Here is a 144,179-nt window from a genome sequence, read left to right as displayed (position 1 = left end):
AATGTGCATAGGCATCCCAAAGTACACTGGGGTCTGATCTGCATTTCCTACCTGAGACATTTGTCACAGCTCCTTCTCAAGTTCGATGACATATCGTTGATAGCTCAACAATGTTTCCTCGTAAGCATCAGGAAGCTGCTGGCACATTGTTGTTCGCCGTCGCATCATAGCTCCATGTCGTGTCATAAAGCACTGAAGCCATACACTGCTTGCACGAAACTCGTGTGGAATGTTCATTTCCTGGGCCAGATTCAGGGATTCCAGTTGAGCGATCTCTGTCGAAGCAATGTGGCCAGTACTCCTCTGCTCCTCAATAAACTTAGCAAGCTGTGTTTCAAGAAGGGGCGGAAGGGGAGTTGAATCCAGTCTTCAGGCCACGAAACGCTTGTCTGTCTTGGGTAATTGTTTCAGGGTTTTTTTTTCCTACGAATGCACAACTCTTTGACTTCATTTTGTTTTGCTGCAGCTTTGTTGCAGGTTTCTTTGGCAGTGGCTATAGACTACATTTATAGCTGCTCCCGGGCGTGGGCATTTTTTGCCGATGGGCGCGCCGCCACACGGGCACTTCCTTGGGGACTGCGGGACCGCGCATGCCCGGTAGCCACGTTCACTAGCGTTCGGGAGCTAAACAATATTATCAAAAATATTTTCATGGCCCGATTGTGTTGGAGCAAGTTTCCTTGCTTTGTCTTAGAGTTAAAATCGACTAGTTATTAATGAGATTTATTTTATTCACGTTAACTGTGTTTAGTGCTCAGCATGCAACTGGGCTATAATTCTGATGTTTCGGTGCCTTACTGATGACAAAATGTCTGTGAAAAATTGCAAGCATTACTTTTGCGTACGACTCGCATATAATTCCACCTCCAATGAGCTTTTCTTCCTTGATGCCAGACATTTCGAACCTCACCAATTGGGCTATGTGGTCGTTTGCGTGGTGTGTGCCATTACACCAATAGATTATCGCGATGTGCGCATCTGAGTCGACAAGCTAACAGCAGGTAAGTTTTGTTGCGCTTTATAAATAGCGCCACATTAGGATCGCTTCATTTTCCCTGGGAAAATCTAGTGCCTAACAAACCGTAACGCCTGCATTTCAAGCATGAAACATTCTTTTTTAATCTTGCAAGTACATTGTCGTACATTGTCAAAGGAAGAAACAGCAGCAAAGAAATGCTAGCTGGAGCATGACAACCCAGTTATCAGTGGTATATGGAGTTTAGCGTCCAAAAGTGGTACCGGCTTTATGGTACGCCGCAGTGAAGTGCTCCGGAAGTTTAACACATACCATGGGTTCTTTATCGCGCGCTGACATCGCACAATACACAAGCGCCTTCTTCTTCATCAAAGAGCGGCCATAGGTTCCGTGATCGAACCCATGTCTTCTGGCTCAGAAATGAAGAGCCCTATCACAGATGCTGGAGAACACAACACCGTTTCTTTATTTCTTTTAAGTTTTGAACAAATATTAACAAAGTAGCAGTTGAATACAAGTATATTCTATTTCGATCCTCTTGGTGTATGTGAAAGAGCTGTTTAGCCAATTCGATCAGGTCACAGGATGTAATGAAATTGTGTTGTGTCTCGGGCAGATGCTAACCGCAAAAAAGCTAGTAATGAAATTGTGTTGTGTCTCGGGCAGATGCTAACCGCAAAAAGCTATTACAGTAAAACCTCGTTAAGCCGTAGTTGGCCGGAACTCGGAAAATTTACGTACTAAACGGTACTATGGCTTAAAATTACCCACTTAGCTGCCAAAAAACAAGCGGAAACGGGCAATAGGATGAAAAAAAAAATGCAGGCTTTATTTTGCACTGCAAAAGTCGGTAATCTTAGTCTGACGCCGCGGTGCTCTAGCACCGACAACAGCAGCTTCAAACTCATTCAGGCCGCGAGCCATCTTTTCGGCCAGTCCCCTTTTTTCGGCGAACAGCCGCATGACGCTCACAGCGCGCGCAGCTTATGCCGCTGTTGGGCCCGGGCCTTCCACACTTTCAGTGTTGTCGACGTCGTGTCAGTCGGAGCCACTTCCCCCGCCACTGACGCAACTATGGCTTCATCAAACATGTCTGGCGATGTTTCCACTTCGTTGTCGACGTCCCTGAATTCAAAGAAAGTAATTTCTTCTGAACAACCTTCCCTCACAAGTACTTCGGTCAGCATATACTCGCATGTTTGCTGCGGGACGCCGGTGATATAGTTTGCGTCATCTGCGTCACCCGCGCACACTTCGCGAAAACCTGCGTGCTTAGAACAGTTCTGTACAGTAGCAGACTCGACCTGTCGCCATGAGTTTTCCAGCAGGTGAATCGCACCCAGCAGGTCAATGGCGTACACCTTGCCGCATTCCAGTGCAAGCAGCATCCTGCGCAGTAGGTTCTTCCTGTAAAGCTGCTTGACAGCTGTAATGTTGCCCTGGTCCAAGGGCTGGGCATTCGTTGTGGTGTTTGGTGGAAAAAACACCAGCTTCAGCGCCTTGAGGCTATCCACCGCAATGTGTGCCGATGCGTTGTCAAGGATAATAACAGAATTTCTTTCATTCGCCTAAAAACGGCAGTTTATGAAGGGCACGTACTATTGATAAAACTTTCCAGTCATCCATGCCTTCGTGTTATTCCTATAAAGGACTCCTGATGGCAGTGGGGCGCCTTTAAATCATCTTGGCTTGGCTGACTTGCCAATGACGAGAAGTGGGAATTTCTCGCTTCCAGACATATTGCATGTGAATGCAACTGAAATGCGGTCCTTGGCAAGCTTACCGCCGGTGCACGGTTCTCCCTTGAACGCAAGCGCTCTATTTGGCAGAAGCTGGAAGAAAAGCGCGGACTCATCGAGGGTTTATATGTCTTCAGGCGCATAGTCTTCCGAAAATTTGTCCAAGCTGGCCATCCCTCCAATCTTCTGCGCCTTCAGTGTCAGCCGCGGCGCCTTCTCCAGCTACGGTCTTCGTACTTATTTCGTGTCTTGCTTTGAATCTGGCTAGCCAACCGCTGCTGCACACGAAGTTGTCATGGTTGAGCTGCGAGGCGAAAACAAGGGCTTTCTCAACGAGGAGAGTCCGCTTACTGGTAGGTTTTTCGACCGAGCTGTTTTCAACCATCGCACCAGCGCCTCCTCCACATCCGGAAATTTTGATCATTGTACTCGACATCTCTTCGCAGTCGCGGCAGCACTGCCGAGTAGCTTTTCTCTGGCATTCCAAATTCCACGCACAATAGTTAGCGACAAGTCTCTCTCACGTGCCAGCACAGATTTTTTTCCCCTCTCTCGATGGCACGGACAACCTCCACCTTGCCATTATACAAGCACCCGATGTTTCCGTCCAAGCTTCAGCATGATGCAGACGGATGAAGAACTCACGACGCACACCGCTCAAAGTCACCTCGTCACACGTGCGAACGTAAGTGAACCAAGGCCTAGGCGTGCAAGGGCTCGGAGCAAGATGGGGTGGTCGCTCGGACTGGTCCAAAATAGAGCACGCTAGCGGGAGGACGGAGTATGTGGATGACACCGTGATCGGCTCCGGCGGCACGGCGGTCGGAGGCCACAGTTAGTTTACGGCTTGGATTGGCGCGCTCGCCGCGAGATGACGCTAGTTGTATTATCTTATTATCTAAATTTATTATTATCTAAAAAAGAGCATGATAGCAACTGCTAACACCATGTTTCAAAGGGAACGCTCCTATATTCCATCTATCCATCCATCATCATCGCAGCTGCATTTGGTAATCTTGGCTCCGATTTGTCATTGGCTATGTAACTTGCTATCGCATCGGTCGCGTCATGGTCGCGTCTATGGAGGTTTGTCACAACGCTAGTCAAACAGTCTTTTTTGAGGCGGTATTACCGCCGTGAATTGTACGACGAAAAGTGAAAAGGCTACGTGCTAACCGATACGTCAGCAGTAAGCTGGTACGGTTTATGCTGATGCAAAATGCATTATATCGAAGAGGCACCGAGTCGGGGACATGAGTTTACTACTTTTAAAACGAAACTATTGCTAAAGCAGGTACGTTTTAACGATGTTTTACTGTACGCTCAACCGTTTTGCATGCTGACTTCTATCTGTAATAAGGAAATAACAATTTGTATTGCTTATAGTTGGATTGCAAACAGCACCAAAGAAAAAAAAACGGTGACTTAAGTACAAGTTTTTCTTTTTTTATTTTTGCGCTGTTCGCACTCGTGTGTTACCAACTCGCCCATGCGTCTATTATAGTCGGACTTACACTCCTGTTAAAAAACTGCAAACGAAAGCCAAAGAAGAACCTCTGGTGGCCGTAGTAGGCAAAACATGTGATTTGCCTAACCAACATTCAGCGCGAAGCTCTCCGATCCGGTTACGGATCACATCATGGAGTGCGATGCAAAACTCTACATTCTGATGCGCAAAAGCAATAAAGTAAAAAGCTAAATGTGTGCAATATGCGAAGGGCAGTCCTTGAAAAGCACGCACCAATACGCATAAACAGCAATTTACAGTTTTCAACCTGCATGGTCGACTACCTTCGTATATTGCGTCAACAAAAAAACAGTGGGCTTTAAAATGCTGTTGTAGTCACTGGAACGGGGACAGGTATGAGTAGCGAGGCGCAGCATACACCTCCATGCATATGCGGTACTGCGCGCTAACGACCATTGAAGAACGATCACTCACAAACACGTATTCAGTGCGAGGCATCAGCATGACCTACAGTCCTGCAGTTCCATGTTCACGCGCGCCTGACAGACATTGCCTGGTGTCCGAGAGCAGGAGTGCGCTAGCAGCCTGTGCGTGAGGGTAAAAAAAAAAGCTGGTCTCTAACCTTTAGCTTGTTTAAAGCTGTGAAACACTGCTGCCGAGTTGCACTCATGGCACCAAAGCAAAGGCCCTCAGTGCCAACTGGGTCGATAGGATGTTGAAACAGCACATGACAAAAGGCCTAACAACAGCAGACTGAACAAAGTGACCAATGGCGTGGAGAATAAAGACTGTGCTATGAATGTGGATTTGACTATACCTTCTGCTGGCTCCTTATCTGTTTGACAAGCGTTGATGACTATTTGAATGGCGGACTACATGGGGAGACTGCGGATTGTTGTGCAACTACCACTGCCCAAAAACTTGTTTTCCTATCAAAGAACGCGTTAGCCTTCCCAGCCATAAGTTGTAGCACCGAAAGAAACTTCTGCGCCACCGGGTTCATTATCCATGAGCGCTACAAATGCCTAAATTCAATGGGTAACTTTTTTTGTGCACTGAGGTAATTCTACGTATGTCCTACGACATATATTTTCAGCAAAATTTGTCATTTTAAATGTGACAACTGATTTAAGAGCTTGGATAAAATTATAATTGAGAACATATCTCCTTCTTTTCCGTCGCTTCAAATGCAAATATAGTATGACTGGCTGGGCCCAGGCCTTAGATCTAAGCACTGGGACGGGCCGGGCTCTGGTTTGTAGTGTCAAGCTCGGGTTTGTAGCATCGGGCCGGGCTAGGCATGACAATTTCGGCCCGTGCACACCTTTAGCAGGAACACGGCCAGCAGGAATTTGTAAACAAAACAGCACCAATAACTAGTCAATGCCAAAAATAAGTAGTTGCGAAATAATGCTTGGCCATTTTTACTGAGCTGTCATGTGTACGCATATGTGTGTCCAGCAAACATCCACTGTCTAGTCTATTCGCGTTTTTCTGTCAGCCACCTTACTGCATGCAAGGAGCTGAAATGTTGGGTTAGTTGCATTAAAGTGAACCTGGATGCGGAATGTTAATGAGTAAAATTAAGCCATTTAAAGGAGCTAACATTTAAGTCGTAACCACATGACGTGACAATCACTGGTCAGGCGTCGTGTCATGACTACGCTAACGCCTGTCGTTGCCACTGGTGGACACCGCACGAACGACGGGACTCTGCAACAGAGCGGCGCGTTTTCAGTGTTGCTCTGTTACTACTGCCTCGCCATTCGGTCTAGGGAAGTACAGTTAGGCTAATACTTCATGTCTAACACTTAACAGCATGAAGTACGATATAACACTGATGAAATGTCATTTAACACATCGGGTTTCTAATGGAAACACCCCATTGATGCGTGGTGTGCTCCTACGCATCGATGCAGACTTGCATTGCAAGCAGTGACTTCCTCCGGCTCCTTTCGAAAGTTAACAATATCTAGCCACTCTATAACCTTCGTTTTACCTTATTACCGCACCAGTCAACTTATTCGATGCCATCGTATATGCATGGACGAAATGAAGCGATCGTCTGCAGGATCTTCATTCGTCCCAACTGGATTATAAAAAAACTTCACTTGCAAAAAAAGCCAGAACGGAAGTTTAATACCCCAAAGCCTTCTGCAATTTGCTGTCTCGCAATCAGATTCCGGGCAACATGCAAAATTTACTAAACACTCAGAACCTGAGCAACAGCAATAAGCGGCATTGGATGGCGGCCCTCAGCCCAACGTGCGATGCTTTCGCACAGCGTGTCGCCGCAAATTGTACCCTCATGTGGTTACTGCGTAAAGCAAGCATTTCAGAAGAATAATGTGATCGAATGCTCAAGTAGCCCTAGTGGTTAGGGTAGACTCGGTGGTTAGGGTGCTCAACTGCTGAACCCAAGGATGCAGGATCGAATTCCGGCGGCAGTGGGCACTTTTCGCAGTTGTGCGCCACTACGCTGTACGATGCCTTGTATGTGAAAGAACCGTAGGTGGCATAAATTTCTGGAGCCTTCCACTGTGGCATATCTTATAGCCTGAGTCACGTTGTGACGTTAGACCACATAAACAACCACTGAAGTACGTTTTGAAAACATCTCAGTGTTGCAAATTTTAATTATGAATGACTGTGCCTTTTTTTCCATCTGTATATATACATACTTTATGCGTGCCAATTTTGTGTTTGCAGCTTCACTTAGGGTCGAACCTGTAAATCCAACGAGGGAAAACTTCAATTTATCACAAGAAATACAAATGAGGGAAAATTGGAACGGGAAAAGGCAATGTTATTTTTGGACACCTGCGGAGTTAAGAGATAGAAGCCTCACGGGCCAACATTGCAGAAGGACTGCAGGCAGTGTCCCAAAGAGGCCGGCAACCCCTGAGAAATGACGGTAATCATGACTAAGGTTTGTTATATGCTTATTGCTGAAATCAGTGGTGTAACAGCTGTGCCATGTGCACCATTTTGATACAGCGGCATATTTCTGCGCCATGAGCGCGCAGTTTGTTGAATTTTCGTCAAAATGCGCCGTACGGCAGCAAAAATTTGCTTCGCTCATGGACAAATTTCTGCACCGTGATAGGGCCAGTCGCGACGTTTCAGACACTCCAGCGCGTCACTGGCCTTTTATTTTTATTTTCAGATGGCTTTATGCCGTTCAAACGCCTGCTCATATTTTCCTTTCTAGCATTTACGTGCTTCCTTCACTGAGTACGCTGAACTGTCGTGGTTTGAGGATGCTTCACCGCACGAGCCAAATTTATGCGGTGAAGCATCCTTTAATTGCAAAGGGGCTGTTTGTAACGAGGCACCACTGCTACTGCGTTGTACTGCGAAAAGGGCCGTGGTAGTATTTCTGATTTTCAAGTAATACTTTCACGTCTTGTTTTAAGCACCGTATGCTTTTATTATATGTATCAAAGTTTTTGTTTTATATGGCTTCTGGAAGTTTTCTGTATTTTGTTGGGCCATTCTTATGCAGCAAGTTTGTTTTTATGCGGTCCTTTCGATAGACTCAAGGCTCACTTTCCCGTCGTCAGTGTAGGAGATGCATCAGTTCTGTTGGTGATAATGTAACTTGAGGTTGTACACGTGTTTTTTTTTTGAAGGGGGAGGGAAGCGTCGGCATGTTGGGAAACGCGCAGCTGCCAAATTTTGAATTCCATAACACCACTGTGCAGCCCAAGACAGTCAAAATTAAAATTTATGGATGCCGGAACATCTAAATACTGTAAAGTCTGATCTGTGCACAAAATATATAACCTGATATTCTAAGTCATTGCCCACCTCCCCTTAATCAAAATATCCAGTGAAAACCAGAGTCATCGCCAGCCCTTAGAAAGCATGTAATACCAACCGAGGACACATTTGCTCATCACGTTTTTTTTCTTACAACTTGCTTTCGTATCTGCTTTTGGCATTTGCCCTTTCGCCTTTTGATCGCTATTTTTTTCTTTTTTTTCTGTGTTTACTTTTGAATCAAGATTTTGTTTTTGGAACTGCGCTCGCATTTAAGCACAAGCTAATAGCGGTCATGGCTTCGAATTGGGCTCTACTGGAGCTGTCGTGGCGCAACACAGGCTGTGGATTTCGCAAAGAGTAAAATATTGTTTTAAGAATCTTGAAATCAAGAATCTGTAAGATTGACAAACCGCGCTAAATGCAAAAAAGCACATTCTCTAGCTTTTTGCATCTTTTGTTTTTTTTTTTTTGTGCGGCGAAGTTTAAAAAATTTGCCTCCTTGGTTGTATGGCTCACATTATTTTTGTATTTGGTACCACGCCTTGCGGTACAAAACGCTTATTTACAGAAAGAGGTGCCCGACGGATTCCTGAACAAAATATGCCAAGCGCCTGTGGACCCTTGCTAGATTTCCGTTGGATCACATGATGTGGTCCGATATTCACATATTTTTTTGTCCCGAAGACAAGGGTGCTTCCCTGGTTAACGGCTTCAAAATTTAAATTCATCCGGATTTTACAGCTCCAAAATTAAGATTTTGCTGCTCCGAAAATTTCTACAGATCCTATTTCTGCTTTGCGCGCCTGTGGAAATCAATGTTAAAATTAGTAGTGGCAGATCAATAGTGTAATTCTGAGCCATGTCCTTAAACACCATTTCTCTTCCATTAATTTTTTACATCGTCTCTTCTTTAGATCTAATACAAAAAGTGGTCGCAGAAAACCCAAGTGACGTGCCAACTTCCAAAAGGTATCACGGACCGAAAGGCCATTGGTGATATTTTTGCAGAACTCAGTCGCGTGGGCCATCTGAAGGGAATGCGTGAAAATAAAATTGCATAAATCCTGCGAAGCTCTATGTTGCAGTCAATGGGAACAGGGCATCACCTGCTTCTTTGTGCAGGGTGTACTCTGTCCTACATGCTACTATCTCGCGTGGTCTAGTATGCTGGCTGGCTACTGCCAGTGTGCCACTGTGCCAGCACAGTGCCACTCCGAGCGGCAGTGTCCCAGTGCCCAGTGCCAGCCAGTGTCCAGTGTTCCAGTACGCAGTGCCGGCTAGTGTGCAGTGACCAATATCCAGTGCCACACTGGTCCGATAAGCAGGTATGGCCCTGTCCCAGTGTGTCCCAATGGCACTGCCTTGTACAAGCAGCTAGTAGGCTGTTTTTTTTCTTCGTGGCCGCACTGTCCTCTTGATGTCGATTATGCGATTGATGAATGATTGAAAAGCTATTATACTTTTTCTAAAATATTTAAGGGCATATAGTCCTCCTATAAGTCCAGAGAAGTCAATGTTGCCTACAATAACTGGGCAAATTAGTCAGTACAGGCTCTAGCAAAAAATTTGTTCCTTGCAAAAGCGTTCAGCCATCCATTGGAATTAAGGAAAATATAAAGGTAGGGATGAACACAAAATGATTATATATCTTTATGCTTATGTCTATTACTTGTAAGAAATAGAACAATTTTGAAAATAGAAGTGTACCACAACGCATTCTTTCTCTTCTTTCGCATTCTTTCGCTCGAAATCATATGATTTCGAGCGTTCCCTTGAAGCACCAGGCCCTAAGCGGGAGGTTTTCTGAGTTTCTTTAGCGAAACATAGGATCTCGGCCAGGCAGAGATCTTCGCAGCTTGAGAAGGGCAGGATTGTATTGAGGAAAAAGAGCGGTGGCCTGGCATACAACAAAACGAATGGGCTGTACCCAGTCGTCTTATGCGTGGCGGTATTAAAATGTGTAATGCACCGTCGTCTGGAGTGCCAGTTCTTATGCCCTGCATCAACATACATGACTATCATGTTGGCAAGCATCCTATTAACGCACTCTGTCAAGCCGTTTGTCTGGAGATGGTATGGCGTCGAGTGTTCGAAACTTACGACGTAGAAATGCATGAGCTCTTCAACAGTATCAGCGGCGAATTGACGGCCTCGATCTGTGATGACATTTCGTAGCTGCCCTTGTCGTAAGAACACTGCGCGCAGCAAGAAAAGCGACACTTGATACGCTGCAGCAGATGGAATAGCGGCGTTTTCATAGTCACGTGTGAGCTAGTCCGCGCAGAATACAATCCAATGATTTTTTTCCGAAGGCTTCGGAGACGAACCTATGAGGTCGCTGCCGAATTGATCGAATGGAGCTGTCGGAGTTTCCACAGGTTGTAGCAAGCCAGATGGAGCTGTGGTGGGACTGTTGTGGGGTTGTCATTGCTTACGACTAGAAACGTAATGTTAAATCCACGAAAGCATTCTGGGTCTGTAAAATATGAGTTTTTCTTGAGCACAGTGGAGTGTTAGAACCAATCCCAGATGCTCAGAAGTCTGATCGTGCATGAACCGCAATCCGCCATTGCAAAGCGCTTGGGAACCACGAGTAGGTATCGCTGGTCCACAGGGGTAATTTTTTTTTATAGCAGGCCATCATGCACAGAAAAACGGCTTGTAGCTTCGCTGATTTGAGGAGCGGCAAAGAGGCGCTGCAGGTCCTTGTTCCTTTGCTGTTCCGGGTTGAAAACTTTCGAGTCGACAGCGCCGGCTCGGGGATCGATATATAACCGTTGAAATCGCCGGTTTCGATTCGGTCGTGGCCACAGGCACCTTAGAAAGACAATATGCGTCTTCCCGACGCCTCCTGCTTTTGTATACTACGGCGAAGTTATATTGTAACCCGCGCTAACCGTGTCAGTTCTGGAGAGAGAAGAAGGCGAAGTTCTGCGGAGTGCGCGTGGTTCTGGGACGCCGCTTCTTTTGCCTGGTCAAGCGCCTGCTCTCTGCCTCCTGTGCCTCAACCCCGTCCTTTAACCCTGTCCTTCTGGACTGCCGTCCGGGTAGCGATAGAACCCGCGACATTCTGGTGGAGACGCGGGGTAAATGCATCACAGCCCCTCAAGACCCGCTACTCTGAGTTCGCCCCCAAGTCTCAGCCGCCGCCCCTTCGACGAGGAGGCCGAGATACGTGCCAGCCGGCGACTTCAAGGACTTGCCCCTGAATTTGGTCTGTTGCCGACCTCAGGCTCTCCACTACTTACAATGGCCCGGAGTACCACGACCCAATGTCGACAGACGGACTCGTTTCTTGCACCGTCCGTGGTGTACCTACCGATGGCTCCTCGAGCGGCTGCCACGTTCCATGGCGATGCCTCCGAAGATGTGGAGGATTGGCTGGAGCAGTACGAACGTGTGGCCCGCCACAATGGCTGGAATGCCGAAAACTGTCTTCAGAATTTGTATTTCTGCCTGGACAGTACGGCTCGGCACTGGTTCGAAAACCACGAGGCCTCCCTTACATCCTGGGACACCTGTAAGGAAGAGCTGCGACGGACGTTCGCCAATCAGTATCGGAGACATCGAGCAGAAGACCTTCTACAAACGAGAGTACAACGACCCGACGAAACTGTAACGAGTTTTGTTCAAGACGTCATACGACTTAGCTCCCGTGCCGACCCCCGTGCCACCGAGGAAAAAAAGGTGCGTGCACTTATGCGGGGCGTCAAGAGTGACATTTTCGGCGGGCTTATTTGTGATCCGCCGACTACAGTGTCACAATTTGTAAATGAGGCGACGAACATCGAGCGAGCCTTGGTTACGCGAGCGGACCATTATCGCCGCCTTGCTGGAGGTCCCAGCGTTTCCAACCTTTCAGCTGCTCGCTTTCCTGTTGGTTCCCTCGACACCGCAAACCTACGCGAGATCATCCGCGAAGTTGTACGCGAGGAAATACGGCAGCTGCTTCCACCTGCTGATGGTACGGCATCCTGCGCCCTCACGGATGCTGTCCGCGAAGAAGTACAACGTGCCCTTTATCCACAGTGCTCCGTTGCTTCTTCACCTACTCAGCCCATTAAGACATACGCGTCCGTTGCTAGTCGCCCGCCGCCGCAGCAGCCACCCCCGCCGCCTGCTCGCCGTCAGTACTTGCCTGCACAACCCCGTCTCCCTGTGTACGATCTTCGTCCGCAGCAGCAATGGATGAACAAGGCTGACGCGTGGAGGACAACCGACCAACGCCCACTATGCTTCCACTGCGGAGAAGCAGGCCACGTCTACCGTCGCTGCCCTTACCACGAGCTTGGTCTTCGCGGTTTCCAGCGGAATGCTCCCCGCCCGGAGTTCGGCGAGCAACCCCGCGACATCGCGGATTATCTGCGCCGTTCACCACCACCCGACCGGTCTTAACATCGCGACCTTCGCTCGACACCGTCCCGCCGGTACGATTCTCCCCTTCGCAGCAATCGACGGCAAAGCCTGTCCCCTCATCGGGAAAACTAAGCCCGGCGACGTCTGGAGGTGACGTTGCCGAACCCGTTCCTTTTAAAGACCTCCACGTTTTTCGCCCCGCTCCCCCACGCGAACCGACGATCAACCCGACGACCTTCCCGACAAACTTCGCGCCGAACTTCTCGCCGTACTTCCCGCCTAGCTTTCCGACGAGCTTTCTGACGAACTCCCCGACGGAGCTTCCGACGACCGTCGCGCCACAGTGTATAATAACCTCGATGTTGTGATCGACGGATACGACGTGACGGCACGCGTTGACACCTGTGCAGACTATTCTGTTATGAGTGGGGAGCTATGCCGCCGGCTTCGCAAGGTAACGACGCAGTGGGATGGCCCCGATATCAGAACCGCTGGAGGCCACCTCGTGAGACCAATCTGCAGATGCACTGCTCGTATTGAGATTAACGGTCTCAGGTGCCCGGTTACCTTTGTTGTACTATCGAAATGTTCAAGAGACATTATTCTCGGCATGGATTTTTTGAGTGATTGCAGCGCTGTAATCGACTTTACCGACCGCCGCCTCACGCTTCGTCAACCTCGATATACCTCGGCGCAAACAAAGCTCCAAGTTTGCACGGCATGCGTCTTGGCGGAGCACGTAACCGCACCGCCCCAGTCTAGCGTATTTCTCCCTGTCACGTCCGACCACGTTGCTTCTGGCGAAGTTCTGCTGGAAGGAAGTGCTCAACTGCTTCTTGAACGGGGTCTTGGTGTTGCTCGAGGTATCGCGCAGCTGGATACTGGCTGCGTACACGTCCTAGTCACCAACTTTTGTGGCACTCCACAGCGCCTTACGAAAGGCACGGCTCTCGGTACCATGGGGAGTATTACCACCCCTATTCAAGTTGTTTCCCTGTCCGAAGGTGCTTGCTCCTCCTCTTCGCAGCAGAACGATGCACCTTTGGGTGTAAGCATTGCACCTAATCTCTCTGTGAGCGAGAGCGCCGAATTGATAGCGCTGCTTGCAGAATTCCAAGACTGCTTCTCTACGTCATCCGGTGTTCGCCAGACGACCATTGCCAAACACAGAATAATTACCGATGACGCTGCTCACCCTGTTCGTCAGTCGCCATACCGAGTTTCTTTCAAAGAACGTGAAGTTATTCAGAAGCAAGTGCAAGAAATGCTGGCCGACGATATAATCCGACCCTCGCACAGCCCATGGGCAGCTCCAGTGGTACTAGTAAAGAAAAAGGATGGCACTCTTCGATTCTGTGTTGACTATCGCCGCCTCAACAACGTCACCAAGAAGGATGTTTATCCCCTTCCTCGCATTGATGACGCACTTGATCATCTACGACATGCCCGTTACTTTTCATCCATAGATCTGAAAAGTGGTTACTGGCAAATCGAAGTTGATGAGCGCGACCGAGAGAAGACTGCTTTTATCACCCCGGATGGTCTATATGAGTTTAAAGTGATGCCGTTCGGCCTCTGTGCCGCCCCAGCAACCTTTCAGCGCGTTATGGACACCGTCTTGGCCGGACTGAAGTGGCAAACTTGTCTGGTCTACCTTGACGATGTTGTAATCTTCTCAAGCACGTTCTCCAATCATCTTCTTCGCCTGAGAGCAGCACTACAAGCTATAAGAAGCGCAGGCCTCACTCTGAAGCCAACAAAGTGCAAGTTTGCCTACGATGAATTAAAATTTCTTGGCCACGTCGTCAGCAGCGCGGGTGTTTGTCCAGATCCCGATAAAACAGCCGCCGTCACCTCCTTTCCTACACCATCGGACAAGAACGCTGTACGGAGGTTTCTGGGCCTCTGTGCTTACTATAGGCGCTTTGTTCCCAATTTTTCTCATGTCGCTGCACCACTTACTCATCTCACGAAGGAGAACGTCGCCTTCCAGTGGTCGGATGAACAGCAGCGTGCATTCGACCGCCTTAAACAAAGCTTACAGACCTCCCCTGTACTCGGGCACTTTGACCAGGACGCCGAGACTGAAGTTCATACAGACGCCAGCAACAAGGGCCTCGGAGCCGTGCTCATTCAACAACAGAACGGGACCGAGCGTGTAATCGCTTACGCAAGTCGAACATTATCGAAGGCGGAGACAAACTACTCGACCACTGAAAAGGAATGCCTCGCGGTAGCTTGGGCGATTAATAAGTTCAGACCCTACTTGTACGGACGCCCATTTCAGGTGGTTACCGACCATCACTCTCTATGTTGGCTCAGAACTCTGAGAGACCCTTCAGGGCGACTTGCACGGTGAGCCCTTCGGTTGCAAGAATTCGATGCTACAATAGTTTATAAGTCCGGTCGCAGGCACACAGATGCTGACTGCCTCTCGAGAGCCCCTATAGAATCAGCCTTTGACGGTCAAGACGACGAGTATGAATATGCTTTTATAGGTACCATAAGCACGGTCGATATGGCAGCACGGCAGCGACACGACACTGAACTCCGTGAAGTAATCGCCCATCTGGAAGGTCAAGAAGGCACCATTCCACGCGTCTTCTTGCGCGTTCTACCCGCATTACGTCTTCGCAACAATGTGCTATACAAAAAGAGCTTCGCAGCGAGTGCGAGGTCTTGGCTACTGGTTATTCCGGCTGACCTACGTAATGAAATTATGGACGCCTGTCATGGCGACCCAGCTTCCGGGCATTTGGGATACAGCCGAACACTCGCACGAATTCGTTCCAAGTATTACTGGCCTCAACTTGCTAAGACTGTTCGTCACTATACCAGGACCTGCCGCGAATGTCAAAGACGGAAGACTCCGCCCGTACAACCCGCAGGACATCTTCACCCTATTCCGCCGCCTATGACTCCGTTCCAGCAGGTAGGCATGGACCTGCTCGGACCTTTCCCTACGTCCAACTCGGGACGCCGCTGGATTGCTGTTGCTGCGGATTACCTCACACGGTATGCTGAATCGCGAGCTTTACCTTCTGCAACAGCGGCTGATGTAGCGAAGTTTTTCGTCGAGTCCATCGTCCTGCGTCACGGTGCTCCCGAAGTCTTGATCACAGATCGCGGTGCCGCGTTCGTGTCCCAGCTAATGGCGGAGATCTTGCGTTTAAGCAACACGCACCACCGCAAAACTACCGCATACCACCCCCAAACGAATGGGCTCACTGAGCGCCTTAATAAGACTATGGCCGACATGATATCGATGTATGTGGACGTCGAGCACCGTACATGGGACGACATTCTTCCCTACGTAACTTTCGCTTACAACACCGCAACTCAGGAAACAACCGGGTTTTCGCCGTTCCGCCTGGTGCATGGCCGAGAGGTGATTACCATGCTTGACTCCATGCTTCCCCATGAGCCGGAGGCCTACTCTTACGACGATGTCTAAATGGTAACCCAGCACGCAGAAGAAGCCCGACAGTTGGCACGACTACGCATCCAAGACCGCCAGCACGTCGATGCACGCAGGTACAACCTCCGGCATCGTGAAGTTCATTTTGCACCTGGTGATAAAGTGTGGGTGTGGACTCCCGTTCGCCGTCGCGGTCTCAGCGAGAAGCTGCTAAAACGTTACTTTGGCCCATACGAGGTCGTTCGCCGTATAAGCGACGTGAATTACGAGGTGATTCCGATTGTTCCAAGCACATCTTGTCGGCTCCCTCATCCTGAAGTGGTGCATGTGGTTCGCCTCAAAACTTACTGTGAACGCTAGAACCACGTATTCTGACTCTGAGCTCTACTCGATTTAACGCTTCAGTTACGCTGGAGCGCGCATCGGGACGATGCGCCTTTCAGGGGGAGGAGTAGTGTAACCCGCGCTAACCGTGTCAGTTCGGGAGAGAGAAGAAGACGAAGTTCTGCGGAGTGCGCGTGGTTCTGGGACGCCGCTGCTTTTGCCTGGTCAAGCGCCTGCTCTCTGCCTCCTGTGCCTCAACCCCGTCCTTTGACCCTGTCCTTCTGGACTGCCGTCCGGGTAGCGATAGAACCCGTGACAATATTCCTCTAACCGGAGGGCCCAGAGTGCGAGGTGACCATATGGGTCTCGAAGGTTCTGCAGCCAACAGAGTGAATGACGATGGGTTACGATAGTGAATGACCGTCCGTACAAATATGAACGGAGATGCCGCACAGCAAAGACTATATAATTGCACTCTGGCTTGCTCAGGGTACGACTTGCATACGAAATAACATGCTGTTTTTCGTCTTGGCGCTAGATAAACACAGCCCCAAGGCCGATTCTACTAGTGTCCGTGGGAATTTCTGTTGATGCAGCAGGATCGAATTGACGGAGAATGGATTCAGATATTGAAAGAAATTTTAGCTGCCGGAATGACGCATCCCACTCTTCTGTAAAGTCAAAAGCGACGTTTTGTTGAGAAGGCGCCACAGGTAGCCAACGTCAGCAAAGCGACGTATAAATCGTTTCAAATAGAAGCACAATCCTAGAAAACTGTGGAGTTCATTATATGTCAGCGGGGGCTTAAACGATTCAAAACTGCAGTTCTCTGGGCATCCGGCATAACATCATCACAATTGACAAGATGTCCTAACACCAGCGCTTGGCGCTCTCCAAACAAAGACTTTTCCGAGTTCAGGTTCATGGCAGCTTGTGCAATCAGTTCAAGACGCGTTCTCTAGATGGCCATTGTGCCCTTGGAAGAAGTTTTTAGATATGATGACGTCCTCAAGATAGCAAAGGCAAATATCCCATTTTAGGCCGCGCAGATCTGTGCCTATATATCGTTCAAATGTGACCGGGGCATTGGACAGCTCGAATGGCCTAATATAGAACTCAAAAACACCAGCGCAGATGACAAAGGCCGGCTTTTTTTTATCCGAGTGTCTACTTGAATTTTTCAGTCGCAAGTTCTGAGGTAGAGAAAAGAAAAATAAGACGGACCAGAGAGGCAGTCGAGGGCATAATCTATGCGCTGAAGACGATAGAAGTCTTTTTTGGTAAGAGAGTGAGACGTCGATGATCACACGAAATCTCCATGAACCGTCTTTCTAGTGCACGAGAATGACAGGAGCAGCCCAAGGGCGGGACAGCTGCTATATCACCTTCTTGCCTTGCATGTCCTCCACTTGCTCATGAATGACACGCTCAGATGGGGACACCCAATATGCCTTTTGACTGATGGGACAAGCCGAACCAGTGTCGATAGTATGATGGATCTGAGACACAGGGCTAGCGGATGGTCCATTTTGTTTTTCAGAAAAATCAAATATAGGCGAGAAGGGTAGAATAATATTCACAAGCGTACCTTGAGGTGAGCTCGGTCGGCGCTGATCATGGGGAAGTCATCAGCGGCCGAAGGTACGGGTGCAGTCGTAGCATCTGGGACCAAAGCAACGATGCTGGACGCATCGGGACCACACGAGGCAATCCTCAACTCAGATGGTAAAACTGCAGGCTCGGACGACGGGTTCAGCGTTCATACCGATGTACTGTACTAGTGCACGGAGATGAGAATTATTAACACTTTGCTTGAGGAAAGCTGAGTGAATTGGGTGCACCACTGCCTGAATTGTTGTCTGGTCAGTAAGGGGAGCGTACACTGGGGCGAACGTGGCAGACAAAGGTGGAACAACTCTGTCTTCGGTAATACTAAAACACTTTCTTCGTTACGGCCGCTTTCAAGTAGATGGCAGATTAGAACCGTCAAAATAAACATCTTCATTTTGGCGGTCGGCGTTTACACCACAAAACTTCAGAAACACTATTGTAAAGTCATGCATTTCATGAGGTAGCCCGAAAAAGTCAACTTGAAGGATTCCACGATGCACCATGGACACTTTTGCACATCACACACCCAGAGCCCACAATGCCTATCCACTAACACCACGAAACGTTCAAACACGATCGTACTGAGACACCACTTTGTGTCCCAAAAAAGCGTTGAAACCAATTACTCATTTCAGAGACAGTCGCACTTATATCCACCAAACCTAACGTACACACACCACAAATGAACACACGAATTTTGTTTTTGAGTATTACGGCAGAAGGGGGGAAGTATTGGCGCGCAGCTAATTTGCAGCGGCTTCACCCCCATTGCTCCCGATGGATATCTTTTCTGACGAGGTGATACGAAGCATCACCGGGGTGATTGGGAAATGTGCGCACGGAAAGCAGGTGGAGGGCAACACTTCGATCAGATGCGGGGGATGGTCGCATAGATTAATAGCGTGGCTTTTTGGGCTTGTTGGTACATATTTCCAATACACTATAGCTCAGTAAAAGACAAGGACACACGAGGCGAGAGACGAACACCACGAGCGCTAACTTCCAACAAATTATATTCTCCTAAAGCATCACATTTATACGCCAGAAAACAGGAATCACATGTGCCAACAGTATCAATTACTTAGAACAACGAGCTCTTTATCTGAGAGCAGAACGGAGGTGTGCTTACACACGCGCATCCTGACCTATTCATCTTTTCGGCTTCCATGATTTCGCACGTTACCCTTTATCTACTTTTTCCTATTCCCACACTTTCATCAAAGAAAGGCTTACATGTTTTTGACTTTCATGCGAGAATGTGATCAACCAGCGATCCGCTTTGCCCGTTTCTGACGTTGCGAGCAGGCGCTCGTTCAGACATCACCTCCTCTAGCCAATATTTTTTTTTCCGCATTACAAGGAAATTTTCTACACAACACCTTCATTGCACATTACATAGGGCTTCTGGTGCCTAATTGCACATTCACGCGCTTTGTTGGTGTTGGTTTCTCCCAGTTGGCACAACGTTTCAAGATTTTTCGATAGATACTTGTTCGGGACGTTCAGGTAATACCCACGCGTAGCAATTCATTGCCGCAAAACAGGTCAGCATTGCTGATTGTTGGGTACAATTGGAGGCGCCGGGCGGATATACCGTGGCGGCAGCCTACTGCGGCAGTACCTGTCCACACGATCAAAAACTACGCTTGGCGCAATAGAAAGATCTTCCTGATTAGTTTCGATCTTCTGTGCCTTGCTCTGTACAATTAATATGGCTCCACGCACTTGGCGAATGATTTAACAAAATAGGTGTTCACGCGGCAGCATTTTTGGAGGGCCTGTAAATTGTATGGCGTAATTTAACATGGTGTAAACACAATAACTAGCCGTTTCTTTAAAGCAGATACTCTTCTATTGTCATTTTTTTTTATCAATGAAATAATTTCAATATTGATAGTTAGTCCGACTAATTAATATCTCGGTCATATAAATAACACTGTAAATTGGCGCAGACGACTCTGAACATCTCTGAGTTTGTTTCACTGGCCTCGCGCTCACACTATATTTTAGAACCTTAGTTACAGAAGAGTCCCTCAATACTTTCTTTCTGGTCACGAAACTCCCGCCAAAGTTTATTATAGGGTCAGCGCTGGCCGCTAGAGGCGCAGTTGAGCACTGAAGGGCATGCATGAGCTGTCGGTTCTGCAGGCGACCGTCATATTTATAGTTTTTTTTGCCACTAAAAGTTCAAATTGTCTCCTCATTCTCGTATTAGTTGACGTAAGATTGTGCTCCCCGTTAGACAACTGTACGAGAAACGAGGACAATGCAAATGATATACGCGTATGCCTCACCGGAGCAGACGCCAGGCGTGAAATTAACTGCGCAGAATAGAACCTGTTATGAATGAAATTTATAATGTTGCGGCACACTTAGCCCCAATCTGGCCCCACTAAAAGAGCCGCAGCACCTTTTACTTGTTTCCTGCCTATACGCTGCTCTGTCCGATCGTAAAACTTGCAGCACGCAAGCGAAAACGCCAGCGCAGTCCGTGTTGAACATGTCGCGCGTGATCGCTACGCCAAGGCTGAGTAACAGATATTCGTCAGCCGATATCGGTAGACAGGTCGTCAGCAAATACATTTATTGAGCTTTAATTGCCCTTGTCGCTCTATGGTGATGGTCACCGGCATGCCGATGTCAGGCTACAGTGCCACCGGTGCCAGAACGTCGTCGAGATCGGAGAAGTCAAGCTCACGTCGGCCTGCACATCGTCACGGCGCTCCGCTGTCTTCACCGACCCATAGTCGCCGCCGTTTTCTCTTGAGCCCGCCGATAGCCGCGGCTCGCGTCTGCTACGGCTCCCGTGGCGTTGATTTGGATCTCTGCTGGAAGCTTTTTTCGGCCGCTTGTTATGCAATTATAGTCATGATATCAAGAAATGAATGCTTAGGGAAAATAGCAAAAGGTTCTGCACTTCGCGAGTGTGCGCGATGTTTTCCCAGGAATGCACTGATGACAAATTGTTTGACCTCGGCGCTACCCTATTGGTAAACGCAGTGCCACTGGGAGACACTGGGCCAGTGTCATACCTGATTATCGGACCAGTGTGGCACTGCATAGTGGCATACTGGCCTACTCTGGCATGCTGGCCTACACTGGCATGCTCTCTTACACTGGCGCACTGGGTGACAATGTGCTGGCACACTGGCCGTAGCTAGCCAGCATACAGACCACACGTGATACTAGCATGCAGGACCGAGTAAACCCTGCACAGAAGCGGGTGATGCCCTGTTCCCATTGACTGTAACGCTACTGCAAAAACCAGTGCCACTGGACCCCGTGTGCCAATAGTATACCTGACTATGGGCCCAGTGGCACACACTGGACACTGGCATGCTGGGACACTGACATGTTGGGACACTGGCATGCTGGGACACTGGCATACTGGGACACTGGCATGCTGGGATGAGCATCCAGGCTAGAATGCCACAATGAAGGGCATGCATATGGCAGGACTGGGTGCTCGAAAGATGGCAATTTCTGATTTTTTGCACCAGTTTATTCATTCGGCAACTTTAGTTCTTTTTCCTTGTCTGGCTGTTTTTGCGAAAAGGTCAAGGACAGCTGTCCGCACTCAGTACTTTCTTTTTGCTGGCAGCTGCTCAGTTTCTAAATCTTGTATGGCTTTGCCAACAACACCTGAAATAAAAAGCATATGCCCATTAAAACTTGTGAAGAAACAGCAAATACACCAATGCAGACAAATGCTATCATCACTGCATTTTTTGAACTGCCTGATTTAATACACAGGGTGCCCTAGCTAACTTTAGCCAAGGGTTACCAAGGGTTGAAAATAGAAGATTTGATGCAGTCCAGGAAAACGAGTCGCAGAGATGCCATTCACTTTGCATATCACAGGCAATTTGTTTATTTTGCAAGTAACTAAATGTAAATTAGTAACTATTGCATGTAGACAACAAATGTGATTTGCAAAGATGAAGAGCGCCTTCTGTAACCCGAATTTCATTTATTTTCAATAAAGAAAGTCGCATGTGTATCTTTTTTCCACGCTCTAAAGAAAGCCCACAAAATACCAAAAATATCACGTGACTAGTGCATTCGCGCCACGACTGTGCTGCTTTCAACCAGGGTGCATTGAACAATATCAGCTTTGGCTCCATGGTCCCATTGCAGCGGCAGGCCAATGTCTGCGATGGTTTCTTTGTCCGCTTCAGGCAGTTGGCACATGTAGCAGTGCAAATCGCAGTTATCTCACACCACGCTCACTGCAACCATTGCAACATATCAACCAACCGCTGGAACTGGGCTGTCGTCACGACCGCAACTGATTTCGTTTGCTCAAGCCACGATTGAGAGTAGCACAATCGTGACGCACGGATGTGTCACAAGATATTTTGTGTATTTATCGGGTTTTCTATAGCTTGAAAAATAGATACACGCTAGTCTTTATCGGAAATAAATGAAATAAGGGTTTGAGAAGGTGCTCTTCAACTTAGCAAATCATATTTATTGTCTGAAGACAATTTAGTTAGTAAATCATAAAAATTATTAATTAACAATCAGTTGATCGCAAACAAAAAATAGCCTGTGGTGCACCAGATGGCTGGAAGCTGTATACCAGTGGTTCTTCTGGCCTACCTCTAGTGCCCTACATTTTAACTTTTGGTTAGCGGAACACCCTGTACAGTTGCCAACAATTTTTCTGACTCCAATAATTTGGACTAGTGTTATATTTCGGATTTCATTCAGGAACAGTCACACGTCCCATAGGAGCGTATACATTTTCATGACCGATATTTCAGACCCTTTGTCTAATTGATAGATTTGTGGGACCAAATTTGGTGCCATGGCGCCAAATTGGATGCCAAACAATCTTCACAGTATTGCAGCAGCAATACTGTCGAGATTGTTTTTTGGCCGAAGGCCTTTTTTTTTCGGAATGATACGAGTGGACATCGTTGTCGCGAACAGCCCGGTTTTCTGCGGCCGTAAAAGCTTAGGCGAAGAGAGTCATTTCGGACGAAGTAGCTTGGCTCTGTGTGCATACTAGTTTGCATCAGAGACAGTAACAGTAAGGGAATCCTAAGCCTTATCATCGCGGTAGCCTAGAACATGCAGTCGGACGGAAAAATGGAGCGTGAGCACCATCCACCCGCCACGGGGAAGAGAGAGAGGGGGGGGGGAAGCGAGCGGCATATTTTGTAGGCTTTCGTTCCGTTTTTTTTTGTTACCTGAGTTCCACCTCACAATCTTTGCTACCGTCGTTAACCATGAAAACAGAATCTCAATGCCATCGCGATTATTGCTTTGCACGGCGCATGCACGAACATGATGAAAGTGGCATGGACATGGCAAAAGCATGACTGGCCAAGATATTATGTGGTGTACCATACTGGCATTCAACAAGTGAAGAACGAAGTGTCTGGGTGTGTGGACGAAGACGACGCTGAGTGTTGAGTTGTGCGTTTTTTTTTTCGAAGAGTTTGCCTCAAGGCATAAGTTGAGAAAGGGTTGTGCGGCTAAATGGTGCCCATCGATCTCAGAGTGGTGTTGCCCACCGGTGCGTGATTTCCACTCGTAACAATATTCTAACTGGAGAGCTACAGTGGTGACAGCTTAGCACGACCAGCTTCTGCAGGGCACCACTGCACATGCAGTGACCACTTTGGGCGAGTTAGATGCTTCCCGGTGGCGCGCACTCTTACAGTGTTGGGACTAGTTAGCGTGCCCGCAATAGCTGGGCCCACCATATCAGATCGCGCTATCGCGTGCACATGAGTGGCGCGCAGAAGCTGATCATAGTAATGAACTGTGCTATGCCATAACTCGATCCCATCATTGAAGATAATTATTAACGAAATATATAGGCAGCGGCAAAGTTCGTGATTTTTGTAAAGCTGATTTTTCGCCGAAAATATTTTTTTTAACACTTCCCCATTTCCCGGGTCCCGCAGAGTCTGAAAAAAGGGTTGGCGACTGTATTGCCGCGAAACCTTCAAAACTGTATTTGTTGTTTTTTAACAGCCGCCGGCATACAGGCTTATCACTCTGATTCTGGACCGCGTATCAGTTCCGTAATCTTCGTTAATGCTTGGTGTCGCGAGTCACACCTTTATCAGTTTCGTTGTAGCGCGAGATGCACCGAGATCTGTCTCGAAGGTTCCGGCCACTCGGGTCTCTTTCCACAATCTTCCAGCCCGTGCTGGTAGCTGTTTGCGACGTTATCTAGATTGTTCTGTGCAGCCTTTAAATTGAGCGTTGATGAGTGTGACGGGCATTCTTTGTTCGACGATCGACAAGCACGTTTGTTGCTACCGTCGCCGCCGAGTTGCTTAGTTCTTTTGCGGGCGCAAGTCAGCCCAAATAAACAGTATCTTGATTCTTTAGTGCAATCATCGACCCTTCATTTGTGTCGTCGACCTCGTCATCACTCGTGACAGTATAATGCTGAACGTGGTCTCCCCACCTTAAGTTCAAGAACAAGTCAACACTTTTTTTTTTCACATCAACTACTAAGAAAGCAGCAATACTACTTGCCCATCAAGACTTCTACTTTCTCGGGCGTTGCCTGAAGTTTTGCACCATTGTCAGGCATACGGCGGCAGGGCTGCCCAGTGAGGCATCGCTCTTTCATTTCTTTAACCGCCCACAAAGAGCTTGCCATTTCACGGGCCACGTTCACCTTGTTTCTTGTTTTCATTATGAATGCAAGCTTTTTTTCTGGAATCTTAAATCCATTTCCAAGATCCGCCTGGAAGTGAAATGCAGAACAGAAAAGGTAAGTTGCTGGTATCCAAGAGCCACGTAAATCTGATAAATTCAAGTTACAATATCCCACGTACAAAAGGTCAGACTATTTTCAAGCTGCAGTCTTTTGAGCTATGATACTTGCTTTGCATGCTGTTTGGTTTATGATGTTAACATCCCAAAAGCTCACGCTATAAGGGATGTCACACTGGAAGGTTTTGGGTAAATTCGAGCAAGAGGTTCATTATACGTGGACAAATATTTCAGTGTACAACTGCCAAATAAGTCCACTCCATCGAAACGTGGCCAGGCTCCAACCAGAGTACCAGAATCTCAGCAGCAACACAGCAGTCAAGCACCACCACCAAAATGGGGCCTTGCATGACATGATTTTGTACTAAACAGGGTAGCAAAGCGCACCCAGTCAATGATGCTATCTGAGACGCTTTATTTCTATATTTTAGCGCACTATTGCGGCATTTCTTAGAGCGTAGCTGACACACACGTTCAAAGCTTGAGCTATGTCACCAGCAGTGCAGTGTAACGAAGCAAAAGAGAGTCACTAGCCAAATAACTTATCAGCAGCATACGAAAGTTTGCCCGACACATTGTTCGCGTTGGTCACTCCGCTACCAGTACTGCATACCAAGCAGAGCAATGCAACTGATGGTGATAGATCTGTTGCTTCTGCTAAACGAGCTGCCCAAGCAGAAGCTCACTGGCACTGATGCTAGAATCCAGATGTGTGCGCCGCCAAAGCAGCAGCTAGGTAAATGCTGCTGCTGAGAGAACATTGCCGTTCCTTTCATTGAAGCACAAGCTAGTCCCCGCCTCCAAGAGAACCATCAAGGAGGGTAGCCGGGCCAGTTCGTAAATGATCACAAAAAAAGAGCGCACTTTCGACAGGACACAGGGAGTAAGACAGCGCACTGCCCTGCACTAACAACTGAAGAAAATTTATTGCATGCTTGCAATAAATAGGAAGAAGGCCCTGAAAACGAAGCCATGGAACTGTCCTCTTGTCACCCCTTACCGTCGTTGCTGGTCCAGACAGCTGATTTCCTTTTCTATTAGCATCAGTGATGGGGTGCATATTATGGGGTGATTATTATAATTATCCCCCATATAAACACCCCATCAATGACGCCAATAAAAAAGGAAATCAGCTATCTCGACCAGCAACGACGGTAAGGGGTGACAAGAGGATGGTTTCATGGCTTCGTTTTCAGGGCCTTTTTCCTATTTACTGCAAGCATGCAATAAATTTCCTTCAGTTGTTAGTAAAGCGCTGTGTGTTTCTTAGTCCCTGTGTCTTATCGAAAGTCCGCTCCTCTTTAGTGGGCGTAGTAACCATGCTTGCGCCGCCGAGACAGCCTCCTGTTTTTATTTCTTTATTTACTTTTAGCCAAACCCCGTTAACTTACACTTGATTAATTTGAAATTCCAGGTACTATGAAGAACTTGTAGTCTCATAATTTGTAATTGTATATGACCAGATAATTCAATGCGGCAGCCTGCATTGAACCAGCTAATTCAAAGATGAAAATTTTGCTGCAAAGCAATGCTAATTGTGACCACAAATAAATACCCATCTTGACATGTAGCACTTCAACCCCAGAATTCTCAGCATAGGAAAAAAACTACGGTATGGCTTGTGGACAGCTGAAGTGCGTGCCTGCAGAGATGTCCTTCACTACATACATCCATGCATACCAGTTTCAAAGTAATGTGCTCTTAGTGCTTCGTCAAAACTCGGCTGGACAAGAGGAAGGGGTGCCTGCATTTACTGCTCCTCTGGCCACGGGTTAGGCAGTAACACCAAAGCTCCTCCCACCTACAGCAGTGGCACTGTTTCACAAACCAATCGTTCTTTCTCTACACTCGCAGTAGGCTGGCAGCCACATCAACCTGTGCTCTTCGGCACTGCAGTGAAGTCAACCTTCATTCAAATAAGCTACCATCCGAAATCTGGCAAACTCGTTTGCGAGGTGTAAACTAGGTTTGGACAAGTGACAGGTAGTATGTGCCATGCGGTGATGTTCATTTTCCCACTGGACAAAAGCGTGAAAAAGTTCATTTGCATGCAAATTGGCTAGGCTATAAGAGATTTGACTTGCACGTGCTACTTGCTCATTTCATTCCCGCTAGCAGTCGCTCCTTCCGACAAATGACACATAGCGTTAAGGCAACTTGTAATAATCTCGATAGCGTGCATATGTGACCGAATCCAAAGCCACCGGCCCATGCTAACTTGCCGGCAGGCTAAGGCACCATGTCACTTCTTATAATTGCTGGCGTCTTGACGTGCTTGTACTTTATTGCTTTAAAGTTGCACACTCACTGCAATACAACCCAATAAGAAAAAACACGAAGTACAGCTGCAGACTGAGGGGGGGTACACACAGTTTCGCAATGAAATTATATGACTGAGCTCATTTTTTGCTGTGTTCAGTTAATTTGAAAATCCAGGTATTTTCAGCGTTTTCATGGTCTCAATAATATCAAATTAATGAGGTGTTACTGTACTGCTTACCACATTATACATGTTTTAGTGGTCAAGCCTCCAGAGTTGCCAAGAAAGGTTATGGCCAGGCACTGATTGGCCAACAGGTAATATAATGTCCTAAAACAAAACCATAGCACGGGTGTTTGGCAAGGACAGGCTATTGAGCAGCTCATTTGAGATGGGAGGGTCAAGGGAATTGACCCCACTTGGACCCTTGGTTCTCAAGTCAGGCATACTAACCCTATGCCACGCAGACATGTTCGTACACTTTAATTCAGCAGTGCTTTTATCCATGTCATTAGTTTGTTTAAAGCATTTAAGGTCCCAAAGAAACTAGGGCTATGGATCAACACAATATGGAGGGCTCCAGAAGTTTTCACCACTAGGGATTCTTTAACGTGCACTGACATCACTCAGTACATTGGCGCCTTGCTTTTTAAACACAAACACTGCCGCCACAGCTGGGATTTCTCCACATGTCCTTGGGTTCAGTGACAGGCACCCTAACCATACAACTACTGTGGCGGCTACCATGTAATGCGGTCCTTCACATAATGCTGTAATATACAAGTGTATGCTAAAAAGTATGCGACATAAAACCAGAAATTCAGGAGTTAGTAATTAAGCAATTTGCAAAATGCATGTATGTGGACGAGCATTAGCAATTAAAGCTGCAGACAGACACCATTGAGACGGTCACATCACACTGTTAAAAGTGGAGTTTAAAGTGTCCCTTGAGTACTCGAGTATTTCGCTTTTTCAGCTATACTTTGAATAACAACTTCAGTGATAAGCTGGTGACTGAAGCCACAAAATGATTTTTATAAAGGCAGGAAATTATCCAGAAAAGTGTTGAGCTGCACTCACATTTCAGTACAAGGCCAGTTTTAAAATTAACTTACGAGGCAGAATACGTGCCTTTTAGCCGTAAAAGGCCTATTAGTAAGCAATGCAGACTGCAGGAAAGTGACTATATTTAAAAATTCGTGCATATTCTGAATTCACATATATCATAAGGTAAGCCCTCAATTCCATATTGAAACTTACATTTCCATCCAACAGCTGAAATAGCTGCGGCGCAGGCTGCTCTTGATTCACACCTGAAGGCAGAGTGGCATTGCCTAAAGCAGCAGAAACAACTTATATTAGTAAAGCCATCAACAGCAGTAATTCAGCAAATGTAATGATTTGTTTTCTGACATGACACTAGTTGCCACTCCTGATGAAGCAGACAGGACAGTTTATACTGTATTTTGGAACTTTGTTTCGTAACAAGACAGACATACCTTATATGTGTTGAAAAGTAGGAGCTAGACGCTCAGAAAATGCAAATTACAGTGCAGTCCACTTATAACAATATTGGAAAAAAATAAAATCCAATCGTTTTAATTAATTAGTTATATGTGAACCGGTGAAAAAAAAAGAAAAAAAAAGCACACGCCCACATATTTTCCCACACATGTAAACTTGCCTACTTACCAGCCGGGTTTAATGAGCTAGTCATTATGAACAGCACTAGACACTATTAGAGGATACATTAATAGCCATAAGATAACATGGGCATACTTAAAAAAGTTGGAATTCACGTTCGCTTGAGCAGCAGCTGAAGCTTGACAATCGCTATAAGCCTCACTTTCAGTAGCGCACACGCTGGCGGCAGTACTTTTGGCGAGCGCAAAACTGATTGGCGATTTGGTGAACTGCAGGACATCCCCAGCCTTGACGATCATTAAAATTGTAGAGTGCGAATGCCTGTATTCTTTCACGAGGCTTTAAACTTTGAAAGCCTGCCATCTTCCACGGAGGCACTATCGGCGGTGGCGATACGAGCGCACCCTCTGCGCAGCAACAGGCAGCGACTGCGACGATGATAGGGCTCATTGTTCTTGTGCGATTTTTCCACAACAGTTCCAATTTCGCCCCATATGTTGAGTTTTCGAATTTTCTTCTTAGTAGTTTATACTTTAGTAAACAACCAGAAAATTTGCGTGGTAAACATTTAGTGGGCGGCGATGAAGCTATCGTTGTATCCGATGTACCATCAGTAACCTATCGTTATACAGTCGAACCCAGATATATTGAACCCAAATATTTCGAACTTTGGTTATATCGAACTGACGGAATATCCCCTTGAAAATTCCATGTAAAAGAATAGAAAAGCTGAGTCATATACAGTTGAACTCAGATATATAGTTTGAGATATCGATAATTCGATATACAGAAATCTGCTTGAGACGCCACTTGCGATCGTGAAAAATACTCTATTTGCCACCGTAAACAACGAACTCGCATAATAAACCCACTCCTCACTTTTGCCTCCGAGAATTTGAAAAAAAAAAAGCGTTCGGTGACGTGTCCCTCCGTTTCGACCGTCGCATTCACAGTTCATTTATTGGCAGCACGCCAAGATGCTGCACAGCAGTAACATCTCAGCGTGTTTATTTTTTTACTATAAGATTGTGCGGTGGCAGAGAGCGAACTTGGCAGAGTGCCTGTAATGTCTTGATTGCACGAGCCTGGTTCGATTTATCACGCCGCGCTTGGGGCGGGCGGTGTCCACTGCCACAAAATTATTGAAAAGTGGGACAGCTGCAAATACCGTTTGAAACGATCAATGCCAAAAGCCAAAAGACGGTGTAATAATTGCAGCCGACCGCGTGCTTCCGTTGATATACAGAAGAATGGACGACTCTTGCAAATCTGGGTCCCTGGTGCGACGGGTCGTCGGCTGCGCGAGCTACAAAAGATTTACAGTCGAACCCGGATATATCGAACTCGAAGGGGATCGCGAAATAGTTCCATATATCGATAATTCGATATACAGAAATCGCCTTGTGACGGCACTTACGATGCGAAAAAACGATTCCGTATTTGTCGCATAATCGACCCACTCGCATAATGAACCCACCCTTCACTTTTGCACCCGAGAATTGGGAAAACAAAAATGCATTAAGGCCAGCTCGCTCACATGCAAGCGACTGAATCTCAGCGACGAGCGGCAGCGACAGAGCGAAAAATTTCAAATTTGTTGGAACTGCGTCCCTCTCGCCGCTCGATCCACCGCGGCAGCTCAAAACAAGGTTTCTGTGTCGCCGCGGCGGCAGAAATCGCGAGTATTTTCGCTTGCATGTCGATGACGCGTGTCAGTCCGTTTCGGTCATCTCATCCACAGCTCATAGGCAGCGTGCCAAGATGCTGCGCAGCGATAACGTCAGGGCGCGTTTATCTCTTGATAGCTCCTGCGGTGGCGGGGAGCGAACTTGGCAGAGTGCCCGTGATGGCTTGATTGCACAAGCCTGGTTCGATTTATCACGCCGCGCTTGGGGCGGGCGTCATGATCGCAGCAGCTGACCGCGTGCTTTCGTTGATTCATACATGCAAGGATAAACGATAAAAAAAGACTCCCGCAAAAAACAAATGCCGCTTTTTAACGTCCGCAGCCGCCATATCTTACGCTACGCCACGCGTACAGCACAACGATAAGAAAGAATGACTCTTGCAAAAAAAAAACACAGAGAGAGCTGGCTTCTTAACATCCGCAGGCGCCATAGCCACATCAGCCGCGCGGCGCGCGCAGAGGGTTCCCAACACACGCCGTAGAAAGCTTCCGACGTCTGCCTGAAAACGGGCTGAACTGGCTTGGCGCATGCGTAGCGCGTGCTGAAGGAGCGAGATAGCTAGACAAAATAATGAGCACACCCACGCACATGGCTTGCAAACGTCATGTGTTGGCGCGGGGGAAACGATAACTGCAGATGTGCATGCCTTGGGGAAAGAGCGCGGCACTGCCCTAGAAATATTTATCGAGGGGCTTTACTCTAGACCAACCCTCGCCGAACTGTGCTGTCTCATTCCTTCTGCGCGTGGCTTGAAAACGTCACGCGGCAAACGGTCGAGGGTGATGCGATCGTCTTCGGGGAAGGCGCACCATCCAGTGGGTGGTGCGGAGTTCGATATATCGAACAACCGGTGAAATTGCGTGCAATATACGACGCAGCTTTCCTTTACTTTTAAATGGGATTTTCAAAGGGATATTCTGTCAGTTCGATATATTCAAAATTCGAATTATCCCGGTTCGACTTTATCAAACTCAAATTTCAGCGGTCGTTCGACATATCAAAATCAGCGCCACGTACTGGAAGGTGCGCCTTCTCCAAATACAATCACATCACCTTCGGCCGCTTGCTGCGTGATGTTTTCAAGCCATGTGCAGAAGGAATGAGAGAGAACAGTGTGGCGACTGTTGGTCTAGAGCAGTGTCCCGCCCTTTCCCCAGAGGCGCACGCATCTGAGGTGATCGTTTGCCGTGCGCCAGCACATGACGTTTGCAAGCCATGTGCGTGAAGGAACCAGAGGGAACAGATTTTGCAATTGCTGGTATGTAGCAGACGCAGCCAATGCAGTTGTTGTGTTTGGGGAGAGGGGAAACAACGCGACAGAGCAAAGTGCAAGGGTGCGCCCATTAAATTGCCGAGCTTTCTCTCGCCCTCTTCTCTCTTTCCCTATCTTCCTCCACAGTAGCACGCACTATGCATGCGTCGACAAGCCGGCTCAGCACGTGGCAGACAGAACGTCGGATACTTTCTCCAGTGGTGTGTGTAGTGAATCCTTTCTGCATGGTGGGTGACATGTGACGCATGGCTTGTGTCATGCTGAATGTGCGGCGTATTGTAAGCAATGGCGGCTGGGAGCATTAAGAAGCGTCAGATTTTTTTTTATTTTGCAAGTGTTATTCTTGTCATCATGCTGAACGTGGGGCGTAGCGTAAGCTATGACGGCTGTGAACGTTGAGAAGCGGAAATGTTTTTTGAGAGAGAGAGAGTTGGTCCATCCTTGGCGTCGTCCTGAACATGCGGCGTAGCGTAAGCTATGGTGGCTGTGAACATAAGCGGCAGATTTCTTTCTTTTACTTTTGCGAGAGTCGCCTATCCTTGACAATGTGCTGAACGTGAGGCGTAGCATAAGTTATGGCGGCTGCAAACTTTAGAAGAGGCACATAAGATTGTTTTTTTTTTCATTTTTTTGCGAGTCTTCTATGCTTGTCATCATGCTGAACATGTAGCGTAGCATGCGAGCGTTACGAAGTGGCAGATATTTTTTTTTTGCTAGAGTTGTTCATCCTTGCATCTATGAATCCCCTAAAGCACATGGTCAGCTGCGATCATGATACCAGCTTCAAACGGCAGATTCCTGTATATCGAATTATCGCCACATCGAACTAGTATTTCGCGATCCCCGCTGAGTTTGATATGTCTGGGTTCGACTGTATCTGATTTATTTTTACATTGGGCCAATTGAAAAAATGATAGATCCCAAGAATTTGTTTGTTATAGTGATATGTCATTATATCTGTTATCGCTATGTGGACTGCACTATGCATTAAAGAAATGTTCTTGTAAACATTCATTACTTTCAACTAATAAAAATGAAAGTAGTGTTGACATGCAAATTTTAGCTACCTGGGAATTCTAAACTACAACTATTAAAGAAAATGAAATAGCAACTGCTTATTTTTAAAACAGCCAGTGCAACAGGGAAACAGCTGCACTTCCACCTTAATCACTGCTGAGTCACATTGAGTGTAGTGTCGCAAACACACTGCAGTGGTGGCATCATGAAACCGGCCAGTGCGGTTTTTCTATTGCAGAATCTATAGCCAAATCAATTTATCGTAATGTAAAGTAACACAAGTAGTCTTTTTTCATGGCCATTACATAATTCCAAATTCAGATGATTAAAACTTCCTTTCCGGTTTCATAAAGTTCAAATTATTAAGCTTACTCCATTTGTGTAGATGCTGGACTTGACTCTTTATAAATTGTGTCTTGCATGCTTGTGTGCTATAAGGCATTCCATATAGCTCCTAAATTTTAGCCAACATGAGGCACAAGAGGATAAAAAGGCTATTTTAAGGGATTAATATTTATCTACACACTGTTGCAAAAATAAAAGCCCGTCAAAACAGCCATATACAGACAGATGCAATACCAGCCATAAAATTTTAGACAGTAGTTTGACGTATTTACCAGCCTCTGATGTTCTGCCCTATGCATAATGGCTCTGTACCAACATAGAGGTCCTGGATGGATATGCCTTCACGTGAAAAATTCATACCACTTATAGCTTTCTTTGAAGAAAAACACCAAGTTAGCAAAGCCCATGCAAGGTACATGCATGATAGTGTTTCCAGCCGCAGAAAAATTACAAAAAAAATTAGGCTGCTCACAGGGCATGACAGCTTCTTGAAACACTGGTGCTTGCGCAATGAAGTGGTAAATAAATATATTTTAGTTAACTTCTTCAAGCATGTCCAAGTGCATGCTCCAATAGTGAAAGTGAAAGGCTACCAGCTTAGCCGTGCAATTTTCCGTGATATGAAAGGGAAATAGAACCATTAAGAATCCTACAGGCAAAATTATTTTATCTCCGCAAGTGTAAGCCTCAAATCGAAAGTGGTCAGCAAAACAAAACGATGAGATCAATGTCTCCGCCTTCTCTCTTGATGTAGTACATTTGCCAGTGGCATAACTATGTCCTCTCCAGTACTTTCTTCTTGCAGTGGCAACTTTCAATGTTGGCATCTGTAGTCAGTGCCAGCAGTGCACGATAACTTGCTTGCCTTCCATGGCCACGGCAAAGTGCCATGTCGGGCCGATCATAAACCCTGTCTTCTCGGAGCCTTTCTAAAAATGTGCTAGCCGATACATTTATTCAAAGGTTATGGCTGATGGCTGACAATTATGCATAAGTGGCAGTCTGCTTGGCTACCAAAGGAGCCTGTCTAATAGCACTGTGAGGTAAAGGAAAAATGGTCAGTTCTAGAAAATATGAACCGATATGGTGATGCAGAAAAATGCTTTTCTAGCTCTGCAACTCAATGCCTCTTGGCACCCCCATTGCTCCACTTTTTCCTACTCTTATTTAAGAAGGTGTTTGACAAGTTCATATAACGTGGCAAGGCCGTCAGCGAGTGAAGAGTCCGGCATTCTGATCTTTTCCACCATAATTTGCTGCTCCCTCTTTGAAACAGCCGCAGCATGGTTCCCACTGCAGCATTGTCTGCTTTTGCATCTGTGCTTTGCCCCATCACATGTGATCAACACTCTGCCAAGACGTGCTGCCACTGAAAGCAGAATTTGTGAACGTAGCCTCCACACTGTGTTCATGATGTGTGCCAAAATACAAGGCGTTGTTATAACATGGAAGTGTGGGAGCGTGCATGAGAATATTAACACTGCTTCCAGCAGGTTATTTTCCTGAGAAATTCAAAATACTCAAATATTTTATATTTTTTAAAATTTTGCTATCCGAAGCCCGAATTGAATACCACTCTATTCAGTTCAACATTGAAAATATTCAATGATCCCCAAAACCGTCCTCCAGAGGGATTATAAGCCCACTGAATCAAGGGTGTCAAAAACTGACCAATGCAATCAAGGAAAGATCCGTATTGGTAATCTTACCCTCTTGATAGGCAGCAGCTACAACATCATACAGCTCCTCATGTGCAAATGGAAGTGGGTCCTGTTCACTAGCCACTGCAAAGGGGGCCTGCCCGCTCGCTGTTGCAAGAGGAGCATGCCTGCTCTCCGTTGCAAGAGGGGCGTACCCACTAGCTGTTGCAAGAGGGATGTGCCTGCTATTTGTTGCAAGAGGGGCGTGCCCGCTAGCTGTTGCAAGAGTGTGCCCACTCGCCGTTGCAAGAGTGGCCTGTCCACTGTGTCCAAGGGAGGACTGCAGAGTCGTAACTGGAACTGAGCGACAGAAAGGTGATATAAATATATTCAAACATCTCTTGCCAAATAAAAAATTGGCCACCTGTGGTGATTCCATGCATGATCATAGCATAAAATAAGTAACAACAATGCTGAACTCGAGTAGTTGTCCCCCTAACTTCATATTTTAAATTAAATTTAGACTAGCAGCAGACTGATAACTGCACAATTCCTTCGACTCTGAACGCTTTGATTTTCACAACTCTGAATGACTAAACCTAGCACCATGTCAACGTATGATTTGGTTTGTGGGGTTTAACATCCCGAAGCAACTCGGGCTATGACAGACGCACATCAACGTATGTATTAAAAATTCCTTATCACACAAAAAGTAGTTACTAAACTAACACTTCAGCCTAGAACGGTTTAGCACCAAAGTCACAATGCGAGCTTTGCAATGTCAAGAATACACTGATATCAAATTAGAGCTACCAATATATTAAGCATTCCAACAGTAGCTTTCACTACAGCAATTATTTCGACATGATGAGCTCTTGAATGCAAGAAAATTTCGATAACTTGAATTCTGAGTTAATTCAAACACTAATTGGTCCAGCCTAAGCTCCATAGAGGCCTATGTTCCAGCAAGCTTTATAGGTCTAAGCCTGTTGAGCTGATTTCACCAAGAATTTGAACTATGCACAAGGGTGGCCTCGGTGCCGGGCACATGTCCGAAGAAATTCCCTTGTAATAGGGTGGCATAACTGCGAGGTAGCATGGCTCCAAAACGAAAGGAGACAAAACCAGGTAAAACCATGAGTGGCTGGACAAAATAGTGCCTTAAACAGCATTGCAGGTGGCGGCGCCAAGTAATAAGCATTGGCCGCCGTGGCACCGGCTGCTTGGTTTCCCTGCCATGTTACCATCAAGACTGCAAATGATCATTTCACCATTATTGTCTTCAGCCAGACTATACCCATTGCAAGGCAAAGACCTCTCCCATAATCCTCCAATTAATCTGGTCCTATGCTAGATGCATCCACTTGACCGCTGTGAACTTCTTGACCTCATCCGCCCTCCTAACTTCCCGCCGCCCCCTGCAGCGCTTTCCTTCCCTTGCAATCCAATGTGTTAGCCTAAGCAACCATCGGTTATCCTCTCTTCGCACCACATGTCCTGCCCATGCCCATTTCTTCTTCTTGATTTCCACAAGAATGTCATTCTCTGACCCACTTTGCACGCATGTTACACCTACCATTTTCCTTTATTTCGACCCAAGTTAGTCTGAAAATATGGATAACTCTTACTGGCGATCAGCACAGTCCTAGCCAATACCCATGTAATGCTGTAGCGCCAGACAGGCCACTACCAGTCTCACACCAGATAGGCCTCGCCCAGGTTAGACTGGCACTGTAATAAGCGGTCATCCAAACAGCATTCCTCAACCCTTAACTGCATGTTGGGCAGTTAGGCAGTTAGCCATGCACCTCTAACATGCATGCAAAGGAAAGCATGATGAAACACGGGCGCCCTCATCTCTGACAATAGGCAGACTACTCAGTTTCAGTTTTGATCTTGTGAGCATCGCAACATTCACACCAGCTTGCAACGACAACCGCTACTGGTCACGCATCAGTCAGCCAACTACTCGCAGTTGCACAGCATTTCAGCTGCACCTTCATCCATGTAGTTTTTCCACTGCTCCCAAAATGTGTGCTTGTAAAGTGCCGTCCAGCATGTCATGCTGTGAAGCCTCACATGCGACAGAGGCTGCTGATGAGGGGGCACCTCAGCTATTATGTCGCTCCGTGAAGGATACAAGGGTGCCTTTACCATTTTTGAGTAATTTTGCTTTTACATCCCCCATTGTGTGCAAGCAATAAAGCTTATTCATGGCAATGCAAAAACATTCAGGCCATTCATATCTAAAAAGCAGGTGAGCAGGTGAAATATTTCGCCAAATCAATTTGCCACAATAAGAAAGGTTGCCAGTTATTTTGAGGTCAATCGCCTAATTCACTTTTTCTTGGCCCAATGCAGCTAAAATTAACGAGCCTTGACATGAACAAATGCCCACAACCAGCAGCAGTCTAATGTGTATAACACATTCACCCTGCTCAATATGGAGCCCCTATTTTGATTTAGAAAAACTAACAGCACAGAGGATCAAGGCCGGCCTCCTTTGACTGACCAAAATGGTATAGTAAGCATAAGGTATGTTTGTTCAATCATTACTTCAAAGAAGGTGAGCTGCTGACAGTGCCGCTATATATACAGTCATTTACAAATTCAACATAAGAATCAAGTATTATCAATCTGATGAACAATAAAGTGTAAGAACAAACCTGTGGGTACTTCTGAAAATGTGTTCTTTTCAGCAACATGGGTGCTACGAGCTATTTCTGCATAAAAATCACATAGAAATTAGAAGGTTGTTAGCAAATAAATTATGGCTTTCACTATGGATCCCATATAACTCAAATGAATTGCAAGATATAACAAGCAAGCAAATGTCCCTAAAATTAACAATACGAGGAAATACACATATAAGCTTACCAAAAAAAAAGGAATATGTGGAAGCTTTAGTTGTAAAATAGGTAGGCATTCCTTGGTTGAATCAGAATAATGATTCAGCTATCTCAAAACAGTACCACAGATGAAAGCAAAACTCAGCCTAAAATTTTTCTGCGGTAGGTCTGGCACATAAACGACAATCAACCTCGGTTGCAATTTCAATACTTACCATAAGACAGAACTTTAGTCCTTTGCGTACTGAGCCAAAAGCTCGAAGTCACTTTGCAGCAACAAAGCTGAAAACATGTGTCTGCATGCATTTCTTTCTAGCCAGTTAAACTTGTATGCAACTTCTTTATTTTCCACCATACAGTACACACATTATTACCTGATGTGACCAAGCACATACCCATAAGACCGAAATACAAGAGGGCAGTGTCTTTGGGAGCAAATTATTTCAATGACTGAAAGGTGCAAATAGCATGCGTATGAATTTTCTCGCATATAACCTGCACCTAAAGCTGAAAAAAATGGAAGTGTTTAAAAATTAGGCATGTGAGTTATCTACGAATTCTTCATTGGGGGAGGGGGTCCCTCTTAGGGCCAGCTCAGCTACATAGCAGTGTGCGCCCTCCTGTGTAGTTCACTGTCCCCATCGTCATTGATGCGTGCAGCAAAGGTCATAGGTAAATCTATGTTCATGGTCTGTTTATTCTACTATGCTATACTCAGCATGCTTAGTTAGAGCACTGTTGAAGAATTGGGAGCCCATGAGCATTGATTTTATGCAGTTCTGTGAAGTGCTTTCGTCGGCGAACTTTGTCACGAATGCCAAAAACAGAACTACTCAACAATGGCAAAGGTCCCTGTGGAGCCTTCAAGTGAACAGTGCAGTAGAGCTGGAGCTTCTTCGCATGTAGTGTCACACATGATAGCATGATAGCGTTTCACAGCACAAGCAGCTAGCAGCATGTGATATGCATGGGAATTTTCAACATGCGTTGTAGACTGACCAGCATGGCCAATCGCCACTGTGGTGTGGGCTGGCTGGAAAGTCCTGCACCCTCCCTCCCAAATCTATGCTGCGGGAGACTCAGTCAGCCTGTCTATTGTCAACATGCCTATGTTGCATGCCACAGTTGCATGCATAGCAGTGAAGGCACCAGGAATACTAAAATGTGTACAAGCCCAAAGACATATACCAAAAATTGTTTTCCAGCATGCTCTACGCCGACACAGTGGCAATCGAAAGCCTGGCCAAATTAACCAATTCCAGCACGAAGCATGCAGATAAACGCACCTCCAACTTAAATGGGAGTCAGAATTATCAAATTAGTGGGGTACGAAGTGACGAGGCCTTACTGTGCACCTTTAAGTGCGGCTGGGAAGCCTCGGTTGACAGCAGTGGGATCATTGCAATGTATCTTTAAAGCAACCTGATAATTCTGCGCAGTTGTAACTTCCCAGTTGTATTTCTTTCAGGTAAGTGTGCGAGCTATATGAGAGAATATTTTGCTAAAGCAGGCGTGAACTATTCGCCCTAGGTGGTCAGCCTCCTCAGTATAGGAAGCTGTGGACCCGAGCCACATCCTTAGTCTAGTCCAGACTATACACAGAGTTTTTTAATTTTCAAAGGTTTTATCTTTGAAGTGTGGGTTATATGCAGGGGCTGGTTATACACAAGATACGGTAGAACACAACTAAAAGATTAGGATATAAAAAGCAACAAACATAACATCCCTACTGAAAAATCCTGCATAAAATTCGTACAGGAAATTGTATATACGTTTACCTTACAGGATCTGGGATACAGGATTGGGGGCTATTTCAGCAAATTCCTGTACTGCCCTGGAAAGTCCGGAATGAAACCGCGCGGAGCTCTGATACCGGAATGGCCTGTATGGTTGATGGCCCTCGTTTCCGCAAAGGAACGCGTCGCCAGGGTGGAAAACGCATGCAACAATATAAAATAAAACGACTACATTTAAAATAATAAATAAAAGAAAAAGCAGAAACAATTTTACAACCGAATGTGGAATCGAACCTCGGTCCTTATGGTCTTCAGACGGGCACCGTGACCACCAATCTACGGGGGATTATGGTTACATTGGTTATTATTAAGTATACGTAGCTACTTTTGCTCTTTCCAACTTTTATATTTCCCTTGGCAGTAGAATTTCTGGCTGCAATTCACCGATCGCCCTTTAAACACGCTGAATATCTTTGCAGGCTATCATGAGGGTTCACAAATGTGCCGTATCTTTATAATGCGTCGCTTTATTGAAGGCAAACCTCAAGGTATCATAATTTACTAGTGCTGATCTGTTTTTCGTCGTCTACGAACGCTTGTAATACTTGCAATACTGGGCGTTTTAGCTTCACGTGCTACCAGCGGAGCATCGATGTAAGGGTGGAAGAACGGGCTAGTTGGTAAATCATCTCGGAAATCAAACTAGCACACTTCAAAACAAAGACACAGGAAGAGAACGACAACACAGCGCTGTGTTGTCGTTCTCTTCCTGTGTCTTTGTTTTGAAGTGCACTAGTTTGATTTCCGAGGAGCATCGATGTCAATTAATACACTTCCGACTGAGCGGTTTCAATATGTAAACATTCGAGAACGCTTCGCCCGGTGTGCGGCTATCTGCGCATCTTTCGATGGTCAGCGATGTTTGTTTCTTTTTTCTCGAACCGTTTTTTGTCATCGCTAGCGAAACGATACGTTCGTGCTTCTACTTTCGTGTTGTAACGCGGCAGATCTTCAGTCGCAGATACGAAGACGCACCGCAAGATCGTACGAGCTGCAGCGACTGTAGTACGCGCAAAAGCGACGCGACGCGCGTATATGCTTGCTAGCGCACACTTCGACGACTTCGCATTTTCCAGGTATTTTTAGGAAACGAAGAGTGCCCTTTATATACAGTACAGTTGTATGATATGTTTGGTATCATGCTTATTTAGTGCGCTGGCGTGTCCGGCATGGTCATTCTGGTTGAGCTTCGTCGATCGGCCCGGCTTCTGTTCAGAAGCAGAATACTCTGCCCGGTATCAGTTCCAGAAATGACGCGTTCGTCCGGTTTTTGGTTAATTGATACAGACTGAACACTACATAACACCACTACATTTGAAAAAGAAAGAAAAGGAAAGAAAAAAGATAAAGAAACAAAAAGAAAATAGAAAAGGAAAAAAATCACATGTAATTCGAACTTCGGTCTTTTCAGCAAGCAAGCACGCACTTTAACCACTACACCATGGCATTTTTTTTTATTACTGTGGTCATCACCAACACAAAACAAAGCCAACAAAAACGCGCTACATACAGAATGCTCACAGGAGAGCGGTTACCACAAGCATGACACTTCATACAGAAGCCGGCAGGCTCACACAAGTTGCTTTTGTCAAGTTAAAATTCCTTCAGCTCGCATAGTGGTTCGACTCTTGAAATCCAGTCTGGCACAGTGGTCTTCAATTTGTGCATTTCAACCAATGCATGTATACTTTCGCGAAAGTAGAGCCTTGCAGGGCGGGCGTCAGGGTCACAGTGAAAACCCACCATTCTGGGCCGCCATAGACTGCGCAGGCCTATTAGCATAACCGTATCAAGTGGAATCCCATCATAATTTTTAGTTGGCAGGAATATAATCCCGTATGAGTCTAATGGTAATTCTTTTTTAACAGTTCGTTGCAGCACATCCCAAAAATAGACGCCCTCCCAACAGTGCAGAAATACATGGTCTATTGCCTCTGGCTGTTTACATATTAAGCAAAGTGAACCCCATGGCAGATAAAAGCCCTTGCTTTCAAAAAACGTTTGTACCGATAATGTTCCTGTATGTAACTTAAAGAAAAACGTCTTTACCCCAGGAGAAACTGGCATTCTTTCGACACGCTTCAGTACATCTTGACCTAGACGGCCGCTATACAAGGCTGTGTACACAGGAACAGAGAAGAAGTCGTCACAAACAGCTTTATACAGGCTCTTTTCTTTCACTGAACTTAAGTATTCTGTCGAGAAGCGAGCTGACAGAATTCGAACACTGCTGACAACCTCTTTGAAAAAACTAGAAAGACGCCCTGGCATGCTTTCCGTAGCAACAACGAAATTGGGCAACACCCGCGCGAGCTTCACTTGGCACACAGTGCGCAAAAAGGGGTCGATAACGTCGCGAAAGAAAATGTGTTTACAAGCTGGCGCAAGGTATATATACAATGGTAGCGAAGGCTGGGCCCAAAAACGGTCTAGCGCGACAGCAGCACAGCCACTTTGGGGGGCCAAAACACTTAGATAATGAAATTCAAAAGCATAAATAAAAATGCTATAAAACAACATAAAGAAATAAATATTTTAATGCCACGTTTTATAAAATAGGTAAACTGTTTTAGCAAAACATTACTCCTCATTTTTAATTTTTTGCAACGTTCTTGTTACGCCCCCTTGTTGATGAGTGTGCGGTGCATTTGCAGCTTGACTTTGCAGGCCCTGTTTCGGCACCCAGCCACAGTGGCCACGGGAGCTCACGAAGCGGTTTCTTATCGCCAGTCTCGAAATGCCCCTTTTGCGAAGTTTTCGTCGTCCTTGCGCGTCGCGTCTCTGTCACCGTTTTGTAAAATTTGCACCCCGCCGCACCGCTGCGGCAGTTTTCTCGGTTTTGGTCGTTTCCTTCGACGTGCGGCCAGTGCGAAGTCTTTTTCCGTCTTTGCACGCTTCGCGCTGTTCTTTTGAAGCGCTTAGCGCTTTATTTCAAGATGAGCTTGCAGCTTGTGAAGAAACGATGCGCCGTGGCACATTGCGACAGCATGGACAGTGCCGTCGGTGTCAAGCTACACCGCTTCCCGCTGGACTTTCACAGGTGAGCTCTTGTCAGTGTCGTCTGCTACAAGGCGTGTGCTCTAGATATGCTCCGAATGTTTTCGTTGGGCTGTTCGATTCTGTTTCTGTAACCAGTTCGTGCGCACGTGGCTTCATTTTTTCGGGGATATTTATGTACTACACTACAGGGCACACACTTTAAGTGCTGAGCTGTGCGAAAGAGGCCCACCATTTGTCTGATTTACGGTGAGTTTCATGCAGCCGGCTATCACCAGCGTTAACTTAATACCCGGCTCTCAGGAGCAATCACGCGCATGCCACTGACCGGAATGCCAATTTAAAACCAATTGTGCTGCCTGACAAGTCTAAGCACAACACTGTTTAGTTTTCCAACACCGCGAAGCCAATTTGACCTTCGCAACTGGTAGTATCAAAATTCAGCCACGTGTGTATGCGCGGCCTTGAGGGTGCTTTAACTGAATTCACTCAGCAGGAGTTACTGCCTGTCTTCTTATTGCTATTCTGCATATGCATGACCGTTAGGGTAACTTTAAACGCACTTCATTCTCGTCAATCTTAACCATAGAAAAGTATAGCTACCGGCATGCCATGAGGACGAGCGTACGTAACCGCACTCTTATGCGCTGAGAGCTTGGGGCGAGCATTTACTACCATAGTTCAGATATAATGGAAATATAATGTACTGCAGTTAGCATTGACAGGAATAATGACGCATTGGCGTTTGGAGTATGCAGTATTCCTTACGGCGCAATTGTGAATAACGTGCACGTTGCATCACGTCCAGGTGCCGAGCGTGGGTGCAGTTCTACCGCAACGTCAGCCTGGAGAAGACACCATGGCAGCTGCGAGACTTGCGGGTTTGTTCCAAGCACTTCGAACCGTCTGCGTATCTGTCGTCAAAAAGGCTGCGACCCGTGTTTATGCGCCTACTTATGTCATGTTTGCCTCAATTGAAGCTGTCTTAGCACTGTCTTCTATGCTTTTCAATTTCCTACCTGGCAACGTTCGTGGAACTGCAGGGATTTTTTCTATCCGCACTGTGACCATTAAGATGAATAGCCAGCTTAAAGAAACTACTGCTTGAGCTGCCTGTGACGTGTATTTTTTGTTGGTGTGCTTTATCACTGTATTTGTTTGGTTGCTGTAATAAACCATGAATATGAAAACCATACTTGCCGTACACTGTATTGCAAACTGTGCACTTGAGCCTGTGCTTTGCGCATCATACCTTGTACTCAAAAAGTACTAGCACCAGTATTTCCACCAAGGTTTCCACTACGAATCATGCATGATTGCATTCTTAGCCAGCCAAGGTAAGCCAGCGTCTGAAAGTGTTGCTGCCTTTCTATGCTGCCTTCTTTGCCAGTAACGTTCACTGGGTTCCGAATTGCACATTAGCAAGGCCATAACTAGCAGGAACTCGAGCCCATTTGACTGGCAAAGGTTGGTGCGCACTGAAAGGCAGCCTTCATGAGATACCGGCTTGAAAAGGCGGGTTCTATAAAAAGACCACTTTAAAATTCGCGCTTAAAACATACGTATGCGTGACGTCATTCAACGTCACTCATACGTAGTTGCCCCCCAATATGGCGGTGCCCATGAGCCGCCATTTTTTGGACCAATGGGCGTCTATGGAACCTTCGCTACCATTGTATCTACCTTGGCTGGCGCACAAATAAGTGAGCAAGCCCGAGACCTCCGTCTTTATTTGGCCGGAACATGTTATCCCGACTACATCTTCCCCAGCTTGATGCCCATACAAACACAGCAAAGATGCGGTGTAGCTTTTGCACACTCAACCTAGAACAATGAAGTGCTTGCATGACGTACCACACCTTGGCAACAAAAAATAGATTACACACAGTGGCTCGTGCAAAGACAGACAGCGGCACTCCTTTCCACTTGTCAGCCTTCTCCCGTAATTCCTGAACTTGGGCGCGCCAAAATGGCTTGCTGTCTTCATATAATTCTAGAGGTACGCCCAAATACTTCACGGGTGTTGTATCCCATGTAACGTTGGCAAAAAAGTCAGGCGTTGATGTCCGCGCCCCGTGCCAGAAGCCAAGACACTTTCCCCAGTTTACTGGACTTTCTGTGGTCGCACTAAAATCTTTCACAACTTCAACTGCGGCGCAAATACTTTCTTTGTTAGCACAAAACTCTGCCACATCATCAGCGTACGCCAAAAGTTTGACCTCAAACATGTACAGTTGAAAGCCCTGAACAAATGGATTTTGCATAATAGACGGGCATAAAGTTTCGATATACATGCAGAATAGAACAGGGCTGAGGGGACAAACCTGACGTACCGAACGCCGCACAATTATGGGTTCTCCTAATACTTTATTAACAATCAATCGCGTTGTGCAGTTTCGGTACGCCAGGGGTACGCCCTCTCTGATAATAGAACCGACATTGATATAATCCAATATTGCAAACAATGCATCATGTGGAACACAGTCAAACGCCTTTTCTAGGTCGAGCTGAAGAAGCGCGACCCTGGCACAAGCAACGTCACAACATTCGAGCACGCACCTCGCCTTATGAATATTTGTTGTAATGGACCGGCCCTTTATACCACACGTCTGGTGGGAGCCAACGATATGTTTTATCACTGTCTGTAGCCTGGCTGCCAGAACTTTCATCAGTATTTTGTAGTCCGCATTTGTTAAAGAAATAGGTTTGTATGACTTCACAAATTTTAGTTTCTCTGTTTGGTTTGATTCTTTGTTTCTCTGTTTGGAGATTAATACCGGACATGACCTGTCCGATATAAACCCGTTTAAGCTTCATACAGGACTGGTCACACCGGTATCAAATTTATACGGGATAATACAGGACCGATTAAAACCCGTTTGTCGCGATACGGGATTTTTCACTAGGGATAACATGCTCACTCACCAATTTTGTCGAGCAATGCATTAGTAAGCCTTTTCTTCTGTGCTCTCTCTTCATTTAACTGCATCTCCAAATTTTCTATTTTTTCCAGAAGCTCTTTTTTTCTTCTTCAAACATTACTTTTTCGTTTCCAAAGTTTGCAAACACCAATTATGTTCACTTTGTGAACTTTTCTCAACCTCCTCAGCTGCTGGCACCTCTGTGGCAGGGCTTTTCCATAGCGGAAAGTCTTGCAGGGTGATTTTTTCGGCCCTCTTGCTGAAATATCATCACAAAGCAAAGTAAATTATTATGTATGAATATAAAGTCATAGAAAAGAATGTTTCAATTAGATTGCATTAAAATGCATGTTGTACTGTCCTGGGTTTTCTGTTGCATTAGTAACTAGGGCAATCATGAATCAAACGTAAGGTTAAGGAAATGAAATGCAGGCTGTATACAGGAAGGTTGGTACTAAAGCAGTCCAAAGGTGCAGTAGTGAAAGCTAACATGATCAAAAACGCAATTCTGCTTCATCACGGAGTTTGCTCAATATATCCATGTTTCAAATTTTGCTTGGCAGTCTACCTATATATATATATATATATATATATACCGGGTGTCCCAGATAACTTGAACCAAGGGTTTAAAAATAAAATATGCGAGGTAGGCCACGGACACCAGTTGCATGCAACTGCCAGCCGCTTTGCACATCCCAGGCATTTTTTGTTTTGCAATTAATATATAACTAATTATGTTAATTTTTCTAATTTACTAAACAATGACTTTAGACATAAATGTGAATTGCAGTCTGAGAGCACCTTCAGAAATCCCCATTCCATTAACTGCAATAAAGAAAGCGTCACATGTATTTTTCCTTCCAGGCTCAAAAGAAAGCCCGCGAAATACAAATAAAATCATGTGACTAGCGCATTCGCGCGCAGAGATTGTGGTGCTCTCAGTCGTGCTTGAGGGAACGAAATCACCTGCGGCCATGCCTCATTGGTCATGTTGCAGTGGCAGGCCGATATGCTTGTGATGGTTTCTTCCCCTGCTTCAGCCAGCCGGCGCACATGGCGGTGCAAGTAGCAGCGAGTGCGGTGAGATTCTAACAAGGCCTTTGCATCACCTTCTCTCCCATCAGCGAACATCAAGACAAGCGGATGAGCTATAAATGATAAGCCACTGAATCTGCGCGTACAGGTTTGGGTAAAGGGGTGAGACGACACCATGTGACGACTCAGATTCGCGCTCGCCCCTTCATTTGCTAGTACTTTACCGCCATCCGCCTGTCATGACGCAGGCTGCTGGGGTGCGCAGGCCAAGTTCTCGGTGGCGGTGGGTGAGCTCAAGCTCGCTCCAACCATCGCCACATCGCCAACATTTCAGCCTACCGTTGCAACGGAACCATCGGGTCATGACTGCAGCTGATTTCGTTAGCTCAAACAACAACTGTGAGCATCACGATCGTGGCGCTCAAATGCGCTAGTCACATGGTATTATTTGTATTTCACGGGCTTTCTTTTGAGCCTGTAAAAAAAGACACACATGAGACTTTCTTTATCGCAATTAATGGAATGGGGGTTTCTGAAGGTGATCTACAACTTTCCAATTCACATTTTTGGTCTAACCCAAGTGGCACACATTACGTGGCCCACCTGGGGCCCGTATGGGCAAGTTGGGCCTGGGTAACCACAATAACACCCATGAGGCCCCCTTTAGGGATCAAGTGGGCAAGCCCAAATTGGGCTTGCCCCTGCTTTTTCCGTGTAGGCATCTTATAGGCGCGGAAAGGGCTAACTGATTACATATTCCCACATCTGGCCCTCAAGGGTCCCGCTTGGGAAATTTTAGGGCCGATGCAAATAAAATTTGGGCTCTGTGTAGGAAAAGCTTGGGCTAATATAATTGGGGCTGCCCACTCAAAAGCCGAATAGGTCCCACATGGACCGCGGCGGGGCTAAATACGGGTATGCCCGCACATTGCCTACATGGGACCCTTGAGGGGTACTTAAGGGAAGGTCAAACGAAAATGTGGAATTCATGCAGAAAATTCCTGGGCTGCCCCAAATAGGGCTGCCCACCAAAAACCTAGATAATTTCCGCATGGCCGTTAGCGGGGCAGGCAAGTACTCCTTCCCGCTTCTGCCCGCATCGGTCTCTTGTGGGGCAATTTAGGGCGGATGCGATGCAAATGTGGGCCTAAAGGAAACCCTACTGAAAAAATCCGCATACATGGAATCCGTATTTTCCGTTCATACGCAATTATTGGAATACGGAACTCTGTATGATAAGAAATCGTACGGAATTCCGCATGGTACAGAAATTCTACGGAACTCCGTTGATACAGAAATCATACAGATTTCGTACGATACAGAAATAGTACGGACTTCGTATGATGCGGAGTTTATACGCCTGCGTGTATATAGAAATATGGTTCTACATGTTTGCAGCATGCCACTCTAGTGACAGGGATTCGACTGCTCCCAACACTGCGCCGCTCGTTCATCGGGCACCCGAGATGTTTTGCATTTGCTGCCCCATTGAGCAGTACAGCTAGAGCGAGTTTTAGATGCCAGCAACAAATGTTGCAGATGCTCTCCTTTTTTTTCGCACGCTCTTCATTTCCGCACACTTCTTGCATTTTTTTTGCTTGCAGAAACTAAATGCAGCTTTGAGCCTTCATGCTTTTAACCCTACAAAACTGTTAGCCAGGCAAGAGCTATTGTGTGACCTTTTTTTATGGGCGTGGGTTTCGCAGACCTCCATTTGAAAAACATTGGTCTACAGGCCCTATGGTTAAGAAACCCACACCTCGGCTTCAAGGTCGGAGACCTCAAAACGAGTGCAGGAAGCACAGAAGCAGCAGCGTCAACAGTAAATATTTTTTTTTTCTTGGCCCTCATTTCTTAACTTTCAACATGTCTGCGAGACAGCGGTTGACAGAGCTGCGCCGCTTCAAATTTGGTGTGCTCTCGAGGAACTTCAGGGTGTGCTGCTCAACTGCATCTGAAAAAAAAGCTTTTGATTTCAAGTGCAAAGTGTTTTCAGGCAATCAGAGTTCAAATGACATCTTTCAAGCTATGCAGAGCTGAACAGTATTTCACCACCCTAAGTACTAACTCAGTGAAGCTTGGCTTACTCTATGGTTGTCAAATGTTGCAAAAGATAGCTTAAAAAAGAAACGAGCTTATGCCTCTTCTCATATGCTCAATTTGTGGCAATAAGCAACTTTCTGCTCAGCAGTGTGTATAAGGTCTGCTCTGCAGCAATGTCTTTCACGCTGCTATGTGCAAGTCACGAGCGGCTGGTTCTTAACTCTAACATCACAGCCTTGCAATATATGGTACCATACCATATCTGTGACCTTAGCCGTCTGGTATGTGGCTCTTGTGTCAGGCCAATTTAAGCACCTGCTCTATTTTCCTTACCTAAAGCTTCACGGCAGCTGGGCAAAAGCTGTTGTGTACCGCTAGATTTAGCCGAAGGTATCAAATTCTCAGATCTGTCTTGTGTCAGCCATCTGCTTTTGCTTAGTTCAAGCATAAGGAATGCTGCACCATCTCGTTACACTGATGCTCGGCTCAAGTTGTTTCACAAAATGGCCCTTGCCATAAAAGCCATACTGCCCATTGAAAGGACATACGTAGTTATTCCCTTGCACTGCTGGTGAATTCAAATTCTAGTGGCCTACTTGTTATTTCCACGTTAACGCCTGTATTCACCTTTAGACCCCCTTATTGTGCCTCCACATACACACTGCCTATATGACACGACAGCAGTATTTTTGAACTAAGTAGGCTGTACAACACAGATCCAGCACCAATCTTAACATCTACATACCTGCCAACCTTCTGATATCAAAAATTTGAAGCTTTTTTTTTACTTGCACAAGAGGGAGGGGGCATGTTCAATGTTCCGACTTTCAGAGGAGGAGGAAGGGGGTGGGGTGGAGTGAGGAGCACTTTCACACAGTGTGAATGAGTCCTAGAATAAATATACACACAGAGACAGAAAGCATGAAATGAGTCCTAGAGGTGTGTGCCAAGACATCTGCAAGTCGTCGCCAAGTGTTCTAGCTATGCCTCAACAGCCAACGCAAACTAATCGCGTCGCACTACCACCATTTTCCCTCAGCGCCATCGGTTTGCCATTGTAGTCCTTTAATGCAAGATAATTAATAGCCCTTTTACATGCCATTTCTTCTGACTTTATTTATTCAGACCCAAGCCAAAACTTCTATATTTACTGTGGCAGCATGAACTGTGCACAGCCGCTGCCTACAAGAAAAAGACCACCACACCACTATTGCTCACAATCGGCAAAGCGTTTTTTTTTTATGCTGATGCGATCGGTTTCGGGGGCAAGGCTACTGGGTAGCGTGATCAGCAGACAAGACATCAGACGGACAGCAGTAGGTAGATTTGGCAAAGAAGAAGTCTTATATACACTATTTACATGTCAAAACAGGAAGAGGAACTCAGACGAGAAGAGCGGAGCTGAGCTCCTCAGCTACCGAGCTACTTAGCTACCGTGGATACAGTTCCGCGCATTAATAAAGCGTCTGGAATCCCCAGTTCCCTAAGTAGAGAAATGAAGTTCAATTGGGTCAGTCCAATCAGTGGGCACGTGCGGTCAACAGAGGCCCGGCCCACTGCCAGAGACATCACTGGGACCTCCTCGCAGCTTTTCAGAGGAGTGGTGAGGGTCAGCACTGCTGGTGGCAATGTCGATGTTGTGCCTGGTTATTTGTGCAAGTTCGGCACCCGCAGAAAACAGGCCTTCGGCTGAGGTGTCACGCCCCGTGCTCTCGGAAATGTCAAAGCTCTTGACCGGTCATTCCGCTACTGGGGCTAAGCAGCGTGCATCTCCCGCTCCAGGAATCGGCTTCGTTCTTTTCTCGGCTCCCTCTGTCAAGAAGGTTGGTTGACGCTCTTGTCAAGCAGAGATGAACGCCTCACAAGAGTCGTCTTCCTATGGGAGAATAAGGGCATGACGAGGGTCGTTTCACCCGTTCCGGCCCGGCAGGGTAACTGACCACCCAGCACGTGGGAATGGAATGCCTGTCGTCGTCGCCGTCCTTGATGGCCGCTGCTCACAGGCAACCCCCTTGATTCTGCCTCGATCTGCTGGAAGCGCGCCACATGAACTTCGGCTGAGATCCCAGTCGTAACAGCTTGTCCGCCGCCAAGACGCCACGAAGAGGTCGCAGCTGATCGATTCACCGCAAATGGGTGTCAGAGTTGCAGTCTGGCTCATAGTCAAACCCTGATGACCTGTATAGCATGCAAGAGTCCTCAGTGGAGCATTAGCGATCAGGTCCTCATAGCAACTCATAGGCATCAGCGCTATCTGCATGGTGCCAATTAGCATGCCCGATAAATGGAATGCACGTCTACTGGGACCGCCGTGCGCGCACAGTGGCCCGCGCTTGTGGGTGCAGTTGTTCATTGCATAATTTTTATTTAGGCTCTCCTGTGGTCTATATTTCAGTCTACGATAGCTTGCATAAGCACCAATACAATGCAGAGCAATAAACGGGAATGAAGCGTTTTAATTGCGCATTTACAATGTCTTGAGCTTAGTTTCGCGAATTTTGCTTGGCAAATTTATTTTTTTGCTTGCTTGCTTTCATTATTTTTTCCTGCCTCTCAGCTCGGTCCTTTTTTTTTCCTTCCACACCCTTTCCTTTCAGGCTTATGCCGCTACTTTCCTTCTCTTGAGCGGTTTCTTGTGTCTATCCCCCAGCCTGACGAAAGGGCTCTAAAGAATGTGAGAATAACGAACTGTTCGGAAAAGTAGTTAAAATAAGCTGAAATGAAACTTAATTTCATTAAGACATGTTACGCAACACAGTAAACATGGGAAGCTGCCGAAAGCCTTGACAACCTACATCGGACGATTGGCCGATGTGTGGCCCACTTTAATCATTTACTCAAGTATTCGCTAAAACTTTCAGCTATGTAGATGAACCCCTTGTCTTCCTGGAATGTAATGCAAACCAAACGAAAGTATCTAAAAAAAACTTCCCTATCTGACGTCAAAGTGAAGTACTAGCTCTCCGCTTCTCCCTCCTCTGTAGATGTGATTCATAAAGCCCCTGTCTGATTCCATATGCTTTATTCCTTTAGTTGTGTTAATGACATTTCGATCTCTACTGAAATTTTGAACCTCAAATGATGAGCTGTTTGTCATGCCGTACTGCTCAATTGAGACTATAGTAAAAGATAAGTAAAAAAACAACAACAAGCGCCATTTTGTTTTTTACTTATTTGTAGATGCTTTGAGAGATCTTTTATTTATTTATTTATTTGAAAATACTGCAGTCTCAGAAGACCAAGCAGGTGGAAATATACAGAAACAAAGCAGGTCAGCTTTAAAAAAAAATACTTGAAATGGGCGCTTGATTTAACAGAAGCAAAAATAAAAGGGATCACACAGCAGCAAATTCAGACCACTAAATGAATGCCGTACAAGAGCACAAATTATACCATTACACAACAATAGGACATGTAAATAAGGGTAAAAACAGCAGAAAAGTAAAAAAAAAACATCACAACTGTGATGCGTTTGTTACACCATAATCAAAACTTTCCAAGGAGAAACGGCTGCAGGCAGTTTGTTCCACTCTATTATTGTTAATGGAAAAATGGTGTATTCAAACAAATTAGTGCGCGCAGTATAAGGGAACAAATTATGGGCATGCCTGTGTCTTAATGAGCGCGATAAAAATGGCTGAATATAATTTTGTGAGTTGATGTTCAGATAGTTTTTGTAAATTGGAAATAAAAATTTAAGTCATGCAATGTTCCGCCTAGTTTCCAGTGTTGGGATGTTATTATCTGACAGATTCTTTGATATAGAATCAGTAGCTCTATATTTATTAAATATGAAGCGAACTGCACGTCTTTGGACCATTTCCAGCTTTTGTTTGTCCTTTACGTAGAAGGGATCCCAAACCACTGAAGCATACTCGAGTTTCGGCAAGATAAATGTTTTGTAGGCTTGAAGTTTTAGGTTGGAAGGTGCCCTTTTTAGCTTGTGTCTTTAAAAGCCGAGATTACGTGTAGCAGATGCGCAAATGTTTGTTATAAGTTTAGACCACGAAAGAGTGTTATAATTGTAATTCACAGGCATTTGTATTCATCTACTTGCTTTAAAGGGTGACCATCGATAACATAAGGAAATACACAGGGATGCTTTTTATTTGTGACGCAGAGCAGTACTGTTTTTTTGGGAGTTCAGTGTCATACCCGATACCGCACACCATCACTGATATTCGTTAGACTGTCGAGTAAATTTCTTTGGTCTTGTTCACATGTTATTTGTTTATAGAGAAGGCAATCATCTGCAAAGAGGCGGATGCTAATATCGGGATGAATGTGAGTAATTTTGTCGTTAACGTAGATTAGGAAAAGGATAGGCCCTAAAACGCTTCCCTGTGGAACTCCCGATGAAACCGGAAAAATAATGGAACGATGCCCTCTGATGTCTACAAACTGGGTAAGATTTGAGAGGTACGCATTGATCCAATTTATTATGAAGGAAGGAATAACGAAATTCAAAAGTCAAAAGTTTTCTATTAGGAACCCGATCAAAAGCCTTGCTAAAGTCAAGAAAAATGAGATCGACTTGGCCAGCTGTGTCAAGAACTTTAGCAATGTCATGGACTATTGTTACTAGTTGGGAACACGTAGATAATCCTTTACGAAATCCATGTTGGAATAGAGACAGCAAATGGTTACTTTCTAGAAAATTTGTAAAAAAATGAGACACGATATGCTCTAATAATTTACAGCACGTGGAGATTAAGGATATAGGACGGTAGTTTTCCATTAAGAGACGATCACCTTTCTTGTGAACCGCTATAACGCAAGCAATACGTCAGTCATCCGGTAAAATAGCAATGCGTAACGAGAGGCTAAAAATGGATACTAATATATGCGACACTGGTTCAGCATAGCGGCGAAGGAAGGAATTCGGAATATTATCTAGACCTGAAGCCAATTTTTCTTTCAGGTTTAGTACGAGTGACAAGGCCCCTTCAAACGTAATAAAGTCTGGGTCTGAAGTGGATGACAATAATATGTTAGCTGTCTCATCTCTGGGAGAGAACACAGAGTGGAAATAATTTTTCATAATATCAGCAACTTTGCTTGGGTCCGTAATGGTTTCAGAATTTTTTAATATTTGACCAATTCCCACCCTCACAGTGCCAAGGTAGCATTCATTATACCCGCCATCCTGCTCCAAGCAAGTTGTCGAGCGGCTGGCTGCCACCTGTTACCTCCTCTGTCAAAACTTAATTTTGTGACAGAGGACTTGAAAGTACTGTTAAGGCAAATAAGGATCGTTAAAAAAACGAAAGAAAACTAGCATTCAAATCGGGATTTGAGGCAGGACGTTCTTTCAACGAAAGAGAAAATTAGACTTGCTACAATTCTGACAATTGGCAGGGAGTCAGACATGCATGTGTATTAGAAACTCTAGATCGCTGCTGTGCCGTGCTGTAAGGTAGTTTTCATTCTCATAGCTGTGTCACTGTATCAGCGACCGCGTGCCATCTGTCATCCTTTCCTTTATCGTCGAGAAAAGTGGCAACCACCTCACTAGAAAACAACTAAAGCTCTTCAAAAGCCATCTGCTTAATATCAGTGCCTGCAGCATTTTCAGGCCCCGGTAATCCTGTTCTCGAGTTTCCAGGCTTGTCGTTTTTTTTTTTATGGGGGGGGGGGGGCTTTTTTATCTTCTTCGACTCCAGTTTCATTAATTCCTATTCTTCCATACTCGTTCCATCCTTCTCGGCCGCTCAATTCCCCGCAGCTTTCTTTTTTTTTCTGCAGCCACACTAGCTTGGGGCGTTCTAGGTTGGCCTTTGTGAAGCTGCGCCACACTTGGGAGGATGTTCGCCACAAATGTTTTTTGTATTTATCCTCATTTTTACCATGTCTTTTACGGCTCGGCTGCTATCGTCTATCGACTTTTGCCAGAGCTAACAAGGGTTCCACGCGTGGCTTCGCTACAATAGACGCTATCTCCCTTGATTCATCCGGGGACACGGTGCCCGATTCCCTGCCTTCAAAGTCCTCTCTGTCGCGGACCTGAGCCACTCCGCCAGAATCTGACGCTATCTTGGTTAGCCACTACCTGGCCCATCGCGAGAGAAAGCTCATTCTTCTTTCGGCTTAGTTCAGCTGCAATTTAGTGGGCTTTCAATCAAGTGAGCGCTTGGACGGCTCGGTCACCGAAGCTACGACCTTCCTCCTGCAGCATCTGCTCTGACCTGTTCGAAAAGAGGTACGGAAGCTGCTCTGGCAGGTTCCGTAATACTGCTGCCTCTATTTCCAGAATGCTAAATGGGCCTATTCTGGCACGTGCGACCGGCAGACATGCGTTATTCTTTACGGTAACCTGTTTAATACATGCACAATCCCCTGTTAAGGCAGCTGCCTTCCCGTATGTGGGGTGGATTACGTTCATGGTGGCCGCGGAATCTCTCAGAACCCAACAATGCTTCCCATTAACCTGCATCTCTTTTAGGTATGGCTCCAGCAGGCGCATGTTTTTTTCATCTGCATCCGCCAAAGAGAAAAAAACCTTCAACTTCCTGCATGTGTTGGCAAAGTGGCCGGGCTCGTTGCATAGGAAACAGACCGATTTTTCTCTCGGTTTCCTTCCTGTTGTCGGCTGTCACTTTAGGGTAGTTACTCGACTTTGCCCTGTGGCTTTCGTCTCGCTCCAAGGTGCCGCTTGCTAGGTTTCCAGTCTGGGTTCGCGGAAACTTTTCGTTTGCTTTAGGGTTTCCCCGAGAACACGATCACTCTGTTCCCCACCTAGCATGAAATTCTTCGGCCAGCTCTGCTGCACGTTCTAAACTTTTATTTCTCGGCCTGTCTTGCACCCACACACGCGTTTCTGCTCCTAGACAGCTATAAAATTGTTCCAGGCAGATGACTTCTACTACTTTGTCATGAGTTCCGAAAGCCTGTTCTCCTCTTTTACCATTCTGTCAGGTCTGCCTTCAGATTGTAAGCGAAATTCGGAAACAACTGATTACGTTGTTACCTGGTTTCCCTGAAACGGCGGCAAACGCATCTGAGGGATAGGCGGTACTTTTTGAGAAGTGCTGCCTTTGCTTTAGTATAGTCGGCCGCTTCTTCTTTTGTCAGCCGAGCAAGCACTTGGGCTGCCTCACATGGGAGCACGGTCAGTAGTTTCTGGGGCCAAAACTCAGACGATAACTCAACATTTTCCCATGCCCACTCGAATTTTACGAGAAAAAGCCTTATGTCTTCTCCTAGATTGTATGGTAGCAAGAGGTTTTTTATTTTGACACTTGATGCTTCCTGACTCACAACGAAGTTTGGTGTGTGTCTCCCAGTGTGTTCTGCCTGTGCTAACTGCAGATCGAACCGTTTTTTTCTCGATCCCCCTTTCATTCTATTCGTCTTCAAGATCCTTTTTGAGCTTCTCCTGTTCCTCAGCCTTCTTTCACTCTTCTTGAATAAGCTCCCAACATTCTGCTATCCCCTCCACGTCCGCACCGATGTCCTCAATTGCGCTAATCAGTTCTGGTTTTCTGCGGATGGGAACACAGTCAATGCCCAATTCCCTAAATATTGAAACCAGCTCCGGTTTGTGCAACTTTTTTCAGTCCATGACTACTGCAGCAATGGCAAGTCCCTGCACTATGTGGTTAGAGAAAACCAATCTGCCTCTAAAGCCACCCTTCGTTTGCCAAAGCTTACAAATATCTACAAGTTGTAAAACCTAGGCAATGTTCCAAGAGAAGGACCGTGTACTTACCGTACCAGAGTCAGGACTGGGGGCGCAGACCATTACACCGCAGCCATCCACTTGATGCGATCAGGTTCGGGGCCAAGGCTTCTGGGTAGCGGGATCAGGCGGACAAGATATCGGACGGGGAGCAGCAGGTAGAGCTGGCAAAGAAGTTTTATATACATTATTTACATGTCAAAACAGGAAGAGAAACTCAGACGAGGACAGCAGAGCCGAACTGAACTCCTTAGCTACCGAGCTGCTACTTAGCTACCGTGGATAGCTCCACACATTAATAAAGCGTCCCCAATCTCCAGTTCCCTAGATGGGGAAATGAAGGTCAATTGGGCCAGTCAGGGGGAGTACAATTATGCTATATCCAGCTTTTAACACTAAACAGCACGCCGTATGGTAAAACAGTGATGAATGATTTTTTAACGGGTCGCGTGTAAAAAAAAAAAAAGGTCACAGCTCAACGGTGCGCTACTACACTGCAATGCAAGCAATGACTTCCTCTTGCTCCTTTAGAAAATTAATATCTAGCCACACTAGCACTTTTATTTTCCTTTACTACCCTACCAAGCTTTTACTGAATTGTCTCGATGCGCTCATATATGCATGAATCAGACGAAGTGAGCATCTGCAGGTTCTTCGCTCAAATCGGACTAGGAAAACCAACTTCGCTCACGAATAAAAAAAAAAACAAAAAAAAGAACCAGGACGAAAATTGAGTAGCCCAAAGCCTTCTGCGATTGGCTGCCTAGCGAGCTGCTTCTGGGTGATACGCGAAATTTTCTACAAATCCAGAACCTGAGCGCGATAGCGCCGAGTGGAATGCTTTGGCTGCCCTCGCCTGTCACGTCCGTCAACGCTCCACTGCACTAAGGGAGCTTTTGTAATAAATGGAAAAGAATTCTCAGGAAAAACTCAACTTTATAATTTTTGAAGGAAGAACTGGGTAATGCTTGCCCGCTTCACGTTGGCAATCGGCCCGACAAAAGCGTCCTCTAGCTGCTAAACGCATCGCATAAGCCGTTGGTCGCCGCCGCTGCATTCAACTTTTTTGCGAACACCACATACACAACAAAAATAAGTCAGTGCTTCGTGAATATGGCGCGACAAAACAGAACCACACAATCACTAAATTTCTCTTGCCGGTATGCACGTGCGGAGGACAGCTGACCGAACCACGCCCAATAAGACCCATCAGCCCCGCATGCGATCGGTGCTCACGTGACTGCTCCCAAGGTGAAAACCGGCTGCGTCTCTGGGAATTTTGTATTCGCTCTTTGAACGTGACTGCATTCAGCACTTAATATAAGAACAAAGCGCTTGCTTGGAGCCCCTATCACTTTTCGGTAATGACGTTTGCCTTCGATCTTTGTGGTAAAAATTTCAACATATGCGCATTATGCCCAAAAAATGCTTCGAGATAAACGGGAGTTAATACATAGTACCTATGGGGGGTGAAAGCGCGACTTAGAAAATTTTCAGCTTAACCGATTTTTCGAGATATGCGAGTTCGTGTTAACGAGGGTTTACTGTATTTTGTTTACTCACATACCTCACAGGCTCGAACTGGAGTATTATGTGAGGGGGTTACATAAAAACCTGGGATGCGAAAAGAAGCAAATAGAACACAGTTACTTGAACATTGTTATACAAATAGTTAACAACCAACCAGAAAGTTGAATGCAGTTAGAAAAACTTCAGATCAAGAGCTGAGCACCCCACCAATCAGCCACTCAAATGACACACTAAGCAATGCATTTTTAGCAAATAGAATCACTAGCCGCTATTTACAACAATGAATTAAGAAGTGAAGCTCTCATTTCCTATTTCTGCCGATTCATTTGGCCGTCCAATGCAAAAGAAAATACTCTTGGTAATGATATTTTTACTTCCATGACCACAAGCTATATAAACAGGTAATAAAAGAAAGTGAAGAAAAAGCCCTATGCTTATGTGTAGCAGAATGCGCACAAAATATCATGCAGTGGAATTTTTACTTCATGTGCCTACACTATGTACAAAGATACTCTCCATGTCTACCTTCTGGCTTCTTAAGTGTTATGGACAGAAGGCTGCCGTCAAGGACAAAATTTACTGGTCCACTCCACAGAAACATATCCTGCACACTCATGGTAACACACCAGGTGACGAGACTGGCTCTAGGACAATGCGTGTCGTTCGTTACCAACAAGCATGCTATTTTTCTGTCACTAAGTGCTGCTTATTGATTGCCAGGGGCGTGCTGCAAGGCACTGTTGCAGCAGTGGCATCCTGCTGACTCACCAGCGCGAGCAGGTGCCTCTTGTTCCCTTGCTCGGCTACTTGCACACCATTGTGATAATGCCCATCTTCAGTACTGTGTATTAGTATAAATACATTGCTGCATGCAACGCATTCATTACAAAAAGTTCCAGTCTGCACGTCGCTGCTTCTTTATATTTGCACAGGCAGACAAATGTTGCAAACTTGAGCATGCACTGGGGAGCACCTATACACAATACCAATGAATCAGGGTAATATTGTAGATAAAAACAAAATATAAAAAACTAGCTGTGTGGGTATTGCTCATACTTGCTCAAGGTATCAATTGCATCTGTCCATGAGTTATCACTTATGCAAACACCTGGTGCCGAATTCTCTAAGGTGCTGTATGTTTGGTGACGACCCCTTAGCTGATGCAATAAAAGTACCAACCATTTTCCTTGTTTGTAGATCATTTAATATGTAGCTCTATTGCAAACTCTCTATTGAGCTCTATTAAGAACTGTGGCAGTGCCCATTCATATTGATACGCATGGAGTGTGGTGGCTCATAGAGGCACAACTGCTTTTTGCGACCATTTGAATCAAATTAGCAGATAAGGAAGCTTGGGCAAGTTGATGACAGTATTCTTGGTACCAGTGGCATAGCCAGAAATATTTTTGGGGGTGTTATACAACAGAATACAACAGACAAAACAGACCAACCGGAAGGGGAGAGCGGGGAAAGGAATGTGGGTGCAATGTTAGAGAATTTCTCTATTCTCTTCAACATTACACTAACTTATGGTTTCTTTGTATATAGATCCCAAGAACTAAATCGAGACCACAGTTCTCACCTGGCCCTTCAAATGTAAGGAGACAGTAAATTACCATTTTAGAAATGCGCTGTTTACAGCACTGCATTTGTTGTTTTATTTTCCTAATATGGCCTTTTATTAAGATGCGTTTAAAAGGGCAGAAGGCAAGCATAATCATAATTGCATAAAAGCTCCCGGGTAAGTGCATGAGACGCGCCTGACCATGCCAATTAGTCAGCGGGGTGCCAGTAGTGCAACAAGAACCTAGAAGCACATTCTTGAGGACCAATAAGAAGCAACCCGAAGCATGAAAATTTGCATGCTTTAAGGGAAGGATTGGGCATGCTCCCAACATTGGCCTTGTCACAAGGCGTCTCACTGTTAGAGTATGTGCAGACATCTAAATAATGAGCAGCTAGTCAAGTTTAGGAAAGTAACCAACATCTTCAATTTATTTTCGACACTGAATATTGCTAAGGACAATGAAGATGAAGCGAGCAGTGGCACAGGCATGAGCACTTGCTCCAGGCCTGCTCCCATTATTAAAAACCATCCCATCCCATCACCATCGGTCATGCTCTTTCATCACTAGCTTCCCATCCTGTAACAATGTTTTCTAATCATTAGAGACAGGTAAAACTCAACACTGGGGCCCCAAAAGCCTTTCAAAAGAGGTATTCCAGCTGTACAGCATCATGGCTTAGCCAGCTGCCAAGCAGCTCATCTTTGGGACTGCTGCAGGTACCACTTCTTACGTAACAGCAAAAGCAGAAGGCAATATGCTGAGATAAGCACAGGGGTTTCAATCCTCAGTGCACTTACCTATTGCTTTTCCCTGCCCTTCCGCCATGTGCAAGGTGGGTATCCAATTCCATCTCAATATTCTCTGCAAACACATGCAAACAGAAACAAGTCAAGTAGAGTGTGCAACCTCGTTATAGGTAATTAACAAGGAGCTGATGTTTGCAAGCTTACTTCATGCACTGCACAAACAGAGTAATGCATGCATCAATGCCAAGCACTTTATACAAGTGACCCACATTTGACAACTCCTTGCATGCAAGCTACAATGAAAAACATTGTTTACAGCAAAGAGAAAGCCTAATAGAGCTTCAAAATGCTTGTTAAGCACATTGTTCTTCCTCTTGGTTACGTAGATAGTGACACTGCAACTGGTGGTTGTTTTGTGTATTATCAAGCATTTAGTGCTTTAAGTTGCTCGCGAAAAATGAGTTCGGGCCACTGCGGGTGTTGGCACACAATGGCCGTTTTTGGCAGCGGATGTGTTATCACTGGAGTGGGGTTCGATGATTGGATGAACAATAAATTCACAGCTAAAAGGGCTCATAAGTAAATATATGTTCTGTCATATTTTTGTGTTTTCTATACTATCTACAAAACCAGCATGTTTGCTTTCGTCAAAGTACTCCAAAGTATTACAATAAAATAAACATTGCTACAAGCTCTGGCTATTGTTCTGCCTCGGGGAACTTTGCGTCTCTACATAAATGGTTTTGGCAAGTATAGCTACCCTCTATGCACATGCAAACTCTTGCCTAAACAGCTGTTTCTCATAGATGATATCTCGAATTCTGCGCTGCCATGAGGACGAAAACTAGGCAGCACCATGCTACTCGAGCAGCGAAGGCAGTGCAAGAATGTTTTATATATTTCCCTCTCAGAATGAGCGAAAAAAGTATGGATGGAAGCTCTTGGCATTTACAAGCAAGTGAACCGGCGGGTGTGCTCGGCACATTTCACTCGAGCACGCCCTCGAAACTCCTTTGAAGGTTCACCAAAGATTCGGTATCCGCTGGCTACAAGCAACGGCGGCAACGATGCGACACGGTGCTGGCGGTGGCAGGCACTTACGCAAAACATCGATTGAAAAAAGTAACTATCGTGCGCATTGGCTGAGCAGTGAAAGCTCGTTCCGATCTGAGCTATCGATGTTCATACATAATAGAGTTTGCAATGTTTTCACTGCTGTTCTTTTCTCAAAGACTCACCATCATGAGTAACATCCCTGGCAGCAGCTCACTGTGCTTTCGCCTGTCGGCTTAGTTTTCAGTCAGATTAACGCGCGTGAGCACACTTGTTGAGAGCTTACATCCCTTTGGATTATTTATAATATTGCGTTACCATCGGCTGCGTGGATTGTCAGCGCCAGGTTGCAGTGGAGCACAGGAAGGTCAGCGAAATTTACCGCAAGTGCACCATTCCTTTTTTTTTCTTTGCTTTATTGTCCCCAGGAAAAAATATTGACGTATTTACATCTATGGGACACGCATTTCTTTTTTTCTTGCCAAAGCGTCTGTTGACGCAACACGGATAAAATGTATTTTCAGCCAATCCTGCTGTTGTTTTTTTTTTCATTGACTTGTACCCATGCATGCCAAATGGAATTGATCAAAAACTAAAATGGGATTTTATCACCTGCGTGCTGGGTGCTTTTTTTTTTTTTTGGAATGTGAACCTTTTGATTTTCCGTCGCAGGACGCAAATTCGGAACGCATTCACAGGAGTAAACCAGGCTGTATTCCATTTGAAGCAATGAAGCAATACGTCTTTTGAATGCATATTTGCAATAGTTTGATACCTTGCTTGAATTTGCGCAACTGATTTAAGCGTCATCCTCAGTATTACTGGAAATGTTTCACTGCCCTTTGAGGTGTGCAGGCAATTTAAATATTAAGGCCATGAAGGATGAATGTACACAGACAAAGCCTCTATTCACTGAAGATGGCCGCATCAAATGCAAAGCTGGTGGCACATCTGATGATGCCGTGGGCTCCTCACTGTAGATTGTTGGAGACTCCATCCCCCCCCCCCCTTATGCTGCCTTAACACAAACCCCGATAGGTACATACAACTGGGCGCCGTGCGCACCGCTCTGAAAAAGTCGCCGCAAGCCACCAGCTGACAGCCACTTGCCCCCCAGTGCCACGTAACGTGCGTCCCGATACATACAACTAGGCGCCGTAAACAGCGAGCCACGAGCTGACGGCTACTTGGCTCTTCCACAAGGGGACCCAGTAACTCAGCTTCCGACAATAAAGTTTTGTTTCTCTCTCTAGTGACGCGCAACTGCTGATAATGCTACTGCTAGCCCTACTGCCATTGCAATAAGAAACAGGAATAGGGAAAAGGTTCGCCCGTGTAAACATAGTTACAGCACTTACCTGCCAATTCTTCACCATTTCCATGATAAAATTTCTTCTCTTGCGGTCATCTCCTGGCATGCCAAAACCAGTAAGCCTGCCTTTCGCAGCATTCTTTGTAGTCTGTGGCTTGTATGCTTTCACAAGCAATACGTTCACGAAAGCTTTCCCCCGCCGTCGCATATCGCATAGGCTATTGTGGAGCTTCCATGCCACGCGACAGCCTGCAGGCAGCGACTGGCAGATGTGAAACAATGGTCTTTTTCCTAACTGGCGTACCTTATTTCTCCTCGCCACTCCCGACTGTCCTCCTCTCTATTTGCTTCTCCCTCTCTATTTTTTCACTCTCCTGTCTTCCTTTCATGGCTCTTCCTCCAACGGGGGGGGGGGGGGGGGGGGGCAATGGCGCAGAGTTGGGGGTCATGTAAAATGGTGGTGGTACGCGCCGATGAATGCGCGGTCTCCTCCTCTCATGGCTCTCTCTCCAGCTGTGCGGGCTCGTTTGCAAGCTCAGCGGCGTGCGCTTGGTGTTGCTGCGCCGATGGACGTCCAGCGGTATGGATGCGCGGTCTCCTCCTCTCAATGCTCTCCCTCCTCAGGGGCGTTTGCGCGGTCTCCTCCTCTCAATGCTCTCCCTCATCAGGGCTCGTTTGCAAGGTCAGGGGCGTGCGCTTGGTGTTGCTGCGCCGATGGACGTCCAGCGGTATGGATGCGCGGTCTCCTCCTCTCAATGCTCTCCCTCCTCAGGGGCGTTTGCGCGGTCTCCTCCTCTCAATGCTCTCCCTCCTCAGGGCTCGTTTGCAAGCTCAGGGGCGTGCGCTTGGTGTTGCTGCGCCGATGGACGTCCAGCGGTATGGATGCGCGGTCTCCTCCTCTCAATGCTCTCCCTCCTCAGGGGCGTTTGCGCGGTCTCCTCCTCTCAATGCTCTCCCTCCTCAGGGCTCGTTTGCAAGGTCAGGGGCGTGCGCTTGGTGTTGCTGCGCCGATGGACGTCCAGCGGTATGGATGCGCGGTCTCCTCCTCTCAATGCTCTCCCTCCTCAGGGGCGTGCACTTGGTGTGGCTGCACCGATCGAAAATTCCTCTATTTACTGCTGGAAACAGAGATGCATCAGGAGTGCCTCCGGCATACAGAACCACGTCGCAGGGTTTCCATTTACATTCCCAAGCAACATCAAGTTCCTTCGTGGACGCACCTTAAAGAAAAACATTATGCAACGCCAACTAGACCGGCCGACCTGCGAGCAAGGCGTGCGGCGCTGGACTCGAAATTCCTCTGTTTACTGCTGGAAACAGACGCATCAAAAGAGCCTCCGGAATACAGAATCGCGTCGCAGGGGTCCCATTTACATTTCCAAGCAATATCGAGTCCGTTCGTGGACGCACTTGAAAAAAAAAAACATTCTGCAGCGCCAACTAGGCCGGCCTAACTGCGAGCATGGCGTGCGGCGCCGGTCTCTAAATTCTTCTATTTACTGCTGGAAACGGACGCATCAGAAGAGTCTCCGGCATACAGAACCTCGTCGCAGGGGTCTGATTTACATTCCCAAGCAATATCAAGATCGTTTGTGGACGCACCTTAAAGAAAAACATTATGCAACACCAACTAGGCCGGCCGACCTGCGAGCATGGCGTGCGGCGCTGGACTCGAAATTCCTGTATTTACTGCTGGAAACAGACGCATCAGAAGAGCCTCCGGAATACAGAACTGCGTCGCAGGGGTCCCATTTACATTTGCAAGCAATATCGAGTCCGTTCGTGGACGCACTTGAAAAAAAAATTATGCATCCTCCGGGATAGGTCAGCAAAGCCGGGCGGATTCCGGATATATTTTGGGTACTTTGGAAAAATGTTCGAAACTATTCAGCCCCTGCGTCAGCAATGCTGTCTACAGATACAGCCCCATCTTGCCTAATTGTCGTATTTGTCGTAGCAGTACCGACAATTGCAAATCTTTCTTGCATTCCCGGGAATTCCTCTAATGGCCGTATTCGTCATGCTCCTTTCTTGTCCTGTACGTCAGCGGACGTGTCACTGTATGTCTCATTTGGACAATAGGCATTCCTCACTTGACAATAGTGCTTCTCGATGGGAAGGGTGAACAATTGAACAAAAGCACATCCGGCTATTTCTCACAGGGCGACGTTTCTTTGTATTTTTCTTGATGTTTCCTTCACAGGGCCAATTTGGCATTTGCAGGGTCTCGCAAAGCAAAGCAGGCTCACACAAAAAGATTCATGGAAACAGGCTCAATTAGAGCCCTTGCACCAACAGCACATATCCACAGCACATATCTATGTCCACAGGGGAACAATAGTGCGCGCAAGTGCGGACCATGCACGGTCATAACACCCCTTACACACGGCATTTTGACGACTCGAGTCACTTCACTTTTTGGAAGTGCCATTTTCTTGCAAGACCTTGCGAAGCATTTGTGCTCCCTGTACCAATTCAGGATGTCGTCGGTTCGCTGGGACCCAAAGTTCAACGAGATGGGCCGCATCATGGAGGGCGAAGCGTTGCAAGAAGAATTTGTGCGACCTTTGCGACTCGCACCTCAGTCGTCTACTGTGCGACCACATCCCTCCTCCACATCGGCAGGCCGTCCGGCTACGTCGGAGTACTGGGGAGTTTGCGGCCAACTAGGCTTTAACGACACCAAGCCGAACTGAAGTGGCGAAGTGGTGACGTACTATCGCGCTTCGACGAAAGGAAGACGTGCACAGTTCCGATGCAACAGGTGGCCCAAGCAACTGTCGCAACTTCACGGCATTGCTGCTTTGCAAGGATCGGCTGGCCTACAAGACGCCGGAGGTGACTCGGCCAGTTTTTTTGCCCGTAAGGACCGCCTAGGCCGTCCTAATGTAAAGCTGCCGCGGTCAACTATACTGTATTTGACGTTCTGCATGTCTAAAGAGATATCCATGTCCCTCGCCAGAGAGATGCAGAACGAGGAGATTTCGAAGCAGACGTGTACGGATTGGACCAATTACGTCCGCGAAATTTGCTGCGTGGAGCTCGCGGAGCAACCCCCAATGGGTGGACCGGGGGAAGAAGTGCAAGTAGATGAATGCCTCATGAGGGGCAAACGCAAACACAATCGTGGCCGGCTTTTGGTAGGCGACAATGTGACACCACACCGCCAGAACAACTATGGCGGTGTAGTCGACCGCGGACAGTGGATCTTCGGGATGATCTGGGTAGCCACCAAAGAACTTCGCCTGTTTAAAGTCTACCGACGAGACGCGGCGACCCTGGGAAAGATTATTGCCGACAACGTTCGACCGGGGACCACGATAGTCAATGATGAGTGGGCGGCGTACCAGTGTGTACCGGGGCTGCAGGACAGCAACGATGTTAACATGAACTTCACCCACAACACCGTTAATCACTCACAGTTTTTTTGTGAATCCCGTCACTGGTGCCCACGCTCAGGACATTGAGAGCTGTTGGCAGAAGGCCAAGGCCCGTCTGTTAAGAAGCGGCCGCAAGCTGACCCCAGCGCTTACAGAGTCCTACCTCGGGTGGCTTTGGTGGCTGTCTCTAAATGGTAGGCGGCGCTGCCATGACCCCTTCCTTCGACTGATGGAGGTTATCGCAAAGCACTACCCCATGTGAAGTGTTCACTCGTCATCTGCCCCATGTGAAGTGTTCAGTCGTCATCTGCCATCAACACTTCGAGGCCCTATGGGCCGCAAAGCTGCTTTTCCAGCTTTTTTTTTTTCTTTTTTTAACGGTCCCTCTCGGGGCCACCAAACGAGCCTTGGCAGAGCAGGCACGATGCGTACCACTGTCTCTCGCCCCACTTCCTCTCTCTACACCAAGTGGCGTTTATGCCCATATCCGGCGGTTTTGCTGCTACTGCTGTTTGGTAAGTAGTGTCTTTTTCACTGCCTATTGTAATTTTCAGTGCAGTGGGTAGCGAATATGCCTACTTTGGGAATAGGTAGTACCCGCAGAGCTGGGTCATTAATGGTAAATAACGAGGGGAATAGAATGGGGATGCATCCCATTTGGTAATAACTTGCAGATCACCGCTAGCAGTGGTATTGCTCACGAGGAAAGCTTAAAACGGCTGCATCCTACCGGTATTCATCAATAGGGCTGTAACTTGAGGGTAACGAAAAAGGTCCTAACTACTTTAGTTGATGACAACGCAGAAAGGTAAAGTACGAAAAGTGGTAGGCGTAACATTTCGAAATAGGCAGCGTGCAAAGTCAATGGCATTCTAGTCTAAATCAAAAAGAAAACATGGGCATGGGTCGGACATTTTCGGTAAGGATAACGAATTAGATTCCGAGGGAAAGAAAGCGTAGCAGCGCGCGATAGAAAATTAGGTGGGAGGATAAGGTTAGGACGTCCGCAGGGGTCAAGCGGATGCAGCTAGCACAGGATTGGTTTAGTTGGAGGAGTATGTGAGAGGCAATAGAGGAATTTCGAGTCCAGCGCCGCACGCCATGCTCGCAGGTCGGCCGGCCTAGTTGGCGTTGCATAATGTTTTTTCTTTAAGGTGCGTCCACGAAGGAACTTTATGTTGCTTGGGAATGTAAATGGAACCCCTGCGACGTGGTCCTGTATGCCGGAGGCACTTTTGATGCGTCTCTGTTTCCAGCAGAAATAGAGGAATTTGCGATCGGCGCAACGTGCCCCCAAACTCAGCGCACGCCGCATACGGCTGGACATCCATCGGCGCAAGCACCGCAGCCACCACCAAGCGTACGCTGCTGAGCTTGCAAACGAGCCCGGACAGCTGGAGAGAGAGCCATGAGAGGAGGAGACCGCGCATTCATCGGCGCGCACCACCACCATTTTATGTGACCCCCAACTCTGCACCATTGCCCACCCGTTCCCCCTCCCCTCCCCCCCTATTGGAAGAAGAGCCATGAAAGGAGGACAGGAGAGTGAAAAAATAGAGAGGGAGAAGGAAAGAGAGAGAAGGACAGTCGGGAGTGGCAAGGAGAAATAAGGTACACCAGTTAAGAAAATGCCACAATACTTGCGTACAACAAGAGCATCGCACACCATGACCGCGCACAAACACCGCCATTAACGCAGCCTCCCAGACTCTTGGCTACAGGAATGCCTAAAACTTTGGATGGCTCTGGCTTCGTGCGTTTTGCGACGTGATATCGTCTGCTAGTAAATTATCGTCTTCACACAGAAAAACCGGTTAGGTCAGAGATTTGTCATGTAGTTTTAACAGATAAGAAGCACTTGCTGCTATTTAAAGTAAAGAAAATTATCATTTTATTACTGATGTCCACCATGGTCATATGGCCAAAGGAAACAAATATACACTCTCATAATCAAGGAGGTTAACATATGACCGCGCGTTCACATTACCCCATTTTCTGTGCGCTTTGGTGGAGGACGTGTTGCTCATTAACGTGTGCATTCATAGCAGCATACATACTACCGCGGTATTATTATATCACGTGATGCAAATTTTGTACAGTTTAGAGATTATTATTATTTTTTTTCGACCACCACATTACTGCGAAAGGCACGGTCGCGATTCTACTGTATATTATACCATATATAGTGTATATATCTCTATTTTCTTATTTTTGCCTACCCTGTCCTTTCTCTCTGTCGCTCTTCTTTGATTTCCTCTACCGCTTCCTCACTATCCTTTTATTTTCGCCGCCTCAGCCAGGTGCTGCAGGGGATAGCAAACATCTTTTCCTTCCTTTTTGATATCTAATGATAAATAACCACATACTACTGTTTAATTTTTGCAGCACCGCACGTCGATCCAACGTCGTTACCAGCGTAATTCTGCAGTAAATCTAAGTGCCCCAGCATATGTTAAGTTCAGTATCCCTGCATTAAATGTACAGCCCAATACCATCACAGCTAAAATCGAAGGGTTGGTCCCCAGCATGGTCTTCAGAATGGCGCAAGCTGTAACGAGGCCTGGAGACGAAGTGTTGTCGCGTTTCACGCCTTTAATATATAGCTTTATTTGCATGCAATGCTGCTATGTTCAAGTCCGACTTGCAGACTGCCACTTTTTGATATATGACTTGATTCCTACAGCTGCACAAAAATGAAAGTTTGAAGCCATATCAAGCCCTGTATGCCCGATGATGTTAGCACACATTTTTTACCATAGGTTTCCTCTGTAATTATAATGACCATCACCTTAAATGCTCGTACTTCAATTTTGTCTCATTGCATTCAGCATTAACTCAGGAAAACAAAGCATGCAGTTACTATAAGTCCTGTTACTATACTTAATCCCTCCCTCATAATATAACGAGAGAGGTGTCCCTTACAAAGATTAGGGCCCTTGCCCCGTCGGTGACGTGCCGAGGGGGCTCTGAATAGGGTGCAGTGCAAAGCACATGCCCTAAGTTTACAAGGCCGACTGCCGAGGTGGATCTTCGCCCCCTTTTATGGATGTGCCAAGGAATGCAGCCGTCAAGAATAAGACAACTACAAGAAGTTGGACAGTCGGCTACAAGGGAGGAACATTTACACTTGTGGCCAACGGACAATATTAAGAGCCGGAGCTTGCTCCGGTTTCTTGAAGAAAATAGACTGCATGACTTCCTTTAAGAAGACAGCTTCATTCTACGCCACATGGCAAGCTTTTGAATAATAAAATAAAAATGAGTGCACTTCTGGGTGACCATCTTCCTACTTGTGAAATGAAGGCCATGATGGGGGGGGGGGGGGCATGGTCAAAAATTGCCAAATTTACAATAATTTATTTCTCAACTTTTGGTGTGAAATTTTCTCTTGCAATATTTTCACATCTGTCTGAAAGAAGGCAAGGGAGCAAGTAATAGAAGGTGAAGTTCATATACATATATGTAAACAACACTGTTTTATACAACTCTGTTATCATTGTAGTATATGATCTGACACATTACGGACCTGAGATGTACATGCCACTGCCAACCGGTGGCGAGATGTGGCTCCTGTTTTACACTGTGCTGTGCTGTTCAGGCATCCTTCCCCAACCGAATTTAAACCATTTCATGCTGTTTGTTGATGCAGTATTCATACTACTTTTAGAAGAGTTGAGTGAAGAACAGCTACAGCATACTGGTAAGTTTAAATCTTTTATTCTGCTATGTTGTTTCAATATTTTAATAGTTCACACTTTTCTAATAATTATGCATGACATAAAAGTGAATAATAAGAAAGATACATACTACATATTTCAAAATGTACAGGGATTGCATTCGCTGGTTTCAATTAAACTAAGTGAGAGCTGTAAGTATTGTCATTTACAGATTCCTCAGACAAAGCAGTTGCTGGATGTCACAACGTAATAGTAACAATATAATAATAGTCACAACATAATAATAGTAGCTGTTCAAATACTAAGTAACAGCTGGTGGATTTGCCCTTCTGCAAATGATCAGTGGTTAGGGCACTTGATTGCTGTGCCCAAGGATGCAAGTTCAAACACAGGACATGAATGCTGCTTTTCATTGGAGATGAAAACGAAGGCACCCGTGTACTGCATGATGCCAGTGCGCTTTGAAGAACCCCAGGGGGTTGAAATGACCCGGAGCTGTTAACTGGTATACGTCTACTATTGTGGATATTGCGCATTAAATAATGCAGCGCATTTTACAAAGCGTGATTTCAGTCAACAAGATATCATTTCAGTTTAATAGGGATAAAAAATTTGTTAAGCCATGCAGAGTATCAAATTTGATATCTGTCGGACAATTGAACTAACCAGAATCCATGTGGGAGATTGTGCATGAAGATGCCGATGTATGCTTTATAGTCATATTTTAGCATATAGCTAAAATGAATAATATTCCCCAGGAAAATAAAATCTGCACCCATTCAAATTCAGCAGATCCTATCACAACAGGCTGAACAAACCAAACTTTCCTGCCTTTGCAATTGTTTTTCTTATTGTACAGAATGTTTTGCCAGTGCTAATACATGCTTTATTTGTTTTTTTCTGTGGTGCAGGTCACTTGCTAAAGGAGTTTGTTGGATGAAGACTCTATAACCGACAAATGATGATATTCAATCTGCATCAATCGCTCCACCTCGTAACAGCTATTAGAAACTTTGGATACCTGTGGGGACATAGTGTATTTGTTTTTGAGAATGGCAGTGGCAGGCTCGTTAAAATGACAACTGGTGCAAAATGGGCGCCAAATTAGGTGGTGGATAAGCTGGTAATGCTGCAGCAACTGTAGCTCAACACTTCATTCCTTTGAGAGATAAGTGAAAGACCTAATTAATGCCATGCTAGCTAATCCGCTGACTGCTACAGCTACACACATATTGATGGAGCATGCCTTCTTGGTCATGCCAACTGCACACCTAGCCTGTCAGCAGAGGCCATCATTTTGATGGTACTAGTACTATTTTTTTTGTAAGAAACTGGTGTGAATTGATAGTACACACAGGCTGCCAGGACACATTACTGAGTGCTTTTTGTCTCTTGTGACTGCTCCGTCAATATTGAAATTTAATGATACTGCAGCGTCATGCCTTCTCATTGAATTTTCAGCGGATGACATAGCATATATGCATGTGATTTTCCAAACCTTATTGAGCGGGATTAAGATTCAATACTTTGCTTGTACTCTCAGTTTGGCTAATAGAGTTTAACATCCCAAAGCGACTTAGTCTATGAGAGATGCTGCCATGATGGGTTATGGCAATGTTCAAACATCGTTGCGCTTAAGAAAAACCGACGTAAAGAACGACACGAAACACAAGAGCGCAAACTATCAACTGAAATTTTATTGCTATGAATATATAGCATTACACATACCAACATCACAAAAATCGACAAGTCAGCAAAGTAGCTATCGTCTCAAGGGTGAATGTGATATCTCCTTCACAAAAGAAAAAAATATGCATGCTCTCATGCGGTCGTGCATACGTGGGGGAAACGGGAAGATGCCTTAACGAAAGGCTCAGAGAGCACAGGTACAACTGTAACCAGATTAGTGTATCTGGAAATCTGCAGCCGCACTGCGCTAGATGCAAAGATTGCGCACAACTTTTCAATGAGACGGCGGTTCTTCTGAAATCTAAAGACAAGCTAACAAGGAAACTGTGGGAGGCCCACTGTATCGAATCCGGGAATGGGACATGTGTAAGCGACCCTTCGGCCCCCTTATCGAAAGAAGAAAGAGAACACTTGGGAAATAAAGAAAAGGAGACAAATGTCTTTTTTTTGTGAAGGAGATATCACATTCACCCTTGAGACAATAGCTACTTTGCTGACTTGTCGATTTTTGTGATGTTGTTACGTGTAATGCTATACTGTAGGTTCATCGCAATAAAATTTCAGTTGATAGTTTGCACTTTTGTGTTTCGTGTCGTTCTTTACGTCAGTTGTTCTTAAGCGCAACGATGTTTGAACATGTCAGTCACCAACTAGCCCAACTGGAAACCCTCTTGATGGTTATGGCAATTTTAATCACCTGTGTTTTTTTTAAATGTGCAGTGGAATTGTACAAGACAGGCACCCTGCTTTTCACCTCCATTGAAAAGCAACCACCGTGGCTAGGATTGAATTCTTCTTTGGATTTATATCAAGCCCCATAACCACTGAGCCACCATAGTGAGCATGTTCTTTGTACAGTGCACTCTGACTAGAATATGATGAAATGTCACTCAGTATGGCCCACACTTTTTAAGACGCAGTTACTGTTAATAAACATGTGGGAGTGCAGTGATGGCAAAACTTTGCTGCTAGCTGCTAACAGAATATTTTAAGTGTCTTGCTGTTTTGTATCAAGGTGCACTTAACTACTCTAAAGTTCGAGCTGGTTTCTGTTTTCTTGAGCATGTTGTACATTACATTATTGTCATTATACTCTACAAGGTACAGGGTGTTTCTAACTGTGGCTAAAAACCAGCTGCTGCTTTCTCTTTAGTTGTACCCAGCAATAAATATGCCATAGATATTTTGAAGACGTGCCTGCAAAATGAAGCTTATACACTTAGCTAAACAAAACTACCCTTAAGCAAGTAAATTAGGTCTACTAGAAGAAATAGGGGACGGTAGGGATTGGCAGGATGCTGGTACACAATGCTATTGCCTTGCGGGAATAGCAAAGATTCACATTGATTTCCTATTTATGAAGTTATTGCCTGATATCAATGCTATAATTCAAAAAGCAGATGCCTCCAGGCCAATGATTAGCTTTCAAAGGAAGTCATGCAGCACCTTAGCATCAAGTTGTGCCTCAGGTAGGATGTGTACGTCTTTGTTTGAAGAACTCCTGGAGCATGAATATGTGGGCTGCTTTCGCAGGGCTTCACAACTAAATAGCAGCCAAGCCAGCTTTGCGATCAAAATATGCTTCAAGTTGCATTTCATTTATCATTAAAGTTGCTGTTTGTTCAAGCTCTGTATGTGTTCAGAATTCCCTTCACTTAAGAAAGTTAGATTCCTGTTTTATGTAGCCGGACTTGGGTTTTGTGATAACATGCAGAGCCATTTTGACTGTATCAGTGTGAGACAACCTGCCTTCAAATGAACTTTTCAAAAACTTGTGAGCGTGAGGTGAAACTGTGAATTCACTTGCAAAAGCTAAAGAACCTGGGGGGCATCAGAGTGTTATTTAAAACAAGATTGACTTTGTTTTTGAAGAATTTTAGCACCACCAAAAATGCAAAATGCTCCTCACTCACTTAATCCAGTAAAGTGGCTACTAAATAATAGCATTGCATGTATTAACTGTCGCACCTTATTAGCACTAAATTCTTCATTTTTTCAAGACGCAATATGTGGCACGCCCTGCCAAACACCATCCTATCTTGTACTGATTGTAAATATTTCAGGGTAAAACTGAGCGACCAACTTTTGTGAAGGCATTGATGGTGACGTCGGCGGAATTGTGGGCGCGCGGGGGGCGGGGGGGGGGGGACAGCGCTTACATTGTCTCGCCTTTTTTCGCGTGTTTATTACTTCATGCATATAACACTGATTTGTATAACCGTTTCGGCATCATTTACATATGATATGTTGTTATTTTTGTTTTTCATATTGTTCCATTTAACCCATGCACTATTTCTTTAGTTTCTGTTTTATTGTTGTTCCAATGTTCTCCCGTTCTTGTTCGCATTGCATATTCAGTTTGCTCCGCCCTTATGTAATGCCCTCGGGGGAAAATAAATAAATTTAAATTGCAGAAGACGAACCCTTTCAGAAGGCTCACATGCATGCCGATATTCTTGTGAATCTCTTAATAAAACACATGTAGCACTGTTTTCAAATCCCTTCGGTCACTCAGCTTTTCAGGTACAAGCAACTCATCACAATTGAGCAGCGTCACCAAAAAAACGCTTCTAAGAGAAGAAATTGGTAATGACACAATCACCCGCGAACGGACTGCGGAGAAGAATGAATAGGACCGTGCTATTTTTTTTTTCTTCCGAAGTTCGCGATAGTTTTCGGTACATATCCGTGCGTTCAATGAACGCTGATAACATGCAAAGTGATAGCGGCCAAGGCGTGGCGATGGTTTACGCTACCGATCGACTGCATTGCGTCTGCAACTGCTATAACCGGCGCGCGAGCCATATTCTTTACGTGGCATATACATATACGCATGATTCTCTCAATAAATACATAAAAAAGCTTGAGCGAAACAGCCTCATTAATCATTTGCAACGACTGCGTTCGGGACGTACGTGGCTCAAGCGACTAGCTGTGGTGAAGTCCGTTTCTTCCGCATTTGCCGGCCTGTACGGCGAGGTTTCCGCATACGCGGAACGAAGTATCCGCATCAACCATACGCACTCCGTAGTTACCGCATCATGTCAGTGAGAAATCCGTATTTTCCGCACATATCCGTCCGCAATCGCCGTACATGCTCCGTACACTCCATTAGGACATCCGTATCGATTGCATGACGTCTATATGTTCTCCGCACACGACCATCCGCATCCGCAGCATGAATTCCGTAAGTTCCGCAAGGACTTCCGTAACGAACGTATGAAATCCGCTTGTTTTCTGTAAGTGTGAGGCGGAAAACGTACGGAATCCGTACATTTTCTGTACTGCTGCATACGGAGTCGTTTCAATAGGGAATAGATGACGGACTAGTCCGATTGGGGCTGCCCACGCAAAAACCGAATAGGTCCCACATGGTTTGCGGCTGGGCTGAAAACCGAGCACACCACCACGCTGCCCACACGGGTATTTCTTGGGGTACTTGCGGTATAATGCAACATATATTCGTAGTCCATGCTTTAAAAATAAGGTCAGCCCAATTGGGGCAGCCCATGAAAGGTCGCAGTGGGCCTCAGATTGGCCGTAGACGGTCATACCGCTCTGAAAGGTATCTTTAAGGCACCATTTTATTTATGTAAATCATGTTATACCGGCCACTAATTGCCTCTTCTGGAGGTTTCACATAACTATCCTAAGCATATCTATGCAATGAATAAAGACTATCTAAGTTTACTCTACAAACTACGTTAATTATGTAGTATCGACAGAAAATATGCAACAGTAACTGTTCCACTTTACGAGTAAGTACTGAACGACCTCCAAATGTTTCTTACGGCCTTACTATTCTGCATGCAGCACCGAAATAAATATTCATACCAACATGTTGGGTTGATGTGGGCCAGCCCACATTATTGTAGTTTTGGGATACATTTCTCTCATGTTACTAAGTGTAGCATACAAGCAAAAAAAAATAGTGATTAATGTTTCACACTTGATTATTGGAACTTGGGCAGCCCTGAAAATGCCCGATTCAACCCATGAGGGCAGCACGTGGGTCAGCCCCAAACTGACAGGCTTTCGCAAATCCCGCGCTTGTACAATTCAGGTATTGGAGGGATTAATCGACCTAAAAATTAAAACCTTGATGAATGGATGTCACAGCCTGCACAAACGTGGGACCCAATAATGGTTCTGGTGTGCTGCCCACATTCGTCTACCTGGGCTGAATGATTGCAGCCCTATTTAGGCTGAATGCGGGCAGCCCCATTTGGGCTGCCTACGCGGATACAGTTTGGGACCGATCGCAGCAAAATTGGGCAGCCCACGCGGGACCCCTCTGGGTACGTGTTGCAAATCCCGCGTGGGGCCCGTATGGGCTGCCCTCACGGGCCCAAAGCGGGCCCCCACGTCATAGCCCACTTTGTGCTACTTGGGAAGGTGAATATTTAGTAAGTTAGAAAAATTTCCGTAATTAGCTAATTAATTAATTGCAAAACAAAAAATTGCCTGTGGTGCACAAGGAGGCTGTCTGTATGCAACTGGCTTCACTGACCTACCTCAAATATATATTTTTTGTAACCCTTGGTTCAAGTTTGTTGGGACACCCGGTATGTTTATATATACACATGAATTCCAGAGTATTTATCTTGCATCCTTTGTTGCATCCTTGCATCATTTGTTGTCTCCATCACTTTAAAGCAAATAATGCCTCTGAATCCCACAGCTACTCCCAGCATTCCCAGCACAGTGCTGACAGCACTCAAATCCTTTAACCACTCTAGCAAGCATTACAGAACCTCTGATATCAATTACTGCTTAGCACCCGGCAGTGCTTTCTCCCAGCAAGTACCACATATTAGCTTTAGAATATGGACAGCCTCAAATGTGTTTCAAATTGTAACAGATATAAAGGATGAATAATTATGTACCTCTATATATTGGACGCGTGGACATACCGTGGCACCACCTCTCGGAAGAGCCTGCTTGACGAAGCAACTGGGATAATGCATGTTGAACTGCTGCTGTGGGGTGCTTTCCTTGGCAGTCCAGTTGCGCATTAGCATTATGTTCATTTATTTATTTAATATACATCTCAGTCTGGCCCTGTATAAGTTTATTCTAAGGTATGAAACCCACTCATTCGGCAAAAAATCACTTCACTGAATCAGAGTTATCATCGTTGGCGAGCTTTACTGCTACGACGATGCGCACCGGCTGCAGCATTTCTGATGTTATGAAAAAAAAGAAAGAACTGAAGCTACCCCACAACCAGTCCAATCTAAGCAGCCAGTGCACAGGTAATGGGATTTCTCTGCTAGAGCAGAGGACTATCAGAAGCTGACAGGTGCGAAGCGCCTTCGCATAGCGCCGCGGAAGCGGCACTTTTTCCCTGCTCCCTAGAAAGTAGTAGAGCAAACAAGTTTGACTGTGGGGATGACATGGATTAATTCTTTATTAGCACTCTAGGTTAAGAGCGGATATTTGCTTTCCCCGCGCACAGTAGGTTTTTTTTTATTACGCATATCTCGATCAGCACATGACAACATGCATGCAATGCTCTATCTTTCATTTATTCACAGACTCTGTCATTTGAAATTACTACAGAAATGGAGACACTGCCCGAGACAACTTACCATGCATAACAATGCCTGAGGCGGCAGAATCTTCTAGTTCACTTCAGTGACACTTCCGTGTCAACGCGTTCATTTAGAACAATTTGATACCTGGTCTTTGCACGATCACTCTTTTCTTTGGGAAGGTACTGCTCCACGAAGAAGCCAGCATCTTTCCATCCTTCCAACAATAGTATCATTAGCCTCACAAGTGACAAGCGTAAACTAAAACGCTCGCGCAGTTTCTTCTGCAACTCACCGAACTCTTACCGCCAACTCTATGGATGAAATCTCGCTCGGTGAAGTGTCTGCTGCGCACATCATGAGAATGATCACTCGCTGATTTGCCTATTCAAATTATGATTAAGAAATCTTCTGTGAGCGTATGTTTCGGGTAACAATGGGAGCTTGCGCCGGGTTCCCTCGCTTACGTCCGGGTACAGTGCAGTAACGGACTGTAGCAACAGCTTAAATAAACTTCAGTAGCTTCAGTCACGATGCAAGATCAAAAAGTGCAAGGCTGGTACTCTATATCAACCAAAAAAACAGAAATAAACGCGACTATTCGCTTTTAAAATGCATAAATTCAATCGAGCGTTTGCTTCAGCAGCAGTAAGAGCAGTCACGTGATCCCACTTTCTCAGCTAGGTCAACGCTAGCACCGTTCGCCCCAGTGGTGGCGCTCGCGCCCAATACCAAAAAAAAAGCAACCTGTTTACAGGCTGTTTAATGGGCCATTACAATTAGATAACAGACACTACTCACCATTTCAGTGCTCCCACAATTTTCAAAGGTATTAATTATATTGGTGAGCTCATTTCTTGCAGCCTGGCGCATCAGTTTTCTTTTTTCTCTCTCAGAAAGTCCTGCAGGTGGCTTAATAAAAGAAAAACCTCCATGAGTTACAAGAAAGAACAAAATTTACGAAATAAACATTCCATAATTGTCCTTTGACTTCATGAAACAGCTGGTCCTGCCCTGGTGCTTGAAAAAATTTTAGCCAGAACACAAACATAAATATTGCTTGCTTGGATGCACATTCAAGAATTTATAAATGTCTTGATATTAAACTTATCACAGCCGATGCTCTTGAGCTTCAAAGGGCCTTAAGTTAACCTGCATCATTAGATACCTTATTCTAAAGCAACGGAGCTAATCATCCTGCAAATGGAGATTTCATTATCCGGAAGAGGCCAGAAATTCAACTTTGAGCAACACAATCATAGCCCAGTTTTGCAACCTTGCAACAGTCATTAGTGCTTTAGCATACTGGAGAGATACAAGAGTTTTATGTATGCCAGTTGTAAACATGCAATGGTCCAACCTGGCTGCTCACTTGTCGCTGTGCATGTGCAGCTTCTGTACATAATCTCGGTACATGTCTCCACCAATACTTCTCCAGTATGCTAAATCTGTTACTCAGGCAGCATTAGCTATGATAGCATACACTTTCATGGAGTCTTTTTCCGATTCACATCACAACTGAATCAATTGACAGGAATATTTTAAGTGCAGTTAATGCAAAAGTAGAAGTGTTTCAGTGTAGGACAAACATCAATAAGGGCGAACCGAGCAAAAACCAATTTTCATCAAGGATAAAACTGGATGAAGTTGTCCTCAGTGTCCGTTACAGGTGGCTATGTTGGTACTATACCAATAATGCAAGTATCTAGCCAAGGAGTTGCAGTGAAACAATAACTTGAATAGCTGTAAGGAGGTTCTTCAAACACAAAGTACAATCATGAGCAAAAGTAGAAAGACAACAGCTTGGATGGCAGGAGCGGCTGCACGTCTGCTTGAGTCGCTGTTATCTTGCGCCGAACACTCACGCCGAGAGTGCCGCATGAGACAAAAACTTCATCCACACTCTCGCGCGGGTACTTATGCCTGACAAATTTCTAGTGCCACATTCCACTGCTCTGCTGATGACAGCTGCGATGAAAGCACTGCACAGTGCCCCAGAAATGGCATCGTTGCTAATTGGCAAAGCAATCTGACACTAGCATGACGTCAAACCACATGTGCTCCTGAGTGGGAAGTTACACTTTAGTTGCACCAATTTTTGGCTTTTCTTCACACTGAAGACTTCTCCTGCATGATATTTTAACTTCCCACTCAATACTGTAGCTTATTCCATTTGGCGATTCAGAACAAGCTTTCTTGTTCCATGATTCCACATCATTCATATATGAAGTGCATATCAAAGTGTGATCTAGACTCAGATCCTGAGTTCTGCCTGTCTACCACGATGGATTCACGCTTGTTTGATTGCCAACTTAACTTGTTGCTTCACACCAAAGCTTAAGGAAAATTAGATTCAATTCAATTCAGTTTATTTCCGTCCAAGCGGCAGGGGCTCGAACAAAAGTGAAAAATACTTCACTTGACGAGATTCAAGCCCCTGTGTACAAGGCATACAGCGGTCATACAATACAGCATACAGCGGTCGCAAATGTTTAGATAAGCAGTGCATAATCGGCAGGACAACCTTTTATAGAAAAAAATAAATGTGCAAGGACATTGCATAAACTGAAGCAAACATAATAAAATAAATAAGCTTCATTTGTATGTTCAAAAATTGCTCAATCAGTGTAATGAACACAATACATATATACAGTATGGACAAAAAAACAAAAAAATAAAGAAATAGTCATCATTATACAATTCGTCACGAAGGTACCATCTCTATTATGATGCAAAAAAAGTCTTCAACGTTGACATACTAACATTTTCTACCATGATACTGTGAGTGTGGAGATAATTAAGTAACGATGGAAGTGAAAATTCCAACATTTGACGGCTAAAGGTTGTGCGTAAAAAAAGGAACTGTCCAAATTTCTGGTGACCGGAATGTAGACCTACCCTCCCTTAAACTTAAATTTGCAATGGATGTGATAAAGGCCTCATTGTTATGTAGACCTTGCTTGTGCCTTCTGGCCAAGGTGAAAGAGTAAAGATTATATATGGGAAGTATTTTAAACTCCGTGAAAAGGCTTTTCGTGTGTGTATTTGGTTCTGCACCTGCAATGAGTCGAACGGCTTTCTTTTGTAGAATGAAAATTTGGTTTAAATTTGAGAATCTAGGGTTACCCCAAACAAGAAAAGAGTAATTTACATTGGACATAAATAACGAATTAAACAAATTAAGTTTAACAGCAGGCGGTAAGAAATATTTAAATTTAGATAGTATACCCACGGTCCTTGAAATTCGAGAAATCACGTTATTAACATGGATATCCCAGAACATATGTTTATGGAAATACACACCAAGTGTTTTAATTGTATCAACCACCTCTATTGTTGAGTGACCAATAGATAGGTTTATATCCTTTGTCGTTGTAGACTGTCTTGGGGTGAAAATTACTGCCTTAGTTTTTTTTGCTGTTTAGTTGCAGGGAATTTGATGTGCTCCATAAATATAAATCGCTGAGAGTTTTGTTTGTTATTTTCTAGGCAATCGTAACTGTGACTACAAAACAACAAGGTGGCGTCATCGGCATATATGACACACTTTGCAACCGAGGTGATGCTCGTTATATCATTGATATAAAAATTAAATAGTAAAGGTCCCAGGATGCTTCCTTGAGGTACTCCTGTCGTAACTGCTTTATAGTTCGATAAATATTTACCTGTTGCTACACAGTGCTTACGATTTTGCAAGTATGATGTCATTAATGCTAATGGAATTCCCCGCATGCCATATAATTCTAACTTCCTCAATAGTGTTAGGTGACTGAGACTATCGAATGCTTTAGAAAAATCAATGTAAGGGCCCGCTGCAATTTTCTTGTCTTCAGATTCTTTCAGGATTATTTCTTTTTGCGTTAAAAGAGCAAGCTCTGTCGACCTGCCTTTACGAAATCCAAATTTAGATGCACTGATAAGATCATGCTTATTTGCAAAATTTGTTATTCTCAAGTGTATTATCTTTTCTAAGCCTTTTGAGAATACCGGCAAAATCGAAATAGGGCGGTAATTAGAAAATAAATTTTTGTCACCTGATTTAAATACTGTATAACTTTGGATATTTGCATTCTGTCCGGAAAGATACCAGTTTAGAGGGCGAGATTGTATATATGTGTAAGCTGTGGTAAAATTAGGTCAAGAACATATTTAAAAGGAATTATTTGAATATTGTCAATGTCGGTAACATGGCTGTTTCTGAGCGATATAAACACTGTGTAGATTTCGCTTTCGCTCGTTGGTTCAAAAAAAAGTGTTTGAATTTCTACTCACACGGCTTTGTGTTTCAGGATTATCAGAACCTGATACCAAATTACAAAAAAAGTTGGTAAATGCTTCAGCTAAATCTTTATTACGCAGTATTTCGTTGTTCACTGTCATTTCAGTGAGGTTCCTGTTGGCAGGGAAACGATTTAATAAGATATTTATTTTGTTACACATTACTTCGGGTTTTTTGTTGCAGCCGAGTTCAAAAACATTATATAAATAGTTACGCTTTTGATTTCTTAGGAAAGAATTTGTTCTGTTTCTATGCTTCTTAAACTGATTCCTGTCATTTGGGTCACGTGTGGTTAGGAAATGCTTAAATAGTTTGTCTTTCTCTTTTATCATGTTAATGCATTCTTTCGTGATCCAAGGCTTGCGAGAGTTGTTAGCTTTTTTAATTAGAGTCAAAGGAAAAGATTGAGAATATGCAGATGTGAAGAGATTGAGAAACTCGTTATACGCGTCAATTACAGAGTTCAGTTCATAAACGTTGTATCCCAGCTTGTCTCCATTATTTTCCTCCGAAAGCTATTTAACGTTCGTTCATTGATGTTTTGCGTTTCGCACCGGTCTTCAGCTTCTGTATCAGAATGTGTTAATGGTAATTTTGTGAACATGTAGATGGGTAGGTGGTCACTTATGGTTGCAGCGCATACGCCTGCGGAAACCTCGTGGGTAGGTGAATTTGTAATGAACAGGTCTATTAAAGTATTCGTGTGTATTGTAATACGGGTTGCGCTTTGTATTAAATTGCTAAATGCATTTCAGGTGAGTGTAGTTTGTAATTTACTTTGAGCTGTTGAGTGACTTAAAAGATCAATATTGAAGTCGCCTCCTTAATATAGCGTCAGGCCATTTTCATTTGTGTACCATAGCAGTCTTTCCAAGCTAGCAAAAACGTTTTCTATATTGCCATCAGGAGGGCGATAGGCAACAGCAAAAAGGTTTTTGGAGCTGATAGCAGCAAGACATTCAATGTGTTCGGTGATAAAACAGAACTCTTCAAGTAAATCGCAATTTAGATTTTTTTTCACATTAAGCAATAAACCACCGCCGCGCTTATTATCTCTGTTTAAAAAATAGGTATTATATCTTTTATCCGTCATGACATCACTATCGCTGGAATACCAAGTTTCCGTCAACATTATGACATCAAAAGAAAAAGTAAAACTTTCTAGAAGAATATGCAACTGATCTTCTTTATTTACTGCGGATCTTATATTTAAATGGAAGCACTTAACAGCAAATATCTTTTCAGAAAAAATGTTATTGATATCCCACGGCTGTAATGCCATTCTGGAAAAATGAAAACTGGGTGCAAGTTCAGTGTGGGTTTAGACAATTAACTGCACGTCACGCTCGCATCGTACATTGACGACGTTAGCCTGTTCATCTTTTCGAGCAAAAATTTTGCCATCTCTGGTCCACGCGAACTTCCACTGGCATTCCTTCTTCCTTGCCACAGTCAGTCCCAAAAGTCGCTTCATTACGGGACATAAATGCTCATTAATGTAAACGGGTGTACTGTCGCAGTTTTCGTCAAGGTCTTTCATGGAAACACGTGTTTTCCTCGCTTTCAGAAGTAAGGCATTTCTTTTAGATCTGTTCTTAAATTGTACAATTATGTTTTCAGATGAATGCTTGCGAGTTTTCACTCTGTGACACAGTTCAATGTCTTCTTGTGTCACTGGTTCATTCAGGACATTTCCAATTTCACTGAAAATCTTTATCAGGTCTTCGCTGTCCACCTTTTCAACGCCTTTGAGTTTAATGTTTCGATTCCTTGCGTATTGTTCACTGGCTGTGATTCTAGTTTCATGCTCTTCAAGTTGCTTTTTTGCCTTCTCACACTCGTCTGCAAGTGTTTCATTTGCTTTCTTTAGTGCTTCGTTTTCCGTGTCAAGCTGCTCGTTCTTACTTTTCACTGAACCATACTCTTGATTAAAAAACTGAAGGCTATCCTTGATGTTATCGCCATCTATGAACCGGCAACGGCACCAATCTTTTCATTCTTTCTTTCCTTCTTTCCCCACACCCCTATGACTATAAATACCCCTTGATCTGGAAATGCGGCGTACTTTTGGCCTGGCTACGCTGTCAGATGCATTACTCGGGAGCGGCGTTCCCATTCACTACGCCTTTCCCAGTGGCGTTCCCATTGACTGCGCCTTTCCAACAGTGGCGACGAGGCTGAAGCAAGGATATCGGGCCCAGGACAGCGCCAGACATGGGTCACAAGCTACCGGACTTCGATGAGGAAAAAGATGTGGCAAGCTTACCTGGTGAAAGTAGAAGCGTACTTTGAGGCCAATGAAATCTCAGCTGATGCAAAGAAGAGGGCTTTACTAGTAGCCGCCCTTGGGACAAAGACCATTCAAGTTTATGCAGTAAAGTAGCGCCAGTAAAAACAAGTTCGTTGAGCTACGACAAGGCAGTCGAGACCTTGAACAGCTATCATGATCCTACACCAAACGAAATAGCAGAAAGTTTCAAGTTCTTCAACCGCTATCAGAAAGAAGAAGAATCCGTGCAGGAATTTATTGTCGCTATACGACACATAGCACAGAACTGAAATTTTTCGTCTATGCTAGGCAGAATGATCAGAAACCGCATCGTGTGTGGCGTCCGATCAAAGAGTTACAAAAGCAGCTTCTGGCAATAAAAGACCTGTCGCTAAAGGAAGCAGAGGTTCTAGCACTAGCTGCAGAAAGCGCCGAACTAGATTCGCGAGGCATAACCGGCGAGGCTCAGGATCCAAACGTGTTCAGATAACTCATCGGCGCCAATCTGAGATACGAACGCAACCGCGAACGCAATGCCGGTGCTGCGGTAACTACGGCCACAAGACTGCAGTATGTCGGTTTAACAGACGGCAATGTTTCAAATGCAGACGATACGGGCATCTAGCGAAGATGTGCTCAGCGGCTGACAGCGTTAACAGAACTGATACCATGGAAGCACAGAAGCAGCAGGAATCGGAAGACAGTGATAGCAGTACATCGCAGATATGGTCCCTCCGTACGGCGGCGCAGACGCTGCTACCACCCATTCAGGAAACATTCACATGGAAAGGCGTTGACCTAAAAATGGACATTGATACTGGATCCCCAGTCTGCGTCATTTCAAAAGCTATTTATGACATGATCTGGAAATAAAGCGGCGTACTTTTGGCCTGGCTACGCTGTCAGATGCATCACTCGGGAGCGGCGTTCCCATTGACTACGCCTTTCCAACAGTGACGTTCCCATTGACTGCGCATTTCCAACACTTGAGTTCCCTCAGCTCATGCGTTAAATCGCGTTCGATCTTGCACCTGAACTCTTTCATTGCCCTTTTCATTTCTTCCCTAAACTCATCCCACGCTTTGTTAGACATAATGGAGCAGTTCAACGAAAACAATAATAAACACAGAAAATGCACTGTTGGCAGCTGCAAGGCCGTAAAAAAAAACGCAAAGAATACGAGAAGTCCAAGATTCTAACCTGGAGTAAAAAGTGAAATGCGCTTAGCTGGTGCCCGTCGCCGCCCGCTGCTGCCAAGTGGTTCTAGTCAGACACTGTGCTGTGCTTTTATAGCGTCCAGATCCTCCTGGTAGAGCTTTTCGGGGATTCTGCGCTGGGTGGCACGGCCAAATCTTCACCATTGTGTCGGATCGCACCCTCATCGTGCCGCCTCATCTTCACGCCCGATCACCAAAACCGTGAGCGTGATACTTCTTGTCGGGAACTAGCACTTGCCAGCCTCAGGATATTGTTCACTTTATTATTTTGATGGAAAATTAATTTTCCAATCAGTAAATTGGATGTTAATTGCCAGTATGTGATATTTTTCCGTACATTTCGTTGCTAATTTCTCTTTCGCTCTAGCAATTTTGACAAATTTCAGTGAGTGGATAGGGTCCTTCGTTGTTTATTATTATTATTATTATTATTATTTGCACTACCTCAGTAGCTTCATGCTTGATTTGGTTTAGGTGCAGAGTTGTCGCTGTCATGACAAATGCCATCGGACATGCTTTTTTTTTGTTTTCTCTCCTAATTTGAAAAGCAACCACGAGTTAGGCGCGTTCGCTCATTTTGCACTGCAGTCTCTGCTTAAGGTAGCACCAGTACTTCCTGACAGCCTATATGTACTTTGCTAAGGTTTAGGTATTATCAGCAAGTCCCAGCAGTGTGTGTTTTATCGCCCTTGTGGTTTAGCGGTACCTTTCCCGGGTGTCGACAAACCTTTAAATTTCATTTTAATAGTCTAGTTCGATTAATAGCCGTTTATTTTATTTAGCTTCGCAAGTAAACCAGCTCGAACTAAAAGCATTTACTGGTTAAAGCTCTGTGTGTAAAAGAGCAGAATAAAAATGTAATATCTAATTTATTAGGTACGTATTTCACTTTAGCTTCTCGTGTAGACATTATTCTGTTCAGATATCTCATTAGTTTGTTATAGTATCGTGCGTAAATGAGTAGAATCTCAATATTTACTAACAGATGAGCATGTCTTTGGCCCTCGGTATACACACGTAATTCAGGACCGTCTTTGAGTGATTCCATATAGGCAGGGAAAAAAGAAAACCTGTGGTTTCAGAGTTATTTTCCTGTAAGGTTTGAAATAAAAGGGGAAATTCAGGTTTCCCTTGGCAAACTTGATTGAGTGTGCGTTTAGCTGGAATACTGAAATTGTTTTGTGTGTGTTGTAATAAAGTGTTATGTTGATATGCAGATATATAGATCTATAGTTCAAAACCTACCTGCCATGCGGGCTAGATCTTTAAATCAGGAATTGGGTAGATAAGGCATATCTGACCAGATATGCCTTATCTGGTACTCGAAATCAGGAATTGGGCAGATCAGGCATATACAACCAGATATGCCTTATCTGGTACTCGAAATCAGGAATTGGGCAGATATGCCTTATCTGGCCCAGATCTGTCCCAATATACCATATCTGCCCAATTCCTGATATACCTGATCTGGATTTTTTTTATAAGTCCAGATATGGCATTTCCGTAAGGGCGTCCCCATTAAACCTTCGTGGGAGCAACATCGGCCTTAGTGGGGGAAAAATACGAACATACCCACATGCCGCCCCAATCGGCCCCTTGTAGGTTACTTGAGGGCAGGTGGAAGAGCTCAATTTGGGCAAGCCCTCGTGAAGCTGAAATGAGGCAGCCTTAGCTAAACCGCTTTATGTCCCACATAGGCTGTAATGGGGCTGAAAGGCGGCGTGCCCGCATGGTACCAAAATCGGTTCCTTGTGGGGAATTTGAAGGCAGGTGAAACAGAAGGTGGGATCTAGGTTCAAAAAACAACACCCAGCCCAATTGAGGCTGCCCCCACAAAACCATTGTAGGTCCCACATCGACCGTAATGGGGCTAGAAGGCGTGCGTGCAATTGTGTAATCATTCTTTTCAACCTTTATTTGTATTAGATGCTGCCCTAAATTTTTATTAGAGATGATTTGTATAACAGTTGTTGCCATATTTAGTCGGTTATACAAATTACATGGCTTTAGTCTTCGCGCTCATGCAAATTGCGCTAAAAATACTAAAACACTGATTGCTAACTGTTGCTAATTATGTGGTTACTGTGGACAGCCTGCAACTCTCGGCACGATATTACTGTTCAGAACACACATCTCCATAGCCTCAGAAAGATGTTCATCAAGTCATTTAGGCTAGAATATTGTTATGAATTATTGCAAAATTTATATTGTGGCTGTTTAGAAAGTGCAGACATGTATAAAATAATTACTTTATTATGTGCATGAATATTGATTGGTGAAACTTGGACTAGACTTCCCATAAATTTCCTGTGTCAGACCCCTATGGGAATAATGTGGGCAAGCCCAAGTGCGGCTTGCGCTATAGAACCAGCAACGGTGCTATGTGCTATGTCATTATCTGAGGGGCTTACCGAAATAAAAAAAATGTTCATCCAGAGTGGCTGCCCGAATCTGTCCAAAGTAGGACCTTCGGGGGGAGCTGGCGGGATGTGCCCTTTTGGCAATGCGGGTAAAAGATGGGCAACCCCGCAAGGGCTGCCTGCATCGGTCCCTAGTGGGGCCCATCGGGGCTTTGTCGACAAGCCCCCTTGAGGCCTATGTCGGCCCCTCTTGCTGCACCCACATTAAGCCCACCGTGGCTCTCCTGCAGTGCCTACATCGGACCCACCGGGGTCCACCCTTCATAGCCCACTTTGTGCTACTTGGGTTGCACTACATGTAATGCCCATGCCCATTTCTTCTTAATTTCCACTAGAATGTCAGTAACTTGAGTTATTTCTCTCACCCACTCTGCATGCTTCCTATCTCTTAATGTTACCCCTACCATTTCTCGTTCCATAGCCCTCTGAGTTGTCCTCAACTTAAATAGAACCCTTTTGGTTAGCCTCCACGTTTCAGCCCCATAGTTGATGTAGTGCGAAGAGAAGATAACCGATGGTCGCTTAGGATAACAAACTTGATTCCAAGGGAAGGAAAGCGTAGCAGGGGGCGGCAGAACGTTAGGTGGGCGGATGACGTTAAGAAGTTCGAAGGGGTCATGTGGATGCAGCTAGCACAGAACCGGGTTAAGTGGAGAAATATGGGAGAGGCCTTCGCCCTGAGTGGGTATAATCAGGCTGATGATGGTGATGAGACGTCGATGATCACACGAAATCTCCATGAACCCTCTTTCTACCGCACGACAATGACAGGAACAGCCCAAGTGCCGGGCGACTGCTATGTCACCTTCTTGCATAGCATGTCCTTCACTTGCTCATGAATGACTTACGCTTAGATGGGGACACGCGATATGCCTTTTGACTGATGGGACGAGACGAACCATTGTCGATAGTATGATGGGTCTGAGACACAGGGTGTATTTTTCCATTTTTTCAGAAAAATCAAACATAGGCGAGACGTGTAGAATAATATTCACAAGCGTAGGTTGAGGCGAGCTTAGATCGGAGCTGATCATGTGGAAGGCATCAGTGGCCTAAGGTACGGGTGCAGTCGTAGCATCTGGGACCAAAGCAAAGACGCTGCACGCCTGTTGGTAAAACTACAGGCTCGGACAATGGGTTCAGCGTCCATAACGAAGCACTGCCGTGGTGCACGGAGATCATACAATGAGAATTATAAACATTTTGGTTGAGGAAAGCTGCGTGAATTGGTTGCACCACTGCCTGAAATGTCGTCTGGTCAGTAAGTGGAACGTCCACTGGGGTGATCGTGGCAGCCAGGTGGAACTACTCTGTCTTTGGTAATACTAAAAACTGTTTCTTCGTTACGGCCGCTTTCAAAAGGACGGCAGATTAGCACCGTTAGTATAAACATCTTCATTTTAGCAGTCCATGGTAACACCACAAAACTTCAGAAAGTCTATTCCTATTATAGTCATGCGTTTAATGGGGTAGCACAAAAATTCGGCTTGAAAGCTTGCACCACCCGCATACACTTTGGCAGTACACACACTCATAGGCCGTGACACCTCTCCACTAACACTACTAAACGTTCAAACACGATCGCATTGAGACATCAGTTTGTGTCCCAAAAAGCGTTGAAACCCATAACTCATTTCAGAGACTGTCGCACTCACATCCACCAAAGCTGACGAACACACACCACCAATGAATACATTTTTGTTTCTGAGCATTACAGCCGAACGGAGGAAAGTATTGGTGCTCTGCCTTCGCGCCGCCTCACTCGCATTGGTCGCGGTGGATAGTTTTTCTTACGAGGTGATACGGAGCATCACCAGGATGATGGGGAAAGTCGCGCACTGAAAGCAGGTAGAGGATAACACTTCTATCAGATCAGGGTGACAGACGTAAAGATTAGTAGTGTGGCTTTTTGGGCTTGTTGGTACATAGCTCCAATACACTAAAGCACAGAAAAAGACGAGGCCACACCCAGACGGGAGACGAACATCAGGAGCGCTAACTTCCAACAAATTTTATTCTCCTGAAGCATCACATTTATACCACAGAAAACAGGAATCACGTGTGAAAACCGTATCAATGCCTTGGAACAACGAGCTCTTTATCTGAGAGAATGGAAGGCGTGCTTGCACACGCGCATCGTGACATGATTATTTTTCGGCTTCAATGATTTCGCGCGTTATTCTTTCTCTGCTTTTTCCTATTACCATACTTCAAAGAAAGGCTTACAGGTTTTTGACTTGCATGCGCGAATGTGATCAACCAGCGATCCGCCTTGCCCGTTTCTGACGTTGCGAGCGTGTTCCATTAGGCGCTCGTTCAGACATCTCCCCGTCTGGCCAATGAATGCTTCCCGCATGACAAGGAAAATTTATACACAACACCTTCATCTCACATTACGTAGTGCTTCTGGTGCCTAGTTGCGCATTGGCGCACTTTGTTGATGTTAGTTTCTCCCAGTTTGCACAACGTTGCAAGTTTTTTCGATAGATACTTGTTCGGGACTTTGCGGTAATATGCGCGCAGCATTTGATTGCCATAAAAGAGGTAAGTATTGCCGATCGTTCGGCAGCGTTGGATTCGCCGGGCGAATATCGCGTGTCGGCACCCTACTGCGGCAGTACCTGTCGATACGACCGAAAACGATTCCTGGCGAAATAAAAAAATCGTCCTCGTGACTTCTGCTCTTCTGTGCCTTTCTCTGTACAATTAATATGGCTCCACGCACTTGGCGAATGATTTATAAAAATAGGTGGTCACTTAGCAGCATTCTTTAAGGGCCTGTAAATTGTATGGCGTAAGTTAGCGTGGTGTAAACAAAGTAGTAGTTTCTTTAAAGTATATACTGTTTCATTGTCATTTTTTTTCTCAAAGAAATAATTTCAAATAGGTAATTGGGCCGAATAATTAATACCTTTGTCATATATATAACGCGGAAAATAGCATAGGCGAGTCTGAACATCTCCGAGTTTGTTTCACTGGGCTTGCGCTCACACTATACTTTAGAACATTAGTTACAGAAAAAATATATAAACACAAAGCCAGAGTTCCTCAATACTTTTTTTCTGGTCACGAAACTCCCGCCAAAGTTTAATATAGGGTCAGCGCTGGCCGCTAGGGGCGCAGTTGAGCACCGAAGGGCATGCATTCGCTGTGGGTTCTGGAGGTGACCGTCATATTTAGTTTTATTTGCCCCTATAAGTTCAAATTGTCTCGTCATTCTCGTATTAGTTAACGTACGGTAGTGCTCCCCATTAGGCAATTGCACGAGAGACGATGACAACGCTAATAATATAAGCGGAACAGACGCCAGGCGTGAAACTAACTGCACAGAATAGAAACTGTTGTGAATGAAATTGATAACGCTGCGGCACACTTAGCCCCACTCTGACCCCACTAAACGAGCCGCACCACCATTTACTTGTTTCCTGCCTATACGCTGCTCTGTCCGATCGGCAGCTTGCAGCACGCAAGCAAAAACGCCACCTAAGTTCCTGTTGAACACGTCGCGCGTGATGGCTACGCTAAGGTTGAGTAACAGATCATCGTTACCCGGTATCGATTGGTAGACCAGTAGCGAATCCATTTTTTGTGCTTCATTTGCCTTTGTCGCTCTATGGTGATGGCCACTGGCGTGCCGATGTCAGGCTACAGTGCCACGATATCGTCATAGAGAAAGACATTGGTAAACAGTGGACCCTCCCAGAGGGCCCATTTAACTGTAGCGCACCAAACCGCCGGCGGCTACTACCTCCGGTCTTGCTGAACGCGACGCTATTTGAATGGTTGTATGCACTGCGCCCGTCCCTGCCCTTTTGGCGCATTATTTTGGTTTTACGTGGTCTGCTATGGCTTCCTTTATTTTCAGCATGTTTAACAACACGGAAAATCAATTCCCAGTTCTCTAATCTGGCCATCAACGCAGCTGCGCCACAGCCTTTGCAAAACAGTATTGCAGAAAAGACGCCAAGGGTTTTGTGAAATGAATATCTATTTTGCTGCATATAAAACACATAAGAGATGCAACAGATGTAGGCGGATCCATTGACCAAAGTTCACACACATTAGGCGATGTGCACAGTCCAGAAAAATAAAAATACACAAAGCGAGAAACAGCACTTAGGTATAGACAAAAATAGCATAACGTTGATTTCCGAAATAAGGCAAATGATATGTAACAAAACAGGCATTATACATAAAATAAACAGTCCCAGTTGCAACTACTTTAGCAAGGGTAACTTGTATTGTTCAGGGAAGAGAGGAGCACTGACGCTCGGGGGAAGGCAACACCGCTCACTCGTCACATCTTCCGTGCTTCGGCTGCAGTCCATGGGTACGTGCAGTGCTGTTGGAAAAGGAATGAACATGAGGCAGAAGGTTGCAATGAAATGTAAGGCCACTGCATCGCGCACACATATGTGCATGTGGGTGCGTACTTAAGACTTGGTGAGCAGCAGTTATGGTCAAGAACAGAAAAGCTGCCATTCGTAAAATTGATACAAAAGCTACTCTTGCAACGTAGAGGTTAGGTAATGCAGGCTAACCGAACCTATCTGAAAATACATTTCGACAGTGAGTGAAATAACAGCCACCAAACTAACAATATTCCTCTAAAGCACGGAACAGCTAAAGCAATGAAGCTTGCAGCATAAAACATTTCTCACTTTAACTTTGTTTCGGTAAATGCAACGCCACACCACGCAAAACTAGCCGTTCGCAAAACCGCGGCCTGGCCTCGCCGCGGCCGGCGAGCACGCCATGTTGGCTTGCCCTTCATACGCGACTTTGTGAAGCGCAGACCACCATGCTGAGCTAAACTGCCCGAAATGCCTCCAAGTTTGACAAGAATGAAACATATCTCACCTTGCGGTTGCCATGTAAACGCGACACCACGCAAAACCGCGTCACGCAATGGCCCGTCGCCGCGGCCAGCACGCCTTGTCAAGCCTGTTAGCTTGCCCTTCACGCGCGACTTTTTGAAGCGCAGTCACCGCCGTACTGAGCTAAACTGCCTGAAATACTGCGCAGTTTGACAAGAAAGTCAAGAATTGAACATTTCTTAGCTTACCATCGCCCATGTTAAACGCAACACTTAAAGAACTAGCCGTTCGGCAAACAGCGTCAGGCCTGGCCGCAGCGGACGGCTAATACGCAATGTTGGCACAACGGCGGGCCTTGATGCCTTCACATGCCACTTTGTCCAGCGTGCTGAGGTAAACTGTTCGAAATGCAGCTCAGTTTCGCAGGAACACCACATATGAAACCTCGACGCGGTTGGAAACTGCCGGATCCTCACGAACAGAGCCTGAACTTCTATATGCCTGAACAGCCGGCGCGCCTGTTCACGAGCTGCGAAACTTAAATGCCACCAGCCGGCGGGGTCGTGGTAAACTGCTTCAATGCAGCGTAGTTCAGCAAAAAACGTTGCTCACCTTGACGTCGTTCCAAACTGCAGTCGTTCCGCGTAGCAGCCCAAGAGACATAAAAATATGCGGTCTGTGCCGCACAGACCCGGCGAGCCACGAGCAGACAACCACACGCTCTTTCGACAACTTTCTGTTGTCTGCTCCGGCGGGCCACCGCTGCCAAGGTATATGTACTAGGTAGCGAAGGCTCCATAGACGCCCATACGTACAAAACATGACGGCTCATGGGCTCCAGCGAACAATACAAATTGGGGAGGCCATGACATCAAAAGCGTCACGCTCACGTTCACTTTGACGCGAATTTTAAACAAGCTTTTTTTTTTTTTTAAACCGCCGCATTGCATTGACGAGCGTGCATCTTTTGAAGGTTGTTGCCTTTCAGCGCGCGCCACCCGATCGAAACGCACGATAGACGCACGATAGAATTTTCTGTCGTATTTATGTCGCGCGACACATTTTTTTGTCGCGCGACAAAAGTTCTTGTAGTGCGTTGAGTCGCGCGACAGAAGGTTCTATCGCGAGTTCAGTCGCGCGACAAAGACACGTCTGGGGGGTTGTGTCGCACGACATACATATACCCTGTCCTTTGCCGTGCGACAAAGGCGCCTGTCGCAGGCTTTGTCGCGCGACCGACTTTTGTCGCAAGTACTGTCGTGCGACAGAGAGAGTCGGGCCGCGCGACAGAGAGGCGCATGCCTCGACAAATTGTCTGTCGTGGGTTCAGTCGCGCGACAGAGGTGCCTGTCGTCGTTTTGTCGCAGGACGGTATACCATCCTGCGACAGAGTCGTGCCGCTCAGCTGCCTGTCGCGAATTGCAGTCACGCGCCTGCGCGCGACAGAAGTTTTTCATGGGTGCAGTCATGCGACAGATTTTTCGTGTGCGTTCTGTCGCGGTGCGGCAGATTCCTTTCACCTCAACGGGACTGCGCGATATAGCTCAAATTCATCAATAAATTGTCTCAGTTTAAAAACTATATATTAAAAACAAATGGTCCTAAAATTTGTGCGCTTAACAATCAACAGTTAAGAGCCAATCGATGACATACTGTTTACAATTGGTAGTGAGATCAGTGAAGTGGTAAGGGAAGGCAGGAGGTAATGACTGAAGATCTGGGCCATAACTATATAGAATGAGAAGGCGGCATTTGACAGGTTTTCTGAGATCATATATGAATGACAATATATACCCCTCAAGACCAGGTGTTCCCCTGTGGGGCAGGAACCCGTGGAAGTGGGTAATAAAGAGAGTTACAGGGACCATGTAGTAAGCTGTGTAGATAGGAAATTATTAAGCGCAACATTATTCCATAGGAAGAGAGCAGGGAACTTTTGAGAACAAATGCTGATTACTGGCACAATATTTTTACACAATTAATAGTCAAACTGATGAATAATCAGGCCTGTATGTGGCTTAATTGTAATGCAAAAGCAAGATAACAGATGCCATAAGTATAATGGATTGTTACAATAAGAGAATTAAGGCAAGTTCTACAGGGTGCAGAAGAAATATCAAGGGCCAGCTGTGATTAAGAAGTGTGCAGGGTCAAGGTGGCATGTGCTTGGCACCTGATGGCATTACCTGGACAAATATGGGAGGTCTTTGTCCTAAAGTAACCATATTCAGGATAACATATATGCAATAACAAAGGTTGTACCTTGGCATATATATATTGCTGTCAAAGATTTCTTTTTGCTTGCATGCTTAATTTGCGAGCTTCTAGATAGCTAGCTAAAGAAAATTAAAGCAGCCTACATGCTTTATGTATGTGCAGTAATGAGCAAAAGTGGTATACACTCAGTTGGTGGGGAAGCTCGATAAATCTACCTTGCAATGACATATTACAATAGCTATCTGGGATAGGGACAATTGTGGCACTGCCCCATTTCATCGACATGCATGTGTCATTTTCTCTGTGCCTGTCGGTGTTGCTAGATGGCTTTTCGATGGAGGTTTGCAGAGCTCCACCACTGGTTAGGTGTTGTATACCACTTTTGCTCATGGCTGTACATCCTAGATTGCACAGTAAAAGAGAAAACAGGTCGGTTTGCATGAACTATAGCCTTCCCATTATCAGAGACCCATGTCACCATGGCAATCTATGCTTTTTAAAATGAGAAGCTTAACTATGAAGTAATGAGAAGCATAGAAGTAGGCACAGAAATTATTTATTGGGGTTATTCAGTAACACGCTAAAATGAAAGCATGCACTGCAGCCAAATTGAGGAGTTCAAAAATTGAGTAGTACAGTAATACAAACTACAGCCCAATTGCAAAAAAAAAGGAAATAGTGTTGAGCATATAATAAGAGCGCTGGGTGATCATATTTCGAGGCAATTGAAGTAACATGTACAGTAAGTACAGTAATACAAACTACAACCCAATTGCAAAAAAAAAAAGAAATAGTGTTGAGCATATAATAAGAGCACTGGGTGATCATATTTCGAGGCAATTGAAGTAACGTGTACAGTAAGGCATGGACAGATTCCTGTACTGGGGTACACTGCTAGATCACATCTTTGTAGACAGATTGTTGATCAGTAAATGACTCTAGTTAACAACAAATGACAGTTCACATAAAACTGCAAAACCAAAGTGATACATACTCAACAATATATACATGTAGCAAAAAGCACAAGAAATTAGCAATAAGTAAAAACTATAAAAAGCACTTATATTTCAAAATAACAAACTAATAAAGAAACAGTACAAAATGTCAATTACATATGAAGATAAATGAGAGAAGGGAATGATAAGAATTTACTGTAGTCAACAATTTTGCAAGTCTGGAGAAAAGCTAGGACGTCAACAGAAAATAGACAAGGAAACAAAAGAGAAATAGGTCCTTTAACATGGACACTTCATTGGTACTGCTGGACATAAATGAACAGGTGAGCTGCTCATACCTCTCTGCATGCTTCCAAGTTCAGAGAAAAGTATGCATGATTTGAGAGAAATTCTCCAGCAGGTATGTTACCTCACATTCACAAAAGAAAGAAAAAAACTGTCTCAATAGCAGTGTTATGTACTTCTTATAAACAGTAAAATGTATGTTTAAGTCACAATTATTGGAGTAATAATATAATATGCTGAAATGGGTGTGGTTTCATCATTACGGCCTCGTTGGTCTGCAACACACTTGATCATTAGATGGTTTATGTCAAATTCCACAAATGCTGCTTTCAGAATCTTCAGCAACACCGAACATTGGAGAGTCGATAATCCATTGCTAAACAGCAAACAGGACAAAACAGCAGCACATTTGCACGAAGCAGTTCATCTGTAAACTGGAATATAGTTTCATATATGCAGCAGAAAATATAAAGAGCTCTAAAAAAGTTAAATATACATCAGTAAACAAGTACTTTAACCCGAATGATTAATCTTTAACCTAAGGTAATGTTGAACAGCCGTTTGCATTAGGTAGCAAAGCAACACTAATCCATAGAAACTATCCCGGCAACTCTCTTAATATGGCCCTCGAAAAAGCAAGCACTTTAAACCACAACGATGTGCTATTGAAACGACCAAAGACCAACACTGAATGCCAGCCTTATTTTGTAACTAAATACTTCAATGCCCTTCCAGACATAAACAATATTCTGCGGAAATACCATCCCATATACTAATGTGTAATGAACACCTGAAGAAAATATTTCCAGAGGCACCAAGGGTAACATACAAACATAACGCAAACCTCAGAGATATTCTAGTACATTCTAAACTCGAAAACAAGCATTCAATACAGGCACACCCTTGCTCTCGACCTAGATGTAAGACATGCAGTCACATACAAAAAGACACATGGTTAAAAGTAATGCAAGTGATTTCACTTTTCACATAAAATCAGGCTTTAACTGCACATCTTCAAACGTTATCTACCTTCTAGAATGCTCCTTCTGTCATAAACAGTACATCGGAGAGACAGGGCAACCAATGAACGTAAGGCTTAATGAACATCGAGCAGATACAGGCAAAAACCTCCCGAAAGCAGTTTCCAAGCATTTCAATCGGAAAGACCATCAGTTCGAAGAAATTAAATTATATGATCTCCAGTCAGGCTTTAAACCTGCAAGAGACATAAAATATAGAGAAGACGTTTCGGAGCCCCTACGGGTTCCTTAATCACAGTGAGGTGGACAAGGCGAGGGAATGAAAAAAAAAAATTCCATTCCCTCACCTTTCCGCCTCATTGAGATCAAGGAACCCGTAGAGGTTCCGAAACATCTTTTTTTCATGTTGGCTTGGTCAGTGACTGCAATTCCTTTTACTCTAGGAATTTTTAAGCTCTACTTTCCCCTTCAGGCTGTCATAATTACCACGGCACTGAAATCCATCTGGCATTCAATCTATTTTATAATTATTTGCAATAACACAAACATATGAAACATTCTCTATCTGAAGGAACACACACTGGGTGACGACATCATCAGGTGAGAATAGCTGAAGATTTCGATTTGGAGGAGGACGCTTACAAAGGTGCATGTACTTGACATTTTGGAACACTGGCTCACAGATCACCAATTCTTGGCAAACAAGTGCAACCTTTCGGACATCTACAGTGAAGGAACATATGTCTATTACAAGGCAATAAACACCACTCTGCATCTTCAGACAATGAGAGGAAGTTTTCTGTGCTCGAGTGTATTGAGTGCTGTGAATTGCAATGCCATTAATTTCCACTCGTGCATAATGCATCATAGCAGGTACTTGCCCATATTCAGAGACAAACATCTCAGCCACAGTCTCTTCTAGAGGAACTGACCTCAATGAAGCTCCGAGCACATGGGTACCGGTCCCTCTTATGGCACGGGTCTTTATCATTCTATTTTTTCTTTCTAAAAGATGTAATGAGAGCTCCACAAATCTGTTTGTATTCCTCAGCCAAGTCTTCATTATACAACGTTCTGCGACCTGCAGAGGCACACCTTGTGCAGCAGTCACATGCTTCAATAGCTGCCCGTTTCCATTCTCAAATGGAAATGTGGAGATCCCCCATAAAGGCCCCAACATTTCAACACTTTTTGAAAGATGTAACAGCTGATGCACATTGAATGTTGCACTGCTTTGTCCATACAGTACCACTACTCTATTAACAAACAATGAAAGAAGCTGGTCTGCTTCAATTAAATCTACATCACTGACACATGTCTGGATCAGAAGGAAAATGCCTTGGCACAATAAAGAAAAATGATGCAGATACTTGTCAGGAATCAAATCCTTTAAACAAGGAAGAGCATAATATAGCATCCAGTACAGCCATTCGGTCGCCTTCCAATTCTTGCGCTCACCAATTGGCCTAGGCAAGCGGCAGAATATAATTGGAGGCTTAAGTTGCTGAATTCGGCTCTCAAGCTCCTGAATATGTCTACCAATGTAAAAAGGTTTACCAACAGCAGTTAGCCACACCTCAGTCAGCTGCTGTGCAACTCCCTCTAGCACACAATGCATATAGTCGGGTGGCAAACTCCACACAAGGTTAAATCCTTGGAGGCCCATGAGAGGAGAAGGCCCTTTAACCCCATGCACAAGCTGGCGCTTACTGTGGGCATCCTGCATGTCTTGAACCATGTTGGTGTGGGTGCGTGGCAATGCCGACTGGCTGCCTGGAAGGTACCGAATAGTTCCTGCGAAAGATAAAGCATGAGTATTTTACAACAGTTATATTATGATGAAAAAATAGTGAAAATAACCACAAAGAAATAAAGGCAAATTAGCTTTCATTTTTATATGTACATGTTCACTCCGTGCTACACTTAAATGCACAGCAACCAGTCCGATTTCCAGCCTTAGCCAGGTTATATTTCGGTAAAAGTTGCTAAATTGAAATATGCACATTCAAACATCCAAATAAATGCACTAACAGCAATTAATAGATGATTTCCTATATGAAGCAACTGCTAAGAATCAATGGGGGAACAAATTCTTTTAAGTCATGTAGTGCCCTAGAGGTGTTTTGTAAAGTACACACAGTGGGATATCAGAACAGGAACTGTGAGCAGCCAGTGTCTGTGAGGGTTTAATTTGATGAAGCTGTACCATATGTAGCACATGCGACTTTTCAGTAACCTTGGACATGAAAATAAAAACACTATGGGCAAAACTGATATTGCAGTAACAGCAATGTCATACAGCACCGTATCGGGGTTCAAAATGCTATACTTATACAATTAAATGTCAACAGTGAACATTAGGTACCAGGATGGGATAAATGTAGTTACTGTTGACAAAGGCCTATCTACTTCATCCCATTCCTGGATTGCCATGCTGGTCAGTGCCAGCATTTCTTTGCATGACGAAATAAGGTAGGACATCCAAAAGCCATGACATGAATGATGGTGTGTTTATTAGAGCATCCATTCACACTTCCAGGCTACTAAGAAAGTTTATCAGATGACGCATGCCATACAACCAAATGCAGGCTCATAACACTACCAATATAGGTGGTGAAGAGAACAGTACAAAACCAGGTGCCATGGTGTCAAACAGTGTGTCCGTAGTAACAGAAATGGCTGCCAATGAATTTATTGCAGGTGTCCGACTTCCATGCATTATACCTGTCACATTTATACACTGTACTAATAAAAAAATCTTGTCCATATGTGCATCGAACAAAATAATGAAGTCAGCTGGTTGTCTACTTTCACAGGAGTTTGCAAATAAATCACAATGCAAAGTGAACATCATGCAAAATGGCTTACCATCAACAGCTGTTCCTTTGTGAAGGCACCAGGAGCACCCGAAATATCCATTAAATTGCTTCATATTCAGCAGCGTTGCTCTGGCAGGCGAGTCGACGCAGCAGCATGCCACAGCCACCCTAGACTGCACAGTTTCGTTGCCATGCCTCCACACTATGGTGCCAATTTCGTTGAATGCCTTCACAAATGCTTTCATAAATAAATATTGAGGAGGATGAGTTTTGGCAAACCACAGTGCTCCTACAATTACATTCTGGAAGCGAGCATTAAATGTCAGTTCATTAATAAGTAGCTGAACTGGCCACACGCTTGCTTTACTTGATTTGAACACTGGTGATCCATCGGTATTTATGGTGACTGTCATGTCACTCCACTTCGCTTTTACTCTGTTTCTTATGCTCCGGTAAAGCCGCCCGTCTGTAATGTCTGCAAACATTCCAGGTGCAGTTGAGGCCATCCCTTTCAAGCGTTCGAATAGTGCCATGGAGCAGTTTGACACAGCATTGTAGATTTGTTCCTTCAGGTCGAAAATAAGAAAGAAACTGCCTTTCGCTGTCAGCCACCGCACCGTTCTCGTAACACTGCAGCGCTTGCATGTGAATGTGTCAGTTCGTTCTTTTCTACTTTTTCTGCCAAAGTACTCGAAGCAATCCTGGCAAAAGAAGTGCACCTGAAGCGAGTCCAGTTCGGTCTCCCACAGCTTCCGAAACATGTGCGTGGAGTCGGGCACAACATCACACCCACAAAGAGTGTTGATCAGCTTCAAGAGCCCTTCGACCTGTGCCCAGGAGAGACCCGCATGCACGATGTAGGTCAAAACAAGAAGAATGGCCTGTGCTTTATTGATGGAGAGGTTCGGCAAGGATTCACTTGAACATTTTTCGAAGTATTCTTTCAATTCCTCATCACGCTTGCTGAATGATGCTGACGCGTCTTCGCACGGACGGCTGTCTTTGTTTCCCGTGTCATGCTTAACGAATGACGATTCGTATCCGGGATGCCCGTCTTCGCTGTCTTCGCCTACCTCAGAAAACGTCCTCGTCTCATGTTCGTTCGCCTCGCCTTGGCAGTCGAAATAATCTTCGTCGTGCTCACTGAAAGATGCTGACTCGCCGCCGTTCGGAGGGCCGTCGTCGCCATCCTCGCCGTCTGGCGCAGACTCGTCTCCGCTCGAAAGGCCGTCGTCGCCATCCTCGCCGTGTGGCGCAGACTCGTCTCCGCTCGAAGGGCCGTCATCGCCATCCTCGCCGTGTGGCGCAGACTCGTCTCCGCTCGGAGGACCGTGTTCGCCACCCTCACTCAGCGAGGTTAACTCGTGAACGTTTGCAGGGCTGTTCGAACTTCTGCTAGAGTGAGCAACGTCCGGCTCGTCGTCTCCTGACACACTACCACTCAGATCGCTAGCTTCAGCTCGCTTTAGCTCTTGGTACCGCAGCGTCTGCCTGGGTAAATCTCCCGGCTGCCCAGGCTCCAGGTAGCGGCGGTAACGTTTAGCTCGAGGAGGACTCATCACAGTACCTACTTCATCAATGAACCCGATGACTTCAGAAAACACGACGTTAAAATATATTGTGCACGAGATTCCCAGCACCTCAGGCTCCGCTCGGAACAAAGAGGAAAAAAACTGGGAAGTAGAAATCAGTAGAGGCGCGAGCAGAGAAAGGAAGGTATTGGATTGGATTGAAAAACATTTGTTGTCAGCAATGAGCGATTTGTGGGCGCTTCAAGTCCGGCTTCAAGTCCGTCCTTTAGGTAACTCTTTCGCATACAAAATCCTGTTTTATTCGCATTGGAAATAAAGCTGGCTTACGGAAAGCTCCCACTATAAATTTTATGATAGATAATACCCCGATTCCTCAGGCACAAACCGTTCGCATTCTTGGTCTTCTTCATTCCTCTGGGACTGGCACCCCGTGGCTGAGGGTCATATCAGTAAGACCGCTCACGCTACTCTAGGTCTGATTCGTCGCATAGCTATGCGATCTGGCGGCGCGCGTGCTCACACGGCCCGCCAGCTTGTTCGCTCTGTCCTCCAGCCGCGTATAATTTACCAGGCACAGTTTTAACGTCTCACCCGCAGACAGTGGGACTCCCTTGAGACCATCAATCGTGAGGCTATGCGTGCAATAACATATCTTCCCCGCCTAACACCCATACTATAGAGGCACTATACCCATACCAGTACTTCAGGAGTACGCCCAGCTAAATACGCTCACTGAACTCGTTGATCAGCGGATGGCAAACAGAGCTCGCAAACAGTCTTTACAGCTACACCATTTAAAGACACTACCTCGATCCATGGTCGTACTGCCAGCTCACGGACAATCGCCCCATTGCTCCCGTCGGTATCATCCGCACATCTGCCTGAAGGGTGCATATTATATACCGATGCATCACATACTGCAGAGCGAGGAGTTACTTCTGTGTACAGTCCCTCTCATCCGCATCTCACCACTCAGGTGACATGTACCGCGGATACGTGCACTCGTCTGGCACTGGAACTTCAAGCCATTTACAATGCCATACATTCCCTTCCGCCAGTTCCTACATTCAATGCAGTTCATCTTTACACAGACTCTCTCACTGCCTTTAAACAGCTTAAGGGCGTTCGACGCACATTCCAAATAACACAGTCCATATACACTTGCCCTGTTCAAACCCAGGTGAAAATATTCTGCTGGTTTCCTGCTGGGATCCTGCTGGTTCCAGCAGTGCTGGTTTATTAGCACGTTCCCAGCAGCTGCTGGAACCAGCAGCTGCTGGGACCAGTAGCTGCTGGGACCAGCGGGTATTGGAACCATTGGCTGCTAGGTTTCAACCGAGGGCTGCATATAGTCAGAATTTGGTGGATTGGTTCTCCGGGGGCTTGTCAGCCTACGAGAATTTGGTGCAGTGACTGCCTTGGACTGCACAAAGAAAATAAAGGCAACAGCAGAGGTCATGACTCATAGTTTAATTTTATTTTCCATGCCCATATACATTCTGCAATCTGCATGGACACATTTTCCCTTCGAGACTGTGGTACTGCAGCAGGTGTGCTCCAGCTCCAACTCAGATGGTGCCATATGAAGGTAGCTGCATGAAAAAAAAAGACCCGAAAAATATGCTACCAAAACCATGCTACTGCACATAAAAGATGAATAATGGAAATTGAAAGCATCTACTTAAGAACCACATATTTGGTGCAAATCCACAAGAGAACTGGTCAAGTGTGATGCAAACCACGTTTAGAGAAAACTTTCAATGAACAGCGCTTCTACTAATGTGTGGGTGGCTAGCTTTTGCATGTGCCTGTGCAGACTGCACCAATGCCCGCACGCCCCCATGGTGTTTCATTCATTCAACCATGAGAATGCCACTCCTAGGAAAGTGTCTGCATTGCTTTAGGCAGATGCCACGTAACAACTGGTGCGGTATTACCAGAAAGGTTAGATGAAATGAGGGGCTCGTTATGATACAATTTAAAGGAGCGAAGTCCAAGGTAAATATTGGGGATAATTTGTCTTTTTAGGTTTGTTGTCGACGTTGACAAGAATGAGTGTTAAGATGATTTAGGGAGAAAGAATATTAAATGAAAAGTGGAAGGAAAAAAAATGCCGCTTTTCATTTTATATTATTTCTCCCTAAATCATCATAAGACTCATTCTTGTCAATATCAACAACAAACCTAAAAAAAAAATTATCCCCAAAGTTTACATTGGACTCGTAGACTGTTCGCTCCTTTAAATTAAATCAGAGAGGTTAGAAGTATACCCATTGCTAGCCAGACATGACTGTTTAGCGGCATATTCTTTTAATCTTGTTTGGTATGCCACTCAAGTCATACACCCATACCCTGCAAATGGATTGACATGGAAAGATAGTCTAGTTAGTCTATTTGCAACGAACCGTATCGAATATTTGTTAACTTGCACAGTGTGTTAACTTGCGATTAGACGTTCTTTGAATCCTTGTCTGTTCACCATTGTTCGTACAAAGCGGAAAACAATCGGGTGACAAAGATATTTTACTTGCCGAAAATAGCACCAATGATACTTCGGCAAAATGATATGGCCTATTTTAAACTAGGGACGACAAAATTACCAGCTCACTTCGATAGTCACTCGACTAGTAAGCGGCTCTCATCACTGCCGAACTGCGCTGGCAGCGGTGCGCGCTTGAGTCACTGTTCTTTTCCTCCGTGCCTATAATAAGCTCTCGCAAATCCACTAGACGTTACACAACGCGAGGACTACCAAAAAAAAAAATGAAATGAGATGCACTTTTTTACTTACCAAACACACGCAGGTCCTAGGCCTTGCAGATGTCGCATCACATTTCTCAGTCTTGACAGAAGTTGTCACACCACCTTGACCGGTTCAAACTTACGTAGATGTTTCAGATAAAATGTCTTAAATAATTCATACTGACGACGACGTTTAAATATTGTAAAAAGCACAAAATACTCCTCCATTCGCAAACACGAGCCAGCACAAAACAGCTCACTACGTAAATGTCTGAACTTCGGAACGGCTTCTTTTGGCTTGTTGAGCGTCAACCGGAGACTGGTTACGATAGTGTCGTAAGCGCTCAAAATGCGCGTTTGTCAAACGTTACGAACAAATACTCCTGAAATATTTCAAATTGTGCTAATATTACTATTTGTATACCCTCTTACACGTAATTGCATTTGCTCTGCTCTGATCGTTGCACCAGATCGTTCGAAGGCGCGTCGTCTGCTACGCTAGCAGATAATGAAGGTGACAGCGGTAACAGCCTCATGCATTACGGCGTGATAAACAGAATTGTAAAAATCAAATAACATTTTTTGCACCTTTGATGTTTGCAATAGCTCATAGCGGCATACCACTGCGGCTAACGACCGAAAAAGAAAAAAAAAAAAAAGCTTAGCTTCTTTAAAAAGGTGTCTTTCGCAGATACGGTGATATTTTGATCACGGAGCAGAAACATGGTGTAAAAACGGGTATATACTTTCCGTGCTGCGTTTTTGTAGAATGAATGAGCTCGCGATAGGGGAATGCAACAAGTTCTCACGTGCGTAAATGAACTTCATTACATGCGTTTGTAAACTTGGGTGGGTTACTTGCTGGTTCCAGTAGCATTCCAGGAGGGAACCAGCAAAATTCTAAAACCAGCAAAGAAAACCAGCAAGCACCCTGCTGGAACCAGCAAAGCCAGCAGGTTGCCTGCTGAGACCAGTAGACGTACACTGCTGGAACCAGCACAGCCAGCAGGTCGCCTGCTGGGACCAGTGAAAAACCAGCAGGTCGCCTGCTGGGACCAGTGGAAAACCAGCAAGCACCCTGCTGGAACCAGTACAACCAGCAAAAATCCAGCAGGCAACCTGCTGGTTCCAGCACAAACGAGCAGCTTCCAGCAAGAAACCACAGAAAATTTCCACCTGGGAAGTGCCCATGTCCTGTGCGCATACACTGGATTCGCGGCCATGCTCGCGATTCACATAATATTCAAGCGGATGCTATGATGCTCATAAACACATCAGGCGATCTACCACCTTCCCCTCTTCCCCCAGATCCGTTCCTGTCCCACGTTTCCGATTCGCAAGTTCTGCGCCAGCGAACACGCGCTCTCATTCCTCCGTGTTCGCACCCTCTCCCCCGTAGTCTTACTCGGCAGAAGGAGGTAACAGTGCGCCGGATCCGGGCAGGGGCGGCTCTGACCCCAACTGTTCGACATCGATGGCGGGAAAACGATCTACCAGTGACTGACAAGTGCCCTCATAATGACACTCCACCTGATGTCTGCGATGTGCGTCACTTTTGGACGAGTCCATCAACGACTCACATTAGGCAACGGATAATCATGAAGGTGGGCCTGCGGTGGAATCGCGATTGTGATTATGAGAAATGGACAATGGACAATCGCTACACTGCCAACCTTCTCGAATACATAAGCGCAACTGGACTTCACTCCTTTTAACTTTCTATCTCCTGCATCCCATTCCCCGTTTCTCAACTTATGCCTTGTGGCAAACTTTTCAAAAAAAAAAAAAAAGTCCGTTGCTTTCAGCGACCTTTTGAGCCCCCTCAGTAGCCCGAACTTGCGTTAACGGGTCTGAGCTGGCCAGTATAAGCCTACCACCGCTCAAAAGAAGGGACTGGTAGTAGGTCTGCTGGTGGCGGCGCTTTTTTGCAGCTCCATAATGATCGTATCCTGCTATTTCACCGCAGTGTTTACAATTTGGATTGTGTTGTGCTGGGTACATGTGCGCTAATTTAGAAGGGCTGAAGAAGGCACGCGTCTGGAGCCGACGCCAGATTACTTCCTGCCTTTTGTCGTTTCTTGTCTGGTGGAGGATATATCCGCCTTTCTAGCTTAAAGTGATTAGTGCAGTCATAAAATAAGATTAGTGCATCTCTCGAGAAATTGGGCGAATCAACCTGGCTCACTGCTCGGCTGACATAACCTCGAGCTATACTGTGAGCCAACTTGTTTCCTGTGTTCCCCGTGTCCGTTCGTTATGCATTGCGGGTGAAAGGAGCCAAAAGCATTTTACGCAAATAGCTTTAACTTGCTAGGTTGGAACCACATATTTTGGACAACTTTTAATTTATTTATTTGTTTTTTTTTTTTTTTTTGCTGGAATAGAAGAACATTTTCAGTGTTTAAACTGTTCGGATATTTGGGGCATTTCGCGAACTGCTTGAGTGCACACTGCTGATTATCTGCTGCGTGTTTTTTGTACTGTTTCCAAGGCGGCAAACTAAAATGTCCAAACAAGAAAAAAAGTCATGTCAAATGTCCAACGCATTACTTGAGAGTGCTTGAGAAGCATGGAATAAGTTTGTCTCCATAGTGTTTTGTTTTCCCTCTAGGTAGGGAGGTTTTCCTTGTTTTGGCTTTCTGCCATAACCAAGCCCTAACTAGCCACAGACATATCCGTACCTGAATCCGTCTTCGTGTTTTATGTTTTTACCGCCTCGGGCACTTCTGGCACCGCCATAGTTTGCTGTTGTTTTATTGTCGTGCGAGGTAATTTTTGTCAAGGAAATGCTCGTTCTCATTCAATACGACGGAGAGGATAAAAAGTACGTTGTCACAGACGACGATGTCAGAGGTTTTAAACCGAATGATATTGAGGATTTCGAGCGTGGGAAGCTGTACGATGTGTTCTGGGAAGGAGACGAACACACTCGAGGAGGATATTACAAGGCGCGGCTAATTCACATGACGGGTAAGTGTACGATGCTTTGAAGCGTTCCTGAACATTGTCTTAACATCCCTTAGTTATTATTGTATGTTGAAAATCGCAGAGACAGAAGAAGAAATGAAAACCTGGCGCGCTAACCGCCGTATGGCAGCGCGCAAGAGTTCGGGAAGCGCGGGCCCACCACAAAAGAAGGTCTGATTTTTTTTTAATTTCTTACGGAGCTTCATGCATTTAGCTTGCAGGAGTCAGTAAATCAATTATCGCCGAACCTGTGGAGTTTTTAACAGTTACAGTGGGGTCATATTTCACAGGTCATAATTAACTTTTGAGGTGTGCATCCTATTGCAAGGAAATATGCCTGCACGTAGTCCACGCCTTGTCCGTTGATACTTTACGTGTGATATTGGCCGTAGTGAGGTTATAATTCTGTTCTACTAACAAACATATATCGAACCGGGCAAAAAGCACGGGTTAACCATCCTTTGAAAACACGGTAACACCCTTGCTATGAAAATTCATGCAATAAGAAAATTCAAGCAGCGCAGTTCAATGCAGAGTGTGCAGCTGAATAATTGTGAAACTCGTTTTGTTCTCAGCACTGAAGTAAGGCACAGTCTTGTATTTTCGACTGTAGCACATGACAAAACAAATGTTAGGAGAAACATATTAAGCTTGTCAAGCCGATTAAGTGAACCAGTACGAGAGTTGTACCTCACTAGCGAGTACAACATCATGCTTTTAAGTATGGAAGTGAGGGAAGGAAATTATGGTCATATTTTGACTATGAATAAACTTATAGAGCAGCAGTGGGACTGCCACATGAAGACGTGAGGTGGAAAAACTACTAATTTTGCTCCCATACAGCCAAGCATTTTAAATTGCAGTAAGCTCCATCTATAGCAATTACTTAGTGTTGTCGTCTTCCCATTATTTCACTTTTTCTCCTCTGGGTACCTTCACTCACACTGGTTAAACTAAACAGGTGAGTTGGTGATACATTTTAAGGGCAACAGCATAAGAGAAGTGAACAGGAAAAGAGAAATCACAGGATAAGTGCTCATCCTGTGCTTCTTCTTTCCTCTGTCTTTCACACTGTCGCCCTTAAAATTTCATAACAGTATCATGTGGATGTCGAGCAACTGGCGATACAGCACTCTGTGGCAAAGCAGAGTGCAGAAAGAGGCAGCAATCACTTTGCATGCATATGCAGTCATGGACGAAAATTTACGGGATGCAGATTTACAGAAACAAAATTCGCTTCTATGTTGCTTCACCAGCCGGTCACATCGCATTACTCAAGCAGACGTAAAATGCATGTCTGTTCATCTCATTCATATGCTGTGCCTGACAGCACCGCTATAACTTCTTCTTCACGCGCCATCTCACAAACTTCTGTCGATCACTGTGCAATGTCAAAAGCAGGTGAGATAGGTATCTTATTTAATGGCTAAAGAACATCATTGCTAAGCCAACAGACAGGCAGCCACCTACCCTTCTCATTTTGCATCGCCTTGAGAATAACTGTTTCGAGAAGCATACTCCTGAAACAGCGGGGCAAATCCAACAGACCCCATTTCAGGGGACCACTGACATCTAATTTGCAAGCTTCTTTCTATTTCAGCCGAAACTAAATTCCAAACATAAAGTTTCAGCAAAGAGAGCAGCCGAGGATGAAGTGCTCAAAGGAGCAATGTCGGAGAGAAGTGTGGATGGCGGGGAGACCAGCACGGTCACCAGGCATCAAATAGAGATGCAGAAACTTCAGACTGAAGTTGAATCGCTTCAGCAGGAAAACAAGCGTCTGTCAAGCCTGAATGAAGCCCTGCAAAGGGCTTTATGCTCAAAAATTTTTGACAAAGGTATACCAATAATTTAGGCTGCAAATGCTTGCGTGTTGTAACGTCCTATCAAAGTCTTTGATTACTTTTCCTCTAGTTTCTGTCTGCTGCTTCACGTGTGCTATCATTAGGGTCACTAAGTGCTCTGTAGAAGCAAAAGTTTTTTTTTTTGTATTGGAGAAACTAAAACGGAAATGGAATTGATTTTCTGCCTCAACTGCTTATCATTGCTAGGATCTGCACTATGCAAGAACTGCATTCAAAAGCTGCTTGCAAGATGTATCTAGGTCGCATGAAAATTTGCTGTGCAACATCAGATTGTGCTATCATAGCCATTTATTCTGTTCATTACTGCAAAACTGAGAAAAGCAAGAATTGTTTCATAGTTTTTGAGGTCAACAGATAGCATCTCTTGCTTGTTGGGCCTAGTATGTTCTGTAAACGTGCTTCTCTTTCAGTTACCTGTGTCTGTGATGTCCGTGCATTTTAATCTTCCTTCTTTTGCTAGCTCCTCCTTCCTCTTCAATAGCATGATCAATGTATTGGCCCAAGAGTAAAACATTTGCTGCATCTTTCATTTTCTGAAAATCGCTATTCTTTTTTCCTCCATTTTAACTTCTCGTTGAATGCTTTCATATCAGAATGTTGCCGAGAAAGCGTTGTCAGCACCCATCTGCTGCCTAAGGGTGCGCCACCAGCTAACATGCATGGAGCCAACAGAGCGAGTAAGTGAGCAGATGCATCTGAGCAATTGTTGGTAATACAAATATGGAATAACTGTTACTTGTTTACAAGGCATTGGTTTGTTACTTGAGCTGAGCTTGGTTGCACATTATTGTCGTTGGCCGGGTGAGGCCAATGCTATACTGCCAAAACTGTGCAACAGTGGTGTCATATAGTGCATGTTTAGGATGAAAGTGGCCAGTTGTTGATTATGTTCACTGTAATTCGATCAGGCTGTTTTAATTTCAATGCAAGGCACCCACATTGACCAAAAGCGTTAAAAAAAAATCCTGGCAGTAATGAAAATATTTTCTCATGCTGCAAAAATTAACACTACACTGTCAGGAAAACAAAGATGTATAATTTTAATTTGCTAAAGAAAGTATAAAATAAACAGAGGTGCTATGCATTCATGAAACCTTAGCATTATTGTATGAAGAACTGAACAAGGGTAAATGGGGTACGCCTCAGTTTGCAGATGAGCCAACGTTTCGACAAGTGGACTTGTCTTCGTCTGGGCAAAGCGATCATCACTGGCAGGGGTTTAAATATGCTTTTTCTTCCGAAGAAGAAAAGCTGGGGAGGAGAAAGTGGGTGCGAAGAAAATGGATCATGAAGTGAAAGAAAAAAAAATCTTCAGTATATATTTATCAGCCTGGAACCAGGGATTCTGTGGTCTGCAAAACAAGTACAAGCCGCAGTAACAGGAAACACTACAATACCAGGTAGATTATTAGTCACAACTTAACCAGGTTTGGTGCAGATACACCTTACAAAGAGACAGGCTATGCAAAGGGTCCTGATAAGGCATATATCTAAGGGGGACAATTCTTAAAACTTTCTGCAAAGGGGGCGGGGAGTACAAAGTCACAGGATAATAACCGCACAGAGAACCGCAACTGACATGAAAAAAAAAATGTTTGAGGACGAATGCAAGCAGGAAATGATAAGAGGGAAATGTGTTTAGAGGAATATGTAAGGTTATGCTATTGCGGAAGGGAATAGAGTGTGCATGCGTTGTGATTAAACTGTACAATTAACGCTATGTGGGATTGTTTTCCCGAATAGTTATGATGCAGAGGGAATATACCTAAGGGATTCTAACGCTCCCTTAGATATATTTATTCCTGCTGGTTCCAATGTTCTAAATTTATGAATTAGATATGCCTCTCTGTATTTTCGGTCTTGCAGATTTAAAGCCGGACTGGAGAATAATTAATTTAATTTCTTCGAACTTATGGTCTTTCTGATTGAAATGCTGGAAAACTGCTTTCGGGAGGTATTTGCCTACCTCCCGGTGTCCATTAAGCCGTATGTTCATTGGTTGCCCTGTCTCTCCGATGTACTGTTTATGACAGAAGGAGCAGTCTAAAAGGTAGATAGCATTTGAAGATGTGCAGTTACAGCCTGATTTTATGTGAAAAGTAAAATCGCTTGCAATACTTGTAACCGTGGTGTCTTTTTGTATATGACTACACATCTTATATCTAGGTCGAGAGCAAGGGTGTGGTTGTGTTTGATGCTTGTTGTCGAGTTTAGAATGTACTAGAATATCTCTGAGGTTTGCGTTACGCTTGTATGTTACCTTTGGTGCTTCCGGAAATATTTTCTTGAGGCGTTCATTACAGGTTAGCATGAAATGGTATTTCCGCAGAATATTGTTTATGTTTGGGAGGGCATTGGAGCATTTAGTTACAAAAGAAGGCTGGCATTCAGTGTTGGCCTTTGGTCGTTTCGTGAGCACATTGCTGCGGTTTAATGTGCTTGCTTTCTAGAAGGCCATATTAAGAGAGTTACAGGGATAGTATCTAGATTAGTGTTGCTTTCAATGAATGTAGTTCGTTTAGGTAGTCACTATCATCGCTACATAGTCTTCTAAGCCGTGTCACCTGTCCTACAAATATTCCTTGCTTACAATGTCTCGAATGATCACTCGTGAACTCTAGGTATTGTTACTTATCCGTTGGCTTTCTGTACGAAGAAGTTTTAAGTTTTTCATTTTCCACTGACACCGTGGTGTCGAGAAAGTAGACTTTTAATTGCGACGACCGCCAAGTGAATTTAATGCTAGTGTGATGATTATTAAGATGATTTTTTTGGTCAGTTGTGGTTCACTGTGCGGTTATTACCCTGCGACTTCGTACTCCCCCCTTCCCCTACTTTTTAAGAATTGTCCCCCTAGATATATGCCTTATCAGGGCCCTTTGCATAGCCTGTCCCTTTGTAAGGTGTATCTGCGCCAAACCTGCTTAAGTGGTGACTAATAATCTACCTGGTATTGTAGTGTTTCCTGTTACTGCCGCTTGTACTTGTTTTGCAGACCACAGAATCCCTGGTTCCAGGCTGATAAATACATACTGAAGATTTTTTTTTCTTTTTTCTTTCACTTCATCACCCATTTTCTTCGCACCCACTTTCCCCTCCCCAGCTTTTCTTCTTCGGAAGCAAAAGTGTATTTAAACGCCTGCCAGTTGATCGCTTTGCCCAGAGGAAGACAAGTCCACTTGTCGAAACATCGGCTCACCTGCGAACTGAGGCGTACCCTATTTACCCTTGTTCAGTTCTTCGTACCGTGCAAACCATCTTCTTCCTTTCGTTCTACCTGGATGCTTAGCATTATTGATGTGCCCGACCATGTGGCCGCAGCTCTGCGAGATATTGATGATTTGTGCACCGCAGACTCAATATTTTCTTGTGTCATAGTTTACCGCTTCTCCAGTGCACATTTCAATGCAAAGCTGGGGTCTATTCACATTGTCAAAACAATGCATTGAGGATTTAGGGCTAGGTGGCATTGCAGTTCTTTATGTGATTTGGATAAAGCAGTGCCCATGATCCACTAAGGCATACGTCACTGTACCATAACAATTTCAAGCATGGGTACCCAAATGGATGTTGCTCTTTACTAAAGCCATCTAATTACTATCTGACAGGTCACATTAAATTTAGCACATAAATTTTGCTGGCATGTAGTTATAATCTGATAAGCTGTAGTTGCACTTTCTGAGAGTGGTTCCTAGAATTGCAATGCATAAGAACAGTTTATCGCTAAATCTTTTGCAGTGCTTCTTTGTATTATTTAGAGCCTTAAAAATTAATACCTCTGTTACGAAAGCAGTTTTAGGTACCATGCAATTGACTGGCAGTTGCTTTCCAAATGACGGGCTGGACATCATTTTTCTGCAGTTGCTCTACACAGTCAGCAAAACTGTTCAACCTCTGGGTCACATGATTATGCTGTGTGCAGGCAATTTATGAAAAAATGCTCGAACTCTGGTATTGTTTACTTTAAATATTCATTCCATGCTTTATTTCATTCAATTGAGTTTTATGCTTAAATTTTGTGCTCGGTGTATGCCATGGCTGAACATCACACAATGTGAAGTTGATCCAGTAGAAGCATGTTTAACTACACTGCTCAGCTGTCATTCTTTAGGTGCCAGATTGAGTGTTTGCGCTCATTCGATTAGTGAAAGATGTAGATTAGGATTTGTACTAGTTATGGTGGCGACCTATCACTTGATTTGGTTAGAGTAAAGAGAACTTCTTGTTGGGCTAGTTGGTGCCTGTTCATTTTAAATTTAAAGGCACCAAAACCACATGCACACACACAAGGTGCTCTATCCGGTTCTTTTCTTGCGTGTGAGCTTGTGATTTTGCACCTTTAAATTAAAAAAAAAAACAGTGGCCAGTGTGAGGGCTTCATTGGCCTCAATAATATCAATTGACCTGTTTATCTCAGGCCATTGACTTCAAACTGGTGTGCAGTTCAGATCGCAATGGCTGTTGGCATTGCTGTTTAATGCCACTAACTGCTATTCAGTTGAAGTAGTGACAGTGAACTAAAGTGGTGTTCAAGGAACCTTGTAATAGAGGTGTAAGTCTTCCATTCCACTGGAAAAATTGGGTACTTAAAATACATTTGTCAGTTCCATTTTAATTTACTGATACAGAAAAGGGAGGGAGGAAGGGGGGGGGGGGGGCTAAATAACACCGTTGGATGGAAGGCACAGTTTAGATACAGATAGTGCTAAACCAGGCAGAACATGAAGTAAACGAAGTCTAGTTGCATAAAATTATTTTAAAATAAATAGCATTTAAAAGATGTTATATTCACTAGAAATGAAATGCTCTTTATGTGCGCATCAAATTTTCAGTGCCCGGGTATGCTTCTGGGACAACTCAAAGCACCACTAGCAGCGACAATCTTCCGCAGGCTCCATCTGCTGCACTCGAGCTGGAACCATCAGGTATCAACTTTGTATGCATTTCATATTCTCTTGTTTTGTTCACCTTAGTGCAGAATTGATATTAACTGTAGCCTTGCTGCAATTTTAAGAATTTTATGTTACAGCTCTATCTTGCCCACACTAAGTAGCTTGAAATGTACAGCCTTTGTCAAAAGTGTGGAGCCCAAGGGCTTGGCTTTTGAGGCTTATAGTGGCACTGAAATAGCTTTAGTAGAGGTCTTCATCAGAGAGAGTAAGACAAAAGCTCTTCTTACCGTTAGAGATTCAGAACACTTGAAGTACATACAAGGTGCACGAAGTGACCCAGAAGCAGACCTCTTGGGCTCTATCTACCCTTTTGACAAAGACTACATTACTGCTGCTGTTCTGAACAGGGTCCAGCCTAGCCAAATTGTTTTTCCATAAACTGAACGAAGCTTTTAGGAATAGAATGAAGTTTTTACTTTCACTAAAAATGAAATGTTTTATGAACTCAACAAATTTTCAGTTCCCAGCCATCCATCTGGGACCACAATCAGCAGTCCCATGCAAGCTGGACCAACTGTGATACTGCCACAGCCAACAGGTATCAACTTTTTGTGCTTTTTGCATGTCAGACATTGTGCTGTTCACCTTAGTGCAGAATTTTTAACTGCAGCCTTGCTGCTATTTTATTTTTAATGTTAATGCTTTATTGTCCTTTTGAAGCAGTGTTAAATGTACATAACTTCATCACTTCACTGCCATCCAGCCGCTGCTATTGTACTAAGTGGAGTGCAGCCAAGCCAGATTGATTTTTCTTGAAATGAATGGTTTTGTCACTGACTATTGTCAGGTAGATATTCTCATTGAAATTACTGTATTTGTTCATACAATCGTACCTCGTTTGTTGTACACCTTGGTTCCCAGGCGAAATTACCCATCAAGCAGGTCATCCGTAATAGCAATTCATGAAACAGAAAGCAGTATTCAGGGGAAAAAATGCTGTTCAGGATTGGTATATCCGCTTCTGATCAAAGTGGTGGGCAATGAAGAGGCAATCAGAGTAAAATGTTGTTTATTAGGTCTTCAAGCGAGTGGAAAAAAATCTGAATCATCTGAATGTTGAGTTATTGAATGGCTCCACAAGACTGCTGAAATTTATTTACACATTAGCAATTTGTTTTGTGAGACCTAGGCAACTGTTGTCTCTTTTCAAGGCAAACACTACTTCACAACAACAGTCTCTCACAGTTCCATTTAATGTTTCATTTCGTGCTAGCCACTGGAAGTGGTGGAAACAGAACTCCTCCACAATGGCAGTTATCTACGGCTTCTTTCATAGTCCAAAATGGTTCCACTTGTGCTTCCTCGCATGCGGCATTGCATGTGAGGAGGCTTTACCGCAGAAACAAGGAGCAGCGCGTGACATACAGAAAGTTTCGGTACGCTGTAAGACTGAAAATGCTACGTGAACAGATGCGGGGGAAATCTACATTGCGGCACAGCAAGATGCACGACGCATGTGATTTCCACCCTCAACCATCACTGTGCTTGTATAGACCCTTTACAGTGCGAGTGCATGGGCGCTGCCATATTTGATCACGTGACCCTTTCGCCATCACCGGCATTCTGGTTTGATGGCTTCCGGAGCACTGGTACTCAGCGGCACGGTGCGACGTACCCGCTATCTCTGGGGGCAGTGAGCTTGTAGACAGCCAAAAAATTTCATGTGAATGCCAATAGTATGTGTAGGTGCTAAGAAATGTTTAATTTAACCACGTAGTTCACTATCTGCGTCCTCCTAACTGTCTGCATTGGCTAGAACGTTTCGACAAACCCGTCGGCCGTCTGCTTTGCACTCAGTGGTGTTCACCTGTGCTCGGGCAAAAGTGACTGGAAACTGCACAGGAATTTAGAACCCACAGTAGGCAGCCCAAGCAAGCGGGGATATAAAAAATCTTATTATGGTAAATTTATCGTTAACCCATGCATTAGTTTTATACAAGCAGCAGTTATTGCATGTATTGCAGCAGTGCTTGTCTAAGCTTGGTTTGGTTTGTGAGGCTCTGGCAGTCTTGAAGCCATAGGTAGTGTAAGAGGGTTCTAGCACAGCTTCCGCCCTCGCTCTAGATCACGTTCTACGTCCACCGCTATGGTTAAGGGTGGCGCTGGTGAACACTCTCAAGGTTCGTATACAGGCAACATTAATACCCAAGAAAGTAGCGGGTGGGACAGCGGCCGATGTAGCTCAGTTGGAAGAGCACCGGACGCTATATTCGGAGGTCGTGGGCTCGGTTCCCACCATCGGTATGTTGTTTTTCCTTCTACTTTGTGTTTATTTTTCGCCTAAACCGATTACATTACTAATTTATGCGATTACCGAAGTAAAAAAAAAAAAGGATGTAAAGTACAATCCCCAATGCATTCCTTGGCCTCGCCGACTATTAGTTTTTTTCCTTCATGTATTATGACGAGCACCCTTCTTTCCCCTTCATTTATCTGCTTGTAGCTTAGGGGGGTCTCGGCTCTGGCAGTCTTGAAGCCATAGGTAGCTTAAGAGGGTTCTAGCACAGCTTCCGCCCTCGCTCTAGATCACGTTCTACGTGACGCTGGCGGTAACACAGGACGTTCCACGTCCACCGCTGTGGTTGAGGGTGGCGCTGGTGAACACTCTCAAGGTTCGTATAGAGGCAACATTAATACCCAAGAAAGTAGCAGGTAGGACAGCGGCCGATGTAGCTCAGTTGGAAGAGCACCGGACGCTATATTCGGAGGTCGTGGGCTCGGTTCCCACCATCGGTATGTTGTTTTTCCTTCTACTTTGTGTTTATTTTTCGCCTACACCGATTACATTACTAATTTATGCGATTACCGAAGTAAAAAAAAAAGGATGTAAAGTACAATCCCCAATGCTTTCCTTGGCCTCGCCAACTGTTAGCTTTTTTTCTTCATTAATAACCCAAAGTGACTCAGGTTATGAGTGGAGGACTGCGGAAATTCTCATCCCCTGCGGTTCTTTAATGTGCACTGATATTGCACAGCACACGGGCTCCTGAGTTTTTGGCTCCAGGGAAAAGCAGCTGCCGAGGCCGGGATTCGATCCAGCAAATCTCTGGGAATAGTACTTAATTATGCCCACAGTGAGTTTCCTTCTCTGCACAATCAATTCTTATAAATGCATAGACGTTAGTAGCCATGTCAAGGTACTTCTTAATGCCCTGCGAAAATATCGTGGCAGCAGTGCAAAGACGCAATGTACAACTACTCAGAAAACGTCAGGGTCGGTCTTGCATTCTTATGGGTACTGCTGGTGCTAAAATGAGCTGGTGCGTCAGGTATAGTCTTTCTCTACAATTCACAGGCACTTTCTTGTCCCAGAAAGGAATATGAACTCGTGATAGACCTCCGAGAAAAACGGTGGTCTAGGCCATGATGTGCACCTTATGTAGAAAGTATAGTCTGTTCTTCCGCCAATAAACAACAGGGTCATTATCTCTACTTCCTCGCAGAATACTTCGACAATATAGATGACACCTGCATCAAAGCAGTGGTGTTTAACAGTCAGCCGGCATTCTTACACAAGATGCGCAGCAGCACTTTGCACTGCACGCTGATGCGTTCGGAAGGCCAGCAATGACAGCTGTCCCAGTGGCTCCACCTGTTAGGGAGAGTGGAACTACTCTCTGTAAACGATCTGTATTGCAACGATGTCGTGGCTGCCGGTAGTCATGGCCGATGGGGAAAGCTTGGGTGGTAGGCCTCGTTGCTTGCGGCTGGTGCGGTGAGCAGGCATTTCCTCGAATATATGACTAGCACTCCTGCTTATCGGAGGGGTATGGGATATCGGACCTCACCTCCACCAGATCTGTCAGGATGTTGGTGACTGGGGCTAGCTTAACTGAGCCGGTAGAGGTGAAATTCCACGGTCCGAGTTCCAGGTACGTCCTGCGAGTGCGGAGCCGATTCACTTCGTCTTTCGCTCCGAGCTCCCCCTGGCATATTTGCCCTCTCCATACCTCAAAAGTAACAGCACAGCCTCGCGAGAGCATTTCTTGGTTTAGTAAGGTAGGTGGAGCTAGTGGAAGTTGTTCATAATGGAAATATATGAGTGCAAACATAACAAGGCACAAAGGAAAAGAAAACACAGGACATACACCGTTCTCACAGCTGGTTTATTGACAAAGAGCACATTTGTTTAAATATAATAAAATCAGTTTTGTCTTTGATTGCGTCACTAGATTTAAACCAATGTGCTCTTTTCCAGTAAACGAGTTATAAGAATGGTGCACATCCAGTGTCTTCTTTTTCTTTATGCCTCGTTATGTTTGCACCCACATATTGCCAAAATTCCTTGGTTTCCTCATGTGCAGGCAGCCCAGATTCAGGGGTGTATAGATCATTTCAAATTCATTCATTCAGGCTCACATGAATGGTCTATGCTTTGCATTGACTCCTTTCAAGCTTGCACAGACCATGTCATGCAGTTCGGATTATCTAGAAATTTCAATTTATGAGGTTCAAAATAATGAGCTCACTGCCCCTAACCCCAATTTCCCCCAATAAAGTTTATCAATCAATCAATTCTCACTCTACTTGGAACAAAATATGATTTATGGTGTCATGCCATTTTTCATTTTATATTAGTTGCACATGACAAAAAGTCTAAAAAATGCAACTTATGCACTGGAAAATGTTTTTGTATATCTGTGCCAGAAGGCTCCTTTGGCTGCGTCAAAGTGATCTGAGCCAATCACATCACTGCGTCTTTATTAAGGGGCGTCAGGTGCACAATATACATTGATGACTTGTTTTCATAGTGAAAACATTTGTTGGCTTGACAGGCCATGAATAATTCTTGCCACACTGGCGGGTTAATTGAGGCCATTTGAAGTGTTCTGTCACTTTTAAGATTATCGTATTACTCTGACAAAGATTAGGAATGCTGTGCTACTGCTCCTCATTTGAAAAGTCCTTTTGTGTGTAAGATATTTCAGTGCTCAGGCTAATGTGTCATTTTTGCTCCATGAACAGTTAACATTCCGGGGTGCGAAGCTCCTTTTGCTGCCAAGTCCTGCCCACAGCAGGGAGCAAGACGGTCGAAAGGTATGTTTCTGCTCATAATGTGCTGAAGGAAACTTGAAATAGAGCTTAGAAATATGTTAAACAGCTGTTTTTGGGTGAATTTATTCCATGCTTTCCAAGCCAGTATTAATGCCTTGGAAATAGAAATCAAATATATAATTTGAAGTGTGGTTTCTCTGAATACCAAGATCAATGACTGCAAGCAGGTTTACTTCTGATTGGATGTTGTGGTCTTGTGGGTAACCTTCAGAACATGTTCCGACTTGAAAGGTGACCTCTTGGGCATTCAAGGGACGTCTTCGCTGCATCATTTGTGGTTGTCTCATTGATGTGCTCTCATACACAGTGCAAAAATGCTCGTCAAATTCGAAAACTTTCGTGTGTCATCGAGGTTTCAAAAAAGGCACAATTCATCTTTCTGATAAATGATTCAGACACAAACGATTTATGCTCGCCTGAAGGAGTACTCATTGGCGGCGGCTCAATGCACATTTCAGCTATTTGTGCGACTATCTGTCCAAGTGTTTCTAGACTCAAATCTGCATTTTTTGTGGTTTTTATACGCCCCTTTATTTTTAGCGCAGCAATCCAGAACATCATGTCCGTCAAAAACCACTTAGTTAATTTCTTCACAAGTGCGCCACTTTCAGAAATATATGCATCATACCCTCTCCTTTTCAGCTTGTGCAAGATATACCGTATTGACTAGCGTAATCAACCCACCTTTGTCAAGAAAAATTGATGACAGATTTGGGGGGTAGAGTTCATTATGTGGGATTTTTTTTTTTTAGAGTCGTCCGCTCTTTTATCAGTCATCAATGAAAGCACGCAGTCAGCTGCAATTACAACACCTTGATTTATTATTATTATTATGATTTTTCGCTTAAAAAGGTGTTTGCTGCTTCATGCGTTCCAATGATTTATGGCAGTGGACAGCGCCCACCGAGCCCGATCATGGCGTGTACTGACACGGCCGGACTGAATGCAGCGGAGAGTGCCATTGCATTCAGTCCGGCTGTTGCAAACGCCAGCGGCCGGCGTTCGCCTGCTAACGGGTCGGCGGCGGCGAACCCGTTAGATCCCAACGAGACTGATGGCTGGGGCAGAAAGAACTCGGTTTATTGTGTGGCTTGGGTTTTTATACCAAGCCAAAGAAAAAAGAAGAACGAAAGGAAAGCTGCAAGCAGAGGCTGCCGTGACGCTTGGTGATGACGAGCAGAGCGGAGGCGGGCACACGTGGCGCTGGCGAAACATTTAGCAGTTCGCAGCATCCCCCTTTTCTCGGAATCCATATCTTACTACGGGCCTCCTGACACGTGTTGACCGCCGCAGCACCGGACCCTCGATGTCGCTGGCTGTGGGAGCCTCCGTTCTCTCCAGCTCCACGTCTGAGTGATCCGCAGGTACTCCAGGGCAAGCAGGGGGAGTTGAAGCAGCAATGGGTGCATCGGTGCTTCTTCTGCGGAGCTGGTCCATGTGACGGTGAACAACCCCGTTATCTGTCTCCACTTTCACGACACGCGAGCCCGTGGTTTCCTTGACCTTGCCCGGCGTCCATTTCTCGCCGCTGCTATAGTTGCGGATGTATACAGGATCTCCTGGGGCAAAGCTCCAGCCGGCGTCTTCCCGTGACTGGGCCTGGTCGACTGTCTTGCACCTGGGCGGGAAGCACATATCTAGTCTCGTGCGCAATCTGTACCCGAGCAACATTTCGGATGGCGAGCGCCCTGAGGGTAGCGGCGTGCTTCTATAGCTGCACAATAATCTTGCCAGGGCCTTCGTTATATCCCCTTCTGAGCACCTTTTAAGTCCATCTTTAATGGTTCGTACAGCGCGTTCAGCCAAACCATTGCTTTGTGGGTGATACGGCGGTGTTCGAATGTGTGTGATGCCGTTCCGCTCCATAAATTGGGCAAATTCCCAACCGATAAAAGGCGTCCCATTGTCAGAGACAACTGTGCGGGGTAGACCAAACTGACTGAAAATTGTCCGGAGGGCCTTGACTGTGGTGCAGGAAATAGCGTTGGATAGGGGTATGGCCTCAATCCACTTGCTATGCGAGTCTACGATGACCAGGATCATCTTGTTTTGATTAGGTCCCGTAAAATCAATGTGCAACCGCGACCATCTTTCCCGCGTCTCTGGCCAGCTAACAGGTGTGTGGGTAGGCGGCATTGGAAGCGCTTGAACGCAGGTTTGACACCCAGCAGCCACCTGTTTAATATCTGTGTCGAGACTGGGCCACCAGAAAGTAGACCGCGCAACGGTCATGGAAGAAGCCCCTTGGTGTGCTGCGTGTAATAACTTCAAAAATCTTCCTCTGGCTGCTACCGGAATCACAACACGGGGGCCCCAGTAGAGCAGGTTCTGACTAACGGACAGCTCGTGTCGCCTTTTCGAGTATTCCGCCATCTCCCTCCCTTCCATAACCAAGTGCCTCGGCCAACCCTCCAAGACACACCTACAGACCTTCGAGAGCACTGCGTCTGCTTGCGTGAGCACTTGCAACTCCTTTAGGGGCACGGCAGGCTGGTCCCAGGCGTCCAAGGTCAACACGTACTCTGCCTCGTCCTCCGAATCCTCGGGAACCTGCTGAGATGGTAGCGGTAGGCGGCTTAAGGCATCCGCGACGAACATGTGCTTGCCAGGCTTGTACTGTAACTTATACTTGTATGCGCCAAGCAGAATGGCCCATCTCTGTATTCGAGCAGCTGCCATGATGGACGTTTGCCTGTCATGCTTTAGGAGACCCAACAAGGGCTTATGGTCTGTAATGAGCGTGAACTCCCGCCCGAGTAGATAGTCTCGAAAACGCTGCACACCGAAAACTAAAGCCAGGGCCTCCCGCTCAATGTGAGAATAATTCCTTTCAGCGGCGTTTAACGAGCGCGAGCGAAATCCAATCGGACGATGTTCGCCATCTATGCAATGGGAAAGCGTGGCCCCAACACCATAGGGTGATGCATCGCATTCTAAAAATAGCTCTTGTTTCGGGTCGAAGTGCGTGAGCACCGGGGCCGTGGACAGCGCCTCCTTCGCTAAGGAAAATGCATCTTCCTTAGAACTCCACACCCACTTAACACCCTTTTCGAGCAACCGGTACAGGGGGCTAGCAACGTAGCCATGTCAGGCAAAAACTTGTTGTAGAACGTTACCATGCCCAGAAACGAGCGCAGCTCGCTCACATTTGGGGGGGAGGGGGCTGATTTGATGGCATCAACAGCTTTTTCAGTCGGATGCAGTCCGTCCGCATCAATACGGTGACCGAGAGAAGTGACAGACGTCTCGTGAAATCGACACTTGTCAGCACGCAGCTTGATGCGATGCTCACGAAAGCGCTGAAGAACCGCCCTGAGGTGATTGCTTTCGCCATCGTGGTTTTCCGCAATCAGAACGTCATCGAGGTATGCTTGTACCCCGGGCAAGCCTTGCAGAACAGTTTCGATACGCCTCTGGAATATGGCCGGTGCAGAAGCAATTCCAAAAGGCAAGCGATTGAAACAAAACAACCCTTTGCGGGTGTTGATTACGGCTAACTGGCGGGATTCTTCGTCTAGCTCAATCTGATTGTAGGCATCCCTCAAGTCCAATACGCTGAATCGCTGCCCTCCTCCCAACTGAGCAAAAATATCATCTATAACTGGCAGCGGGTACTGTTCCATTTCACACACTAAGTTCAGCGTAACCTTAAAATCTCCACATATGCGCACTCGCCCATCTTTCTTGAGAACTGGTACAATAGGTGTGGCCCATTCTGCGTGAGTGACCGGTGATATTATGCCAGCTGCCACAAGCCTGTCCAATTCCTCTGAAACTTTATCGCGTAGAACGTAAGGTACTTTTCTTGCCTTGCAGAACTTCGGCTGTGCTTGTGGCTTGACCTGCAGGTGCACTGGTGGACCTGTCATGCTTCCCAGGGCCTCCGTGAATAAGTCTGCGTAGTCCTCCAGAACGGCAGTCTGTACAGCAGGGGTCAAGTTGCGGTCCTGTGGCGAACGCAGAACATGCAGCACAGCTGCTTCTTTGGTTTCGAGTTTCTGCAGCAAATCCCGGCCACAAAGTAGGGGTCCTTCGCAATCTAAGACGATGAGGTTGCAATCGACAGCTGCAGTCTTATAGCGCACCCGCATAGGCAACACTCCGAGTACCGGCAGTCTCCCCAGATAGCAAGACAATTTAATCGTCGGTTTCTGCAACTGTGGCCATTGATTACTGTGTGCTTCGTAGGTTGTCCTAGGAATGACACACACTGGCGATCCGGTATCTATATCCATTAACAGCTTGATGCCATTCCAGCTGAAAGTTTTTCTAATTGGTGGCACCAACAGTTCGTTTGTAGTCACTGACCATAGCTGGGCTGCACTAGTTTCGCTATCGCTCTCTGTATGCGCTGTGACGTTCACCGAATGGTTTCTTTCCTTTCGGCACATTCGAGCCAAGGGGCCTTGTGTGCCACAACTGTAACAGCGTCGGTGACGCATCGAGCAGGCGGCATTATCATGACCGCTGTTTCCACAACGCTCGCACTGCTTGTCACTCGCGTTGCGCTTCGCGCGCCAACGCCGCGGCATCTTTAATGCTAGCAAGTCAGAGGAGGCTTCTTCGTGGCTTATCTTCTGCGAATCAAGCTCTGCATGCTCGTATGCTATCGCAAGTGCTGTCGCTTCAGCTAAGGCAAGATCTTTTTTTTTTGCTAGCAATTGTTTTTGCAAGTTCTTCGAACGGACGCCACATACGATGCGGTCTCTCAACATCCTGTCGAGCATTGTTGCAAAGTTGCAGTTCTGAGCAATTCGTCGTATTTTGACAATAAAATGTTGTACTGACTCCCCTTCGTGCTGTTGCCGGTGAAAGAACTTGAAGCTTTCGGAAATCTCGTTCGGCGTAGGGTCGTAGTACTTGCTTAACTCGTCTACTACTGACTGATAGCTCAAAGAGTTTGGCTTCTGTGGGGCGACTTGTCCGCAAAGAATATCAATGGTTCTTGACCCAAGCGCGGCGACTAGCAAGGCTCTTTTCTTGGCATCGTCAGTTACTTGGTTAGCTTCGAAATAGGCTTCAACTTTGACGAGGTACGATTGCCACTTATCTTTCACGTCGTCGAACTCGGGCAGGTGGTGGCCCTTGGCTGCAGCAAGGTCCGAGGCCTGGATACTATCGACAGACCCTTGTGTTATGGGAATCCTCGTCGCCACTGTTGCAAACGCCAGCGGCCGGCGTTCGCCTGCCAACGGGTCGGCGGCGGCGAACCCGTTAGAGCCCAACGAGACTGATGGCTGGGGCAGAAGAACTCAGTTTATTGTGTGGCTTGGGTTTTTATACCAAGCCAAAGAAAAAAGAAGAACGAAAGGAAAGCTGCAAGCAGAGGCTGCCGTGACGCTTGGTGATGACGAGCAGAGCGGAGGCGGGCACACGTGGCGCTGGCGAAACATTTAGCAGTTCGCAGCACCGGCCATGGTCATGAAAACCAGCAGCTTGTGCAACCGCGAGTGGGGAAACGAAGAGATGCGCACTACAGCCTCTTTTTTAATTCTCAGCGGCAAAAGTCGGTCGTGGGTTCCTGATGTGAGTGGGTTCATTACGCGAGTATTTAGGGTAAATATATTTGTGGGAGAGGAGGGTGAAGGCTGTTCGAGAAAAATCTCCCCCTGGTAGAAGTGAGCGATGAGCACAAAAGAGCAAATGAAGCAAAGGAAATAAGGAAACGATGGTTTGGTAATAATAATAATAAAGAGGGTCAAGAAGGGGGGGGGGGGGGGGGCTTGTGTTAAGCTACGCTACCACACCGGTTGCCCTTTACACCCCAGGAAACCACTGATAGCAATACAGCTGAGTGATCGGTGAAAATATGTGGAATATATGCTCTCGCAATCCAAACAACATTTCAACAAAGCACGATGGTGTCCCACAGGTCACACAAAAAAATCTCGATCCATGGATGTGGTGGAATTGCAAAACTGGGAAGTGGGGCAGACATAGGACTTTGAGAAAGGGGAAGCATGATGAGTGATGCATCACAAGTAAAGAAGGGAAGCCTGCTCTTCCACTGGAGCAGGCAGTGGAGCACATCCCCCTGTGGCCAGAGCTTTATGGAAAGCAGAGTCCTCAGGTATTTTAATTTCCGTGGGCTCAATTAGCTGTTGTCAGTCACGAAAGCTTTTTATGCATGGTAGCCCAAAAAATCAAAGCGAGAACAAAGTTTTCCAGAATGCTCTTTAGTGCGTTTTAACTGTGCGCACACTCAGCCTGCTAGAGAATTCTGTTGAAAGCCTTTCACTGTCTTCCAGATCGCTATTACCACCATGTGAATGTAAGCATAAACCGATGCAAATGAGTGCCTGCTATGTACTGGATCAAATGATGTAGCACTTAATGATGCAGTCTTTTCAGCCCATAAAAGAATATTTTTTATGATTTTTCCTATTTTTGTGCAGCTCTTGGGCCTGCAGCACGGGAAATCGACACAACTGTTGGGGACCTGAATGATGTAGGAGAGGTAAGCAGTATTGCCAGTTTCTTCATCTTCTACTTTGTTGTCTGTGAAGGGGAAGAAAAAGATTCTTTCTTAGGGCATACTATAAAGTCAGCCTTCAGAAGCATTGAAATTTTTAATGTCAAGGCAAAGAGTGTAGTTCATTGCTTTCGCCATGTGGGTTATAGTCGACCATCGCCTTCTTCACCCCCCCCAAAAAAAAAGATTTGCATATAACCTGCACTCCATTTTTAAGAACTAACTTTTTCAACTTTCGTGTGGGCTATAGTACACAAGTACTATGTTATATGCAATACCTTACCGCAGCCAACGCCAGGTGTGAAATTCTGAATCCATCCCCGTAATCATTGAAATCACTTGCAAATAGTACTACTATTTTTGTCTATGCATCAAGGAAGCGGGCTGGTGCTGGTTATTTGGGTCTGAAAATATTAAATGTTCTCCAAAAATGCACACATATTTCAAGGCAAAGGGGAACCCACCTGTTCTTGCCCCACTAATGCCCGCTTCGTCTCCCTCACCAGCTTCATTTCATTGCATGAGGGCAGGGGACCAGCAAAAGTTTCATCGGTCGCTCCTCTTATGCATGTAGATACGTAAAAATGTGCTTGATGTGGTCTCATGTGTACATCAGTTACATTACCTGGATGGAAAGTATAGTAAACAGCAAATTGGTTGTCAAATGAACAGCTAATGGGCTTGCTCCTTGGTTGCAACAGTGTTCAGCTCTACTGGTGCCCTTCACTGCCCAGCAGCATTGCGGTGCAGCAGCCATGAGACAAGCCCTCCCATAGCGTTACAGACGAATTTCATGACAGTGAGCATTGAAGGACTCTGCTGTTACTCAGAAATCGAATAAAAAATTACAAGGATTCAACGCTGCTGAATCAAATATTGAGTGAAAGCATTAGTTGCAGGTGACTGAGAGTTCTCTTTTTCTTCTTCCTCAAGCCCCGCTCTAACCAAGCCGTATGAACGTGCCTTAGTGGCCTATAGGGGTAACGTGAATGCCAGGGTCCTAGCAGGCTGATTCTGACATAACCGTCCCATGTGAAATGAGAGACCCAAGTTGGCAGCTCCTGCCAGCCCGTGTGTCATGTGGGGTGTGACGTGGCTACCGGCGTGTTACGCTGAAGGCTCGAAACCTAGAGTAGTATTGCTTTCGCAATATAAATTGTAATTTCTATCTTCATACATTTCTACACTTTTTTCGCTTTACCTTATAGGACACAAACACAGGTATGCTCGTTATACATTAGTTGTAGGTCAGATGAGTTCTGGCATTTAAGACAATGTTACAAACCATTTGTACTATGCTCTTATCTGTTCTTCAGGTCCATGTGGGCCATGGGAATTACCTCAGCAGTGGCACATGGGAGCGACTACAAAATTCGCCCATGGACTCCACCTTCTGTAATCAGTTGGCAGTCTGCCTGTGGGGCAGTGAGGTGCTGACAGAGAGAAGTCTCACAGGCACACTGTCCAACAACGCTATTTCTAAGGGGGCGACGAAGACGTACCCACCACTCTCCCCCATGAAGGTGGCTTCAGTGTCAGGTAAGCCAAAAACAGTTGGTCTAGCCTATAGTGCACCGTGTATTCTAGTAAATCTACTTTCAACTGCATGCATTTTATTATCAGTTCGTACCAAGTATCCTATAGTTTTTGTTTTGTTTACAATGCAATTCATTGCTTTGTATATTAGGCCCTATGCTGCTGATATAAACACACCTGTACTCTAACTTCTACTCCGAGTAGCTCTCGAGGTCTGTTTTGTATTTCAGAAGCCAGCCTCCACTCGAGTTACTCCTCAAGTTAAGGAAAAGTGTCAGGTTTTCATTGAGAACCTCGAAGTTGCAGCAACACTATCTAGACCACCAGTTTGCCTGTAGATTTGTTGGACATAGCAGCGTGGATTTTGTTCAATCTGTGAAAGTCTTTCAATGTGAAAGACTGCTGCCGAATCGCACTCATGGTGCCAACACAAAGCAGGCCAACTGTGCAACTGAGTTGACTAGTGTAAGACAGCACCTGTCAAATGCGCAACAGCCGCTGGCTAAGCAAAGCGTGACCAATGGCGTGGAGAATAAAGAGACTATGCTCTGGGATGTGGGTTATTGTTGACCACCGCTTGTTCCTCCCCCCCCCCCCCCCTCCAGAAAAAAAAATGCTTGTAACTTTCACTCTATTTTTAAAAACTAATTTTTTCAAACTTTCCTGTGGGCTATATAGTCGATGACTGATTTTCCGGACTCTCAACAAACCGCGAAAATGTCCGAAAAAACAAGTGTGCACCAAAAAAGCTCAATTATTTGCCTATTATTGACTTTGAGGCCTGAAAAAGTCATAAATGCTTTTCCGCACCACGCTCCGTTTCCGTGCTAACGTGTCCGCCTGAATTTAGGCGAGAGTCGTAGTGTCACCGTAAGCCGACGAAACGGATGCGACCGCTTGCATCAGCTCAGCTTGTGTCGGCTGCGCTGCTTTAGGGGAGTCGTTATCTCTCTCAGACTCCACAAGCACTTGGTGAATAATTTCTGCATCTGTGAGGCCAGGGCACAGTTCCAACTTTTGGTCCACATCTGTGAACTCTGAAAACGAGACGGTTGATGTAGTTTCGACACCTGCAGTGTGAAGTGTTGCTTGGATCTCGCAATCCATATATTTTCACTGACCACTCTGCTGTATTGCTATCAGTGGTGTCCCGGGGTGTAGAGGGCAACCGGTGTGGTAGCGTAGCTGAACACATGCTCCCCCCCCCCCTCCCCCCGACCTCTTTATTATTATTACCAAACCATCGTTTCCTTATTTCCTTTGCTCTTTTGTGCTCATGGCTCACTTGTACAAGGGGCAGATTTTCCTCGAACAGCCTCCACCCTCCCCTCCCACAAATATATTTACCGTAACTACTCTAATAATGAACCCACTCGCATCATGAATCCACCACCGACTTTTGCCGCTGGGAATTTAAAAAAAGTTATAGTGCGCATCTCTTCGTTTTCTGCCGTCGTAGCCCATAGAGCATTTCATGGCAACGTACCAAGATGCTTCACAGCGATATCATCTAAGTGCATATCATTTGAAGTAAGCTCTAGTACTAAAGGGGGGGGGGGGAGGGGTGCTTGGCAGTGTCAGGGCCCTTGACTGGTAAGCTAGCAGCTACTCGCGGTTGCACAAGCTGCTGGTTTTCATGATCATGGCCGGACTGAATGCAATTGCACTCTCCGCTGCATTCAGTCCGGCCGTATCAGTACATGCCATGATCGGGCTCGGTGGGCGCTGTCCACTGCCACAAATCATTGGAACGCATGAAGCAGCAAACACCTTTTGAAGCAAAAAATCGAGGTGTCATAATCGCAGCTGACCGCATGCTTTTATTGATGACCGATTAATTGGAGAGTGGACGACTCGCAAAAAAAAAAAAATATGCCCACATAATGAACCTTACCCCCAAAACTGTCACCAATTTTTCTTGAAAAAGGTGGGTTCATTACGCTAGTATGGTATGTGAGGACGACGTGCCTTTGAGGAAAATGAAGGATGTCATTGGGTATGGGAGGCGTTTAGCTATCAATCCATATAATTAAAAACAACAAAATGCAATGAGAAAGTTCAATAAAGCTGAAATTCAGTAAATATGCTCTGGGTTTTGTTTAGAGAACTTTGTATCTACGGCAACCAGCTCAGTTATGATTGCATTTTTGAACTCAGTGGAGCGAACCACATCTGTTTGCAGAGTGCAGAGTTTTGTGAGATTCTAGCCATAACTAAAAAAGTTAGGTTTAAGACCCTCATCCCCCCTTAGAGAAGCGGGCTTTTCAAGTGCATTTTAAGTTCAGCTGATGTCCAACCATAGTGGGCTGTTTGCTTTTGGGCAGTCTATTTCACTATTGCTGCTGCAGTGTCTCAGTGGTACGGTGCTTGCCTGCTGACCTGAAAGAAGCTGGATCGATCCCAGCCGTAGCAGTCGCGTTTCAATGGAAGCAAAATGCTAGAAGCGGCATAACCTACAAAACACCAGGTGGTCGAAAACTGTCCTGTACCCTTCAATATAGCATTCCTTGTAGCTTGAATTGCTTTGGAACCTTAGGCCCAGTAAACTTCTTTAGTTGTTTCTTGAAGTGAGCGTACGGGAGATCGTCCGTCTTCTCCCTCGCTCAGGCTGCAACTCCCAGGCTACCCCCGCAACTCGCCGTTCTCGTGCAGTCTCACTTTTCTGCGAAAACGTCCTTGGCGTCCCACTGCCGCCGTTCACAGTTTCATGGAATCCGTAGCCGAGATACAGTTCGCCTAAGTGTCTCAACCCTGGCCTTTCCCCTACTGGCATGCCACTCTCGAGGACATACACGAGATTTACGGCTGCCTCTTACACATACCAAAGAAAAAAAATGTACGAACACCCAATAGACACTCGATGAGGTCCACCAACAGGCCGAACACAGAACGGCCAAACGCTTTTCAATGCGTGGAACCCCCTGCCCCTCAAGAAAGACATAAAACAGACAACGCGCACACGCAGTGACATTTCACACAGTAACCAAAAAATAAGAAAAAGGTCCCCTCTCTGTGGGTACGGGTGCTGCTTCACCCGCGCAGCGCATGGGCCGGCTCCCCGAAACGGGAGAAAACAAATACACACAAAAAAACCCAAGCAAACATGCACTGTTGACGACCTTACGGGCCCTATAAACCGACAGCAATTTCAATCTTCAGCTTTGTCTCTGGCCTCTGCAAGCAAGAAATTTCGCAAGAAATCTGAATGGTGGTTTTTCATACTATTCTCAACACCTACACAGACACTACACCACTGGCAGCAAAGCTGGCCAGATGTGTAAGCATTTCTTGCAGTATTTCACTGCTGCTTTTGTCATGCAGCATGTAAAAGATGTTTTACTAAACTGCAAACACTGTGGTTCTTTGTGGAGGTTCTTGAAATGTTACAGCCTGACAAAATTTACATTTAAATAGAGTGGCATGCTATTTCACACCTAACTTTTTGCCCTAATCTCATCTTTATAACCATTCACACTTCCTCAAGTGATGGTTGGAGAAAGGTTCCTGACGAGCTCCTTGCCAAAAGAAATGCTGAGTCGCGTTCTTGAATTTCAGTTGAGTGTAGAAGCGGTTTTCTCCACTTCACAGGGTGTAGGCAGTGCGGCGAGTCGAGGCACGTTGGTGAATTTGGCAGTTATCTTGTTAAAGGCAGCATAGACGCACAGTGTGCTCATTTGACTATGTGTAATAAGGAAGTAATTACTCATTGCATCCACCCCTAAATTTTTGACCAACACTTTTCCCACTTCGAGTTATAGATCAATTCGCTCTTGCCCTACCGTCTGCTCTGCTGACTGTCCTGGTTAGCTCAGTCGGTAGAGCGACTGCCCCGGAAAGACGGTGGTGCTGGGTTCGATTCCCGCATCAGGACGAATTTTTCTTTAACTACGAAGTTTCTGAGAAAGCTGTATAGCTTTCCTTTGTAGCTGTGTGGCTGCACTTGGGTGGATGCAATCAGTAATTACTTCCTTATTACAAATCTACTCCACCTTGGGGGATTCCACTAAATATTTGACTAAGACTATTTATATGGTGTTGTGTTCTAGAAAAGCACTCAACCTTGTTCATCATTCTTCATCACTGCACTCTGTCCTTGTGATAAAATTTTTATCCCATTTGTCACGTAAGACTTTGATGCCTGTTACCTCAAATTCGGGGGATGAATTTTTTGTATGATGTACAATTGGCTGTACTTCACCTTCCATTTTTCCAAAATTCCCAAACCTATGCAGAGTAGCAAGTCAGTGGGTTTTAAATGCTGCAGGGCTTCTCTTTCTCTCTTGTTTTGTTGGGTGTATCGTAAATATAGTGTTATACACAAATGTGTGAAGCTTCGTTTCAAGAGCTATTAGCCCAGAGTAATAATTTTTATACTCAGCCACACTGACATACGTTACTTATTGTCCTGTCTGCAGATTCCTTCTGGCACTATTTAAAAAAGAGGGGCTGCTCGGGTGAAGAGCTTGAGAAGCGGCACAAGAAGGTGACCCGGTATCTGGCACAAAAGTGCTGCTACTTGCGCCAGTAAGTGTCTATTCAAGGCAATATTCTTATGTGCATGAAAAGATTGGGTAAGCTCATGTGCTCGCATACCTTGTAAGCGTGGCTACATTTCCTTGCAACAAATTAAGGTTGATGAGTGGGCGAGTTGGAACATTCAGTTGGTAGTCAGCCTTGTCTGTTCTCTTCTTCCCTGTGTCTCGTCCTTTGGCTGGTTTAAAATGAAATTTCCTTACAATCTGTATGGAATACTCATGCCCTGGAATACACTGCCCGTTTTCGCTGTCATTTCTTTTCTTTTGCCTAGTATAGTGATATTGGGCGCGAGCACATACCGTGGCGCTGCCTCTCCGAAGCGCCCATATGACGAAGTAAGTAGGATGACGTACATTGAAATGTTGCCATAGTATGCTTTCCTAGGCAGTTCAGTCGCGCGTTAGCATTGCGTTCATTTATTTATTTAATATACACCTCGGTCTGGGCCTGCATAAGCTTCTTGCAAGGTTTGAGACCCACTCATTCGGCAATAAAGCACTTCATCAAGTCAGAGTTATTGAAGTTGGCGAGCTGCTTTACTGCTATAAGGATGCACACCGGTTGCAGCATTTCTGCTGTTATGGAAAAAAATACTGAAGCTACCACACAACCAGTCAGATGTAAGCAGCCAGTGCACGGGTAATGGGATTCCTGTGCAAGAGCCGATGACTGTCAGGAGCCTGGCAGATGTTGAGTGTCTTTCGCATAGCGCCGGCGGAAGCGGCACTGTTCACCAGCTTCCTTGAACGTAGTAGAGCAAACAAGTTTGACTGTTGAGATGGCATGGATTAATTTTTTAGCAGGTGTGAAGACGTGCTTTCCACGCAGTGACTTCTTGCACATTGACTGTCATTGGCACTCTTGGTTAGAGCGGATATTTGTTTTTCCCCACGCACGGTAGGGCTTTAACATATCTCGATCAGCGCATCACAGCATGCAATGCCTTGTCTTTCCTTTATTCACGGACTTTGTCATTTGAAATTACTACAGCGCCAGAGATGCTGCCTGAGACAACTCACCCATATTTGCTTCGGGAAATATGGGGTGAGGCCCACACACGGGTGTGGCCCTTACATGCGTTTATACAGTCAAACCCAGATATATCGGCGAAATAGTTCGATATACAGAAATCGCTTGTGACAGCACTTACGATGCGAAAAACCGATACAGTATTTGTCGCGTAATCAATCCACTTGCATAATGAACCCACCCTCCACTTTTGCACCCGAGAATTTGAAGAAAAAAAAACGTAAAGGCCAGCTCGGCCACATGCAAGCGACTGAGCGATCTCAGCGACGAGCGGCAGCGACAGCATAGAGAAAGAGATTGGTAAAGAGCGGTCACTCGGCGAAAACTGGCCCCAGGAAATGACGCGCGACTTTTTGAGCTGCCGCCGATTGATGGATGGCGGCACCAACGTGCGCATGCGCGGACGCGCGCGCGACGGCACTCGCTGCAGCGGTAGCCCGCCGGAGCACTAGCAGACGACAAGAAGTCACAGAGAAAGAGATTGGTAAAGAGCGGTCACTCGGCGAAAACTGGCCCCAGGAAATGACGCGCGACTTTTTGCGCTGCCGCCATTTGATGGATGGCGGCACCAACGTGCGCATGCAGTGTCGCGTTTAGCAGAGCAACGGTATTAAGTGAGAAACGTTTCACTCTTGACTTTCTTGTCAAACTACGCAGTATTTCAGGCAGTTTAGCCCAGTACGGCGGTCTGCGCTTCACAAAGTCGCACATGAAGGGCAGCCAACAGGCATGACAAGGCGCTCGCCAATATGGCTCGCCGGCCGCGATGACGTGACATGGCGCGAGGTTTTGCGAACGGCTAGTTTTGCGTGGTGTCGCGTTTAACGGGGCAACCGCAAGGTGAGAAATGTTGGATTCTTGTAAAACTGCGAGGCATTTCGGGCAGTTTAGCTCAGCGCGGTGGTCTGCGCTTCACAAAGTCTCGTATGAAAGGCAAGCCAACATGGCGTGCTCGCCGGCCGCGGTGAGGCCAGGCCGCGGTTTTGCGAACGGCTAGTTTTGCGTGTTGTCGCGTTACATTTAACAGGACAACGTTAAAGTGAAAAATGTTTTATTATGCGGCAAGCTTCATTGCTTCAGCTGTTCAGTGCTCTTGAAGAATATTGTTAGTTTAGTGGCTGATATATTCACGCTCTGTAGAAATGTATTTTCAGATAGGTTCGGTTAGCCTGCATTTCCTGACCTCTACGTTGCAAGAGCAGCTTTTGTATCAATTTTACTAATGACAGCTTTTCTGTTCTGGACCATAACTGCTGCTCACCAAGTTTTCAGTACCCACTCACATGCACAGATGTGTGCGCGGTGCAGTGGCCTTACATTTCATTGCAACCTTCTGCATCATGTTCATTCCTTTTCCAACAGCACTGCATGGACCCACGGACTGCAGCCGAAGCACGGCAGATGCAACGAGTGAATGGTGTGGCCTTTCCTCAAGCGTCAGTACTCCTGTCTGCCCTGGACAATGCAAGTTACCCTTGCTAAGGCAGCCGCGACTGGGACTGTGTAGTTTATGTATAATGCCTGTTTTGTTACATATCATTTGCAATAATTCGGAAATAAGTTATGCTATTTTTTGTCTCTACCTAAGTGCTGTTTCTCACCTTGTGTATTTTTATTTTTCTGTATTGTGCACATCGCCTAATGTGTGTAAAGTATTTTCAATGCATCCGTCTACATGTGTTGCATCTCGTGTTTTATATGCTGCAAAATAAAATCATTTCACGAAGCACTTGGCGTCGTTTCTGCACTACTGTTTTGCAAAGGCTGTGGCGCAGCTGCGTTGATGGGCAGTTTAGAGAACTGGGAATCTATTTTTCCTGTTATTATGCATGCTGAAAATAAATAGAAACACTAGCAGACCATTTAAAACCAAAATAATGTGCCAAAAGGGCAGGGAAGGGCGCAGCGCATGGCTAGCATTCAAATCGCGCGCCCTTCAGCAAGACCGGATGTAGTTGCCGCCGGCCGCTTGGTGCACTACAGTCAAATGGGCCGCTGGGCCCTATGGGAGTGTCCGCTCTTTACCAATCTCTTTCTCTATGGCGACAGAGCGAAAATTTTCGAACTTGTTGAAACTGCGTCCCTCTCGCCGCTCCAGCCACCGCGGCAGCTCAAAACAAGGTTTCTGTGTCGCCGCGGCGGCAGTCCGTTTCGGTCGTCTCATCCACAGCTCATTGGCAGCGCGCCAAGATTCTGCGCAGCGATAACATCAGGGTGCGTTTATGTTTTGATAGCTCCTGCGGTGGCGGGCAGCGAACTTGGCAGAGTGCCCGTGATGGCTTGATTGCACAAGCCTGGTTCGATTTATCACGCTGCGCTTGGGGCAGGCGTCATGATCGCAGCAGCTGACCGCCTGCTTTCGCTGATTCATACATGCAAGGATAAACTATAAGACATAAAATAAAACATCCCCGAAAAAAAAAAAACCCTGCCGGTTCTTAACGTCTGCAGCCGCCATATCTTACGCTACGCCGCGCGTTCAGCACAACAATAAGAAAGGATGACTGTCGAAAAAGAAAAAAAGAAAGAAAAAAAACAGATAGCTGCTGCTGCTTAACATCCGCAGGCGTCATGGCCACGTCTGCATCTGCCGCCGCGCCGCTGCACGCAGAGGGTTCGCAACACGCTGGAGAAAGCATCTGACGTCTGTCTGAAAACGGGCTGAGCTGGCTTGGCGCATGCGTTGCGCGTGCTGAAGGATAGAGATAGCTCGGCAAAAGAATAGGCACACCCACGCACATGGCTTTCAAACGTCATGTGTTGGTGCGCGGGAAACGACAACTGCAGATGCGCGGCGCTGCCCAGACCAGCCGTCGCCGAACTGTCCCCTCTCATTCCTTCCGCGCGTGGCTTGAAAACGTCACGCAGCAAAAGGCCAAGGGTGATGCGATCATCTTTGGGGAAGGCACACTTTCCAGTGTGTGGTGCAAGGTTCAATATATAGAACGATCGGTGAAATTGAGTTCGATATATGACGCGGGTTTCCTATACTTTTACATGGGATTTGCAAGGGGATATTTCGTGAGTTCGATATAACCAAAATTCCATATATCCGGGTTCGATATAACGAGGTTCGGCTGTACAATATTGCATCGGGGCGGTGTCTGGTGACACCTAGCCGTTCCTTACTCATTAGCTATTGTCACATTTCCTGTGTCAAGTGTTTCAGTTTCGTTATGGCAAGGGGGGTTGCACTGCCAAGCATCCATTGATAGCTAACCCTCATGGTTGTCCATCTTAAACAATGCAATGAACCACAGTTAACAAGTATATATTTCTCTAATTAGCGACTTCTGTAAAGTTTACATGTGGTTATTGTGGGCTTACAGTGTCACTCTTTCTTCAGCTAGGACTGTCTGCACAAGGAGTCCCAGTACAAGAAGGACCTGATGAATTGAAGAGGGACCTGCAAGGAGAGAACCTGGTTGTATATATGGGCAAATAAATCTAGTCGATTAATGCTCCAAGTAAGTTGTTTTTTCCCTGACCGTACGTGGGAGTGAATGGAATGCTCGGAGCCAGACTGCTGCTCTACAGCTGCATGTTAATTGACAACAGAGTCCTTGACAGGGACGGTAGGACTAACGAGTACAGCACAAGATAGACTACAGAAATACGACACTACAGGAGACAGACTACAGAAATACGACGCGACACAAGACAGACTACAGAAATACGCCGCGGAACAAGACAGACTACAGAATCGCGACACAGCAGAAGACAGACTACAGAATCGCGACAGACTACAGAACTGCGACACACTACACAAGACAGACTACAGAGTTGCAACAGAAGGTAGACAACACAAATACTACATGCCAAAAATACGACACACTACAGAAAATATCTGTCGTAAATTCCTGTAGTGCATTTTGACTGGGCAACCTTTGCCATCTAAAAGAACTCGAGTTTGTGTTGTTTACGCCATTGTTTATAAGCATTTGCTCTAGCACAATGGAAGTGGTTGGCAAAGGTGGCGGCATAGAAAGGCAGCAACTTTTCCAAATAGAGACCATGCATGCAAATTCATAATACAAATACTGCTGTAAGCCATGCATGCGCTTTGGCCATTTCTTTTGTCCCTCAGCACAGTAAGGTGTGGTCCAGAAACACTGGTGCAACGGGGCAGCCGTGCCCAGTTCGTAACAGAATGTACCAAGTGAACAATTATAGTTTTCATATTCATGGTATATTGCATCAACCAATGAAATACAGCGACAAATCCCAACAATAAAATGCATGTCGCAAAGAGCACAAACAATAGCGCTGTTTAAACGAGCTAATCATCTCAATGATCACAGCCGAGGCATAAAAAAGGCTTGAAATGCCTGCCACAAACCATCACCAGATAAGAAACATGCACGTAACAAAGCTATGACAGCTGGAATTGAAATAAAAATGCCATGAATTAGTAGGTGCATCAAAACATACAAGGAGCATAGAGCACTTGGATCACTCTTCACATTTAAATTCTTCGGCAGAAAGTATGCAGCAGTTTTCAAGGAAATTTAAAGGTTTCACCTGTCCAGACAGCTTTAGAATCAGCAAATGTGCTTAACACAGGAGCATTAGAGCATACATTGAGTCTGTGTGCAACCTCCAGACCTGCTCACCGGTGAAAGTCAGCGGGGAAGCGGTAAGACACCGACGGTTGAGTCCACGATGTCGCAACGTGCCACAGAGTGTCGTTTGCTTACTTTGTGCGGGCTCATCTTGCGATAAAACGCTAAGCGCAATACAACGCCGCAAAAAGACTTCGCACTGCCTGCACGACGAAGGGGACGAAACCAAAAAAACACTGCTGCAGGGGGATATTAAATCTCACCAAAAGGTGACAGAGCAGCGACCAGCGAGGACGTCGAAATCTTCGCAAAAGGGACATTTTCAGACTTGCAAACTAAATTACGCTTTCCCGGGCGCACCAAGGCCCGCACCACAGCAGACGAGGAGCCTATAGCGATAAGAAACCGTTTCGTGTTCAGTCAGCTTCGTTATCTCCGTTGCCTTGGTTACCTCTGGCAGCGCCTCTTGACCGATGCAACATCAAGGTAGTGGGAAGATGGAAGTGTTGCAAGATTTAAAAAAGTTAAGAATGTATTTATAAAATACCTTACCTCATTCACAAGTGAAGTTATCAAAATGTATATTCTTTTTATGTTGATTGATACTTTTTAATTTGTAGTAGTATAATTTCTTTATCTGAGTGGTTGGCCCCCCGACCTGTGGCTATGCTGCGGTACAGCAGAATTGTTTTGGGCCCAGCCTTCGCCACCATTTTACTTCCGCCATGCCGCTGCAGCGAGTGCCGTCGCGCGGGCGCGCTGGTGCTGCCATCCATCAATCGGCGGCAACGCAACAAGTCGCGCGTCATTTCCAAGGGCCAGTTTTCGCAGAGTGTCCGCTCTTTACCAATCTTTTCTCTGTGATATCGTCGAGATCGGAGCTGTCGTGCAACGTGTCGTGTGCGCGTCGGCCTGCACATCGTCACGGTGCTCCGCTGTATTCGCTGACCAATAGCCGCCGCCGCCGTTATCTCTTGAGCCGGCAGATAGCAGGGGCGCGAGTCTGCTACGCTCCCGTGGCGGTGATATTGATCTCTGCTTGAAAACTTTTTCGGCCGCTTGTTATACAGTTATAGTCATGAATTCGAGAAACGAATGCTTCAGAATAATAGCAAATGATTCTGCACTTCACGAGTGTGCGTCATGTTTTCCGAATAATGCACCGATGGCAATGGCTATATCTCAGCGCTACGGCTGTTTTCTAGCTGTGTACAAACATATATCGCTGTGTACTGCGCGTAAAATGTAAGCTTAGCCAGCTCAGCTCCCTCTGTTATCCCTAAATTTGGGACCGCCGCGGTCCCCATGTTTCCGAGCTACTGGGGACCGCCTACGTGGATTAGACAATTGTCAAATCCTTGGGATAGCGTGCGGCCGGAGCGCTGGCCTCCCCCGTTGTAGTGATACCGCGACGCGGTTCACAGTAAATTCCTCGACACGAGTGATGTCGGCGGCGTGAAAGTGCTTTCCACAAACACGCGCATATTTAGAATCGAAAGTAAAGTCACCAGTCTCTTCCCGAGGTATTGCACGCTTCCATTTTTCTGACAGCTCCTTGCCAGCGGGGAAGCGAAACAAAACAAGACCTTACGGTCGCACCTTTGCAGCCGGAACGACATCCTGGTATAACCCAAGTGTTCGGCATGGTTCCACGCGCACGAGTTACATGATGTCAACGCACATCAACGTACAGCATAGCTTTCTGATCGGGCGCGACAATGCTGAGCTCCTCAAAGGTGCACTTCAGTGCTCAGTGGCAGCGCGGCAGGCGCTATAAGAACCTCTCCCATAGGATTACGCAGGAGATTCGTGACCAGAAAAAAAGTATTGAGGGACTCTTTTAAAGTTAACTGGACACCCGGCGCGCGCGCGCGTGTGTGTGTGTGTGTGTGCGCGCGTATGTGTGTGTGTGTGTGTGTGTGTGTGTGTTTGTGTGTGTGTGTGTGTAGATTTCGATAGAAATGCCCGCGGCAGCAACGGCCCCGGAGTAAACATCCCACGAATGAATGGCCTTGGAAAAATGTCCTCGGTAGAAAAGTCCCCATTTGCGGAGTAGGACAGAAATGTCCCCAAACGAGTGCCATCAAACATGCTTTAAAGTGACACCTCACCTCGCCTGATGCCTGGATCATCACTGGAGAATTGATTTCACCATCACCGAGTTTTACTGATTTTACTTGACATCTATGGTTGCAGCTCAAACGTAGTTTGTACTTTGTTTCACCGTTCTCTTTCTCTAATTCCCCCGTACTATAATTAAAGCGCAGATAACTTTCCCCGTGGCGTGCTGCAGTATGGTACAGCGCATTCGTCCTTCGGATTTCAAGTGGCCAAACGGCAAAACATCATAATGATGGTGGGCGCTCATGACAAAAATATTGATGGTAGCAGTATATTAATGACGGGAGGCATGTGTCTTTGTGGACATTTTTGTGCTTCAACAACATTGCTAGTCGAAGTGTTTTGTGTTCTGTAATTGATGTTCCATTACATCACACGCGCTTCACTCCTACGTGGTGTTATCTGGTATTCCAAGACCGGCCCCTTGGACACTGCGCTCGTTATCGCTTTTCTTTTTAGATAAAGGGGGCTCTCACCATTACTTCCGGCAGCGTGGACTCTGCGAACAGTGCTTCAAGTGGCCGTAGTGAACGACAATTTAAGGCTGAGACTGCCGTCTATATTACAGCTTATTAATCTCCACCGGAACTGGGGCAAGAATTCTACATTGTCGCCTTCGAAAAGGTCGACGCCCATAACCAGAACATCTGCGAGGTTCTTCGAGTGACCTCTCCTGTTGTGCTAGATTCCTGAAAACTACTAGTTTGACATGCATGTTTCTTATTAAGTAATAATACCATGCTAATGCGACCTGGGTTATTGAGGGCTCACAGGGCTGGGGAACTGGGCTCTAAATAATAATTTTATTTTTGTGATGTAGTGCCAAAACAAATCATGATTATTGCAAAATTTCGTCTTAGGAACGTTCTTCCTAGAGGCGACTTTCTCATTTTCATTATTTCAGGCCGTTTTCTTCCAGGGGCGTTTTTACGTATATATATATATATATATATATATATATATATATATATATATATGTGTGTGTGTGTGTGTGTGTGTGTGTGTGTGTGTGTGTGTGTGTGTGTGTGTGTGTGTGTGTGTGTGTGTGTGTGTGTGTGTGTGTGTGTGTGTGTGTGTGTGTGTACGTGCCCGCGGTTGTGTGTTTAATTGAAATACAAAATCATGGAGACACTCGCATTAATGCGCGTTGTGAATTCGCGAAGCGAGATGCGAACGCTTTGTCTTTGTTTATATCTGGAGAGATGCTGTAAATACACTTTCACATAATTGAAGGTTATCTTGGAAACTAGGCACGCGTGTAGCAAAATCTGGTACTTTTCATAGTTAAGGAACACTTTCTAGCTCGATCATAACGCTTGCGTCTCATATACCCGAGGTGCACGCAAAATCAAGAAAGACGGCTAGTATTTTTCGCCGAAACATTTCGCACCAGCTGATACATAATCCTCAATATTATGCAATCAATCCCTGCAAGCGGGAACAGACTGTGTTTGTGCGGAACCTCACCCGAGTTTCGTTCCGCTCACTTACCACGAATTGCAGTCCATCAACGAGGAAAGCCTAAAGACGTATGCAGATTTGAAGACAATGTCGTCTGCAGTGTGTATTTATTCAACACACACACTATCACCGGCAATATATACTCATGACTGCCAATCCATAAAAGGTACATATATAGTTTGCCTTACTATGAAGACAAAACATGCTGGATGCACCGACGCACGCATGTACATCAGAGTTAAGCAAACGTTTACCCGAGTTCCACTAAATGAGTCAGGTAAATTTACTGTCACGCGGCAGCAGCGGCCAATAGGAATAGATGTTTTTACCGAAGGAAGCGCTTTACTCAGTTTATTATTTCAAACCACTTCGTAAGGGGGCATTATAGTCAAGTGGTGTGATTAATTGCTAAACGTGGTAACAACAATATCGAGCATATGGTATTAAATATGACCTAGAGAACGCCGTTTCAGCCTCAAGCGTCCTGGAATAAAAAGAATTGCAGTGATTTTGAAACACTAAAACCTTTGAAACACTTCGCTATACTGTGGCTAGACTATAATCTATCTGAGTGTCCGGTTATTTTGACAAATAGAAAAGAACTGATTAGTTATAATATTCTTATTATCCTTAGCAAAAGAAAGTGAAGAAAAATAAATTGCGCAGTTTAATGCCTCGTTGCAACATGTAGGCTATGAGGCACTACGCACTGAAGTACGCCATAAAAATTCAGGGATGAAATATGTCTCTAGTGCTGGTATGAAACAGCACAAGCAGGGGTGGTCGCATCTTGTATTATGCCTCAGCGGAAAGGTAGACACCTTAGGCGATAACCTCACTATCACAGTAGAAGCGTATTACTAAAATAGGAAAATAAGAAAGACATTTCTAAGTAGGTAAAGCGCTTACCAACCGAAGCAAAGGTCGCAGCGAATGGAGCTGTTCTGATAACACGACAACCAATCCTCGAACGAAAGCGCGCAAGGCTTGAATCTAGATCTGTAAATACTCGCCAGAATGATAATCACAGCTTAGACTAACTACATATGCCATATGAATAATATCTATTAGTGTGAAGAACAGCGTTCTGTCACGTAAATGCTTCGAAAAAAATAAAAATACTGTTTTCGTTTATATGGTTTAAGATGGCAAAGCGACGGAGCTAATGAGAGACGAAGCAGTGCTGTGACCAAAGAGACACCGCGATGAGCCCGAGAAAAGACGGAATTACAAAGCTAATATTTTGTTGCCTACCAAGTAAACAAAAGCCTCCATAATTGCAGGACGTCTTTTTTCAGTACTTCTTAAGAAATGCTCAGTTCGAGCTATTGTTAAAACACACTAGGCGTGTAATGTTGTTCAGAAGGCAACCGTTCTGTAAATATGGAGTCAGAGCATAAACCTGTGCGCACGAACAACTGCTGTGAAGCTTAAAACAAACACAAAAATAGTACACAGCTTAGCGGGTAAAACCTGTATTTCGAATTATGAAAACTACATTCTTTAGAGTTCTTTATATATCTAAGTAGAAGCAGGACAAAGAAAGAGAAAATTAACAAGTGAACCATACCCACCACTTTTCACATTATCTGAAGAAAAGGGTGCAAGGGGGAATTAAAGTACCTTCTTATCACTTCCCACTTTGCTTCCACTTCCAAACTTTCTCTTCGGATAATGGACATGGCTGGAGTGGTCCCCTTGATCTATTATTGTGCCTCTTTGTCCTTTTCTCCTGGTTCCGCCCTTTTTCCTGGTTTAAAGAATTCCCTTGACTTGCAACAGCATTCTTTATCATGAGCTTTGGAAATGCCTGCCCCTTTTCAAGAAAGAAGAAGCAAAAAAGATGGGTACACATATGAAAGAGGCACTTAATAGAGGGAGAGCGGGAGCTTCAGTTCCCTAGTCCAGCCAGCGTTTCCACAAGTGGGCTTGCTTTTGTCTGGGCAGCCCGGTTATCACTGGCAAGGATTTAAATAAAGCTGTTTGTTTGGAAGATGAAATGCTGAGGAAAGGGGACGGGGAAGTGAAAAAATCTTTACTGGTATATAATTATCAGTCTGGAACGGGTATGCTCACGACCTGTGAAAGAAAATAATAGCGCCAGTAGCTGGAAAAATGCAGTGCAGTTGAGTGATGTCACCACCTAAGCAAGTTGGGTACAAACACACATTTCTTGAATAGGGGGTGGACAGGCATTCTAATGCTCCCTCCTAAAAAATGCATCCGCAGAGAAACAGGTCTCAAAAGTTTGGGCAAGGAGGGGACAGAGCAACAGAATAATAACAGGTCAGTGAACCCCACCTGCCATGACATGGGAAAAAAATGTTCAAGGAACAGTGAAAGTAGGAAGTGATAAAAAGGAAATGTCAGAAAAATAAGCCCAACATATTCTTTTGCGGAGGAGGATAAAGTTATCTCTCAAAATTAACACTATAAGGGATTGTTTTCCCTAATAGTTAGAGGGAATATATTTAGGTGGTTCTTGCTTTCCTTTCGAGATATTTATTCCTGCCAGTTACATGTTTTCTAAAATTATAGATCAGATAGGCCTCTATATTTTCTATCCCTTGTAGATTTAAAGCCCGAATGGAGAATATATAATTCAATTTCATTGAACCTATAGTCTTTCTGATTGAAAAGCCGGGAAACTGCTTGCGGGAGGTTTTTGCCTGCGTCTACCCGATGGCCATTAAGCTCAAGTTCATTGCTTGTCCTGTCCCTCCGATGTACTGTTTATGAGAGAAGGAGCATTCTAGAAAGTTGGTAGCGTTTGAAGTTGCGCAAATAAAGCCTGATTTAAGTCAAAAGTTGAATCGCTTGCTGTACTTTTAACAGTGGTGTCTTTTTAAGCATGACGGCACGTCCTTCATTTTGGTCGAGAGCAAGGATGGGGTTGTGTGGGATGCGTGTTGTCGAAAGGGTGAGGTAAGAATATTAAGACTGGGATGGAGCGCATTTGCAAATACTCGCAGATTATGACTAGCAGCTTAACAGTATCGCTCGAAAAGAAAATAGAACAGTTGTACCTTACATGTACTCACCTATGGGCATAAACGTCTATGCTAATGAAGAAGGGTTATGATTACGCTGAGTAAATACAGAGGGGCTATGCAACAAAATAATTAGTAGGTCAGCGATAAGAGATATGAAGCGTGCAGAGTGGGCAAGAGAAATAACCAGATTTAATGAAACTCTGGTGGCAATCAAGAAGAAGACACAGTTTCGGCAAGCATGTAGTGCGAAGTGGGATAACCGATATCGAATAGGGTAATAAATTGGATTCCAAGTAGGGAAACATAGTAGGGGCAGTAGTAATTTCGAGGAGCCACAACGCGTGGAAGGATAAAACACCGTCGAGAAACAAAAAAAATCAAATTAGTTTCAAGCTAAAATCATAAAATTTAATGCAAGGTAAAATAAACAAACATGCGCGATGTAAATTGTGTCCTCTTGCTAATTCGTCGTATGAAAGCTCACATGCGGCCGTTTTTCACACTATATTTGGCCAACCATCTTTTTTCGATGCAATTCGATGAAATTCACTCCTGGCCATGCGAAAGATTGACTTTACCAAACACTCGACTTCGCCCGCCTGGGGCCATTTTTTCTTACTTCCCAAAAACAGACTTTTTGTCCACGGACAGTTTTTCCTGCTTCGCAAAAAGAGACCTTTTTTTCCGAGACATTTTTTTCCGTTGACATTTCTTCAGGGAAAATTTTTTCCGGAGACTTTTTTACCGAAACCCTATTAGAACGCATTATTCGACAGAACTTGTCTTTATGGCAAGCGCATTTATAACAAGAACACCGAAGCAAACTTTGAAATGACATGGGACATTTCAGAAATAGTGCTGTACTTTCTCTAGGTTGAATACCTTTTTCGTTGTCGTAAAATGCTTCGTTTTCTCAATGAAAGACGCCGCTGAGCACTGGACGGGTGGAATTCTTCGAAATATAAGGAATTAAACATCACACTTTGACTCACCATTTGAGTAGCGACCTCCCTGAAAGTTGGGGGCTCATGGGAAAGTGAGCGCGAATTTCTGTGTGCACCCCTTTTCCCGGAACGTGATGAGCATTCCTCACTTGTTTACTATTGTATCTCTATCTTACCTCCTGCTCGCTCGCCGCGTGACATACACTTTTTTAGTTGGCTTGCATTAAGCACACTTTATAGCTGCGTTTCGTAATTATTGCCGACTTCACATCTTAAACCTACCTCCAAGTTTGTAGCAATACGAGAAGCTGCTTAAAAGTGCTGCGAGATAAACTCGCTGAGTTTCCACAATGTTCATTTCGTACTTATTTGTCTGATTCTGCTATACAAACAACCTACACACTAAATGTACGTGCTTGTAAGAGCAACAAAATCACAGTTCATCATTTGCTCAATATCCTTTTTTAAGCACCTATATATTGCAACAGAGTAAGTAGATTTCGCAAGCAGAAGTTGTATGAAATACAGGGTATATCAAGCTTTACTCTGATCTCACCAACAACATTCATGAATTTTAAGAGTGTAACGTTTCAAGTGCCATGCGCATTTGACGATATGGGAAAACTATGTTTCTTTTAAAAGCCTTAGAGCCAAAACAGATTATGTGCACGTTGAATCGTTGGTTCATGCATGTTTCCCAAGCAGAGATAATTCCCTTACCCGCTGGGATATTACATGCATGGATAAAATGCATTCAGTCGGTGCATTTAGGTACTGCCTTCGTTAGACTGTCATTTCACAAACCTATGTATCCGTACAGTAGCAAACTTTAGCCTTTTACTTCTTTCCTTACAATCTAAGCAAGAGTTCTTAATCCTGTGGATCGAAATTTGAAGAAATTCAAGAGCCACGTGGGCGCTGGCATAGCTGGAGCAAATATGGCGGCGCGACTCCGGCGTTTGGCGTACTTTTCCACTTAAAGTAACTTTAGCCGCAAGCGCCCATGAAATTCCTCGAAAACACCTTGCTGCCACAGCTGGGGGTGGTTGGGGGAGGATCGGGTGCCATTGGGAGTGA

General features: G+C 45.2%; 3 protein-coding genes and 1 long non-coding RNA gene across 4 annotated transcripts; 2 read left to right on the top strand and 2 right to left on the bottom strand.

Moving 5' to 3' along the window:
- The first annotated feature begins 41,604 nt into the window (after positions 1-41,604).
- Positions 41,605-46,242, top strand: LOC146177296 (uncharacterized). The gene is made up of 3 exons (XM_084581515.1): positions 41,605-41,953; positions 42,719-42,873; positions 46,115-46,242. Exons 1-3 carry the CDS (start codon positions 41,850-41,852, stop codon positions 46,240-46,242), a joined length of 387 nt encoding a protein of 128 aa, XP_084437641.1. The 5' UTR covers positions 41,605-41,849.
- An 11,556-nt stretch (positions 46,243-57,798) lies between these two features.
- On the bottom strand, positions 57,799-99,794 carry LOC146177295 (uncharacterized). Its single transcript, XM_084581513.1, has 7 exons — positions 98,385-99,794; positions 96,159-97,310; positions 90,530-90,603; positions 65,217-65,291; positions 64,792-65,158; positions 59,483-59,546; positions 57,799-57,958 (listed from the first exon to the last, which is right to left on the bottom strand). Exons 1-7 carry the CDS (start codon positions 99,094-99,096, stop codon positions 57,799-57,801), a joined length of 2,604 nt encoding a protein of 867 aa, XP_084437639.1. The 5' UTR covers positions 99,097-99,794.
- Positions 99,795-101,322: 1,528 nt separating this feature from the next.
- On the bottom strand, positions 101,323-103,095 carry LOC146177294 (uncharacterized). The gene is made up of 2 exons (XR_014701298.1): positions 102,659-103,095; positions 101,323-101,459 (listed from the first exon to the last, which is right to left on the bottom strand). It is a non-coding gene; the product is annotated as an uncharacterized LOC146177294 (long non-coding RNA).
- Positions 103,096-105,487: 2,392 nt separating this feature from the next.
- LOC146177293 (uncharacterized) lies at positions 105,488-134,670 on the top strand. Its single transcript, XM_084580420.1, has 9 exons — positions 105,488-105,747; positions 108,035-108,118; positions 112,274-112,366; positions 112,854-112,931; positions 117,359-117,430; positions 123,844-123,905; positions 125,237-125,459; positions 129,872-129,980; positions 134,368-134,670. The coding sequence occupies exons 2-9, from the start codon at positions 108,097-108,099 to the stop codon at positions 134,369-134,371; spliced, it is 663 nt and encodes a 220-aa protein (XP_084436546.1). The 5' UTR covers positions 105,488-105,747; positions 108,035-108,096; the 3' UTR covers positions 134,372-134,670.
- Positions 134,671-144,179: the final 9,509 nt, after the last annotated feature.

This window comes from Amblyomma maculatum, chromosome 10 (assembly GCF_055883805.1).
Source record: "Amblyomma maculatum isolate TAMU_Amacu chromosome 10, ASM5588380v1, whole genome shotgun sequence".
NCBI classification, from domain to species: domain Eukaryota; kingdom Metazoa; phylum Arthropoda; class Arachnida; order Ixodida; family Ixodidae; genus Amblyomma; species Amblyomma maculatum.
This window is presented reverse-complemented; position numbering and strand designations above follow the sequence as displayed.

Excerpts from the sequence above, each read along its gene's own strand:
- LOC146177295 (XM_084581513.1), bottom strand. The coding sequence starts at position 99,096 with ATGTTTCGGAAGCTGTGGGAGACCGAACTGGACTCGCTTCAGGTGCAC. Across the intron at positions 65,159-65,216 it reads ACGGGATTCACAAAAAAACT|CCCCGGTACACACTGGTACG; the intron begins GTGAGTGATTAA and ends GCTGTCCTGCAG. Across the intron at positions 57,959-59,482 it reads AGGGCAGGGAAAAGCAATAG|TACTGAAGATGGGCATTATC; the intron begins GTAAGTGCACTG and ends ACTAATACACAG.
- LOC146177293 (XM_084580420.1), top strand. The coding sequence starts at position 108,097 with ATGCATGGAGCCAACAGAGCGA. Across the intron at positions 108,119-112,273 it reads GCATGGAGCCAACAGAGCGA|TGCCCGGGTATGCTTCTGGG; the intron begins GTAAGTGAGCAG and ends TCAAATTTTCAG. Across the intron at positions 112,932-117,358 it reads GATACTGCCACAGCCAACAG|TTAACATTCCGGGGTGCGAA; the intron begins GTATCAACTTTT and ends CTCCATGAACAG.
- LOC146177296 (XM_084581515.1), top strand. The coding sequence starts at position 41,850 with ATGAGCTTGCAGCTTGTGAAGAAACGATGCGCCGTGGCACATTGCGAC. Across the intron at positions 41,954-42,718 it reads TTCCCGCTGGACTTTCACAG|GTGCCGAGCGTGGGTGCAGT; the intron begins GTGAGCTCTTGT and ends CATCACGTCCAG. Across the intron at positions 42,874-46,114 it reads TATGCGCCTACTTATGTCAT|GCTGCTGGGGTGCGCAGGCC; the intron begins GTTTGCCTCAAT and ends GTCATGACGCAG.